The 144,179-nt window shown below is 46.9% G+C and overlaps 2 protein-coding genes across 3 annotated transcripts; one reads left to right on the top strand and one right to left on the bottom strand.

Moving 5' to 3' along the window:
* Positions 1-33,956: 33,956 nt before the first annotated feature.
* On the top strand, positions 33,957-76,574 carry C1H14orf180 (chromosome 1 C14orf180 homolog). 2 transcript variants are annotated; one of them, XM_084826615.1, is made up of 8 exons: positions 33,957-34,248; positions 39,010-39,137; positions 41,302-41,353; positions 43,898-43,946; positions 45,434-45,541; positions 53,581-53,707; positions 67,622-67,648; positions 76,266-76,574. In XM_084826615.1, exons 5-8 carry the CDS (start codon positions 45,524-45,526, stop codon positions 76,466-76,468), a joined length of 375 nt encoding a protein of 124 aa, XP_084682741.1. In that variant the 5' UTR covers positions 33,957-34,248; positions 39,010-39,137; positions 41,302-41,353; positions 43,898-43,946; positions 45,434-45,523; the 3' UTR covers positions 76,469-76,574. The 2 variants fall into 2 exon arrangements, with proteins under 2 accessions (XP_084682741.1, XP_084682731.1); XM_084826605.1 differs by lacking the exon at positions 43,898-43,946 and having other exon boundaries at positions 34,019-34,248; positions 38,955-39,137.
* A 7,527-nt stretch (positions 76,575-84,101) lies between these two features.
* Positions 84,102-109,662, bottom strand: TMEM179 (transmembrane protein 179). The gene is made up of 4 exons (XM_084837527.1): positions 109,166-109,662; positions 97,586-97,723; positions 89,755-89,833; positions 84,102-87,426 (listed from the first exon to the last, which is right to left on the bottom strand). The coding sequence occupies exons 1-4, from the start codon at positions 109,468-109,470 to the stop codon at positions 87,247-87,249; spliced, it is 702 nt and encodes a 233-aa protein (XP_084693653.1). The 5' UTR covers positions 109,471-109,662; the 3' UTR covers positions 84,102-87,246.
* Between the last annotated feature and the right edge of the window lie 34,517 nt (positions 109,663-144,179).

Raw genomic sequence — 144,179 nt, 5'->3', positions numbered from 1 at the left:
CCTCGACGGCCAGCTGTCCTCCACGGCTGCTCCGCGGAGCAGCTGGCCAGGCCCAGGTCAGGGCTGTCTGCAGCTGGATTTCTGGCCATGGTGGGCTCTGGGTAACAAACAAAAAAACGTGTACGCAAATGGCGGCTACGGCCGCCGCCATTTGCGTTCCTTATTTTTCGCCATCTTAGTCTACATCAATATTTACATAGACTAAGACAAAGAAAAGAAAGGGGAACACAAATAGTGTAGTGGGCACTATTTGTGTTCCCCTTTCTTTTCTTCATCTTAATCTACGTAAATATTGACGTAGACTAAGGTGGCGAAAAATAAGGAACGCAAATGGTGGCAGCCGTAGCCACCACCATTTGTGTATGCGTTTTAAAAAAAAAAACAGGCGTGATAGGCTACTTAAGTCTTTACGTAGCCTATCATGTCTATGGGGGGTGGGAAAAAAATACACAGACTGTAAATGGCGGCGGCAGCCGTTTGGAAGACCAGCCGCCGCCGCCGCCAAAGCCGCTGCTGGAACCGCCGGCATCCAGAACATCCGCCCCAGGTAAATCTCGTCCCAGGGGGGATCCGCGGGGGGGTGGCAGGCCATTCCGCGAGGGATTTCAGGGGGCCGAATGCACTGGCATTCGGCCTCACCGAGATCCGTCGCAGAATTCTCTGACATCCCTCACCAGAACTGCAAATCACAGTTTGATTCTAGTTCCCACTCCTGGTGTGAAGGAGTCATTCAAAGCATTGTTTGGCCACTTGGACATAATGCCAAATATGGATTGAGATCACCGGGAGTTTATTCATTAAGCCAGGGATGCAATGAGAGAAGATAAGAGGGCAGAGGATGGAGCGCATAAGCAGCGGGCTGCTTTCTGTTCCTCCAAACCATGGTTACATCAGAAGGCCGCCTAAACTGAGTTCTTAGTGTCACTTGTGAAAGCATCCCAAGATTGTACAGATTTTCAAAGACAGGAAAACACAAAAATGCCTCCAAACAAAAGAAAATCTAGCAGAGCAAATAAGGAACAGCAGGAAATATGTATTGCCAAACTGGGCTGACCTTTTTAATGCATCAAATGAGTATTTCACTTTAATCGCTCCATCATTTTATCATAAGCGCAAGCTGTAAAATGGCCACTGTTGGTACACTTTGTGATTAATTTAAACTTCCTTTATGGCTTTAGCAAAGGAGAGATCAATACCAACTTACAAAGCACAGGCAGATGTAAAGGCTTAGACAAGTTTGTTTTAAAAGGGCCTCTAAAAACATCTCCCTTGAAAAGCACCCGGGTGGAATACCTTAAGGGCCTGCACACAGATGCCTAGTTTTCAAAGACATGAAGATGACACCCTGATAACTCTTTGTTTGCAGGGGATACCCATGTCTTTCCTCCAAATAATGCTACCTCTATTTATTTACTTACTTTTTTTTTTTTTTGCTACTGTATGTATTGGTTGCCTTTCCAAGGCAATTTGGAAAATTAATAATTAAATAATGCAGTTCAGGCCAAGTCCTTCCCTGCATGGGTGCGACATCATAAGAAGGATGAATCATGACCTTTGAAGAATCATGACCCAAGTAAATGCATGAAATCAAACACCAGCCAACCGAATCTATCAACGAGTTACGCTGAGGGAAGGGAAGGAACTATGACACCAGAGCACACACAGCCCTCTTCAGGATAAGGGCTCAAGAGCGACCTGGGGAGGGAAAGACACTCTTGCTAAGTAGTCAAAGAGAATGGCGTGACAGCAGCAGCTCCTGAATGATACAGACCAAAACTGGAGAGCCAGTGTGGTGTAGTGGTGAGAGTGTTGGACTGGGAGTCGGAAGATCTGGGTTCTAGTCCCTACTCGGCCATGGAAGCTCACTGGGTGACTTTGGGCCAGTCACAGACTCTCAGCCCAACCCACCTCACAGGGTTGTTGTTGTGAGGCTAGAATGGAGAGGAGGAGGATTACGTATGCTGCCTTGGGTTCCTTAAGGAGGAAAAAAAGAGGGATATAAATGAAATAAATACATAAATAAATAAATGTATTTATTGAATTTATTTATTTATTTATTTATTTATTGAATTTCTTAATCGCCCATCTGGCCGGTCACCCAGCCACTCTGGGCAATGCACAGCAATACGAACAGTTTTAAAACAATAAAATTCTGCTTGAAACATCATATTTCTAAAAATGCCCTAGCCCACCCCAAATGCCTGCCTGAACAACCACGTTTTTATTGTGTGACAGAAGCTCATTAAAGAGGGGGCATGGCAGAGTTCCCTAGGGAGGGAGTTCCACAGAGTGGGGGCCACCACAGAGAAGGCCGTCTCCCTCGTCCTCACCAGCCTAGCTGTCCTGGCTGATGGGACAGAGAGAAGGCCATCCAAGGCTGATCTTATTGAGTGGCCTGTCTGGTGTTGCTGGAGGCGCTCCTTGAGATAGGCTGGGCCAGAACCATATAGGGTTTTAAAGGTCAAACCCAACACCTTGAAATTGTCCCGGAAAACAACTGGTAAATAAATAAATACATAAATAAATAATCTGGAGGGCCACAACTCCCATCAGCCTGCACAGCCAATGGTGCAGGATCATGGGTGTTGTAGGTAGCAACGTACAGACTGCATAGAATCTGCTCTGTCTGTGTTTCATAGATTGTCAGGCACCTTTTGTTCTATTGTCCGCTCACTGACAGATGCGAATACCAGGTATTTCAGGATGGCCAGGGGTGAGGTTATCTTTTTTCTGTGGTGGCATATACCGGGGGTCTTCGGCGGGCACCTGGGGGCCACACCTTTTTACAGCCCTGGCTTTGTAGGTCACCACCAATACTATTCCTTTCTGCTAGCATCTGGGGCTCAAATGGCTTTACCCGCTCAATTATATCTTGGCACCCAATCCATGTTCTTCAGCCCAGAGGTTAAAAAGCCACAGATAGATTTACTGACATGCTTTTCCTTCACCTGCTTTTCAAGGCTGCTGTGATTGAACCAGGGACTTGTAAAGCTGTTCCCTCTATTTCTTGTGTCATTACACAGTCAGATGTTGGTGATTCCCTAATGCCTTCAAAGCATTCATCATCTGAGGTGGGAAATAACCATCAATTTGGATATTTTTCTTAAAGACTTGTATGACCTGACACTGCAATTACAGGGCCATGTAAGGACATTCGGTTATTTGTCAGGTGGGTGGGAGGAGACACAGAAATCTCTTTGTTTACCACACAGGGTTATTTAGCTGTCTAACTACTACTGACGTTGGCAAATCATAGTTAGTAGGACTGTGGCAAATATTCTCAATGTTTTCCATTTCTGTGCCAAAATATATATATATATATATATATATATATATATATAAAAATATATATATATATATATATTTCAGTAGTGCCTGTGTGTCTGTGTGTATCTCCCAAAAGCACATTGTGCAAATATTTACCTTGCTTCAATTCAGTTTATTTATTTATTTTTTATATATTTATTTATTTATTTATTACATTTCTGTACCGCTCAAAAGCCAAAGCTCTCTGGGTGATTCACAACAATTAAAACCATAAAATGCAACATGATAAAATGGAAAATATAAACGTTTAAAAGTTTAAAACTACAGTATAAAACGAAAATAAAAATAAAACCTAGCAGTAAAAAATAAACCTGTTTAGTGTTTCAGCAAAAAGTTTTCACTGATTGCACCTTATTTGTCTTTCCTACATGGGTAATATCAATGATTTCACACAAGATCAGATTGTATAGAAAGTAGGATAGCATTATAAAGCTGCATAGCCAGAGCTGGCTATGTGATGATGTCACTAATGGCAAACAAGGGAAATTGAGAGTGATGGCAATATTGAACAAGCCAATCAGGGATCACATCATGGATGGAATGATGTGATGATAGTTCATAACTAATCAGATTTGACTAGGTAATTACATCACCAAAAGCAAATGAAACCAATTCAGTGTGAAAGCAGCAGAAGGCAATGTCAATGAACAAGTGGATTTGGGGAACAGTGAAATGAATTTTCAGATGGAGTACCCCTTCTGAAAATCTTGCAGCCCAACACCACTAACCTGTAAGCACTTCAAGCTCAACTTAGACAAGGATGAAAAAGGGTAATATATAGAGAAACCCTGTTGGTGGGAATGCAAGTTGTGTGAAAACGCTGCTGAAGGAAGCTCCTGACGATCATTCATTGGTCTTGTAGTCAGAAATCACATCATTTGGAAGCATTACAATCCATTATGCTTTTAGAGCCACTGGGAAATAACTGCAGTGAGGGGGAAACATGCTTAGTAAATAAAATTTGACAGAGTCCTTGGGATTGTAAATGGGCTCCCCCCTGTGGAATCTAGCAAGGTGAGGCCCATTTGCACCGCCTGCCTCTCTTATCACCATCATCTTGATTAAGGGAGATCAGAGGTCACAATGGTTGCCTTTTATCAGCTGCTTATAACCTAGCAACTTGACTATGCTAAAATATTGGATAAAAAAATCTGTAATTGCATCAATTACCCAGTTCATTATACCAGGTTTTATAGGAGATGGAGTGAAATAGTCACCAGAGAAGCTAGCAATCAAAGTCATTCAACCTCTCTCCTCTCTGCTTCACCCCCTTTGCATCAACAGCTTTTTAATACCTTTTGCTGTTAAAAATGGGATGGCTCAGCAATCTCTCGCCAATCCTTTGCTCCCCTCCAACGCGTCATTGAAGCTCTTCATTCTTAGTGTCCTAATCAGGGACCGCCCAAGGCATTTACTGCCCAAGGCGAAGGACAAGATGGCACCCCCTCCCATGTACAAAACCCAGCTAGACTGGCAGTGGATCTTAGAATCATAGAATCATAGAATAGTAGGGTTGGAAGGGACCTATAAGACCATCAAGTCCAGCCCCCTGCTCAAGTCAAAGCATCCCTGTCCAGCCTCATCTTGAACGCCTCCAGTCAGTGTGGGAGAGCCCACCACCTCCCTAGGCAATTGGTTCCATTGTCGTATTGCTCTGACAGTCAGGAAGTTTTTCCTGATGTTCAGCCGGAAACTGGCTTCCTGTAACTTGATCCCGTTATTCCATGTCCTGCATTCTGGGATGATCGAGAAGAGATCCTGGCCTTCCTCTCTGTGACAACCTTTCAAGTCCTTCCTTCAACGTTGGTGATGGAACAGCATATTCCACTGCTCCTGAACTAAGGAAGCACACAGCAGGCTGCATGGCACACAGGTCTTACCTCTAATACCTTACTGCTGCCCACCTCCCAGCATCTGCTACCTGAGGCAACTGCTTCACTCTGCCTAATGGTAGGGCTGGCCCTGGTACTAATTAAATGATCAGCACAATATACAGTAGGAAGAGAGTATCACTCCCAAAGTTCTCCTCAGCCAGGCTTGGTAAGAACTTTGGGAGCTTGTAAAAGCCTTCCTTAAATGAGGGACATGTTTTGAAAGTCCCCTTTCTCTTCTCAGGACTGGGTAAAAATCTGAGTCAGAGAAGAATTCCCAATTTCCCTCACTCCATCCATCCATTCTGAAACACCTTCACCTGTTCCCTTTACTTACCTGTCGAACAGCAGCAGGAGAAGCAGCACACATCTTCCTTCTCTCTCTTTCTCCATCACTGTGATATATTAGGTAACAGCATGTCAGGTGGAAAGCCTAGGGGACCATGGGAAAGATACTTCCCATGAGACCCATTGCAATTGCAAGAGGTAGTCTACATAGTCCCCTGGATAGAATTCCAGAATTCCAGGCTAATAGGGAAATCTCCCAGGAGTTTCCTAGGCCCACCCAAGCACACCCCACCCATTAACCAGACCATTAGGTCTGAGGTGTGGGGGACATTATGTTTCCTTCCTTCCCTATTGGAGCTCAGTCATTTTCCTTCCATACAAGTGAATGAAGCAAACATGCTTATTCAGTTGTATATATCAGGGAAATGAAGCTGCCCTTTGGCACATCATTTCCCCTGCCCCACACTATGTTGTTCCACTTGCCTCTGTTGCATATAACAAGATTCTTGTTGTTCAGTCGTTCAGTTGTATCCGACTCTTCGTGACCCCATGGACCATAGCACGCCAGGCCTTCCTGTCCTCTGCTCTCTCCCGGAGCGTGCTCAAGTCCATATTCATTGCATCAGTGATGCTATCTAGCCATCTCATCCTCTGCTGTCCCCTTCTCCTTTTGCCTTCAGTCTTTCCCAGCATCGGGGTCTTTTCCAGAGAGTTTTCTCTTCGCATTAGGTGGCCAAAATATTGCAGCTTCAGCTTCAGTATCTGTCCTTCCAATGAGCACTCAGGGTTGATTTCCTTTAGGGTGGACTGATTTGACCTCCTTGCAGTCCAGGGGACTCGTAAGAGTCTTCTCCAGCACCACAGTTCGAAAGCATCAATTCTTCGGCGCTCAGCCTTCCTTATAGTCCAGCTCTCACAGCCATACGTTGCTACTGAGAAGACCATAGCTTTGCTTATACGAACCTTTGTCGGCAAGGTGATGTCTCTGCTTCTTACTATGCTGTCTAGGTTTGCCATAGCTTTCCTCCCAAGGAGCAAGCGTCTTTTAATTTCATGGCTACAGTCACCGTCTGCGGTGATCTTGGAGCCCAAGAAAATAAAATCTGTCACAGCTTCCATTTCTTCCCCTTCCATATGCCAGGAAGTGATGGGGTCAGATGCCATGATCTTCATTTTTTTAATTCAAACCAGCTTTTGCACTCTCCTCTTTCACCCTCAACAAGAGGCTCTTTAGATCCTCTTCTCTTTCTGCCATTAGGGTGGTATCATCTGCGTATCTGAGGTTGTTGATAATTCTCCCAGCAATCTTAATTCCGACCTCTGATTCATCCAACCTGGCATTTCTCATGATGTACTCTGCATATAAATTAAATAAGCAGGGCGACAATATACAGCCTTGTCGTACTCCTTTCGCAGTTTTGAACCAATCGGTTGTTCCATGTCTGGTTCTTACTGTTGCTTCTTGACCCTCGAACAGGTTTCTCAGGAGACAGGTAAGGTGGTCTGGTACTCCCATCTCTTTAAGAATTTGCCACAGATTGTTGTGATCCACACAATCAAAGGCTTTAGCATAGTCAATGAAGCAGAAATAGACGTTTTTCTGGAATTCTCTTGCTTTCTCCATGATCCAGCAAATGTTGGTGATTTGATCTATAGTTCCTCTGCCTCTTCGAAACCCAGCTTGTACTTCCGGTAGTTATATAACAAGATGCAAGGGATTAATTTGCATTTCCAGCAACAAAATAGCTTGAGCTGCCCTTGCCCATCCATGGGCACTGGACCACTTGCTGTTGTGCAGATTTAGTTAAATCCATGTTTTGCTGATTCTCAGGAACCTTTCCTTTCATTGTCCACTCATTGATGGAATCAGGGTTTTTTTTTAATGATGCATGAGAATGTTATTCCACTTGTGCTAATGTGCATTAGCACTAATGTGCATTAGTACAAGTGCAAAGTAGTGCTAATGCACATCAGTGCAAGTGTGAATTTGGACAAATCCCCCCCCAAAAGTAATCCACATGACTCAGAAAAAGCCGATCCACTGTGGAATCTGCAGGCTGGATTCATATAAATTCAAACTCCTTTGAATCTGTTGTGGATTTCTCTAACATCCCTACTTAGCATTTTTATAGCACTTCCTGTGTCCCAAGCAACTCACATAATTATCTCAGGAATCCTTATAATAGCTCTGTAAGAGGGGGATGATATTATTGTCCACATTTTGCAGAAGAGGCTGAGAGAATGAGGGCTTGCCTAGCTCAATCAATAATAGGGGAAAGCTAACCCACCCCAACACACATACAGACATTCATATAACCTTTGTCCTGTTGCAAAGGTGGTGGGGAGAATATCAGGGACTTTGGGGTGGATTAGCTACTTACAGTTTTTTTACAAGGCGGCGAGGATGATTTTCTTGTTTTCTTTCGCCCTCCTCTAATAATTTTAAAGAGCCAAGCCATGGCTCAGCTGAGAGACCAACAGCGTAGCTACATTTTTGAAAACAGAGTGGAGAGGAAGTGGGAAGGGAACTATGTTATATGCTTATACTTCCCATTTCCTTTCCACTCCATTTTTTTTTTCAAAATGGCAGCTGGGCATAGGTTTTTAAAACTACTAGGTGGGGGAGAGAGAACCACGTTTGCCACCTTGAAAAATTGTAAGTAGCCAACTCCCAAAAAAAAAACTTGCCCAAAGCTGTTCCTTTCCCACCCATTGAAGTTCACACCTCACCCCCTCATCTTGCCGCTTTTACACTTTTCATGGAGGAAACTCAAGCGGAACGCAACAGGGTAATTTGATAGCTCATTATCTGCGATCTATTTAAAAACGGAACAAAGGGCATTTAGTGCAGGAGACGCCCTGGAGGGTCATAGCATCATGTAAAGAGCCCACGAACTTCCCATAGAGACTCATCTCCATCGATCGCAGGATAAAAGCTCCATGTGAAGAGAGCCCAAGTGCAGCACTCCTTCCTCTCTCCCAGTGACCTGGGAGAGATTTTTTTCTTACCCCCTCTCAACTGTGTCCCAAATTTCTGCCTATTTATTATTTATTTAAATTATTTATATCCTCCCTTTCCACAAATCATGCCCCAGGCAGCTAACAAACAACTGAAATAAATACAACAAATGCAATTAAAAAACAAAAACAAATAATGTAATAATAGCAGCAAAAACTTTCCACGAAGAAAAAACCAAGAAATGAACAAGTGAGGTTAAAACTAGGGATGAGCACAAGTTCCATATTTTGGAGTTTTCATTTCATCAAAATTCATGGGAGTGGAGAGGCAAAAAGAAAACCCATTCTTTTTCAGAGGGCAGGAAGAAAATTCCCCATATGGTCAGGAAGAGGGAGCTTACTGGGAGCAAGCAATAACTTTCCCCACCCCTAAATTCCTTTTTAACAATTTAGCTCATCCTCTGCTGCAGACAGCAGCACTATCTCTCCTCTCAGTGGCCTCTCCATGTACTCCCACAATGCTCCACTTCAAATAATGCAGCATAATTCCAGATGCATTGTGGGGGGAGGGAAGGAAAGATGGCAGCCCTCACTGGCCAAACTACATTTTTTAAAAGGAAAGGAGGGGGAAGCTGTATCCCCTCTTGTTCCCAGGAAGTCCCCACCACACAGAATTTCTTCACCCCATCCCTAGAAACTGGAGAAATGTCATCCTATTTTCACAACCTGCAAATGGGGCTGTGGTAGTGGGGTGGCATTTTTGGCTCACCTCTAGTGACAACATAACAGAGCAAATAAAATATTATGACAATATAAAAAGTAGTAAGAGATACAGGTCCGTAAGAACAAAAACTAACTAGCCATACTGGCCAAACACATGTCTAAACTGGAAAGTTGACACACAGGAGTGAAAAGTAAGGGTGGTCAGGTGACCCTCTCTAGAGAGAGTTTGGGGGCAGCTAGACTATTGCATAGACCTGTTCATCTATTGCATAGCCCAACCCTGACTTCCATTCCATAGCCCAACCCTGACTTCCCAGGTACCGAGCCAGCTGTGCTGCTCCACCTGCCCCTCCCTGGAGGGGCTACATAAGCTGGCTGGCTGAGGTGGCCAGGGAGAGCCAGGGCCTGCAGGAGAAGCCACCACCACCACCACCACTGGGGAAGAGGTGTGCCTGCTGCTGCTGGGCCTGCTGCCACCACCACCACCACCACCACCACCAGGCCTTCCCTGTGGACTCCTGCCTGGCATTATTTTTAAGGGGATTTTAATTGTTTTTTTTTGTTTGTTTGTTTTGTTTTTTTCTGGGGGATTTTGTTGTGTTTTTAGGGGTGGGTAGCCTGCCTTGTAGGCGGGAGCGAGGGGGCATGTGTCCACCTGATGGAGGCAGTGGGGGGAGTTTTGGGGGCCAGAACATACCGAGGCTGGGCGGCAGGCGCTGGCGGAGCACTAGGGGCAGGCCATGCCAGGTAAGGGGAACAAGGGAGAGATGTGTAGTATCTGTCCCCTGCTCCGGGCCTGTCCAGAGCCAAAGGATGGTTGGGGGAGGCATGACCCCATCTTCTGGCCTTCGTTTGCTGCTCTGCAATGCCAGGTCTGTTACCCAGAAAACCTCCCTCATCCATTACATGATCCTGGATGAGGGTGCAGACCTGGCATGTATTACGGAGACCTGGCTGGCCGAGGCTGCTGCTCCAACCCTTGCAGCCATGTGTCCAGCTGGATTTTCGTATGCACAGCAGCCGAGGGCTGGGGATCGGGGAGGGGGAGTGGCTGTTATCTACCGAGAGTCCTTGGTCTTCACCAGACCCCCTCTCTGGGAGACCAAGGTTGCTGAGTGCATGTACTGGAGGTTGGGCCCGAAGGGCAGCCTGGGGATTCTGCTCGTCCACCCCGCTGCACGACTGACTCCCTCGCCGAGGTGCTTGAGGTGGTCTCTGATGTGCGTGTACAGTCCCCTAACTTATTGGTGTTGGGGGACTTCAACGTACATTCAGAGGCCATCCTCACAGGAGCACCTCGGGACTTCATGGAGACCATGGCCTCCTGGGAGCTGCACCATATTCTAACTGGGCCCACCCATGTAGCCGGTCATGCACTAGACCTTGTGTTTGTTTCTGGAGAAGCGGGGAGTGATCTGGAAGTCGGGGGTATATCCACCACCCCCTTGTCATGGTCAGATCACTATCTGGTGACGTTGGACTTCTCGGTTCCACAACCCCTCCGCAGGGGTGGAGGACCCATTAAAATGGTCCGCCCCAGGCGTCTTATGGATCCAAATGGATTCCTGAACGTGCTTGGGGATTCTCTGGAGCACGCCAACGGGCACTTGGTTGAGACCCTGGTGGGTGGGTGGAATGCCGCAATCACTGGGGCATTAGATCAGGTGGCTCCGAAACGCCCTCTCCCCCTGAACAGGGCTCGGACTGCACCATGGTTCAATCCGCAGTTACGAGCTCTGAAACAGGAGGTGAGACAGCTAGAGCACCGGTGGCGGAAGTCTCGCTCCAAAGACGATCAGACACGGGCTAGAGCTGTATTTTCAGCCTATCACGTGGCGGTGAAGGCAGCAAAAAAGGAATATTATGCTGCCTCTATCGCATCTGCAGAGTGCTGTCCCAGGAGGCTGTTCCAAGTGGTCCGGAGCCTGGTCGGTCCTGTGGCTCCGGAACCACTGGAGCATTCTAAGGCCTCCTGTGAGGCCTTGGCAAGGCACTTTGCAGATAAAATTGATCAGATTAGGTGTGTTACTCTGCACGCTGTGGATACAGTTAGTGAGCAAGAGGCGGCCTGTGGCAAACCGGTTTTGTGGGATCGGTTCCAGCTTCTTCCTCTTGATGAAGTGGACAAGGTGCTTTCATCTGTACGGCTGACCACCTGCTTACTTGATCCTTGCCCATCTTGGCTCATTATGGGCTGCAGAGAGAGACTGGGTGAGGGGATCAGGGCGGTGGTGAATGCCTCCCTTGAGGAGGGAGTGATGCCATCAGCCCTCAAGGAGGCAGTGATAAGACCGCTCTTAAAGAAGCCCTCCTTGGATCCTCAAGTTCTGAACAACTTTCGCCCAGTCTCAAATCTGCCATTTTGGGGCAAGGTGATTGAGCGGGTGGTGGCGGTGCAGTTGAAGGCACACTTGGAAGAAACTGATTATCTAGACCCATTTCAGGCGGGCTCCAGGCTTGGGCATGGGACAGAAACGGCCTTGGTCGCCTTGGTAGATGATATGACGAGGGCTCTGGATAGGGGTGAATGCTCCTTCCTTGTTCTCCTCGACCTCTCAGTGGCTTTTGATACCGTTGACCACGGTATCCTCCTGGACCGCCTGGAGGGGTTGGGCATTGGAGACACCGTATTGCGGTGGTTCCGGTCCTTCCTCTCCAGCAGGTACCAGAGGGTAGCACTGGGAGAGGAGGTTTCGGACCCGTGGCCACTCACTTGTGGGGTGCCACAGGGTTCCATCCTCTCCTCGATGCTATTTAACATCTATGTGAAGCCGCTGGGGGCTATCATCAGGAGGTTTGGGGTGCAGTGTCATCAATATGCGGATGACACGCAGCTCTACCTCTCATTCAAATCTTCACCAAGGTTGGCCGTAGAATCCCTGTCCAAATGTCTGGAGACTGTGAGTGGCTGGATGGGGAGGAATAAGCTGAAGCTGAACCCTGACAAGACCGAGGTACTTTTGGTGGGAGACAAGAGGAGGTTGGGGGATGTTGACCTGGTGTTGAATGGGGTACGGCTACCCTTGAAAGACCAGGTCTGCAGCCTGGGGGTCATTTTGGACTCCCAGCTGTCCATGGAGGCTCTAGTGTCAGCTGTGAGCCGGACAGCGCTGTATCAACTCCATCTGATACGGCGGCTGCACCCCTTCCTTCCCGACCATCTGCTCCTATCAGTAGGCCATGCCCTGGTCTCCTCTCGTTTAGACTACTGTAATGCACTCTGCGTGGGGATACCATTGAAGACGGTTCGGAAGCTGCAGCTGGTACAGAACACGGCGGCTTGCCTGATTAAAGGCAGCCGCCGGCGAGATCACATCACTCCAATGCTGAAGGAGTTGCATTGGTTACCAGTTGTTTTCCGGGCCAAATTCAAGGTGTTGGTTTTGACCTTTAAAACCCTATATGGTTCCGGCCCAGCCTATCTTAAGGAGCGCCTCTAGCAGCACCAGACAGGCTGCTTAACAAGATCAGCCTCGGATGGCCTTCTCTCTGTCCCATCAGCCAGGACAGCTAGACTGGTGGGGACGAGGGAGAGGGCCTTTTCTGTGGTGGCCCTCACTCTGTGGAACTCCCTCCCTAGGGAACTCCGTCATGCCCCCTCTTTAATGAGCTTCCGTCGTGCATTAAAAACATGGTTGTTCAGGCAGGCATTTGGGGTGGGCTAGGGTATTTTAGAAAATGTTTTTATTGTAGAATTTTATTGTTTTAAACTGTTTTATTGTATGTTGTACATCGCCCAGAGTGGCTGGGTGACCAGCCAGATGGGCCATTAATAAATTTAATAATCATAATTTAATAATCATAATAATTTGTTGATATTCTGCATCCCCTGCCCTGTTCCACATACATATTTGAGAATCACAAAGCACATCTCTTGTTACCTCTCCCTCTCCCTCTCTCTGCACCCACAGCCTCACACACATTTATTGATCTGAATAATTGTAAATGACTTCTTCTTCTTCTTCTAAAACTAGGAAGACCATACGTACCGTTTTAAATGGGACAGTACCGTTTTGTTCATATTTCCTGACCATCCCATCGTTTTAATATAAATGTCAATTCTGTCCCATTTTTATTTTTTTGTAAAAAATTGAACGCATTTATCATAAGACTCTATGCTAATCAGTGCATGCAATAAAACTACTAGTGTGATGAAAGAGGAAGTTCCATTTACTTTATCCAGTCAGGGCCAAGGCAGGCGTCTTGAGCTAGCAACGATCAGACGCCCCCCCCCCTTGCTTGTCTGCAGCAGCGGGGAATTCAAGAGGCGGTCACTAAGCCCCATTCAGTGGGTGGGAGCCTGGAGGGTGAGCCTTACTGTTATTTCTACCATCATTCCGCCCATAGAGATTCTTTCTGCCCTACATTCAGTTTGATTCGGACTTTTCAGACTCATATTTCGGTTCAACAGGCTGTTAGCTATTTTTTTTTATTACAGTGGAACTCTCCGCCGTAATAAAAAACCCATCCCGGTTTTGTCATCCCAATATCCCATTTTTGTCTCAAGGAAATATGGTCAACCTATCTAAAACTAATTATTAGTACATTTTAAAATACAATACAATAAATAGATGGTAAACAAAGCTCATAAACAGAAGGGGGAAAAGAATTACATACCATTGTCAATATTTCCTGTTGACCATTTTCTACGCCAAATCCCCATACGCATTCGCCAAACAGTACTCATTAGCACCATGCATGACCAGTGACCCCTGGACCTCACTACCTCAGTATATGGTGATGAGCACTTCCATAAGTGGCTTTAAATGGGCATTAGACAAACATCCATGGCTACCAGCCACAAGGAGCAAGGGCCCATACAGACATTATTTTAAATGAGTGTCTAGCAGCTGTGTCTTTTGTTTGTTTTTACTCTATAATAGGTGCAGGAACCCTGATCCAGATTGGGACTCTGGCAGGGGAGAGGGGCTTTTAAAGTCCAGAATGGGGACCCTGTGCCTACTCACTTACTTACTTACTTATTTATTACATTAGTATCCTGCCTTTTTTCCTCCTAAGGAACCCAGCCCTCCTCCTCTCCATTTTATCCTCACAGCAACAACCCTGTGAGGTGGGTAGGGCTGAGAGGAGTCACCCAGCAAGCTTCCATGGCTGAATGGGGACTAGAAACCAGATCTCTCAACTCCCAGGCCAACACTCTCACCACTACACCCCATTGGCTTTTCCTCGAGACTGAAAATGGGGGGGGGGGGAGATGTAGCTGCTAGACACAGATTTAGGGCACAATCCTATCAAGATAGGCGGCTGCCTCCGAACTTGGAGGTGGCTGCCAATCCAAAGCAAGGCAGGAGAGGCACGGGGGGGGGGGGGATTGTTCCCTTTGCGCCTCTCCTGCCCTGCTATTTTCCACTAGACAGCCGTTTTTGGCTGTCTAGCTGCGGGGGGGGGGGTGTGCCCAGGAGAGGACACGGCCGTACAGCACATCGGATGTGTTGTGCGCTTGCCTATTTCTGTGTGTATGTGTGTGTACATATATAAATATATTTTTAGATAAGATATTATTACTTAAAATATACAAATGATTTGCTTTTGTTTTTTATTTTTTATCTTTTTCTTAAACTTTCCCCCCTCTTTTTATTAGTATTATTATTACTATTAATATCATTATGGGATTATTACTATTACTATTTCTTATTGGCTAAACTTTTAATGTTTATTAATACGCGTTAACTAAATAGTAATATATGGCTAATGGAAATGGATTTTTTGCTCCTATTCCTTTGCTATAAGACTGGATATTTTGTTTGTTCTTATTGAAATTTAAATATAATCCTTTTTTTTTCTTTTTTTTTCTCTTCCTTCTTTTGTTATCCTCCCTTTTTTCTTTTTCTTAGAATACTGTAACGTTGGAAACTGAAAATTCTGATTATGTTGCTGGTAGTGTTCATTTTATTTATAAAAATAAAATAAAAATAGATTCCAAAAAAAACGGATGTGTTGTATGTACAGCTCCGCTCCCCCCACCCTGGAACGTCCCCCAGCCCTGCCCCTTTTCAGTTGCTCTGTGCTCCTCTTGCGGGCGTGGAGGATGGGGACGCGGAGGAGTGGCAGTGCGGACTTGAGGGGAGGGCAATTCTCCAGGAACTGACCTCAGAGCACGGGCTCCAAGGTCGGTTCCCAGAAAAGAGCATATCTTATGTGTCTAGTGGCCATAGGATTGCTCCCTTAAAGTAACATTTTTTGGCCCTGACTTCTAGGTCCAGAGGTAGCACAGCCCAAACTCTGGAGACAACCCCACAGGGGAGGCCCACTGCCCCTCCACTGCAGATGTCCTGGAAGCAGACGGCCACTCCTGGCATTTCAAAATGTAAATGGGCACCGTTCCAATGTTATATCCCTAAAAAGTAGGTGAATTATATGGTGGCAGTTACAACCATCCCCCAGCAGGGGGAGTTGCGAGGCCTCCAGCGAAGTGTTTCTTCCTGAGCTTCCTGAACCGTTTTTGACAAGGTCATGTCGACGTCCGTCCCTTTGAAAACAAAAGTCAGGAATTAAGCACCATTGGATACACAAAGACATTTTTTCCTGCACGGTCAATCAAGCAGCATCACTCAGGCTGAAAGACGAGGGGGAGCGAGGGGGAATGTCTTCCTCTGTGATCATCTGGTCCCTGCTTCTCTGTTTTGAAGCAGGGCAAATGAGGCGTGTTTGGGAGTCAGGAGGTTTCCTGCCCTTTTCCACCTGACTGACATGACTTAACACACCAGTCGTCCCTAATGGACATCGCCGCTTCCCTTCATGGTCACAGGCCTCCTCCTCACCCATTAGCATGGGAAGGCAGGAGCAGAAATTACTTCGAAGGGGAAAGTGACCAAAGAGGGGACGGAGGATCAGGGTGGGGCACAGGAGTCATTGCAATGTATGATGGTCACTGCCAGCGAGATGCAGTGACCCCAGGGACCACTAGTAGATCAAACTACCCATCAAAGACGGTCATTAAACTCTCCAGCCCTGACAGAAATGTATCCGACAAAAGTCTGAGAGACCCAAGCAGCTGCTATTCAAAATGATAACAATAAAAAATGGACCATTTTCCAGTGGCTCTTATTTCCCAGGAAATGCCACAGAACCTGTTGGTTGCAGAGAGCTCTGAAATTCTGTCTGTTGCAAGAACTGTGGGGACACCCACACAGGGGTGGATGGGGTGGAATTAGCACATTCTCTCTCTCTCTCTCTCTCTCTCTCTCTCTCTCTCTCTCTCTTATGCCCAGTCCAGGGAACAAGGAGGCCAAGACAACATCCCTGGGTTGAAACCAGGGCCAGATATATATTAGTTATTAAAGCAGACTTCCCCAACCTCGGGCGCCTTCCATGCGAGTTGGGCTACAAGTCCCATCTTCCCCAGACACCATGGCCATTGGCGGTGCTGGCTGAGGATGCTGGGGGTTGTAGTCTAATCCATCCAGAGAGGGCATCAGCTTGGGGGAGGCTGTATTAAAGAGTCTGCACTGGAATAGTTCTCATCTGTTTACTTCCTCTACCAATTCCCCAGTGAGCTGAGATTCCAACTTTCCACTCACCTCATGCCACTGGGTGAATGCTGCCCTGTTTCAGAGCTCAGGGCAGGAGCAGTTGTTCCTCACTCTCATACATCTTAGGCAACCTGGGGCTGTATCCAACAGTGTCCTTCCATTAGCACCAATGATGTTATGCTAGTGGAAACGAGGTTCTGAACTATGCACAAGAAAGAGTTCAACTGAAGTTCCATTTGCGCAAGCGTGGTTGCACATTCGGTTGTATGCTATTCTTGTGGAACCCATTGTGAGACCCATTGGGAAACCCATTGTGCGACCCGTTGTACATAACTCTTGTGCAACCAGCTGTGTGACCTACATAGCTCTTATGCAACTCTTTGTGCAGCAAGCATAATGCACAACTGCTTGCACAACTCTGCTTGCACAACCGTGCTCAAACATAACTTTAGTTGTTGCACAACTGGTTCTACAAGAGAAATATTCACTGGAGCTCTGTTAGCGCTATTTGAGTTTGCAGAATGACACCATTGGATACTGTCAGGGTGGACACTGAGCCCATAGAATCCCAGAGTAGTTCTGATGCTGAGGAAGAGCAGTCGCTCCTGGGAGAGGAGGAAGCCTTTTGTAGTGCAAACTGATGCCTCTGACTTCGCGGTGGGGGCGGTGCTCTGTCAGCCTCTTCAGGAGGGCGGAGGGCTGCAACCCTGCACCTACCACTCCTGGAAACTGACCATGTCTGAGAGGAATTATACCATCTGGGAGAAGGAACTGTTGGCCATCAAGTCTGCTTTGGAGACCTGGCGTCATCTCCTGGAGGGGGCACAACACCCAGTCGAAGTTAGATTACGCAACCTCGAACATCTTCAGACAGCCCGTGCCTTAAACCAGTGGCAGATTAGGTGGTCGCTTTTTTTTTCTCGGTTCCACCTTAAGATTTGCCATGTGAAGGCCTCAGACAACCTACAAGCGGATGCTCTTTCTCGTAAGCCTGAACTCCAGCCAGGGAGTGAGGAGACTCCCCCCCCTCTCTGATTCTTCCCCCTCAAGGCCTGGCAGCAGCTGCAGTGCCTCATTCTTGGGACAGGCCTGATGAGCGATCCTGGGATCCTGCGAAAAATGTGCATGCTCCATTGCTCCTGAGGTGCTTCCACCAGCTGTACCCCTACAAACCTGGGGTCCCAGGGGAGGAGCAGGAGGGAGGGCCTCATGGGAGCGGGGATGATGTCAGGGTGGACACTGAGCCCATAGAATCCCAGAGTACTTCTGATGCTGAGGAAGAGCAGTCGCTCCTTCAGAAGAGGAGCGCGCTCCTTTTTTCCCAGGACCAACAGCTGACGGAGCTTCCTCCCACCCACATTCCTAGTTTAGAAAGCAGTCCAGGGAGTGACTCAGCACAGATAGCAGACTGGGGGGGATGCGCGGCGCAGACACAGGGAGCGGCGCCAAATGGTTCGCGCTCAAAGAACGGTTGCGCCCAGAGGATCCAAGGGAAAAGGGGAGGGATTCTCCCTAGTCCTTATATTCAGGGGTCTGCCAGTAATTGCCCTTCAAACGGGGACCAACTGTTCTAACTTAGGGCATAGGGATGCTGCTGCTCAGATCTAGTTGCTACCTGTAGAGCTGTTAAGTTGTAAAAGAAGAATAAAGCTTTGAAAAGAATCCCTTTGTCTGTGTCTGGACTTGGCTACTGGATTAGACTGAGAGCCCTCCAAGGAGCCCTTGACAGATACTGCCCCTGGTGCCCTCCAGATGTTTTGGACTGCCACTCTCACAATCCCTGACCATTGGACATGCTGGGACATTATGAGCACATCTGGTCTATTAAGCAACACCAACCTCACAGAGCAGAGTAAGCTCGCAGGCAGGCAGGCGGGCAGGCGGGCAGGCAGACACCCCTAAGGACATTGTGATCAAGAGGTAAAATGTCACAAATAGGAATGGTGCTGGTGTCTGATTCTGTTCAGGAATCCAGCAGAACACCCCCACACACACACCACCAAGCCCTGCTTGCTGAGCCCCTGCCCCCACTTGCCATCTGCCCACAATCGGCGATTGGCCCCTGGCAGCCTTGTCGAGCTCCATCATCACCATTTTTTGAAAAATTAAATGGCTATCAAAAAATGTGCATATTTGTGAATGGGCACATCTGCGTATATTAAAATGCACATGATTGCAAATGTGCATAATTGCAAACGCACATATTTGCATTTGCATAGGCATGAAAAGGTGCATTTTGCTAAAATGTGCATTTCTGCACATACGCAAATATGTGCATTTTTGCAATCAGAAAATGGTGACCACAGAGCTCACCGAGGCCACCTGGGTGAGTGCAGGCTGCTGGCTGAGTGTGGGAGGGGCTCGAGCATAGTCTGGGGACTGGCGAGCAGCGTCAGGGGCTGGGCAGGCACCCAGAAAACCAGGACCGAGGTGGGTTCGCACATCCCTAGTCACAAATGCTTTGGGACCAGGGCATTTGAAGCACTGCCTAACCCCATACGATCCTGTTCACCAACTGCATTCAGCACTGGAGGTCCTGCTATGCACCCCATCATTTTCAGGAGCCCAATTGGTTGGGAGATTAGAGAGGACCTTGTCTATTTGTACTTGTACAAATTGTACTTGTAGAACTCCCTCCCTAGAGGGGTTGGTTGGCCCATGATTTTGAATGTGTGTCCAGCAGTTCCGTCTTCCTCCGACACACTCTTTTCACGCATGACACTAAAGATTCATTTATCCTATATTATTGTTGTATATCCACCCTCCCCTTCATGGATCACTGCGTTGTTGTGGCGAAGGGGCTTGCGTAACTCAGTGATACTATAAGCTATGCCGTGCAGGGCCACCCAAGACGGACAGGTCATGGTGGAGAGTTCTGACAAAATGTGGTCCACTGGAGAAGGAAATGGCAACCCACTCCAGTATTCTTGCCAAGAAAACCCCATGGAATGTATCACAAGGCTAAAAGATATGATGCCGGAAGATGAGCCCCTCAGGTCGGAAGGTGTCCAATATACTACTGGGGAAGAGCAGAGGGTGTTTCCAAGTAGCGCCAGAAAGAGTGAAGCAGCTGGGCCAAAGCTGAAAGGACACTCAGCTGTGGATGTGTCTGGTGGTGAAAAGAAAGTCCGATGCTGTAAAGAACAATATTGTTTAGGAACCTGGAATGTAAGATCAATGAATCAAGGCAAGCTGGAGGTGGTCAAAAATGAGATGGCAAGATTGAACATCGACATCTTGGGAAGCTGGGAAAGAAAGATTGAAGGCAAAAGGAGAAGGGGACGGCAGAGGATGTGATGGCTAGATAGCATCACCGATGCAATGAATATGAACTTGAGCACACTCCGGGAGAGAGCGGAGGACAGGAAGGCCTGGCGTGCTATGGTCCATGGGGTCACAAAGAGTCGGACACGACTTAATGACTGAACAACAACAACAATATCCACCCTATTTAAACTTTAGTAAGGACTTGATATGTATCTTATAGTGTTGTTGTTTTAACTTTATGTGCATTTTTTTGAGATTGTATTTTACATTTTTTGAGATTGCATTTTAAATTTTAAGTTTGTATCTTTTTCAATGATCTTTGGATTGAGCAAGAAACCCATTACTTACTTACTCTAGCATGGGGCAGGGGTGGGTAAGAGTACTCTTAAGATCTGGATCAGGCCATCTGCACCAACTCTAGAGTAAAAATGAAAATAAGATGTAGCTGCTAAACACATATTTACGGAGCAATCCTACGGCCACTGGTCAGCAGCTAGGCAGCCATAGGATATGTCAGTTTCCAGGACCCGACCTTCCCCCCCTCCCGCACTGCCTCGCAGGCAGCGTGGAATGGCCTCATGCTCTGCACTTGAAAGAGGAGCTCAGAGCATTGAAAATGGGGCGTTCTGGGGGGTATTCTGGGGTGAAGGTGGAAATGCCAGTACAACACACCCTATGTGTCATCTAGCAACCGCTTCCCCCACTCTGCCTTCCCATGGCTAGACAGCAAAATCGGCTGTCCAGCCACAAATGCAGGGCAGCTGAAGCACAGAGGGGATGATCCCCTCCATGCTTCTCCTGCCCTGCATTAGGCGGTCACCTCTGAGTTCGGAGGTGGCCTGGCCACCTATCTGCATAGGATTGTGCCCTTTAAAGTAATGTCTGTTTGAGCCCTTGGTTTGTTCTTTCCAGGCTTTCTCAGAGAGGGCTTAGAGTAGTCTTCCCCAATCTGGTCTCCTCCAGATGTGTTGGACTATTCTTTATTCTGTATTTATTTATTATTGCATTTATATCCTGCATTTTCCCCTCTTGCAAGGAACCCAGGGCAGCTTTCATGGCCCTCCTTCTCTCCATTTGATCCTCACAACAGCCCTGTGAGGGAGGTTAGGTTCAGAGTCAGCAACTGGCCCGAAGTCATCCAGTGAGCTTCATGGCCAAGTCAGAGCTAGAACCCAGATCTCCCGAGTCCTAGTCCAAAACTCTAACCACTACACTACACCAGCTCTCCATTGGCTGTGCTGGCTGGGGGATGATGGTAGGTGTAGTCCAACACATCTAGAGGACACCAGGTTGGGAAAGGCTGGCTTAGAGAATGCTGAAGTTCTTTCCCCAAAAAAGTTATCTCATGTAGTTTCTAGGTATACTGACAGTGCTTCATGCATGTCCATTTTCACATTTCTCTTGGGGCATGTAGTTAGGTTTCTAGGTCAGTTTGACACATTCACTGTCCTGCATGCACAGGAGGCCTGCCAAATTGTATGCATGGGTTGAAGTGAAAGAGGGAAACAGAAGCCCAATGCTCCTAATAGATCAGTTCTGATTTTGAGATTTATATATGTCCCTCTAACTTCCTATCCAGCTGTTTGTATTAATTTTTCCCATACCAGAAGGGTTCCATATTGCTCATATATCCCATATTGTCAAACAGCAATGCAGAACAATTTACACTACATAGAGGAGACCTGGGTGCAATTTCTACAAAGTTTGTAATATAGCCCTTTCTGCTTGGGCCTGATAGAATTTGAACTTAGCAACTCAAGAATAGCGACAAACTCTCCACATTATGCGCACGTTATCTCTTCTAGGGATGGCGGAGAATTTCTCCCCGAAACTTCGGGGGGCCGAGCGCCAACATGTTCGGCCCCCCAAAGAAGTTTCGGGGAGAAATTCTCTGCACACACCCCCGCACCCCGCACACACCCCCCGGGACGGGACATACCTTTCCCGAATGTCCCTCCCAGCGGCGGGTCCGGACGGCGGTTCGTCGGGTCTTCGTCAGGGGCGGGAGCGGCAGCCGGTCCTTCGACCGGCTGCCGCCGCCGCCATTCCAATAAAAGAGAAAAAAAACGCCCCCATGATAGGCTACATGACGATTAACGTAGCCTATCACGGCTAGATTTGCAAAGTCAGCCATGATAGGCTACATAAATCGTCACGTAGCCTATCACGGGTGACTTTTAAAAAAAAAAAACGCGTACGGCTAATGGCGGCCCGCATAGGGAGCCGCCATTCACGTTCCTTATTTGGTCGCTGTAGTCTACGTAAAGATTACGTAGACTACGGCGAAAATAAGGGCAACGCTATTTGCGTTGCCCTTATTTTCGCCGTAGTCTACGTAAAGCTTTACGTAGACTACAGCGACCAAATAAGGAACGCGAATTTCAGCCGGGCGAGGCGGGAAGCCTCCCCCCCGGCCTGAATTTCGGCCGGGCGAGGCAGGAAGCCTCTCCCCCCGGCCTGAATTTCGCGAATTGCCTCCCCCCACCGCGAAAAGCTGCGAGACCAGGTAAGTGACTTTCGTGCACCCCTAATCTCTTCTCACAGCATACCAGCCACCTTCTGTCTCATGTTTATTAATGGTGGGGGAAAAAAAACATGGCCAAATTGGGCTGGGGTACTTCTGACAGAACCAGCAGGTGCAACTGCCCCAGGACCATGCAAAGTGAGCTGAAGTGTACCGATTACCCATCAGCGCCTGCTTTGACTGTCAGGGTTGATGTAGGGTGGGGGAGAATTTTTCCCGAAACTTCGAGGGGCCGAGTGCCAACACATTCGGTCCTCTGAAGGTTGTTCGGGGAGAAATTCTCCGCGCCCCCCCCTGTCCCCCACCCCCCTGGAATGGGACATACCTTTCACGAATGTCCCTCCCGGCAGCGGGTCCCAGCGGCGATTTGGCAGGTCTTCGTCAGGGGCGGGGGCGGCAGCCGGTCTTTCGACCGGCTGCCGCCACCGCCATTACAAGAAAAGTTAAAAAAAAAACACCCCTGTGATAGGCTACGTAACGATTAACGTAGCCTATCACAGCTAGATTTGCAAAGTCAGCCATGATAGGCTACGTTAATCGTCACGTAGCCTATCACGGGTGACTTTGAAAAAAAAAAAAAGCGCGTACGGCTAATGGCAGCCCCCATAGGGAATTTGCGTTGCCCTTATTTTCGCCGTAGTCTACGTAAATCTTTACGTAGACTACAGGGACCAAATAAGGAACGCGAATGGCGGCTCCCTATGGGGGCCGCCATTTGCGTACGCGCTTTTTTTTTTTTTCAAAGTCACCCGTGATAGGCTACGTGATGATTAACGTAGCCTATCACGGCTGACTTTGCAAATCTAGCCGTGATAGGCTACGTTAATCATTACGTAGCCTATCACAGGGGCGTTGTTGTTTTTTTCTTTTGAAGTTCGCGGCCGGGGAGACGGGGCGCTTCTCCCCGGCCTGAATTTCGGCCAGGCGAGGCGGGAAGCCTCCCCCCCGGCCTGAATTTCGGCCAGGTGAGGAGGGAAGCCTCCCCGCCCGGCCTGAACTTCGGGGGGAGCAGCGAAGCACCTCCCCCCCACTGCCAAGCAAGCTGCGAGACCAGCTAAGTGACTTTCATGCATCCCTAAGGATGGTTTGTTTTCCACATAAATAGCTAAACTTTAATTTACAGAGCATACCTCCTATTCAGGCATCGTAATGTACAGCTGCCTGACAAGCCATTAAAAAGTGGATGCAAGAATACTTAAACCCAAATAGTAAATAGCAAATATAACCTGAGGCATTTTCTAGCCAGTGCTGGTGCAAACTCTCCCACCTCCTGAGGTGGTGAAGCACAAGCACCACCCCTCCTCCTCTCCTGCTGGCCGCTATTGTCTCCACCTCCACCTCCCCACACCGCACCAGTCACCTTCCTGCCTCCCCTGCCTGCCCATCAGCCACGTCTGTCTCCCTCCTCCCTCTCCCTGCTTGTCACATAAGCAAGTGATGATGAGAAAGAGGATGAGGAGCAACAGCAGTCAGTGACAATGGCAGTGAGAAGATAGGCCATTGTGGGAGGGGGGCCCATTGAGGGTTTCTTGGCCAAGGGCCCTCCAAAGCCTGAAGCCAGTGCTGTAAGCCACTATGGAAAATTGGTTTCAAAGGTGGGACAAATCCGTTGAATGGAATCATGGAATAGTAGGGTTGGAAGGGGCCTATAAGACCGTCAAGTCCAACCCCCGGCTCAATGCAGGAATCCAAGTCAGAGTATCCCCAACAGATGGCTGTCCAGCCTCATCTTGAAGGCTTCCAATGTGGGAGAGCCCACCACCTCCCCAGGTAATTGGTTCCACTGTCATGTTGCTCTAACAGTCAGGAAGTTTTCCCTGATGTTCAGCCGGAATCTGGCTTCCTGTCACTTGAGCCCATTTTCTTTGTCCTGCACTCTGGGATGATGGAGAAGAGATCCTAGCCTTCCTCTCTGTGACAGCCTTTCAAGTACTTGAAGAGCGCTCTCATATCTCCCCTCAGTCTTCTCTTCTCAAGGCTAAACATGCCCACTTCTTTCCATCTCTCTTCATAGGGCTTTGTTTCCAGTCCCCTGATCATCTTGGTTGCCCTCTCCAGTTTGTCTGCCTCCTTCTTAAAGCGTGGTGCCCAGAACTGGACAGTGTACTCCAGATGAGGCCTAACCAGTGCTGAGTAGAGGGGAACTAGTACTTCCCAGGATTTGGAAGCTATGCTTCTATGAATGCAGCCCAAAAGAGCATTTGCCTTTTTTGCAGGCACATCACATTGTTGGCTCATATTCAGCTTGTAATCGACAACAATTCCAAGATCCTTCTTGCTTGTAGTGTGGTTGAGCCACGTATCCGCCATCTTGTAACTGTGCATTTGGTTTCTTTTTCCTAGGTGCAGAACTTGGCATTTATCCCCATTAAATTTCATTCTGTTGTTTTCTGCCCAGCACTCCAGCCTATCAAGATCACTTTGAATTTTGTTTCTGTCTTCAAAGGTATTAGCTATCCTGCCCAACTTTGTGTCATCTGCACATTTGATCAGCACTCCCTGCACCTCCTCGTCCAGGTCATTAATAAAAATGTTGAAGAACACTGGGCTCAGGACTGAGCCCTGCAGTACCCGGCTCATTACCTCTCCCCAGTTGGAGAAAATCCCATTGATCAGCACTCTTTCAGTCCAATCCTGTAGCCAACTCTGGACCCACCTGAGAGTTGTTTCATCTAGCCCACTTTGAGCTAGTTTGCTCATCAGGATATCATGGGGCACTTTGTCGAAAGCTTTGCTGAAGCCGAGGTATATTATGTCCACAGCATTCCCACAGTCCACAAGGGAGGTTACCTGATCCAAAAAATGAGATCAGATTCATCTGGCAGGATTTGTTCTTGACAAATTCATGTTGGCTTGGAGTAATCACTGCATTATTTTCAAGGTGCTGACATGTTGTTGTTGTTCAGTCATTAAGTTGTGTCCGACTCTTCGTGACCCCATGGACCATAGCACGCCAGGCCTTCCTGTCCTCCGCAGTCTCGCTTTATAATCTGCTCCAAAAATTTCCCAGGGATTGATGTCAGACAGGTCTGTAGTTCCCAGGTTCCTCCTTTTTACCCTTTTTGAAGATAGGGACAACATTAGCCCTCCTCCAGTCATCTGGCACTTCACCCATCCTCCATGATTTCTCAAAGATAACAGACAGTAGTTCTGAGAGTTCTTCTGCCAGTTCTTTTATTGCTCTAGGGTGCAGTTCATCTGGCCCCAGAGATTTGAACTCATTCAAAGTCATTAGGTGTTCCTTGACCATATGCCTATCGATCTCAAGCTGCAATCCTGCCTCTTCAGCCTATACTTTGCCTTTGCCAGGAGGGTCATAGACCCTCTTTTGGGAGAAGACTGAGCCAAAGTAGGAATTGAGCACTTCTGCCTTTTCTTTGTCATCTGTTATAATTTTGCCATCCGTATTTAATAGCTGAACCATCACTTCTTTCCTCTGTCTTTTACTCTGCACGTATCTGAAGAAAACCTTTTTTGTTGCTTTTTGCATCCCTCGCTAACCTTAGCTCATTCTCAGCATTGGCTTCTTCTGTTGTCTTCCACCTTTTTTTCTTGTTGGAATGGTTTGTAATTGTGCCTTGAGAATTTCCTTTTTTAAAAACTCCCACCCATCTTCGATTCCTTTTCTCGTTAGAGTCGCTTGCCATGGGACCTTACTGATTATTGTTCTGAGTTTATTAAAATTGGCTTTCCTAAAATCCAGGGTATGCATTTGGCTAGACTCAGCTTTTGCTTCCTTTAGAACCAAGAACTCAAGTATAACATGGTCACTTTCCCCCAGAGTTCCCATAACTGCTATTTTATCCACTAAGTCATCTCTGTTGGTTAGGATCAAGACAAGGATAGCCGATCCTCTAGTTCCTTCCTCTACTTTCTGTAGGAGGAAATTATCTGCAACACAAATCAGGAATCTCTTGGAGGGGCCGTGTTTTGCAGAATTTGTCTCCCAGTCCCAGCAAATATCGGGGAAATTGAAGTCCCCCATTACTACTACATCATGCTTCCTTGAAACTGTGGCAATTCGCTTTTCAAAAGTTTCATCCTCGTCCTCTCCTTGATGGGGTAGTCGACTCCAACCACCATGTTCCTTTTATTCTTTGCTCCATTTATTTTAACCCAGATGCTCTCGATGGGGCTACCAAGCTCATCCTCCTGCATTTCTGTGCAGAGATACATATTTTTAACATATAGTGCAATTCCACATCCCTTTCTGTTCCTCCTGTTCTTTTTGAACAAGTTATATCCTTCAATTGCTGTATTGCAGTCATGGGAGTCACCCCATCAAGTCTCAGTTACACCTATCAAGTCATAATTTCCCTCCTGTATTAAGAGTTCAAGTTCATTCTGTTTGTTTCCCATACTCTGGGCATTACTGTAGAGACATTGAAGACCATGTGCTTTATAGTCTGGTTTCTTCCTACATGTTTCTGAAGATTTATTGGGCACTATTAGGGCTGTTCTCTCTGTTGTGGTGCATGAGCCTTCATCCATTGTTACCTCCAATTTTACATCTCCCTTCCCCATAGGATTCAGATTAAAGCCCTCCTGATGAAGTTCTTCATGCTGTGGCCAAACACATTCTTCCCATCCTTTGTGAGGTGCAACCCGTCCCTTGCCAACAGTCCATCTTCCATGTAGTATAGCCCATGGTCCCAGAATCCAAATGTCTCTTGTCGGCACCACCTTCGTAGCCAGTCATTCACCCAGAGTATTTTTCTTTCCCTTTCTGTCCCTCTTCTAACTACTGGAAGGATGGATGAGAAAACTATCTGGACCCCAAAGTTCTTGAGTTTCCTTCCCAAAGCTTCGAAGTCTGACATGATTTCTTCATAGCTCCACTTGGCGGTATCATTTGTTCCCACATGGATGAGAAGAAAGTGGGCTTTATGAGTGCAGGCAACCCTTCAGTCACGTCTCTAATCTGTCCTCCTGGGAGACAGCGCACAGAATAATAAAATAATAAATAATATTTCCTGGATCCAGAGCCAGCATCGAGGTTTTGGCATTATCAAGTACTTCCTGAGGCCCACACTCAGGGGCAGCCCAAAGTGTTTTGCTGCCTGTGGCAGATCAGCAAATTGTTGCCTCACACCCATCCTGAGTCAAGATGCATAGCATACAAGGCTGGCCAAGTTATTTGGGCACCCAAGGAAGAAAATCGGGGCCTTCTCTGATGTGGCACTGCCGTTGTGGAATGCCCTCCCCTTGGAGGCCTGATTGGCGCAGACATTGGTCTCATTTAGGAGCCAAGTAAAGTAGGGATGGATGAAAGGGACGTACCTGGTCCCGCAGCTTGCTTCACGGTGGGGGGGAGGCGCTTCGGTTCTCCCCCCGAAGTTCAGGCGAGGGGGGGGAGGCGCCCCGCCTCGCCCAGCCGAAATTCAGGCCGGGGGGGAGGCGCCCCATCCCTCGCCACCGAAATTCAGTCCGGGGAGGAGCGCCCCGTCTACCCAGCCACGAAAAAAAAGTAAAGTAAAAAAACACACACACACACCCGTGAAAGGCTACATAATGATTTATATAGCCTATCACGGCTAGATTTCCAAAGTCAGCCATGATAGGCTATGTAAATCGTCACGTAGCCTATCACGGGTGACTTTGGGGGAGGGAAGCACGTACGCAAATGGCAGCGCCTATGGGGCGCCACCATTTGCGTTCCTTAGTTTGGCATGTCTAGTCTACGTAAAGATTTACGTAGACTAGACATGCCAAACTAAGGAACGCAAATGGCGGCACCCCATGGGCGCCTCCATTTGCGTACGTGTTTTTTTTTTTTCAAAGTCACCCGTGATAGGCTACGTGACGATTTACGTAGCCTATCATGGCTGACTTTGGAAATCTAGCCGTGATAGGCTACATAAATCGTTATGTAGCCTATCACGGGTGTGTGTTGTTGTTTTTTTACTTTCCTTTTTTATTTTGCAATGGCGGTGGCAGCAGCCGGTCAGAAGACCGGCCGCCGCCGCCGCCCCCGCCGAAACGCCGTCGGGACCCGCCGCTGAGAGGGACATTTGCACGAGGTAAGTCCCATCCCGGGGGGGGTGGGGGGCCGGCAGAGAATTTCACCATGAATTTCGGGGGGCCGAATGCGTTGGCATTCGGCCTCCCAGAGACTCGTGGAGGAATTCTCCGCCATCCCTATAAAAAATGTGGCTTTTTACCAAAGCTTTTGAGGCCTGAATGTATTCTTTAGCACATTGCTTTAACTGTTCTATTGTTTTAGATTTTAACTGGTATTATTTTGTTTAATAGTTTAATATGTTCTTAGGCTTTTAAACTATTAATTACTTTATACTTTTAAATTGATTTTATCTGTATGCCACCCTGAGAGCTTAATGATGTAGGGTGGGATAGAAATTTTATAAATAAATAAATACATAAATAATAAAATAAAATAAAATCCCACAAGTGCCTTTCCCTTCCTGGGACTGCAAATACAAGGACAATACATTATAAAGTAACAATTCGCTGCCCTTTTGTCATGACGCCCATAATCAGGTGTGCTTGAGGTGGCTGCCTCATTCTGCCTAATGGTGGGGCCAGCCGAGTAGGAGCCCACCTGACCATCTCTTCATCCTATTGACTGTTGCTGTTTGTTCACCTGTCCTCTGAGCGAGCAAGCAGTGAAATTCCATTTTGTATAAGAATTCCGTTCGGGGGGTGAAATCTCGACAGATCTTACCAGTTCAGCCCTGGCAGATTTCTTTCCATTTCCCCCTGCTGGTATCAACTCAGTCTGTAATGAGTTGATCCAATACACAGATTCCAGTTTTTGTTTTGTTTTTAATGGCATCAGTTTGTGCAATTTGATTTTTTTTCAGGTCTTTAAATTTGCTCGAATGTGCTTCTCAAGAGAAGGGGGAAGGATGCTGAAGGGGAGGATGAACATGACAAGTTCTTTAGCCATTACGGGATATGGCTGTGCTGGGCTAAATGAAGTAGTGTGTGGAGAGGATGACACTGGCAAGGTTACTTAAAAGAGGGGGTATGCCTCTGCAGGTCTGTAAAGCCGACCTGCAGACATGTGATTGTGAGCACATACACAAGATCGCCAATAACAAAATTATTTTTAAACAATTACGATGCCATTTGCACAAATTTAGAGACCTGAAAAAGATCAGAGTTGTGCAAATTGCCATTTGCACAAATCACGGGACACACCCCCTTCAAATGTGCAAAACATCTCCAAAATTGGGGGTGGGGGAGGCCTCTACAGTCCACCACTGCTTATCAGAATGGAAACACTGTGAAATCCCATTGGGCTTAAATGGAACGGCATCACACATCCCTAGTGAAAGGTGCAAGGAGAAGATGCAGTAACCTCCGCATGCCTTTCCCCCACTGTGTCTCTGGGATGTCGTATGGACTGGACCCAGGGAGAGGCAAATAAAAGTGAGTGGGCAGCAACAATGGTGAGGAGAAAGAGGAAGTGGGTGCTTTCAGGGATCTTACCCAAAGCCCCTCTAAAACCTAGATCCAGCACTGCCTAGCTCCTGTCCCTGGTAAATCACAGGCCTTGTTTGGTCTCTATTTTGTTTTTATACAAGGACCAAACAAGGACCATGATTTACCAGTGACACTGTCAAGATGTTTAGAAGCCTTGTTACTAGGGATAACACCCCCTCCTCATCTGGGTTCTCCAGGCACCTGCCCAGCCCCTGCCCCCACTCATGCGCTCCCGGACCCACACTCAACAAACCCCTGCCATGCCCACTGAGCTGCCCCCACTCACCAGGGACCTGTCCTCTGGTGTGGCAATCGTCATTTTGCAAACAAACTAGGGATGGGGGAGAATTTCTCCAAAAAACTTCGGGGGGCAGAGTGCCAACGTATTCGGCCCCCCGAAGTAGTTTCAGGGAGAAATTCTCCGCCCCCCCCGCCCCCCCCAGGATGGGACTTACCTTTCCCGAATGTCACTCCCGGTGGCGGGTCGCAGCGGTGGTTCGGCAGGGGTTCGACAGGGGCAGGGGCGGCAGCCGGTCTTTCGACCGGCTGCCGCCGCCGCCATTCCAAGAAAAGTAAAAAAAAAAAAAAACGCCCCCGTAATAGGCTACGTGATGATTAACGTAGCCTATCACGGCTAGATTTGCAAAGTCAGCCGTGATAGGCTACGTGACGATTAACGTAGCCTATCATGGCTTACTTTGCAGATCTAGCCGTGATAGGCTACGTAAATCATCACGTAGCCTATCACGGGGGCGTTTTTTTGGGTTTTTTTTACTTTTTAGTTCGCGGCCGGGCGAGGTGAGGCGCCTCCTCCCCGGCCTGAATTTCGGCCGGGCAAGGAGGGAAGCCTCCCCCCCGGCCTGAACTTCGGGGGGAGCAGCAAAGCGCCTCCCCCCCACCACGAAGCAAGCTGCGAGACCAGGTAAGTGGCTTTCGTGTACCCCTAAAACAAACATGGCGATCATGAATATGCACACATAGAGCTATATGCAAAATGGCACTGTGAATTGCCCATATCGGCAAGATTAAAGGAAGAGTGAGGCATCCACTTCAGGCAGCTGACTTTGGATTTCATGAACAGGCAGCAAATGGTTATTTATTCAATGTATTCTTTATTGCAGGATGAGAGATGCCTGTGGGATTTTCTGCCTCAGCTGCCAAAGTCAGTTGTGTGCCCTTGGGTCCTATGCACTTTGAGAGGGGTGGTGGGAGGGGACCATTTGATGTTCCAACGCAGCAGCAAAATAGGTTGGCCACCTGCACATTGCCAAAAAAAGAGGAAAGGCGTCACCAGAGAAGAGGACAAAAGAGAGCACAAGTTTGCATAGAAAAGTCGCATATGCTAATTGGTAGGTATGGATGCGAACGTTGATGTAATTACTGCAATTTAAATGGAAATATAGTACATCTCGCCATAATGGGGAAGACTGTGAAGAGGTGACCTGTGTGCCTGCTCAGTCTGCCGTGGAGGTGCTCAGCATTGATCAGCAAGTTCAGAACCCCTCCAAGGCTTGGACTGGACAGTCTTCAAATACTGGACTGTCCTCACTAAACTGGGGCACATGGCCACCCCAATGGGGTCCTTCTATCACTCTACTCTAGCTACAGTACTGCTTAAAAGTGCTTAAGAGAGCAATCCAATGGGCCCTAGACAGCATTGCAGAGTGGGGGGGGGGCATAGGATAGTTAGGATCCCTGGATCTGAGATTGGAGACAGCACTCTGACCACAGACCCAGGAGTCCAAGCTCCCCCCCCTTCCCTTTGCAGCCAGAGCAGAGAAAACCACACCAGCTGTCTCCCCGAGGTCACAAAGGCGACCTTGGAGAGGAGGGCAAGGAGCTGGTTCTGTGGGCAAGGAGGGGAGGGGACTGGCTTATGAAAAATCCTCCAACCTCCCCAGCCTCCTTCTGTCAGGAGCGCCCTAGTGGCCTCTTTCAATACACTCCATTAGCCAAGTCAAGACACAGACAAAAGGATTATTTTCAAGGCTTTAATCCTTTTATAACTTAATTACTCTTTCAGATGCTAATCACCAGCGACTAAGCAATGAACAGCTGAGTAGCCTATGCTCCAAGTAGGCAGTTGATCCCTGTTTGAAGGAGGGTCACTTGAAGACCCTGAACTTATGGGCTAGGGAGAGATCCTCCCTCTTTCCCTAGGGACCACAGGAGATGGCTGTTGCTTGCGCGCCAAACAGGCGCTACGCCTCCTTTCCGCGCCCTCCATCGCTCGTCGCTCCCTGCGTCTGTGTTGAGCATCCAGCAAGCCCCCCTCCCGCACTCTCTCACTGCCAGGGTCACTATCTATCTCAGGAATGCCAGCAGGAGGAATCTCTGCCAGCTGCTGTGCCTGTGAGGGATAAGCAGGCTCCTCTCCCATGGATTGCTGAACCTCCTCAGAATCAGAACTGCTCTGGGGCTCTATCGGCTAATTTTCCACCCTGACACCTTCCCTCCTGCTCTGCAGGGCCCCAGTTAGATGGGCAAAAAAAGCCCATCTAGCAAAAATGCAGAGCAGGAGGAGCAGGGAGATGAAGATCACCTCCATGCTCCTCCCATTCTGCATAGACGCCCATCGGTCTCTGAGTTCAGAGACTGATGGGCATACCAACAGGATTGCGCCCTAATTTTAGTTAAATCTTAATTTTAGGATTAGGGCATACCAATTATTTTCTTGGTAATTATTTTACCAATTACTATTATTTTACCAATTTTTATTTTGGTTATTATTATTATCATCATCATTATTTTACCAACAACAACAACAACAATAAATTATTTTACCTAGCATTATAATTAATTATTATTTTACCTATTATTATTATTATTATTTTACCTATTATTATTATTTTATTATTATTTTACCATTTTTTAAAATTATTTTAATTACTTTATTATTTAGTTAACTCCTAACCTTGGCATGATTGGAGGCTGACAGGCATACCAATAGGATTGTGCCCTAATTTTAGTTACATCATGCCTGGGTTGTGGTTATTGTTTAGGAGCCTGGCAATGGCTTTTCTTTTAGTGAACTTCGATTCCCATCTGTTCTTATGCCTTGACTTAAAAAAAAAAAAAATACACTTCTGAGCAATCAAGATGTTCATAAACATTCCACAATAGTTCAGAAGCTGAGCCAATGGTGAGGGAGGTTGTCAGCATTCCTTTTGCCCCCACTTAATTTCAAACACCGAAACATACACAGACAAGAGACTTCAGTCTACAGCTTTTAATCCATTACTTCACAGGGTCATACAGCTGCAAATACTCAGAGACTCTCCATCTACATGGAAATGCCTTCAGGGGTTCAAAAGGAAGTTATGAAAGTTGCCCACCATTTGAAGGGAAAGGCAGGCTCACTAGTCTAACTTAAGGAGGGGAGGAGCCTCTGTCTCGTGAGGCCTCTGGGCGCAGCTTCTCACGCAAGGCCAATCGGGTAGACTGTCTAAGTTCTGCCCCTGCCTTCTCCCTCTTTGCTCTGCACCTGCACCTGGTGTGTATTAGATCAGATTCCCCAAACCCCGCCTCCTTCTGTTTGCTGTCTCTCACAGGGGTGTGTGAAGAGGAACCCTCATCCTCAGCCAGCTGGGCATTTTTAACCTGAGAAGGCAGGCCAGTCATGTCTGGAATTGCCTGGGAAAACACCTTCCCCATGTCTGGTGGTTCTTCAGAATCTGAACTGCTATCTCACTCCCTGCACTCAGAAGCAACCCTGACATTGGGCTCATATCAGACATGGAAAGCCAGAGCCGCTGCAGGCAATAGCTCTGGAGGTTTCAAAGAGCACACCTAGTCCTCACCCGTGTTCCTGGGTGAGGATTGGGTGAGAGTGAGTTCATATGATTTTGGTGATAAACTGGGAGGGAGGGGACACGAATATTCTAAAAACCTCTGTGTTGTTTCCTTTCATTTGATACTTTATTAATGTATTTATGGCCAGATAATGAAAGCAGCCCTAAAAAGTTCATCAGAAGCTGGCTTTGACTGTGCAAACAGATTGTATACAGAGTATACAGACAAACCTTTCAAGGCAGGAGGGCTGTAGGTTCAAGGGCAAAAGTATATTTCAAGAGCTGTGAAAGGAAGTGGGTGGGAAGTAATCCGTAGAGTTTTTGCTCAGCCATTTTGATTGCATATATATCAAAGCTTTCATAGGCAAAGAGAACCCTGTATTTATCACACCGGCTGTAGCTTATTTGCTTCTTGGCACAGGCATTTCTCTCATTTGCTCTTCGGACGAATGACAGGCGCGTTAAACATCCTACTCCAGTATAAACACATGGGAACACTCTGTATGTAGCTCATTTGCAGATGGGGCCTTTGGCAGGCGGCAGCATTCATGGAAGCTCAGGCAAGTACATGACTTTACAGATTAATTTTTATACTCTTGTTCTGTTTCTACTGTAGCTTTGCTGGGCTGAAGATGAAAAACTAAAGCTCTACACAAATGGCCGCTACAAATTCTCCACGTTATTTGTGGGCAGAGAAATTGGGGAGATGATTTCATCAAATTTCTCCAGGAGAAGGAGAAATTCTCGACAGTTTCTCATAGGTAGGGCTGACCCTCAGCAGGGGTTGTAGCACAGCTTCTTTCTTTTTTTGTAAGGGTCTTTGGATTTGGAGGGCTGCCACTGCAAGTGGCAACAGCATCGACTATGTTGGCAGCCTGGCCCGGCTTTTGCATCCACCATCATGCAGGTGTGGTGGTGGGGGGAGCAGAGTTGTGTCTAGTTCTAGGAAAGAAGTGGAACAGGTGGCAAAATCTGACCTGAATTTTCTGAAAGTTTTCTTCCCCCATGAAAGAGGTTTCCATTTTTCTGCCTCATTCTTAGGGTATTTTCTAATGTATTTTTAATTCATTTTGGTGGTGGTTTTGAGCTTTCCTGCTCACTGCAAGGTGGCCAAGGGTTCTGTTGTGTTTTATCTTTCTATTATACATCTCACCATTGCTCTGCAGCCTCCCAGGTGCCTGTGCATCCTAATATGAAAAAAAAAAGCCCTATGGGAGAAATTACCTCATGACATCTTCCCCTGGGCTTTAATTGAAGTGTGGGAAGCCAAGGAGGCTACAAGCTGACAGAGATATGATTGTGCAATGAAAGAGAGGACACTCACATACACTCCTCAGTTACCTCATAAGTAAGGTAAACACAAGAGCCCTGAACCCCACCCATGAGACTTTCACTGAATTTTTCTCCTCCTTTGAATTTCTTTTCAAAAGCAATTTATTTTCTATCAAATTGAATGAGAATGTTCAAAAAAAATGTGGGAGAAATTTTTGGCACAGCACTAAAAAAAATGTGTGCTAGAAATATACACACTGGGTCTTCTTTCAAGATGAAGTGGTTTGGAATTTGCCTTTGAAAACCATTGATCCCTATAACGCTGAAGACAGATTTTATTGGTGGCAGCTTTCTTTTCTTCCTCCCCGCCCCCCGCTCCCCATTTTTTCAGTCCAGGTTGAAGGCAGCAATGGACTTAAGTAGAAAGGTGTTACGACTTCAAGTGCTTCTCCCCAGTACCAAATTCTGGGCTTCCAACCAGTGCCTTATTCACTGGGGTGGTGGTGAGCCAAGAAGATTGCAGTGCGAAAGAAAATGGGGCAGTATTGTCGGGATGTATGAGGCATTAGTTTCAGTTCATTTACCCCATTTGTAGCTCCCAAATCCAAATGCAAGCACCCTCTGCAGTCAAAGTTCGTATATTCCCGAGCTTGTGAAGCTGTTGGTGAGGGGTGGGGGTGGAAAATGCACTCAAAAAACGTGTACATTAGAAAAACATGCATCAAAAATGCACATGTTCAAAAAGTGCATATGAACGTGCTTTAAGGAATGGGAGAAGACTGTGCACTTTTTTATGTGCACCCAAAATTTAGGGATGGCGGAGAATTTCTCCCCGAAACTTCGGGGGGCCGAGCGCCAACGTGTTCGGCCCCCCGAACAAGTTTTGGGGAGAAATCCTCCGCCCCCCCCGCCCCCCGCCCCGCCCCCGGGACGGGACTTACCTTCCCTGAATGTCCCTCCCGGCGGCGGGTCCGGCTGGCGGCTCGTCCAGTGTTCGAGCGGGGCGGGAGCGGCAGCTGGTCTTTCAACCGGCTGCCGCCCCTGCCATTGCAATGAAAGAAAAAAAAAAAAACGTCCCCTGATAGGCTACGTGACGATTCACGTAGCCTATCACGGCAAGATTTGCAAAGTCAGCCGTGATAGGCTACGTGAATCGTCACGTAGCCTATCACGGGTGACTTTAAAAAAAAAAAAAAAGTGTGTACGGATAATGGCGGCCCCTATAGGGAGCCACCATTCCCCTTCCTTATTTGGTCGCTGTAGTCTACGTCAATGTTTACATAGACTACGGCGAAAATAAGGGCAACGCTATTTGCGTTGCCCTTATTTTCGCCATAGTCTACGTAAACATTGACGTAGACTACAGCAACTAAATAAGGAACGCGAATGGCGGCTCCCTATGGGGGCCGCCATTCGCGTACGCGCTTTTTTTTTAAAAAAAAAGTCACCCGTGATAGGCTACGTGACGATTCACGTAGCCTATCATGGCTGACTTTCCAGATCTAGCCGTGATAGGCTACGTGAATCGTCACGTAGCCTATCAGGGGACTTTTTTTTTTTTTTTTTTACTTTCGTGTTCGCGGCCGGGCGAGGCAGGAAGCCTCCTCCCCGGCCTGAATTTCGGCCGGGCGAGGCAGGAAGCCTCCCCCCCCCGGCCTGAATTTCGGCCAGGCGAGGCAGGAAGCCTCCCCCCCCCCGGCCTGAACTTCGCGGCGGGAGCAGCGAAGTGCTCCCCCCCACCGCGAAAAAGCTGCGAGAAAAGGTAAGTGACTTTCGTTCACCCCTAACCCAAATACATACCTAAATACTTGGTGCTTTTCATGCAAAAAGAAAAGAAATTTGGCAAACTGATAGGGCTGTGCAGGGACACCCTGATCTGCCTCACACTTCAGGGCTTCCAAGGCAGGCCTGATTTGCTTTGAGCTGATTCAGGGGCCTCCCAACTTCAGCCTCTGGAGCCAAAGCAGGATTAGGATGGCTGAATCCTGCTTCCCCCCCCCACACCCCACAATGCCCCCGGCACGCCATGCCATGCGAGCCTCCAGCTCCTTATCTGGGTCTTCAGGATGTGCACCAGCAGCCATCTTCTTGTTCCAGAAAGTCAGTGTCGCCACCGCTGCTAGTTCCTGGGCAGTTGGGACACGTGCCGGCAGCCATCTTGTTGTTCCAGGGAGTCACCATTTTTAAAATGGCAACCCCCTGTATTTCCGGAAATCGATCCTGCGGAAAGAGCAGCCCTCAAGTACACTACATTAATGTTGCATGCTTGACGGCTGCCGCTTGCTCAGGATCTATTTCTGGAAATACCGGGAGTCGACATTTTAAAAGTGGCAACTCCTGCAACAACAAGACAGCTGCCAGTGTGCGTCCCGAGGGCCCAGGTAGGAGCTGGGGGCTGGGTGGTGGCAGGGACAGTGCTGTGCTTCTGGATCGCTCTGAAGTGCACCAAAGTGCTTCGGAGCAACCCAACCCACTTCATGCCACTTCATCCCCCATCCACCTTGCCGCGGAAGTGGCCTGAAGCAGCCCAAATTGCCCCACTTCAGCTCAAAGTTCAGGCTTCGGGACAAAGGGGTGCACAGCCCTACAAACTGATACAGACACAAGACAGAACAAGCTTTGACATGAAACTCAGAGAACCTCACTGAGGTCATGTTTCACTGATTGCCACATCCATGGTCTCACCATAGTTCTTCCCCCCTTCATCCATGGGCAGCCCATTGGATCCTCTTGACTGCTATGCTTTCAGGGCAGGATGGTCCAAATATCTCTGCCTAATCTCTGCCTATCTTCATGCTTGTTCCTCTTCTCTCTTTTTCTCCCTGCCTCCTCTGCTCCCAGTCTACCAGCTTTCCATTCCACTTGCATGCCCTTCCATTTGCTTGTTCCATGTCCACCCCATCCACAGCCTTTGGGATGAATTTCTCACTTCAGTCACTAGCCTACAATTGACTAACTCTAGATTGACCCTCCTGTGTATCTGCTTGCATCCACCTCTCTGGTCCCAGTTGGAGGGAGACTGAGGTGTGTGTTTTTTCCCCTGCATGTGCAGCTGCTTCCCTGTGTGCCTAGCAGTGGCATCAGGGAAAGGAACTCTGCATATGTTCAGAGATGTTGTCTTCTTCTCCTTCTCCTTGTCACATATTCTAAGTGTGGAGGCTAAAGAGAGAAGCAGCAGGCATGCAGATAGGCAGTTCCTAAAACAGCATCCAACCTCCAAAGCAATGGCTGCTTCTTGACAACCAGCTACAGAAACCCAAATCCTTTTCTCCAGCCAAATACGAATGGCCTCTTTTATGGTATATATCCACCTAGCAGAGCACTGATTTCAGCCCTCATCCTGATAGGTAGGTAGGGGTGACCTGCATTTCTAGGTAACCTCCATTGCCCATTCATCAACATCTATTATTGGTGGCTGAGCCTGAAGCAGGACACCATATAGCTCAGTACCAATCCTGTCAAGAGAAGCACAGCTGTTTCTGGGCCATTCAGATCAAATATCCAAGGCCCTCCTTTGGAACCACTTTCCCTGGAAACAACGAAGCAAAGCTGCACCATTTTTCATTTCCAGATCTGTCCTTGGCCCATTTTTGCGGGTTTTGTGTTTTCAGACTTGACAAGACAAGAGAGAAATCCATTCCTACTATTGCCTCTCTTCTTCTTAATTTGATCCAGTAATAAAACTACTCAACTGTATGAGAAAAAACTAAATTTGCCAAGAAAATCACACAGCTAAATGCACCGGTCGTTTGTGAAGTTTGCTTCACCGGTTAAGTGTTTTGTTCTGCTCTCGGATTCCATTATAAGCCACATAGATCCTTGCCTCTTATCAATTCAAGAGGCGGCCCAAAGCTTTTGGCCTGCTGGTCTTATTGAAGCTTCGCTTCTCACTCCAAGCAATTCAAGTTCCTTCATTTAATTTCAATGGAAACTTTAGTGTTTCATCCCCAGCCCTACTGCAGCTGAACAGCTCATCTCTGGATCTTATTTCCAGGTCTCGGGAGGACTGGTTTTGATCACCTCATCTGATTACACAACTTCTTTGACAGCTTTAAAGGAATTTGCACAAAGGGAAGGAGAACCGCTGCTACCCCTGCAAAGGATTTTCTAGCCATGCTTCCCATGTTAGATGTACCTGCGTGAGACTTCAGAGTACACTTTTCAGCACAAAGAACAGGTGCGTGCCTGAGCCAATTTGGGGTACTTGTCTGGGACAGATAGCACCATCTTTCCTTCTCATCTCCTGAGTATCTATCTTCATACTTTGTCTCCAGAAAAAAATGTGGGGGGGGGGGAGAAGCAGATGGTTTAAGGTATTCAGAACAGTTCAGCAGAGGAAGTCTTCTCTCTTGGCTTTTATTTTTTTAAAAAAAAATGAAGAATTTTGGTGTGGGCCTTTGAAAGTTGGTCATCCTGTTGTTGGTTTTTAGAGTGATTTTTTTTTTTTTTTACTTCTCCTTCTAAAAGCAAACTCAGCTGGTGAGTGCCAATGGGATTACAATCAAAATGGTGCCACTGAGAAACGAGAGGGAGATATCAGCATGCTTGGGGGAACCCCAAGGTTTGCAAATGTACACAAAATCCAAAAGAACCCTAAAGGAGTAACCCCCGCCCCGCCCAAAGAAAGAGCCCAAGGAAGACCAACTATACTCAGTGGTAATGGGATATTTAGCGTCTATTCTGTGGGGGAAGGGAAAAGCAGGTGGAGTGGTAATGGAGTATCATCGAGGAAGACATGACTAAAACCCGCAACCGAAGCACTCCACACTGCAATGTTTTCTTGCAGATCGCACTTTTTCTATATATTGTGAAAATTTGATCGAATATATAGTGGTCGATGCCTTGTACTGAGTCAGAACTGTTGGTCTGTCTTCTTGGGCAGTGGCTCTCCAAGCTATCCAAGATCGTTTAAGTGGAGATGTGAAGGACTGAACTTGAGACCTTCTACATACAAAGCATGTGCTGTACCACTGAGGTACAGGGCCTTCCTCTTTCTTGGTGTGCTCACTACCTTGAGCATTTGGAGCTGTGGCATATACATGCTTAAAATAAGTGAGTGAATGATACAAATGTAATACGCTCACTTTCTTTCAATGCAGAGGATTATATACTCAGCTCTTTAAAATGGAATCATGCTTTAGGGCCATAGCTCAATGATGAAAGATATGCACACACGTGTGTGCACGCGTGCACACACATACACACACACGGCACCACTAATGTTAAAACAGGGCTATTTGTTTTTCTAATTCCAGGCTGAAAACCTGTGCACCTATTTACCTGGGGATAGGGATGGCCATTGTTGGGAAATCAGGTTCTTTTTTGGCTCAATGGAGTTCTGCGGCATGTATGACCTGCTTTGCATCTGCAAGCCAAGCTGTGGACTGTTCCCTGAACTACGGGAATTTTTTAATGCAATTGGGGAGGGGGGGAGATTCTGCAATGTGCACAAATTATGGCTGATTTTCTGCGATTTGCAGTCAAATTTGCACAAATTACAGCCAAATTTGTGCAAATTATGCAAATTCAGCCATAATTTGCATAATTTGCAGACATTCAGCCATCATTTGCAGAACTTGCTCAGAAATTTGCACAAATTGTAGAAGTTTCTCCCCCCCCCTGCCCCAGTGCAAAATTCCTGGAAAATCTGTGAACTGGCCTAACTCACTGCAGAGTAAGTCGGGCACTGCAACAGAAATTGAAATGAAGTCTGAGGGGCCAAGCCTAGGAAAACCATCAAATTCCACCCCCAAAATGGATTTCTCTGACATCCCTATCTGGAGCTAAGTCTCTTTGAACTTAGTGGGGCTTACTTCTTGAATAAATATGTATAAGATTAAGCTGGCAGTCTTGAATGGTAGACTTCACTAACTAAATTGTACCTCACCCTGAGAGCTATACACTATAGTGCAAATAATAGGTTTTAGAAATATATCAATTAATTAATTACAGGATGGTAGATTTTGGTTGAACATGAGGAGAAAGTTCTTAATGGTCCAACACACTTTGACAATGGAATCAATGACCTAGAGGGGACACAGGCTTCAAGGAAAAGCTGGACAACTATCTATTGGGGATGCTCTCACTCTGAATTTCCTGCAAGGAACACAGGGTTGCACTAGATGGCCTACAAGGACCCCTCCACCTCTATGATCCTATGAATAATTGCATTTCTATCCCTGTGTTTCTGGGCCAGTGCTTATCTCACAATCACTATGGTGAAGACATTGAATACGGTTTCCCATAGGGAGCAATGCATCATATGAGTTGTAACCTTTGCATGCATGCCCTGCATAACTTGCCCTGTGTGTCATGTTGTGACTCCCCATTCCCTTCACCAGGTGCTGGGGTTCAAGCAAGGAGACTTCCATGTGATTTAGGGTGAGTCACATGGTGAGTATTTTCAAATATTATGGTTGGGATAAGCATCATTCACTGTGGGGGAGGACATATATGTTGGCACCCCCATTGCAACTGTGATGTTGAGGTCCTCAACTGTGATCCATTTTAGGTCAGGACAGCGTACTGTTGTGATGTTGTTGTCTCCCATCCCCTTGCCCCTGGGTCATCAGGAACTATAAAAATTTGGAGCTAGATGTTGTAGCATGGTATGATCTTGCACTAGGGATGTTGGAGGAATCCATTGAGGGGTGGAATTTGCTAACCATTCAGCAGCTTTGCCCCCTAGATTTTGGCTTGCTTAACCATGACCTGGCCCAACTCAATCTGCATCGAGTTGGGCCAGCTTATGGATTTTCTGGTTGTTGTTGTTTTCTCGTCAATAGAAAGTTACACAAATTGCAGGCAGAATTTGCATGATGTGCACAAATTCCTGCCATAATTTGCACAAATTATGCAAATTGCACCTGCAATTTGTGCAAATTTCTATTGACGAGGGGAGGGGGACACAAAAAAGTTCCCAGATTTCGGGGAATCCTGTGGGCAGCAGAGATCTGCTGGTCCCAAAAAAGGGTCAGATTCTAAAAGGATGGACATCCCTATCTTGCACTCAGTACAATTTATCTTGGGAAGAGCAAGTGTACATGAAAGATCACAGTCCCTCTCTCCCAGGAGGAACACAGGTAGCTGGTTGGCCATTGTGTCAATGCTATGCTAGGCCTTTGATCTAATTCTGCATGTCTCTTTATATGTGCTTAATGCCACTGCAAGGAGAAGGCCAACCTGCTTTCAGCTGTAGGGAGCTTGCATTTGGTCCCTCCCAGAAAGAACTCTTCTGCAAGTGTCAAGGTGAAAACACACATGACATTTTAACAGCATAATCTTATACACATTTCCTTGAGAATAGGCTCCATTGAATACAGTGGAACCTACTTCTTAGTAAATGTGTATAGGATTTAGTGCCAGCTCAAGGTTTTCGAGAGCCCTTGGGCAAGACACCCTCCATGGGCCCCCTCTCTCAGTGAGTCTACCTTCTCACCACCACTGCCCCCAGCTGCTATTGTTTCTCATCCTCTCTCATCTTTGCTACTGCTTGCTTGCTTAACAGGCTGAGATCCAGTAAGCATGTGGGCCAGGGCATCTCCTGCTCTTCCTTACCACCACCACATTGTCTGGGCCAGAACAAGAGGCAGGTGAACAAGCATGTTGCAATGATGAAGAGGAGGAGTAAGTCTGGGGGCTCTTGTCAGTGGGCCTCTACAAATGCCCGACCATGCCTACCTGTGACACCAGCACTAATCAGATTGCACTGTTAATGTGGTGGAAATGCTTGAACCCACATTTACTGTCCTGACAACAAATGCCTCAGAATGTAGCAAATGTAGCCAGGCAGGATGGACCAATGTTCTCATTCGCTATTAGCTACTTTCTTCGGATGTTCGACCTTACCACATTACCTTAACAATATGGCACCTTTCATGAGATATACCAGGATTGGCAGCCAGGGAGTGGGGGAGGACTCCATGCTGTATCAGGTTCAGTTGGTGTTCACCTCATTGTGAATCCGCCTGTGGGGAGTTGTTTCTGCATTGCCAAAACCAGATCGTGTGCAGCATCCTGCTAATCGGGTTGCTATGGGACATGGTGTTTGTGATTGTTTTACATGGCTGTGGATAAATGCACCTGACAAAGGGGAACCCCATCCTCCCCTCTTTCTGCAAACAGAGGCTATACCCTATTATTTACCAGATATATCCGGAACATTAGAGTTGGAATGTTGAACAGGGGATCGGTTGACTCATAGGAACATTGGAAGTATCCTTCCTTATTTATTCATTATCAGTCTGCTCTGTGAGGCTGATATGCAAGCTTCCAGTTACACCAGCACACTTTGCTGCCTGCTATTACATGATTTTGTTCTCAGATTGGACCAGATAAGGTTACTTCATTATTAATATATGCGCAACCGTGCGCATATATATATATATATATATATATATATATATATATACACACACATAAATGTTGTATCTGTGCAGGCACACACAGCCTCTGGATGTGTTAATAGTTAAGATAAACTAAGTCCATTATCGCTGGGAACGACTATTTCTATGACCCTATTTGCAATAAAACCAGATTCAATGATATGAGAAAATTGCTAGGTTTGGGAATAATTGAACTAGGCTGTATGAACCCATACAAAGGCATCATTTACAAAGTACTTTGCTTGTCTCAAGTATTTATTCCTGCAGGAGGAAATGGGGGGACAAAGAGTTCATACTGTTTACGCTGCATACATCCTATGTGCATTAAAAAAAAATTTATCGCGGAATGTTTATTGCTAGACTTCCTAGAGTTGGAAAGCAAAGGATGTTGTGCTTCTGTGCATTTATATTGCTTTTTGCAGAGTTCTAATGTTGGGAGTGATCAGGAAGACCCCTGATGACTCAGATACTGCAAAGCAGTTTGTGGAACTCTTTGTAAGAGCCAGTTGGTTTATTATTAATGTTGTTGTTGTTGTTGTTGTTGTTGTTGTAGTTGACCAGCCAACATATTCAGATAACTGCAAAAGTACATCTGACATAAGGTAAAGTGAGTTGGCTACTTCAGGCTGTGGATTTTACTTTTTCTCACAGTGCATCATTAAACTATGGAATTTGTTTTCACAAGATGTGGTGATGGCCACTGCCTTAGATGGCTTTAAAAGAGGACCGGATAAATTCATGGAGGAGAAGGCTATCAATGACTACTAGTCATGATGGCTATCTATTGCTTCCAGTATCAAAAATTTGCACAAATTATACAGATTCACCTGCAATTTGTGTAAATTTCTACCTCAAAAAAAAAAAAAAAAAGGAAAATCTGCGAGGGGGCCCAACTCAATTCAGATTGAGTTGGGCCAGCTCATGGAGAAGTGATGCTAAGTTGCGGGGGGGAGCTGATGAAAGCTTGGTGAGCTCCACCCACCCGCCCACCCCCAGATGGCTTCCTCCGACATCCCTATCTAGGGACACCTCTATGATATATGCCATTTTCATACAAATTGCCCCCCCAAAATCTATGGAGGGGAGTATGGGGAAGTGAATCACTTAACCACCCCCCATTTCAACCCTTCCCTTCCACAAAAGAATGCAGGACCTATCTTTCAAAACTTTTGCAGACTTCTTAACTAGGGCCACCTCTATGCTGTATCTCATTTTCATAATCATTGCCCACAAAAAAGTGGAATAAACACATCATAAGGGAAGTAAGAAGTATACCCTTCTTAGGAAATCCCCAAATTGTAAATGCTGCTCTTGCACAAGCCTCTGTGTACCTGAAACATGGCAGGTTTGATCCCCTCAGAACAGGCAACTATCCATGCAGATTGCAAATCATTCAATCCTGTTAAGAAATTTAAAAATGCTATTGGTAGTTCCTTTTTATTGTTATCGTTACTTATTTTTTCCGTTAAACAGATAAACAAAACTTTAAACAATATGTTAGAGTAGAAGTGCTTATTATATTGTGATGTAAAAGTCCATAGCACAAAATCCCCTACATCTATTTGTCTGAGATTTGGCAGACATAATCCCTGTATAAATAACTGCTATGACTCAAGATTTCATCTAATTCTGACAAAAATAAAAGTTATAGCTGTTTGTTGATTTCCAATTATAGTCAAAGGGAGGCGTGAAGATCTGGATTTCCAAACTGAGATTCAGATTCGGGCCCAAATCAAAGTGGGCAGCTTCTGAATCAGTCCAAGCCAAATCTTGCTGTTTTCTAAATTGCCAAATAGGGGTCCAAACAGAATTTTGTGGTTGGTGCACACCCATACTTTTCATAGGCATCTGGTTGGCCACTGTGGGAAACAGACTCCTGGAATAGATGAGCCTTTGGTCTGATCCAGCATGACTCCTTGTACGTTCTTATGAGGCAGACTCACAGACCAATGGATCTCTGTGTGCAACACTGATTCATTGCAATGGGATTTTTTCAGAGGAGGCTCTCAGTGACTTTCACTAATCAGTTTGTATTTCATGGATTCATTTATCCCTGCCACCCTCTGACTGCATAATGCAATTTTTGCAGAAGCCATGAAAGAGCAAAGTTCCCAAGACTTTCAGAAATTCTGCAAATGTCCAAGTTTTGCAGCATGAAGGTGTTTCTTCAGACTCTCCAATGTACAGGAACGAAAAGGTATGGCTGAATTGTTGAACACTTCTAGCAGACATTAGACCACTCACTAGCATGTTCTCAGCCCAAAGGGACTCTGAATGTTATCCAGAGGCACTGGCAAGTGATAGATCTATGGTGATGTCACAATGGGCCTGGTCAGGCATTGGCTGTGATTGGCTTACTGCAACGATGTCACAGAAGAAGTGGGCAGCTTAGGGAGCCTGGGATTGGGAGAAGGTATCACTTGAATTCCCAAGTTACGTGAGCAATGATTTTTTAAAGACAAAATGAATTGCTAATTACTAATTAAACTGTTAATTAATATTGCTGAAAGCTATGAACTTACAAATAGGGATGTTGGAGAAATCCACAACGGAACCAAATGAGTTTGGATTTTCATGAATCCGACCCACAGATTTCCCCCTGTTGGGTGGATTCTGCAGACTTGTGGAGTGATTTTACAACTTTCCCAAATTTTGTGCAAACTTTGCTGAACATATGCAATTTTTTTAAAAAAAATGTGCATTTCAGGGAATTTGCACATTTGCACATGTGCAAAATTGTGCAATTGTTCATTTGCACAACTGTGAATTGGTGCAAATTTGGAAACCAAAAAAATCTGATTCCATCAATGGGCAGAAAGGTGCCTGAAAATCCATGAAACACAGATGGAATGGATTTTGCACAATCTGCACATCCCTATTTACAAACGATTCCTCGGAGTGCAAATCAGCTGAGTAAGTTGTTTTTGAGACATTATTCCTGGATTCACTGCACATGTGCAAGAACAACACACACACACACACACACACACACATGCTCACACACATATGTGAAGCAATGTCCAGGAATTACCTGCTCATAGCAACCTTTCCAGCTGGGAATGAAGCTGGGAGCTTTCTCCTTTTTCCCGGTCCAGCAACCCAACAACAAACATATGCAAGTGGTTGACACAATATGTAGCACTGGATGCAGCTAGGGATGTTAGAGAATTCCGCCATGGACTCCAGAGAGGCCAGATTCTTTAGAATCCGGCCCCTGGGGTCCGTGGTGGAACAAAGCAATCCCCCCTGCCACCCCGCGAAACCTCCCCGGGACGGACCCTACCTTTTGTCGTCCATCCGCTGTCCTCATCTGTGGGTGTGAATGGTGGCCCCAGTCTGCAGCCGCCATTTCCCTCGCTACGTTAGCTGTGATAGGCTATGTAAGTATTTACGTAGCCTATCACAGCAAAGAGCAGGGACGCAAATAGCGTCTGCTACGCCATTTGTGTCCCTGCTCTTTTCATGATAGGCTACGTAAATATATACGTAGCCTATCACGGCTAATGCAGGGACGCAAATGGTGGCCACTATGCCATTTGCGTCCCTGTGTTGCCGTGATAGGTTACATATATATTTACGTAGCCTATCACAAAAAGATAGCCTATCCCGGAATCCTCCCGGAGCCGGCCAGGGAGGATTCCGGGGGGAGGGACGGATCACCTCCCCCCCACCATGGATGCCCCGCAATGGAGCCAGGTAAGGGATTCGTATACCCCTAGGTGTTTTAAACTAGAATCACAAGTTCCAATAATCCTGTAGGCCAGGGGTGGGCCACATTCAGGGGCCAATTTTGCCCCCCAGAAACCCACTAGGGGCTGCCCTATTGCCCCCCCCCATCAAATTCACTGCTGAAATTTGGCAGCGTGGCAGCAGTGCCAGGGGGAAAAATTGGCAGTTTGCTAGCAAAATGTGGCAGTGCAGCGGAGGTGGCAACAGCAAAAAGGGCCTATATAGTTTTGCTTCCTGCCACCATGGCTAATTCAGCAGCGGAGGGCAGTGGGGGCTGCATGGAAGGGCAGGAGGGCCACCTGAAGGTCATGGGCTGCATTTTGCCCATCCCTGCTGTAGGTGCATTGTTTTTGCCCCTGTCTAAACAAAATGACGTATCATATGAGATTATCAGTCCACACTTCCCTTTAGAGCAGCTGAACCACCCAGTCTCCTCTGTTCTGTTGCAGTGTGGAGTGCTCCTGTCTGGTGTTCTAGCCAACCAGCCATGCATTTTTCAGGGATATTCCATTCCATTCTGTACCTTTCTCCACTCCCACTGCTTACTGCTTCCACAATGGGCTCTTTGGGGGATTTCCCTGCCCTTGGGTGTCCTTATCTTTAAAAGAAATGTACTTCTGCCAACCTTGAGGTTCTCCCAAGCATTCTGATGCCTTCTTGGGTGTCCTTATCTTTAAAAGAAATGTACTTCTGCCAACCTTGAGGTTCTCACAAGCATTCTGATGCCTTCTTGGGTGTCCTTATCTTTAAAAGAAATGTACTTCTGCCAACCTTGAGGTTCTCACAAGCATTCTGATGCCTTCTTGGGTGTCCTTATCTTTAAAAGAAATGTACTTCTGCCAACCTTGAGGTTCTCACAAGCATTCTGATGCCTTCTTTTTGTGTATTGCTAGTGCCATTTTGGCTACCTAAGGATCCCCACTCAGATGCTTAGTTCACTATTGCTATATAGCAGGGGTGCAGAACCTCTTTCTGCCCAAGGGCCAAATTCCATTTTGGAGATAGTCTCGGGGGCCACATTCCAGTGGTGGGCAGGGACAAAGGTGAAAGGGGCAGGGACAAAACACCACAGATACTAGCATAGATTAGTTTAAAGTTCTTTGTGCTGATAAATAAGCCTTAGGAGAGGCATTGCAACTTTTTAGAGTGGAGGAGGAGAAATCACACAAAAACTGGGGAAACACCAAATAGTCAGCAGTCAGGGGAAGGCAAAGGGGTGAGGGGGAAGGGGCCCAGGCTGACCAGATATTCTTCTGGCCTGAGGTTCAACACCACTGGTATCAGTGGCAGCTGGTGACTCCAGTTCCAGAGGGGTCTGAACCCTATCCCCAAAAGGGGTTCAGCACCTTGGATAGCACTGTTAGGGTTTTGGCTGGTGGTAATTAAAATCAACACACCATAGGAACTTGGAATGTAAGATCTATGAGCCAGGGCAAATTGGATGTGGTTATTGGGGAGATGTCAAGATTAAATATAGACATTTTGGGTGTCAGTGAACTGAAATGGACTGGAATGGGCCACTTCACATCAAATGACCACCAGATCTACTACTGTGGACAAGAGGACCACAGAAGAAATGGAGTAGCCTTCATAATTAATAATAAAGTGGCTAAAGCAGTGCTTGGATACAATCCAAAAAAATGACAGAATGATCTCAATTCGAATTCAGGGTAAGCCATTTAACATCACAGTGATCCAAATATACGCCCCAACCACAGATGCTGAAAAAGCAGAAGTAGATCAGTTCTATGAGGATCTGCAGCACCTACTGGATAGTACGCCAAAAAGAGATGTTATTTTCATTATAGGAGACTGGAATGCTAAGGTGGGTAGTTAAACGACACCTGGAATTACAGGCAAGCATGGTCTGGGAGAACAAAATGAAGCAGGACATAGGCTGATAGAATTTTGCCAAGACAACTCACTGTGCATAAGAAACACTCTCTTCCAACAACCTAAAAGATGACTTTATACATGGACTTCACCAGACGGTCGACACCGAAATCAGATTGACTACATCCTTTGTAGCCAAAGGTGGCGGACATCTATGCAGTCAGTAAAAACAAGACCTGGAGCTGATTGTAGTTCAGATCACGAACTTCTTATTGCACAATTTAGAATCAGACTAAAGAGAATAGGCAAGACCCACAGATCAGTTAGATATGAGCTCACTAATATCCCTAATGTACAAGCTGGGTTTAGAAAAGGCAGAGGAACTAGAGACCAAATTGCCAATATCCGCTGGATAATGGAGAAAGACAGGGAGTTTCAGAAAAACATCTATTTCTGTTTTATTGACTATTCTAAAGCCTTTGACTGTGTGGATCATCACAAATTGTGGCAAGTTCATGGGGATACCAAGTCATCTTGTCTGCCTCCTGAGGAATCTGTATAACGACCAAGTAGCAACGATAAGAACAGACCACAGAAAACCGACTGGTTTAAGATTGGGAAAGGAGTATGGCAGGGTTGTATACTCTCACCCTACCTATTCAACCTCTATGCAGAACACATCATGCAACATGCTGGGCTTGATGAAGCCAAAGCTGGAGTTAAAATCACTGGAAGAAACATTAACAATCTCCGATATGCAGATGATACCACTTTGATGGCTGAAAGCGGGCAGGAGCTGAGGAACCTTATGACGAAGGGGAAAGAAGAAAGTGCAAAAGCTGGGTTGCAGTTAAACCTAAAAAAAAACAAGATTATGGCAACCAGCTTGATTGATAACTGGCAAATCAAGGGAGAAAACGTGGAGGCAGTGACAGACTTTGTCTTTCTAGGCACAAAGATTAATGCAGACGCTGACTGCAGCCAGGAAATCAGAAGACGTTTACTTCTTGGGAGGACAGCAATGGCAAATCTTGATAAAATAGTGAAGAGCAGAGACATCACACTGACAACAAAGGTCCGCATAGTGAAAGCAATGGTATTCCCCATAGTAACCTATGGCTGCGAGAGCTGGACCATAAGGAAGGCTGAGCGAAGGAAGATAGATGCTTTTGAACTGTGGTGCTGGAGGAAAATTCTGAGAGTGCCTTGGACTGCAAGAAGATCAAACCAGTCCATCCTCCAGGAAATAAAGCCAGACTGCTCACTTGAGGGAAGGATATTAAAGGCAAAACTGAAGTACTTTGGCCACATAATGAGAAGACAGGATACCCTGGAGAAGATGCTGATGCTAGGGAAAGTGGAAGGCAAAAGGAAGAGGGGCCAACCAAGGGCAAGATGGATGGATGATATTCTGGAGGTGACAGACTCAACCTTGGGGGGAGCTGGGGGTGGCGACAGCCGACAGGAAGCTCTGGCGTGGGCTGGTCCATGAAGTCATGAAGAGTCGGAAGTGATTGAACGAATAAACAACAACAACACAAATAAAACCCAGAATGGAATGACAGCCCCTCCAGAACTGGAGTCACCAGCTGCCACTGACTGGTATATAGGATAACTTGTGGGCATAAGACAAGCTCATATGGCCCTCCTAGGTAGGACCAAAGGTCCCTCTAGTCCAGCATTCTGTTTCCAGGGGTGAACAACTGGATATCTCCAGGAAGCTTACAACCAAGGCATGAAGGTAAGAGCCTCTTCCCATCATTTGTCCCCAGTATATTTTTTTAGAAGGAAAGTGGGAGGTTTGTGGCCCTCTAGATATTATTGGAGTCCATCTTCCATCAGCTCTAGCAAGCAGAGTCAATGGTGAGGAATGATGGGAGTCTTCATCCAACGACATCTGCAGGACCACAAGTTCTCCACCATCCCTGTTTTAGAGGTATGACTGCCTCTCAAGATAGTCCCATTCACCTGTCATGGCTAATACTAAAGGGATGTACTGTTTTGCAATACATTGTGAATTCTGGGGGATTTTTTAAAATGGGAAGCAGTGTATAAATATTCTAAAATAAAGAAATAATTGAAAGAGCATTTTAGAAGTACAGATGGACCGTCTACTGCCAGTCTGTGTCAGTTTTGCATGTGTTCATTAGTAAGTCTGATCTGTCCAGTTCCCACATTAATTCCAGTTCCAGTTCCCACATTAGTTCCAGTTCCAGTTCCCACATTAGTAAGTCTGATCTGTCCAGTTCCCACATCGATCTGTGATAGTTTTAAAAACTCACAAAACCTGCATTGTTTTAATGTATTTTTCACAAAAACATGCATTTCTTATGCATTTTGCCCTGGGCACTTATTTTTATATATGCATTTGGGTACACTGTTTGGACTCAGAACTATTACAGCAAAATCTGAAGAAATGTGAAAACTGCATTCTGATCCATGTATCCATACAGAAAGTGTGAATCAGGTTGGTTAACTTAAAAATGGGGATCAAATGAAATCCTCATGCATCCCTATTTGGAAGTAGTTAAGTACCACTTTGAAACCACACTAAATATTATATTGCAAAGGGATTGGGGCCTATGAATATCAGTGGAGGATTCCATAGTTAGACATCTCTAAACAAGCTTCCACTGGGTTGTGGTTTGTCCCTGGGGACTACATGGTAAGAATATTTATAGGTCTAGGTTTTCTTCCAAGACTCAGGAAGAACACAAAAGCTACAAATAGCCATAACAAAAGAATAAACTCTTCCTTGTGCTATTGACAGGGCAGGGACAATAAAAAAACATATTTCAACAATCAATGCTGAGCCGTCTTGACTGAAAGATGTATATTTAATGATGGTGGGCCCCCAGAGTTTTACCAGGATCTTTAAAATCCTCTAGAAGAGTAAATCATGCCTCTTCCCAACTAAAATTCTATCAATAATTTTATTGTAATATCTGTAGGAAATTCTAAGGTTCAAATCCCACTTTATTACTGTAATAATGGATCTAATTTGCAAAACCTATAAAATGTGGCCATAGCAATATTGGCATGGGAGAGATATACAGTCTTTCTATGGCTTGGTTGTTTTCTGGGGACTTTAATCCATACAAAACCAGGGAAACAAGGAATAATAGCAGCCACACTGTTGGAGAGTGTGTGCTGTTAAAGTTGTGTGCATTGGACAAATGTGGTGCAACAGGCAATATATAGCAGTTGGGCCAAGGGACTTGGATTCAAATCCTTGCTCAGCCACAAAACTCAGAAGTTGCTGCTGGGTCTGTTGGTAAAAGTGCAGTTGCAGTTAGGGTTTGACTGAAAGGGGAAGCTAGGGTTCAAAATAAAGAGGAGCCCCTCCCTCCTCTGACAGTTTTTCAGAGAAGGAGTGAAAGTGTTTACAGAAGGTCAAGACAGAGAAGGTATCAGTCCATTGCTGAGGCAATATGGTGGATGCATTTAGACACACACACATATATACCATTCAGGGTAAGGGCAATGTGAGTACTTCATTTGCCCTCAGCGATATCACCACATACCCAAATCTGATTGGCCATATTTCACCATGAGATCATCAATCAGATCCCTGATTGGCTGGGATCACAGAGCAAATGAGAAAGAATGCTTAACGAAGTAGAGGTGAGAATGGCACTAAAGCAGCAGCAGAAGGTCAGTCCGTAAACAGGCATGAAACCAGGGATGTCAGAGAATTTCTCCACGAATCTCAGGGAGGCCGAATGCCAGTGCATTCGGCCCCCCAAAATTGGTGGTGAAATTCTCTGACATCCCCCCACCCCACCCGGGACAGGACTTACCTTGTTCAAATGTCCTTGGTGGCAGCGGCTGCTCCGGCGGCAGTTCGGCAGTGGTTCGGCGGCGGCAGCTGCGGCAGCCGGTCTTCCGACTGGCTGCCGCCGCCGCCATTTCCAAGTTAAAAAAAAAAAAAACATGATAGGCTACGTAAACATTTATGTAGCCTATCACGGCTGACTTTGGGAAAAAAAAAGCGCGTACGCAAATGGCAGCGCCCATGGGCGCCGCCATTTGCGTTCCTTATTTTGGCACAGGTAGTCTACGTAAACATTTACGTAGACTACAGCGAAAATAAGAGGAACGCTATTTGCGTTCCCCTTATTTTCGCCGTAGTCTACATAAATGTTTACGTAGACTACACATGCCATAATAAGGGACACAGATGGCGGCGCCCATGGGCACCGCCATTTGCATACGCGCTTTATTTTTTTTAAAAGTCAGCCATGATAGGCTACATAAACGTTTACATAGCCTATCACGGCTGACTGCAGGGACACAAACGGCGGTGGCTATGGCCACCGCCATTTGTGTCCCGGCAGGAGAGGAGGTTTCGTGGCCGGAAGGACGGGGCGCCTCCCCCCTGGCCAGAATTTCAGGGGGGAGGGACAGGGCGCCTCCCCTTGGCCAGAATTTCAGGGGGAGGGACGGAGCGCCTCCCCGCCACCGCGAAGCAAGCTTCGGGATCAGGTAAGGGACTTTCATCCATCCCTACATGAAACCTTTCCAATAAAGAGGGAGATTGGGGGACATGTTGACCCTACAAAAGCACACATTTTGCCAAAAAAGAATGTTTGGGGCAACAATTTGGTGCAAGTCTAATTGTACTGCACACCACATAAAGGCATTTGATATTATACTCAAGGTTTTTTTTTTCAGACACACTACACCAAATGCCCTCCTTCCATACTGAGAAAAAGACCATCCATGCACCAAAGCGTCGGCAAAAAGCGAAAAGTAGAGAGAAGAGTCCGATTCCAGGAGCCAGAAGAAATCACTGGACATGGTATGCTCAATATATGGCACCAGAAGTAGCCTTCCTCTGTTGCGCTGTCTCTCAGACCCGAACCTTTTGAGGTTTTCTTCTGCAGCTTCCACCGTCTGTTTAACTCGGAACTATTTCTGAGGTCTCTTGTGACTGTAGTCCTGGGTAAGGCCTTCTGGCATTATTTGTTCTATATATCCAACTAATGGTACATCCAGAGGAACAGTTGACTGATATGGAAACCAGATGATCAGGATAAGCCAAGGATGAGGAACTTCAGGCCAGTGGGCTAGATCTGTCCCTGCCCCTGCTGAGGTCCCTATCTGGCCCTCTGGGTTTCATGGGATGGCCACACACCCTTCTCCTAACAACAGACCCTTTCCCCTGATTGCCAGTGTTTCTTCCAGCTTTTTCCCCTTTCTAAAAGCTTCATCTAGAGGCTTAGTGACTGGCAGTAAGAGCTTTAAGTTAAAATATGCTAGTATTTTATATTTTTTTGCATTTTGGCCCCACTGCTTTTGCCCCACCCACCACTGGAATGCAGTCCCCTGGAGCTTCTCTGAAACTGAATTTGGCCCTCGAACTGAAAGGGCCTCTGATAAGCCAATGGCTGGATTGGGCAAATTACAAATCCAGTGTCAAGGAAGCTATTAGAGAAGAGAGAGAGCGTCCTTCAGAAAATGGAAGTCTTGCCCAAGTGAGAAAAACAAAAGGGAGCACAAGCTTGTACAAAAGAGAGGCAAGCAGACAATAAGATAGGCAAAAAAGCATTTTGAGGAGCATATCACTAACAACATCAAGGCCAACCATTAAAAAAAATTCTTTAAATGTATCAGAAGCAGGAAACCAGCTAGGAGGGCAGTCAGAGACTGTTGGATGACAATAGAGTTAAAGGAGTACTAAAGGAGGACAAAGAGATTGCAGAGAAGCTGAGTGAATTCTTCATAGCAGTCTTCACTGCAGAAGATATAGGACAGACCCCTGTGCCTGAACTCATGTTTTCAGGAAGGGAGTCTGAGGAACTGAGGCAACTAGTGGTGAAAAGATGAACCTTATTGACAAATTGAACATCATTAAATGTTCACCATTATTGTTGTTGTTCAGTCGTTAAGTCGTGTCCAACTCTTTGTGACCCCATGGACCATAGCACGCCAGGCCTTCCTGTCCTCCGCTCTTTCCCAGAGTGTGCGCAAGTTCATATTCATTGCATCGGTGATGGTATCTAACCATCTCATCCTCTGCCGTCCCCTTCTCCTTTTGCCTTCAATCTTTCCCAGCATCAGGGGCTTTTCCAGAGAGTTTTCTCTTCGCATTAGGTGGCCAAAATATTTGAGCTTCAGCTTCAGTATCTGTCCTTCCAATGAGCAGTCAGGGTTGATTTCCTTTAGGATGGACTGATTTGACCTCCTTGCAGTCTAGGGGACTCGTAAGAGTCTTCTCCAGCACCACAGTTGGAAAGCATTGATTCTTCAGCGCTCAGACTTCCTTAGAGTCCAGCTCTCACAGCCATATGTTACTACTGGGAAAACCATAGCTTTGATTATGCGGACCTTTGTTGGCAAGGTGATGTCTCTGCTTCTTACTATGCTGTCTAGGTTTGCCATAGCTTTCCTCCCAAGGAGCAAGCGTCTTTTAATTTCATGGCTACAGTCACCGTCTGCAGTGATCTTGGAGCCGAAGAAAATAAATCTGTCACTGCTTCCATTTCTTCCCCTTCTATATGCCAGGAAGTGATGGGGCCAGATGCCATGATCTTAGTTTTTTTAATGTCGAGTTTCAAACCAGCTTTTGCACTCTCCTCTTTCACCCTCAACAAGAGGCTGTTTAGATTAGGGATGTACGAAACTCCCCTTACCTGGCTCCGCTGGGTTCTGCTGGGGGTGGGAGCCGCTCCGTCCCTCCCCCTGGAATCCTGGCCGGCTGGCTCAGCTCCATGGGGATTCCACGGAGCCGCTGGCCGGCTCCAGCAGCAGCTGGACATCCGGCTGCTGGCTAGCAGGGATGCGAACGGCAGCGGCCGTAGCCGCCACTGTTTGCGTCCCTGCAGTCAGCCCTGAGAGGCTACGTGAAGACTGACATAGCCTATCACTCTGACTTTTAAAAAAAAAACGCGCGTACGCAAATGGCGGTGGCTATGGCAGCCACCATTTGCGTTCCTTATTTTTGGCCGTCTTAGTCTAAGTAAATATTTACGTAGACTAAGACAGTGAAAATAAGGGGGAACACAAAAAATACGCAAAATATTTACGTAGACTAAGATGGCCAAAAATAAGGAACGCAAATGGCGGTGGCCGTAGCCACCACCATTTGCGTATGCTTTTTTTTTTTTTTTTAGCCAGACGTGATAGGCTGTGTAAGTCTTTACATAGCCTATCATGTCTTGTAAAAAAAAAAAAAAAAAACTGACAAGACTGCAAATGGCGGCGGCAGCAGCTGGTCGGAACACCAGCCGCCACCGCCGAAGCCGCCGCCGGAGCCGCCGCCGCCCGGAAGATCCACCCCAGATAAGTCTCATCCCGGGGGGTATCCGAGGGGGCGGGGGGGTGGCAGGCCGTTCCGGCACAGATTTCGGGGGGCCGAATGCACTGGCCTCACCGAGATCCATGGCGGTATTCTCTGCCATCCCTACTTTAGATCCTCTTTGCTTTCTGCCATTAGGGTGGTATCGTCTGCATATCTGAGGTTGTTGATAATTCTCCCGGCAATTAGGGATGTCAGAGAATTTCACCATGAATCTTGGGGAGGCCAAATGCCAACGCATTCGGCCCCCCGAAATTGGTGGCGAAATGGTCTGCCACCCCCCACCCTCCTTCCCGGGACGGGACTTACCTTGGGCAAATCCTCCTGGCCACTGCCGCCATTTCCAGTGAAAAAAAACAAACCAAATAAATGTGATAGGCTACATAAAGATTTACATAGCCTATCACGGCTAGATTTTTAAAAAATACCATAAAATGTTTACGTAGCCTATCATGGCTGAGTAAAAAAAAAAAACCTGCGCATATGCAAATGGCGGTGCCCATGGGCGCCGCCATTTGCGTTCCTTATTTTGGCACGTCTAGTCTACATAAACATTTACGTATACTATGGCGAAAATAAGGGGAACGCAAATAGCGTAGCGTCTACGTAGCATTTGCGTACGTGCAGGGTTTTTTGTTTTTTGTTTACTCAGCTGTGATAGGATACGTAAACATTTACGTAGCCTATCACGGCTGACTACAGGGACGCAAACGGTGGCGGCTACGGCCGCTGCCATTTGCGGCCTGGACGGCCAGGATTCAGGGGTCGAGGGACGGAGCGCCTCCCCCCCCGGCCAGAATTTCAGGGGGGAGGGACGGAGCACCTCCCCCCCGCCAGAATTTCGGGGGGAGGAATGGAGCGCCTCCACCCCCACCGCGATTCAAAGTTCGTTCAAGGTAAGTGACTTTCGTACATCCCTACCAGCAATCTTAATTCCAACCTGTGATTCATCCAACCCGGCATTTCTCATGATGTATTCTGCATATAAGTTAAATAAGCAGGGCGACAATATGCAGCCTTGTTGTACTCCTTTCCAAATTTTGAACCAATCGGTTGTTCCATGTCTGGTTCTTACTGTTGTTTCTTGGCCCTCGTACAGGTTTCTCAGGAGATAGGTAAGGTGGTCTGGTACTCCCATCTCTTTAAGAATTTGCCAGAGTTTGTTGTGATCCACACAATCAAAGGCTTTAGCGTAGTCAATGAAGCAGAAATAGACGTTTTCAGGGATGTACGAAAGTGACTTACCTGTTCGCGGATTATGTTTATGGTGGGGGGGAGGCGTTCCGTCCCTCCCCCCGGAATCCTTGAATGGCTGGCTGTGCTCCGCGGCAGCTCTGCGGAGCAGCCGGCCAGGCCCACCCAGGCCAGAGCCGTCCGCAGCCGGATTTCCAGCCGCGGAGGGCTCTGGGTAAACAAAAAACAAAAAAAACCGCCTACGCAAATGGCGGCAGCTATGGCCACCGCCATTTGCATTCCTTCTTTTTGGCCATCTTAATCTTCGTAAATATTTACGTAGACTATGACGGCAAAAATAAAGGGGAACGCAAATTGCGTAGCAGGCACTATTTGTGTCCCTTTTTGATTCACCGTTTTAGCCTACTTTACGTAGGCTAAAACGGCAAATCAAAAGGGGATGCAAATAGCGCCCACTACGCTATTTGCGTTCCCCTTTATTTTTGCCGTTGTAGTCTATGTAAATATTTACGTAGAGTAAGATGGCCAAAAAGAAGGAACGCAAATGGTGGTGGCCGTAGCCGCCACTATTTGCATACGCGGGTTTGTTTGTTTTTTAAACCCACCCAGCCATGATAGGCTACGTAAAGATTTACATAGCCTATCACGTCTTTTTTTTTTTAAAACCCACCCAGCCATGATAGGCTACGTAAATCTTTACGTAGTCTATCACGTCTTTTTTTTTCCAAGACTGGAAATGGCGGCGGCAGCAGCCGGTCGGAAGACCAGCCGCCACAGCCTCCGCCACTGAAGTCGCCGCCGGAGCTGCCACCGCCCGGAAGATCCGCCCCAGGTAAGTCTCATCCTGGGGGGAATCCCCGGGGGGGATCCACGGGGGGGTGGGGGGGCAGGCCGTTCCGACACAGATTTTGGGGGGCCAAATGCACTGGCATTCGGCCTCACTGAGATCCGTGGTGGAATTCTCTGCCATCCCTAGACGTTTTTCTGGAATTCTCTTGCTTTCTCCATGATCCAGCAAATGTTGGCGATTTGATCTCTAGTTCCTCTGCCTCTTCGAAACCCAGCTTGTACTTCCAGTAGTTCTCGGTTCACATGCTGCTGAAGCCTAGCTTGTAGGATTTTGAGCATCACCTTGCTGGCATGTGAAATGAGCGCAATTGTGCAGTACTTTGAACGCTCTTTGGCGTTGCCCTTCTTTGGGATTGGAATGTAAACTGACCTTTTCCAGTCTTGTGGCCACTGTTGAGTGTTCCAAATTTGTTGGCATATTGAATGCAGCACTTTAACAGCATCATCTTTTAGGATCTTAAATAGCTCCGCTGGAATACTGTCATCTCCACTAGCTTTGTTGTTAGTAATGCTTCCTGAGGCCCATTTGACTTCACTCTCTAGGATGTCTGGCTCAAGTTCAGTGACCGCACTATCATGGCTATCAGGGACATTCAGATCTTTCCTGTATAGTTCTTCTGTGTATTCTTTCCATCTTTTCTTAATCTCATCTGCTTCTGCTAGGTCCCTGCCTTCTTTGTCCTTTATCATGCCCAGCTTTGCACAAAACATTCCCTTGAGATCTCCGATTTTCTTGAAGGGATCTCTAGTCTATCCCATTCTGTTGTTTTCCTCGATTTGTTTGCATTGTTCATTTAAGAAGGCCTTCTTTTCTCTCCTTGCCATTCTCTGGAACTCTGCATTCAGTTGGATATATCTTCCCCTTTCTCCCTTGCTTTTTGCCTCCCTTCTTTCCTCAGCTACTTGTAAAGCCCCCTCAGACAGCCACTTTGCTTTCTTGCATTTCTTTTTCTTTGGGGTTGATTGAGTTGCTGCCTCCTGAACAATGTTACGGACCTCCGTCCATAGTTCCTCAGGTACTCTGTCTATCAAGTCTAATCCCTTAAATCTATTCCTCACCTCCCCTGAAAATTCATAAGGGATGTGATTTAGGTCATACCTGAATGGTTTAATGGTTTTCCCTACTTTCTTCAATTTCAGCCAAAATTTTGCAAGAAGCAGCTCGTGATCTGAGCCACAGTCAGCTCCAAGTCTTGTTTTTACTGACTGTATAGAGCTTCTCCATCTTTGGCTGCAAAGGACATAATCCATCTGATTTCGATATTGACCATCTGGTGACGTCTATGTGTAGAGTCGCCTCTTGTGCTGTTGGAAAAGAGAGTTTGCTATGATCAGCGTGTTCTTTTGGCAAAACTCTATTAGCCTTTGTCCTGCTTCATTTTGTACACCAAGGCCATGCTTGCACAGCTTGCCTGTTATCCTGGTGATTTCTTGACTTCCTACTTTAGCATTCCAAACCCCTATGATGAAGAGGACTTTTTTTTGGTGTTAGTTCTAGAAGGTGTTGTAGGTCTTCATAGAACCGATCAACCTCAGCTTCTTTGGCCTCAGTGGTTGGGACATAGTCTTGAATTACTGTGATGTTGAATGGTTTGCCTTGGATTCGTACTGAGATCATTCTATCGTTTTTAAGATTGTACCCCAGTACTGCTTTTCCCACCCTTTTGTTGACTATGAGTGCTACTCCATTTCTTCTCAGGGATTCTTGCCCACAGTAGTAGACATAATGGTCACTTGAATTAAATTCGCCCATGCCTGTCCATTTTAGTTTGCTGATTCCCAAGATGTTGATGTTCAATCTTGCCATCTCATGTTTGTCCACCTCCAGCTTACCTTGATTCATTGATCTTACATTCCAGGTTCCTAAACAATATTGTTCTTTACAGCATCGGATTTTCTTTTCACCACCAGACACATCCACAGCTGAGTGTCCTTTCGGCTTTGGCCCAGCCGCTTCACTCTTTCTAGCGCTACTTGGAAATACCCTCTGCTCTTCCCCAGTAGTATATTGGACACCTTCTGACCTGAGGGGCTCATCTTCCGGCATCATATCTTTTAGCCTTGTGATACATTCCATGGGGTTTTCTTGGCAAGAATACTGGAGTGGGTTGCCATTTCATTCACTATTAAATATTATGAAATCAACAAATTAAATAAATCACTGGCCTAGACAGTACCCATCCTAGAATTCTTAAAGAACTGAAATATGAAATTGCTGATCTTCTAACCAAAACTATGCAACATGTCCAAAGATCAGCCTCTGTACCAGGGGACTGGAAGATGGCCAATATAACACCAATTTTTAAAAAGGGATCGGGGGGCACCCAGGAAATTACAGGGCTGTTAGCTTAATATCTTTTCTGGGAAATTTGAATGAAAGTATTATTAAAGATAAAACTAGTAAGCATATAGAAGGACAAGCCCTGCTGAAAAAGAATCAACATGGCCTACGTGTCAATAAACATGCAGACAGGGGTGATCCAGTAGACATAGTTTACTTAGATTTACAAAAGGCCAAGCAAAGTCCCTCATGTCCTTCACCAAAGACTCCTGAGAACCCTTAGCAGTGATGGAATAAGATGACAGGTCCTCTTATGGATCAGTAACTGGTTAAAGAACAGAAAGCGGAGAGTAAGAATAAACAGTAAATGCTCCCAATTGAGGGAAATAAATAGTGGGGTCCCACAGGGATCTGTATTAGAGCCAGTGCTTTTCAACTTGTTCATAAATGATCTGGAATTAGGAGTGAGCAGTGAAGTGGCCAGGTTTGCCAATGACACCGAACTATTTAGGGTGGTTAAAACAAAAAGGGATTGTGTGAGGAGTTCCAAAAGGATTTCTCCAAAATGGGAGAGTGGGCATCCAAATGGCAAATGCAGTTCAATGTAGGGATGGCGGAGAATTTCTCCCCGAAACTTCGGGGGGCCGAGCGCCAACGTGTTCAGCCCCCTGAACAAGTTTCGGGGAGAAATTATCTGCACCCCCCCCCTGCACCCCACACCACCCCGGGATGGGACTTACCTTTGGCAAATGTCCCTCCCGGCGGCGGGTCCGGCCGGCGGTTCGTCGGGTCTTCGTCCAGGGCGGGAGCGGCAGCCGGTCTTTCGACCGGCTGCCGCCGCCACCATTCCAATAAAAGAAAAAAAATGCAGATCTAGCCGTGATAGGCTACGTTAATCGTCACGTAGCCTATCACGAGGGCGTTTTTTGTGTTTTTTTTAACTTTTAATTTCACGGCCGGGCGAGGCGAGGCGCGGCGCCTCCTCCCCGGCCTGAATTTCTGCCGGGCGAGGCGGGAAGCCTCCCCCCCCGGTCTGAATTTCGGCCGGGCGAGGCAGGAAGCCTCCCCCCCCTGCCTGAACTTCGCGGGGGGAGCAGCGAAGCGCCTCCCCCCACCGCGAAAAGCTGCAAGACCAGGTAAGTGACTTTCGTGCACCCCTAGTTCAATGCAAGCAAATGTAGAGTGATGCACACTGGGACAAAAAATCCCAACTTCAAGTGTTAACCTGGTGGGATGTGAGCTAGTGCCTAGCAGTGACCAACCAAGAAAGAGATCTTGGGATTAGGTTGGACATCTCAATGAAAACGTCAACTCAGTATGTAGCCGCCGTAAAAAAAAAAAAAAGGGCAAACTCCATGTTAGGCATAATTAGGAAGGGAATTGAGAATAAAACTGCCAATATCATACTGCCTTTATATAGATCTATAGTGTGACCACACTTGGAATACTGTGTACAGTTCTGGTCACCACACCTAAAAAAAAAAAAAAAAATATTGTAGAGCTGGAAAAAGTGCAGAAAAGGACAATTAAAATGATCAAGGGGCTGGAGCATCTCCCCCATGAGGGAAGGTTACAACAGGTGGGATTGTTTAGCTTAGAAAAGAGGAGGGTAAATGGAGATATGATAGAGGTGTACAAAGTTATACATGGTGTGGAGAATGTGGATAGGGAGGCATTTTTCTCCTTCTCTCATAATGCTAGAACCCAGTGGAGTCATCCCATGAAGCTGATGGGTGGGAGATTCAGGACAGATAAAAGGAAGTACTTCTTCACACAGCCCATAATCAAACTATGGAATTCGCTACCACAGGATGTAGTGATGGCCACCAATTAGGATGGCTTTAAAAGGGGGTTAGACAAATTCATGTAGGAGAAGGCTATCAATGGCTACTAGTCCCGGTGGCTATATGCTACCCCCAGTATCAGAAGCAGTATGCCTATGTACACCAGTAGCTGGGGAACATGGGTGGGAGGATGCTGTTGCACTTGTGTCCTGCTTGTGGGTTCCCAGTTGACAGCTGGTTGGCCACTGTGTGAACAAAATTCTGGACTAGATAGACCCTTGGTCTGATCCAGCATGGCTCTTATGTTCTTAAATCTAAATTGAGAAGAACACCATCCTGGTAAAGCAGATCCACATCAAGGCTATTAATTGGTTGATGCAGGGAGTGACCAGATCCCTTTTCTCAGCTCAACAGGAAAGGAAGAAGCAATCTGGTTGGAGGGGGTTTGGTGGATAGGGATTCGCACATACCTATAGCATACCAAAGACCCATATGTTTGCTATTTTTCCTAGGCATGATATTCCCTCTGAGGATTGCAAGCACAGATATAAGAGAGTCATGTCCAGTCATTTCTGGGAACATGCAGAAAAAATAGTGCTGCAGGAGTATGGTACCTCTTCCCATGTTGCCAGAAATTGCCTCTTCACATATGCACTTCCATCTATCATGAGAGATCCCATGCCTTGGAAAAGCATGGTGGTAGGTGTGGCAAATGCACACCTGGACCCACCCCAAATGTGGCTGAGGATCAATTTAAGCTTGTTATTTTGAACATGCAGATTCAAAACATTAAGACATTAAGATCATCAAAACATCAAGATCAAAACATCATTAAGATCATAAAAACATAAAGACATTAAGGGGTCTTGCACATGCAAGCCAAATTGTGCTGAGTCACCTTATCAGAATTTACTCTTGAGAAATTCTTCATGCACAGGATTCAGAAGTGTGATTAGTGTGCATTTCTAAAACCCTGCCTTTAAAAAGCAATGTGCAATGTGGGAAGACACAGATCTCACTCCCCTTTAGGGATGTGCGAACTCACCCCCGTCCGGGTTCTCTGGACTCCTGCCCAGCCCCTGCCCCCACTCGCTGGTCCCCAGCCCATGCTCAGGCCCCTCCCATGCTCAGCAAGCAACCCACACTAACCCCAGCAGCCTTGTTGAGTCCCGCAGTTGTCATCTCTAAAAAAAAATGGCAATCCAAAAATGTGCATGTTTTTGTATGAGTGAAAATGCGCATTTTTGGAAATGTGCATCGTCTTATGTGCGAAATGCAGATTTTGAGAAGGCACACATTAGCACATGTATGAAAATGTGCATTTCTCATAAAATATGCATTTCACGCATACGCAAATATGCGCATTCACAAAAATGCACATTTTCACATGTGCACAAATTTGCGTATTTTTGCTATCGCCATTTTATTTCTCAAAAAATGGCGACTGCAAAGCCCAACAAGGCTGCTGGGGTGAGTGCAGGCCATTCGCCAACTGCGGGCAGGGGGCGAGCAGGGGCAGGTGCTCAGTGAGCAGGGCTCAGGGGTGCAGGCAGGAGCAGGTCTGCCAGATTCCCAGAATGAATTGGGCACCCATGCCATCCCTACTCCCCTTGACGTCCATGCAGTCAAGAAGGTTTCTGGTGCTCAACAGCCTCACTATGGTGGATTGTTGTGTCTCCCCACTTCACACATTGCTTGGATGGATTTAGAGGAGCACAGTGAGAAAGGGACTAAGCGAGAACGTTAAGTGGAGCCCTGCGGGATCAGGCCAAAGGCCCATCTAGTCCAGGGTGCTCTAGCCAGATTCCTCTCCTCTGGAAGGTATGTATGTATGTATTTCTATACTGCCCAATAGCCGAAGCTCTCTGGGCAGTTCACAAAAATTAAAACCACGAAGCGCAACTTAAAACAATATAAAATATGAAAGCTTAAAACCACCATATAACAGTACAACAAGAATAAAAACTAGTAGCAATGCAGAGATTTAAAATACAGATTTAAAACACCAGAGCTAAAAGATTAGGAAGCCAAAATGCTAAAATACTGAGAGAATAAAAAGGTCTTCACCTGGCGCCGGAAGGAGGACAATGTAGGTGCCAGGCAAACCTCTCTAAGGAGCTCATTCCAGACCCGGGGTGCCACAGCAGAAAAGGCCCTCTTCCTGGTAGCCACCTGCCTCACTTCCTTTGGCAGGGGCTCACGGAGAAGGGCTGCTGAGGATGATCTTAAGGTCCAGGCAGGCACATATGGGAGGAGGCGATCCTTCAGATAACCTGGCCCCAAGCCATTAAGAGCTTTGAATGTTAATGCCAGCACTTTGAATCGGGCCCGGAAATGGACTGGCAGCCAGTGCAGCCGGAAAAGTACTGGCGTAAAGTGATCTCATTGGCCAGTCCTTGTTAGCAATCTTGCTGCCCTATTTTGGACTAGCTGAAGTTTCTGGACCATTTTCAAAAGCAGCGCCACGTATAACGCATTGCAGTAATCCAACATTCATATAAGTACAAACGTATAAGTACGGACGTTGCATCTCTCCTCAGTAATTTATACCCAGTGTCTGGAAATTCAGAAATCTTCTGGCTCTGAACCACACACAGACTGTTGCCTGAGAGCACAGAGAGTTGCTGTCAGTCGTTGCAGACAATACTGACTTAGATGGACAAATGCTCTGTCCCTTTCTAAGGCAGCTTCCTAAGTTCTTGAAAACAATACAGTCTCTTCCAAATCAGGTAAAACATCATAGATCAATAAGCAAGAACAGATAAAACTGATCAGATGGCCTGGGTGTGTGCACTTGTAACCCAGCCAGTAGTGGTTAGGATGTTGGACTGGGACTCGGGAGATCCAAGTTCTAGTCCCCACTTGGACGTGAAGTTCACTAGGTGAACTTGGGCCAATCACTGACTCTCCGGTTTACCTACCTCACAGGGTTGTTGTGAGGATAAAGTAGGGAGAAGGGGGACCATGTAGGCTGCCATGGGTTCCTAGCAAGAGGGGAAAAGGTGGGATATAAATGTATAAATAAAAAAGTAAGTAAATAAATGCAAAGTTTACTGGAGGATAGAGTCCTACTGAGATCAGTGGTCATAGATCCTGGAAGTGGTAATTGTATTTAAGACTACAGCCTTTAAGACTACAGCCTAAACTCAAATTATGCCTTCTTAGTAGTTCTTACCATTTACACCAGCTATTATACAGTTACCTCAGTCCCAAAGTCAAAAATGAAAAATTACACCTGGAACGTTTGGTAAGACATGGGGGTGAGGGATGAGGAATCCTCATTTTCCCCTGCCAACTCTGCCATTTGTATCCTTTAGTGCAAATGGTCTCTGACAAATTTTATTTTGCTGGATGTCAAGACAAACCATCAATATGGCTCAGCTGTGCATTGAAAAATGAAAGATTTTTGGCGCCACAGACATTTCTCCATTTGCTGTACATTTCTCTCTGAATCAAGGTTTGGATGTTTTGTTTTTTGTTTAAATCAACAAATACCATTTCAAGACATGAGTGTATGAGATATCCACTGTGTAATAAGGGTGGCTTAAAAAAAAACCCTTACCCTTTTTTTCTCAGTATTTTATTGTGTCACATTTTTTCTTTTGGGAAATAACACAGAGGCATGGTTATAAAGTCCTTGTTCCCTCGAAACGGGCTGTATTTCTGCAGCAACCACAATCAGATCATCATTCATCTTAGAGCTGAAATGAACATTTACAATAAACATTCTACTCAAGACATTCTATAAACTCATATTGTTCTAATCACCCTGGTAGGATTACATTTTTAAACAATGGAATCACGTTTCATGCTAAACACTGCATATATCTATATCTATATCTATATATAGTTCAGCATCTCCAGTTTCCACCTCAAACCTCAGTTTGCCTCCTTCCCATTAGGGATGTCAGAAAAATCCATTTTGTCGGGTGGAGTTCGACAAGTTTTCCAAGGCTCACCCCCCCCCCCGACTTCTTTTCAGTTTCTGCTGCAGCACCCAACTCAATTTGCAGTGAGTCGGGCCAGTTCACAGATTTTCTGGGAATTTTGCACTTTTTTTTTAAAGATTCTGCAATTTGCACAGATTTCTGAGTAATTTGCACAAATCACTGCTGGGTCTGCTGGAGGTATGGTCGAATCTGCTCAAAATATGCAAATTATGACTGGATTTACATAATGTGTGCAAATTTGGCCGTATTTTGTGCAAATTGCTCAGAAATTTGTACAAATTACACAACCTCCCCCCCCCCGTGCAATTTTTTCCCGGAGTTCAGGGAATAGCCCACAGCTTGGCTCGCAGATGCAAAGCAAGTCATACACACTGTGGAACTTGGTCAACCCGGAACTCGGAGGCACCCCATCATCCAATGCAGGGCTGGAGGAGTGGTGAAGGAGATCTTTGCCTTCCTGTCTTCCTGCCCTGAAGATTTCATTAGTCAGGCTTTTCAGGGCATTTTGGAGGGGGGGAGGGGGGAGGAGGCTCAAGTAATGAATACCCTGGCCTCTCCAGTCTCCTCCCCTCCCCACCCACCAGAACACCCCCTTTCTTCTTCCTCTGAGGTCACTTTTCTAACCTCGGAGGGCAGCTGGCATAGTTCATGATGGCCATGAGGGGCCAGGGGAGGAGGGTGGGAAGGGACAATCCAAACAATCCTATGGTACCTGGGACGCTCGCCAAGGGACCATAGGATTGCTCTCTCCATCACAAATATAATGTTATTTTTAATCAACTGATAACAAAACAAATGCTGGGTTTAATAACAAAAAAGACTGGAGTAATGAAACAAACAGAAACATGCTTGCACGCACCTGTTCACAATTGCATTTGCCAGTGAGCTGTGCCCCCAATTTAATTAGTGGAAGGGGCGCCATTTTCATTCTGTGCCTCCAGCTCCATATGGCTTTCATCAGGGCAGCCTTGTGTGGCTGAACAAAGGCAGCCTTCCCCAACCTGACAGCCCCCAGGCGTGTATGGACGGCAGACCCCACCATCCCCAGCCAGTGGCTGGGGATGATGGGATCTGTAGTACACACATGCCTGCGGGCTACCAGGTTAGGGAACTCTGGGCTAAGATTTGTTTATAAAAAAGACATAATCAGCTGAACTAGCTCAAATTATTTTCTCAGTCAAACGCTATCTCATTAAATTTGCATGTAAACTGTGTAAACCCACATTTGCCTGTTAACTGGGCCATTTCCAACTGGCAGCTAGGTCCTTCTACCAAATGTACCTCTTTTTTTTTATTAACCTACAGTGGTCTTTCTCTGCAGTGTTATTAATGCAATCCCTTTCCTTCTCTTTTCTAGACATGTCCTACTGTGACTACATAGCTGGTAAGTTGAAATCTCTTACGTGTTGACTGTGGGGCAATTGTGGAATTGACTGATGATGGCTTGCCGCTACGATTATTAATAGCACAGATTTGCTAAAGGAATAAAGATTAGCCAAAATGGTGGCACAGCTGTGAATTCAGAAATCTCTGGTCCTGCCCTGAATTCACTGGGTGGCATTTAGTAAGGCACTCTCTTTCCCCTCCCCTCCCCACCCCCACCCCCAGTCTGAAAGTCATAGTGACCTACCTTGCAGGACTGTTGGAAGGAGTACAATAAGGTAAGATAGATGGCAGATAGATTGGATGGATGGATGGATGGATGGATGGATGGATGATGGATAGATGATAGAAGATAGATACGTAGATATAGACAGACAGACAGACAATAGATAGGTATCCTTATTGTATATATGCTTCATTCATATATATATATATATATATATATATACACACACACATATATACATACATACATACATACATGAAGCAATTTAAAAGTGCTAGATAATAATACTGGGTCAAGAAGATCACACACACACACACACACACACACACACACCTGTCCTGAGCACTCCATGGTCAGAATGCTCTGACCTTTCCTAAGCCCTGCAGGGGTCTCACTGTCAGGGCAGAAGTGGGGGAACAGCAGTGGGTATTTTCTTCTTCTTTTACTATTTCCTTCCCATGGCATCATACTTTCCTTATGTTAGGGGCTGGGCCATACCGAGGGACTGGAAGGGCTCTGGATCCAACCCAAGCTTCCTGCAGTCCACCCATATTATGTCCCCAATCCTCCCCCACACCACCACTTTCCCCTCTCCAGTGTCGGAGAGGGGAACAAACACAGATAGATCCGTGGGGGTGGGAGAGTGTATCTGAGATCTCCTCCTTCATGGTCAGAGCTGTGTCCAATCAGATCTCCCTGCCCCAGTGGCCGTAGAATTGCTGCCTAAGTAAATAAAATCACACATAGAATAAATAGACATCACTGGGGCTAGATAGGCAGATAGTTCGATCCGGTCTGGAGAAACTCCACCATGAGGAATGGTTGCAAAACAGCTGGGATTGTTTAGCCTGGGAAAAAAGGAGGGTAAAGGGAGACATGATAGAGGTGTACAAAGTTATGCATGGCGTGGAGATGTGGATAGGGAGACATTTTTCTCCCTCTCTCATAATGTCAAGTTCCTTGGTCCTCTCCATCGGCAATCACACACTCCAAGGCACCAGGCCTCAGGCTCACTACTTTATTGGACAGCTACCAGGTTCCTTAAAAATGCAAATCCTCGGAGACTCTCAGACTACAAAGGAAAACAGCTACTCCACACGATTTCAGATAGCAATAGAGGAGCCAAGTGGGAATCAGAGACATTGCCGGCAGTTTGAACAAGAACTTGCCAGCCAGAATAACTTAGGGAGGAATGGCCCTCCCTTACAGTTGTGCCCCCCTACATAAGCTATCACACATAGCCAACCGAGAGAGAGCCAGTGTAGTGTAGTGGTGAGAGTGACGGACTGGGAGCCGGGAGATCCGGGTTCTAGTCCCCACTCGGCCATGGAAGCTCACTGGGTGACTTTGGGCCAGTCACAGACTCTCAGCCCAGCCTACCTCACAGGGTTCTTGTTGTGAGGATGCGACGGAGAGGAGGAGGAGAATGTAAGCCGCCTTGGATTCCTTGAAAGAGGAAAAAAGGCGGGATATAAATGCAATAATAAATAAATAAATAAAATCAAACTGGGTGGTACGTCTGAGCTCCGCCTCTAACTTTTCCTGCTTAACTCTGTGCTGGACTCTAGCATCCCTCGGGCCACACCCCACACTCTCCTCCTCCTCCTCTGAGACCTGGATTCTCACGGAGGAGGAAAGGGGAGGGCTTTCAGGTTGTGCCATCTGCAAGCCAAGTTCCTGAGAAGAACGCCTATCCATATAATCTGAGCTCACTAGGGAGGAAACCTCCCCCAGTTCTGGCTGTTCCCAATCTGAGTCTGAGCTGCTAACTATCTCCACAAGCTCAGAATCATTCCTGACACATAATACTACTAGAACCCACGGTCCTATGAAGCTGATTGGTGGGAGATTCAGGACAGATAAAAGGAAGAACTTATTCAAGCAGTGCATAGTCAAACTATGGAATTTGCTACCACAGGATGGAGTGATGGCCACCAATTTGGATGGCTTTAAAAGGGGGTTGTTGGACAAATGCATGGAGGAGAAGGCTATGAATGGCTACTAGTCCTGCTGGCTATATGCTACCTCCAGTACCAGAGGCAGTGAGCCTATGTGCACCAGTTGCTGGGGAACATGGGTGGGAGGCTGCTGTTACACTCATGTCCTGCTTGTGGGTTTCCCATGGGCAGCTGGTTGGCCACTGTGTGCATGGAATGCTGGGCTAGATGGATGCTTGGTCTGATCAAGCAGGGCTCTCCTTATGTTCTTATGGTGTATGGCAGCTAGCTGTGTTCTTAATGTGCCCTATAGCACATGCCTATAGCTGTGCATATCAGGGGGCAGTTGGTAGTGGGGGGCAAGCTGCATTTTGGGATCCACCATTAGTTGTCATCTCCTTCAGGACTGTGATAGGTTTGCAAAGGCCTACAGGGTGCCCCAGCACACAGCTTGAGAACCGCTGCTCTAGTAGTGGGAACAGAGCTGCTTTTCCTTGTCCGGTTCAGAGACAGAAAGCAATTTCATGCCATTCGTTTCAGGCCCTTGCTACCACGGTACAAAAACACCAGACTACAAGTGGAATAACATTTGAATCAGCACTCGCAGGAAGGTGTTAGCAAGCAAGCCACAGGCCTGACATTTATTCACAGAAGGCACAAAGAGAGTAATTTTAAATAGCAATCGATTTAACAAAGAAAATGGAAGCCTGTTCAGAGATAATTTGCAAGAGGAAAGAAGGGCTTCGTTCAAGATGAATAAATCATTTGCTGCAAATAGTTCCCCCCGATTCTATTAGAGAACATTGATTTGGTTTCTCTGGTGCTTTAAAATGATTTGCTCTTAGCATTCTGCTTTCTCCCCTTACACTTTTTGATACATTATTATGGGTTGGTTGCCTGCCTTTATGACTTCTACTTCCCTCCGTGTGCCTCAGCATGACAGCTTAATTGTTTACCATGAATTCTGGGGACTAGTAATAGCAGCTAATTTAAATAGGCCGAAGTGAATGGTGGACCTTTACCTATAATGATACAGGCCGTGGCCGGGGGGGGGGGGGGGGGGCTTTTTTTTTTAATCTTCCTCTTAGACTGGGCACATAGACCAGACAAATGGTTACACTCTGCACAGTATTTTTTTAAAAAATGATTATTATCCAAGACATGAATCAGGCATCCGGAAGCACTTTCCATACCCAAATACCTTTATAAAGAAGACTGTTATTCTCGAATAATAAGGAAGCAACTTATATAGAAATCGCCACGCTGGGTCAGACCGATGTTGTATCTAGCTCAGCAAATTGTCAACACATATTGGCCTGACACTGTGTCTCACAGAAGTTCACAAACAGGGCATGAAGGGACGCTGCCTTATATCAAGTCATTTAGTTCAGTACTGTCTATCTCTGGAGTCTCCAACATGGTGGCGATGGGCACCAATGTGCTCACAGACACCACTCCTGGTGCCCACTAGGCTCCCTGGTCCTCCTGATTTTTATTTTATTTCTTAAGATTTTATTTTTTGAACAGAATGGGCAAGGCACCCTGTGATGTAACCCTCCCTCAGGTCTAAGAACATAAGAAGAGCCCTGCTGGATCAGACCAAGCATCCATCTAGTCCAGCATTCTGTTCACAGAGTGGCCAACCAGCTGTCGACCAGGAACCCACAAGCAGGACACAAGTGCAAGAACACACTCCTGCCCATGTTCCCCAGCAACTGGTGTACATAAGCTTATGGCCTCTGGTACTGGAGGTAACATATAATCATCAGGATGTAGTGACGGCCACCAGTTTGGATGGCTTTAAAAGGAGGTTGGACAAATTCCTGGAGGAGAAGGCAATCAATGGCCACTAGTCTTGATGGCTATGTGCTACCTCCAGTACCAGAGGCAGTGAGACTATGTACACCAGTTGCTGGGGAACATGGGTGGGAGGGTGCTGTTGTGCTCGTGTCCTGTATGTGCTCGTGTCCCACCCCTATATGTAGACACCAGGGATTGAACCTGGGACCTTCTATTTGCACAGCAAGTCCTGCAGCCCTTCTCCAAAGAATAACCTCCATCCCCTATTGTCATTCTCTAGCATCTTGTATCATTCTCTGATGGAAGCTGGGGTGAGATTAGGGGCTTCTAGCCTCGCAGGACACAGGCTTAAGCCCAGCACTATTCCCCGCCCTCAACCAGCTCTCTATTTTTGTTACTATTAACAGAGTGTCATCTACACACATGGCACAGACAAGGAATGAGAGGACACCCCTGCCCCAATGGGCCTGCAATTAAAAAGGAAGGCATATGGGGAACATAGAGAGAAAAGGGGAGGAAATGGAGGTGGGGTGAACAATAGATGAATATGTGATTATGTCGGTTACATGTATTTAGGCTTAGTTCCCATAGGGTGGGTGTAGATCTTCACAAAAAATATAAATGGGAAGGGTGAACGCAAATGAAATTTGAACATTTTTTGAAAATTCTATTAAATGCCATAATTTACGTCAACCAAATAACCTTAAAGGTGAATGCTCGCTCTTCCTCTCTCTCTCTCACGCGCGCACTCTCGCGCTCTCGGTCTCTCTCTCTGTGGATGGATGGATGGATGGATGGACAGATATTCAAGAATTACATTAAAACACACAAGCAGACATTCTTCCTACGGCAGCCTCTTAAAATTAAAACATAATGAAAGCTCATTTGATTATCACTTTTAAGTCTGCTTGTAAATATTTATAAGCACATTTGTGGCCACATGTACTGAGTTTGCATCAGGCAGAGCAATTCAACTGATGGGGGCAGAGAGATCAGAAGGCAGAGGTGCACTCACGCCAGCAGGGTGGAAGGGAGGGAGAACCGACATTTTTCCTGTTACATTTTTGTTTCTTTTTCTTTTTTTCTTAAGCAGTTTCCCTCCGGTTGGTTCCGAAGGGAGAGAAATGCGCTGTGCCAGCTCCATGGATAGCATAGGTCTTCCTGCATTCCAGGGGCATGTTGATAGCACAGGAGGGGGGTTCGATCCTGCAGATCCACAGCCTATCCTGGCATACCGAGGGAACACCTCTGGAATGCTTCCTTTTGGAGCTCTCTGTCGGAGCTCCAACATCAGAGGATCACCAACTGCAGACCTTTTCACAGCCTCTCAGAGGAAGCTTGTGACACTGGGTCTCCCTCTCCAAGGGCATACCTCCCTCTCCACCCTTGGAGGGGGACATCCAAAAAATCCTTTGATTTGTTTCTACATTTATCCCACCTTGTTTTCCTCTTGCAAGGAACCCAAGGTGGCTCCAATGGACCTCCTCCTCACAACAACCCTGTGAGGTAGGTTAGGCCGAGAGTCAGTGACTGGCCCAATTTCACCCAGTGAGCTTCACATCCAAGTGGGGACAAGAACCTGGATCTCCCAAGTCCCAGTTTCCCACTTGAACCACTACACCACACTGGGTCTAGCCTATGGCCCCTGGGATGCCATTCTGGGGCCAATATGATTTATTCATTCATTCATTCATTTCATTTCATTTATTTACTGCCCAATAGCCAAAGCTCTCTGGGCAGTTCACAAAAATCAAAACCAAAAAGCACACAGTAAAACAATATGACATATAAAAACATTAAAACCACAATATTGCAGCCTTCCCCCCCCCCCCCCCGTTTGAAAGGCCTGGATCAGACTGGCTCACACTACAGGCAAGAGGGTACAGAATCTATTTTCTTCATAGGCTGCCAATGAGCATTAAATAATTTTCCTGAGCTGCTGAGCATTCAAAAGTGTTTAAGCGCTCACGTTTTGCTGAAATACATTTTAAAAAGAAAAGAAACAAAAAGAATGACAGCGAGGATATCCAAGTACATGTATTAATTATGGTAATCCTGTTCTTGTTGTATATAATCAAACCCTTTCAACGGTCCATTAGATTTCATCATTGTTATTCAGCCTCCTTTTGGAGGGAGGTGTATGTTGTTGCTATTTAACCAGTGTGTGCCAAAAGAACTGTATTCAAGGGCATAAGGCCAGAAGAACATATTCAACAGTGGAGCTGGGTCTGGGAACTTGAATTGTTGCCACACATCTGCAAAGCAGTGGTGTGAGAGGGAGAGATTTATAGCAGAGATATGACATGCATGAGGCTGGGTGCTTAACCCGTCTTCTCGCTGTTCCCACTACCACCACCACTGCATCTCCTTCCCTGACACACGTTTTGTGCCAACCAGAGTTCTGGATATGCTTTTGATGCATCGTGGAGGAAAGAGACTGGTGGTAAAAACTTTCAGGAGGACTGAACAAATCACTCTCTCGCTGCACTTTGCAACTGTTGCTGGGTCTGCTGTTGAATATGAGCCAACAATGTGGCATGGCTGCAAAAAAGGCAAATGCTATTTTGGGCTGCATTAATAGAAGCATAGCTTCCAAATCATGTGAAGTACTAGTTCCCCTCTACTCAGCACTGGTTAGGCCTCATCTGAAGTACTGTGGCCAGTTCTGGGCACCGCACTTGAAGAAGGATGCAGACAAACTGGAGAGGGTTCAGAGGAGGGCAATGAAGATGATCAGGGGACTGGAAACAAAGCCCTATGAGGAGAGACTGAAAGAACTGAGCATGTTTAGCCTTGAAAAGAGAAGACTGAGGGGAGAAATGATAGCACCCTTCAAGGACTTGAAAGGTTGTCACAGAGAGGAAGGCCAGGATCTCTTCTCCATCATCCCAGAATGCAGGACACAGAATAATGGGCTCAAGTGACAGGAAGCCAGATTCCAGCTGGACATCAGGAAAAATGTCCTGTTAGAGCAATACGACAATGGAACCAATTCCCTAGGAGGTGGTGGGCTCTCCCACACTGGAGGCATTCAAGATGAAGCTAGACAGCCATCTGTCAGGGATGCTTTGACTTGGATTCCTGCACTGAGCAGGGAGTTGGACCCTTCCAACCCTACTATTCTATGATTCTATGTCATTCAGACCTAATTGGTGATGCCCTCAATGTAGTGTTGTAGTTATGTTCTAACTACAGTGTAGTTAGAACATAAGAACCCTGCTGGATCAAACCTCAGTAAATATAATTCCCCATGGGTCAGTACAAATAAAAGGAGTCAGAGGGGGCCCAAATGAGGTTCTTCTGGCCATGGTGAATATCTCATGGAGGGGAAAGGAAGGGGTATACTGCTGGATCAGACCTTCGTGGAAGCTTTGTTGATTCTTTTTTCTGCAGGGCTTGTCCTTCTCACAAGACATCTTCTCACAAGACTCAGGTTCAAATCCCTCACTCAGTCATAAAGCTTATTTGGTCACCTTGGACCGGTGTCTATCTCTCAGCCAGACATACCTCACAGGGTTGTTGTGAGCATAAAACCACCCTGAGCTTCTTGGAAGAAGGGTGGGGTGAAAAAATAATAATAATTAACTATTCTAGGAGAGGATAGGGGAGAAAAAACTCACTCCATGGAAATAGAGGCAATAAAGCAGGGGTGGGTTAGGGTTATACAGATGAGTGTCATGCAGGTACCATAAGCAGGTCACCAGGGTAGGGCTTCAGGTCCTCATCGAGTTTGTGAGCAGTCCTGCTTTGCTCTGCACAATGTGTGAAATAACCCACAGCCAACTCAGCTATCTCGAAAAACAAAGAAATCAAAATAGCTAACTGATGGGAGTCCTCTTTCTTCTTGGTTCACATCCCACTAAGCTTCTCCTTGTATGTTTTCTGTTCCCAGAGAACTGTATTAGTAAGGAGAATTTCCATCGTTTGAGCCATTAACTTGTCAAATGGGACACGTCCATTGGAACGGAAGCATTGTTACTGGGGAGTATACAGACATATGAAAACATTTATATAGCACCATGGTTGAACCCTGCGCTTTACAAAGATCACAGGGCCCTACCCCAAGGAGGTTACGGTTTAAAATTCAACACAGGGGAGGCAACAGAGCAGGGGTGTGGAACCTCAGGCCTGTGGGACAAATCTGGCCTGCCTGCAATCCCAAAGAAGCAGTTCCAAGCATATGGGGCAAATAAGGCAGAAAGGCCGGAGTCATTTGAGGGAGACCTTTGGATGGTGGAGGCTACAGCAAAGGTCATAGGCACAGCTTTTCAAATGTAGGTGCTGAGGAACATGTTAGGAACATAGGAAATTGGTGTATACCGAGTCAGACCCATCCAGCCTATTATTGTCGACACTGCCCAGGAGTGGCTGTTGAGGGTTTGAGGCAGGGAGTTTTTCAGCCCTAACAGGGGCTGATGGGGATCGAACTTGGAACCTTCCTCATGCAAAGCTCTCTACGACCGAGCCACAGCTCCAGCTGGCTCTCCCTCCCCTACTACGTTTCATCTGTCCTTCTAGGGATGGGGCATGGCATCGGCAATGAGAATGGTCTGGAAAAGGAGGAGGGCAGAAATGTCTGAATATGTTTTGGGGGGGGGATCAAATCACATGCTTGTTTCTTTTCTGTTCTCCTGTCTCTCCTCTGCTGTTCCCAGCGCCCGAACGGCCAGCAAGCATCTTGACTGTGGTCCTGGGTATGTCCCTTTGTATGGTCCTGCTTTTGGCTGTAAGTCTCTACTATAGCAGCATGAGGCGAGATTTCAAAGTCTTGGAAGAATTTCACTCCCAGCTGGTTATCATCTTGCTTCAGATCAGGCACATTGCTTTGAAATGCTGGACTTGGCTTACAAGGCAATAGACAACGGCACATGGGGAATCCAGCTGAGCTGAAAACAATGGCCTGTTTACTTTGGGTAACATCTGAATGCATTTGAAAAATTAAAGACTTTTTTTTAACTAATTAGAGAACAAAGTGGTCTTCTTGTAGAATAACCGAGCTACCCACGGTGGACACTTTCCTTTTTCTGCTATCATTTGGGTTCTGTATTTCTTTCCAGAATGCAATTATTGTCTCCTGGCTATTTCAGTACCGATTAGAGGCTCATTGTGTAAGATACTTGTAGTAATGCGAATATTTTTATTTTAATCCTGGTAGTGTGTGGGAGGCAGAAAGAAGATAGCAAGGTACTGCCAATCACCTTCTTAAAAAAAATAGTAATTCACAAACTAGACTACACAAAGGACTTGCCTTCAAAGTGGCTAATTTGGAAGTCTTGTCTGCTTTCAGTGACTTCATCATGAAGCCATATCCAACAGGCTATGTACCCTGACACCACCATTTTCACTAGGTGATCCTTGACTGGTTGGAAATGACCTATGCAGCTAATCCAGGCATTGTTGCCCTGCACGCGCAACTGACTTTATTTGCCATTCGTGATATTAGCAGGTAGCTAAATTGGTTGTTATCCTATTGATGGTATCATGCTGTCATCATGTTCATTATGGGATCCCTGTTTGGCTAGGATCACACATCCAAAAAAGAAGGTGTGTGTGGGAGGGGGGAGCACAAAAAGGAAAAGTAATTGTGCTAGGTACCAAGCATGATCAGGAGGGAATAGCTGCACATTCTCACAATTACATTCTCCTCTGAGAAACACATTTACCCTCCCAAGGTAACATTTTTGATCTGGAAATTAAAATAACCAGAAGAACATAGATCACGGCCCTACAAGGGAGCACACTGCCAGTGGGGGGTGAAGGAAACTGGAGATGAAACTGCAGCAGCCAGCAGGGCTTGTTTATTTGCTTACTTTTCTGGTTGCGTACAGCAGCTTTTGAGGAGAAGAAGTGCACTTAAAACAGTGAGAAAACTAAAGGCCATTTCAACAGCAGCATCCTTAAAGATCCATAACCATAACTCACTCCAATGAGATGCTTCCCCAGAGTAGCAGAAAAGAGAACTGTAAAACTGGAAGCATGTCCTGCACATAGGGATCACTTGTTACGATACTTCTAGAGTGGAGTCAGAAATCCTCAGATAATAACCATTTTCATTTGAAAGGGGGCTTCAGGGCAGCAAATTTCATAACACCCCCTTCACCATTCTGGGCCTTTCTGTCATGTGTTTTGGGGCAGCCCATCCATACAGGTGAACTAGGCAGTTGCCTAGGGGGGGCACCGGGTTAAGTGGGGTGCCAAATTTGAGGGGGGAAATACATTTTTTAAAAAAAACACTACAAATAAAATAGCAAAGATGTCATTATTTCATTTCCCCTGCGTGTACAGAAGGAATATGGCTGAAGCTGTGGAGGTGAGCGAAGGAAGTCAGGCCACCCTTCTGCCCACCCAACCCAGTCCTCCCTCAGGTGACATGGGATGTTCTTCTGCTCCACTGCTGCTTGTCAGGGTTGTACCTGAGCCCATAGAGTCCCAAGGCAGCTCTGATTCTGAGGAGGAGATACCATTCATGGGAGAGGAACTCTCTCAGTCTTCAGAGGCGCAGCTGGAGGGGGAGCCCTCCCCCGCTCACATTCCTGGGAGCTACAGTGACCCAGGCATGGAAAGGGAGGGACAACTTGAGCTTTTAGATGCGAGACGCAGGCGCAGGCACAAGCAAGAGATTGCAGGAGCCAAGCTTAGGCGCTCAGCCCGATTGGCTCGATGTCAACAGCTGTGCCCCGAGGCCCCACAGGAGAGGGGCAGATCTTCCCCTCCCACCCCTCAAGTTCAGAGAGTTGCTGCATTTTTCCCAGAAATCAACTGACATCCTAACCCTTAGAAACCCATAGATGGCTGTTTCTTTGTAGTTCCTCTGAGTCTCTGGCAATTAGCATCTGTATGCTTCATTGGGATGAATGGCATTAAAGCCTTGGAAAGCAGCCCTTTTGACTGGGTGTTGATTCTGGCTATTGGAGGGCTCAGTAGGCGACAGGAGCACCCTGACACTGCTCCCAGTTGGAGGCAGGGAGTGAGAGGCTCCCCCAAGAACAGCCACTTCCTTTGCCCTTGGAGGACTGAGCCCAGGGGCTGGTGATGCCTAGTTGGCCATGACATCCCAAGGAATTAAAGCCTTGGAAAACTGGGACCCCTCTTCCACAGACCTCCCTGGGGCATTGTGGATGGGACTTCTGTTCCTTCGCAGAGCGGATGGCTGTGCTCATTTCATGTGTTGTTTTTATCAGACCCTCTGTGTTGATACAGTGCCTGGTTTAAAAAAAAAAAATGGCTCATTTTATTATAATGATATTTCTGCTTCTAAAGATGCCGGGGGGGGGGGCTCTTTATTAAATGGAAAATAAAGGCAAGATGTGTCCCAGTTTGCCAAAAGAAACTCAGCCTAGATCTGCCCTTGGGGTTTGGGGTGGAGGCACTGATGGCATGGCTTGCTTAGGGCACCTATTGCTGGCAGCTAGTCTAGGGTCATGACTATGACCCCATTCAGCAGGGTCCCACAACCCTCTGTGTACCATTTCAAGGGTTTGGAATAGCTACCATGGGGAGAAGGGGCAGGGAAGTCTACTTCCGCCAGCCAGGTTGCACGTGCCTAAATTTGGATCCAATCCAGAGGCAGATATCATGCTCCCTGCTGCTCCTGGGCACCATCTTCTACACAAGATGCCAGAGTGAGGGCAGGAAGTACTGCCCTTGTTCTCTGATTTGGCTTCAGAAATGATCATGTTGCCAAATCTCGTAGACTCTGTGGCATTACTATGAAGAGAAATCAGAGTGAAGGAAATAGGTTTCCCCTTCATTCTGGATACTTGAGTGTAAAAAAAAAAAAAAAAAAAGAGGAGGAAAAATTAGGCCAAGCTGCAGGAATCTCATCCACCACCGCTGGTAAACAGACCAAACAATTTGCAAAGGGGGTCCCAAATAGGGATGTGCGAACTCACCCCGTCCGGGTTCTCTGGATGCCCTCCCAGCCCCTGCCCCCACTCGCCGATCCCTGGACTGTGCTTGAGCCCCTCCCACGCTCAGCCAGCAGCCCACACTCACCTCAGTGGCCTCGTCAAGCTCTGTGGTCGCCATTTTTTTGAAAAATAAAATGGCGAAAGCAAAAATGTGCACTTTTTTGTATACACAAACATGTGTGTTTCTGTGAATGTGCATATTCCCATGTGCAAAATGTACATTTTGCGAAGGCTCACATTTGTGTGTGTGCAAAAATGCGCTTGTTTGTGTGTGCACAAATAGGCACATTTTTGCGATCGCCATTTTCTTTCTCAAAAAATGGCAAACGCAAAGCTCGGCAAGGCCACTGGGTGAGTGCAGGGCATTAATTGAGAATGGGCAGGGGGTAAGCAGGGGCTTGGCAAGCGGGGCTCGGGGTGCAGGCAGGGGCAGTTCCACCAGATTTCTGGACTGAATTGGTCACCCATGCCATCCTTACACCCAAATCAGCAAGAGAGGAAACCCCTCTTTGAACTTGTGAACAGTATGGCAAATTCAGGGGGGCAGGTAGGGATATCAGAGAATTCCACCATGGATCTCAGTGAGGCCGAATGCCAGTGCATTCGGCCCCCCAAAATCTGTGGCGGAACGGCCTGCCACCCCCCCGCCCCCCACGGATCCCCCCGGGATGAGACTTACCTGGGGCGGATCTTCTGGGGGGCAGCAGCTCTGGCGGCGGGTGGTCTTCCGACCGGCTGCCACCGCCGCCGCCATTTCCAGGCTTGGGGGGGGGGGAGACGTGATAGGCTACGTAAAGATTTACGTAGCCTATCATGGCTAGGTTTTAAAAAAAAAAAAAAAAGATGTGATAGGCTACGTAAATCTTTACGTAGCCTATCATGGTTGGGGTGGATTTAAAAAAAAAAACACATACGCAAATGGCGGCAGCTACAGCCACCGCCATTTGCGTTCCTTCTTTTTACCATCTTAATCTATGTAAATATTTACACAGACTATGACGGCAAAAATCAAGGGGAATGCAAATAGCGTAGCGGGTGCTATTTGCGTCCCCTTTTGATTCGCCGTTTTAGCGTACGTAAAGATTTACGGAGGCTAAAACGGTGAATGAAAAAGGGACACAAATAGCACCCACTACGCTATTTGCGTTCCCCTTGATTTTCGCCGTCATAGTCTACATAAATATTTACGTAGATTAAGACGGCCAAAAAGAAGAAACGCAAATGGCGGCGGCTGTAGCCTCCGCCATTTGTATACACGGTTGTTGTTGTTGTTTTTTACCCAGAGCCTTCTGCGGCCCGAAATCCGGCTGCAGACGGCTCTGGCCTGGCCGGGCCTGGCCGGCTGCTCCGCAGAGCTGCCGCGGAGCACAGCCGGCCGTTCGAGGATTCCGGGGGGAGGAACAGAGCGCCTCCCCCCCCAGCCAGGATTCCGACAGGAGGGACGGAACGCCTCCCCCCCACCACCATCAGCATAATCCGCGAAAGGTAAGTCACTTTCGTACATCCCTAGGGGCAGGGCATTTGGGCTCAGCTATTTGTTTCATCTCTATACCACCCAATAGCTGACACTCTCTGAGATGATACAGGGCTGGCATTTACAGCAGTAGCTTCATGTTGCTGTTTTTATTTCTTTATATCACGTCGCCCCATCAGAACAGTTAAGAGAAGGAGAGAAAGAGAATGTAAGTGCAACAATTTGAAATTATTGCAATTCAACTAAAACAAAATGCCAAAATACATTAAATTTGCAGACCATTTATTGATATATGGCACCAGATCAGAAGCCCAATGTGCTCTCCAAAGGGGAAAAAAAGCATTTGATATAAAACACATTAATTAAATATCAACAATAATATGCTCTTTGGGGCAACCCTGTCCCCACCAAAGACAATGGCAAGAAACTGGCCACGGGTTCAAACAAGGAGAACAGGCCTTGCTGTCTCAATGTTGCTTGATGTGTACATGGTATTACAACAAGGATTGGAACGATGACTTTCGGCATGTAAGGAAATGACTCCTTGCTCAGTTCTGTATACAATAAGCAGTGCTATGCATTTTTTAAAACTCAGCTGTTTTCCAATATTTATTTATTACATTTCTATACTGCCCAATAGCCTAAGCTCTCTGCATGCAGTTCATGCCCAACTAAACAATAAATAAGGGGCAGTACCCTATGCTGCCTGGATGCCGGAGACCCACCACTAATGCCACACGGAGGTAGCGGTTGTTAAAGCAACCCAAAATGAGCGGAAGCACTTGTTTCTGGACCGGGGCAGGTCAGCAGAGCTTCACTGATCTTTCCTGATCCAGAAATGAGCATTTCTGCTCATTACCAGGGATCCCTCATGAAGGGCTAACTCCGCATTGTGCAAGTGGTGCATCCCACTGGTGCACCACGATGAGCAGAATCCCCACTGGAGACTGCCCAAACACTCCAAACGACAATGCAAGGCATGAGTGCACAGTCTGAAACGGCCTTTTTCATAAGCGCCGAAATACCATTTCGACCCCAAGTTCTATTTTGAATGTGACATTCGAAATGGCTTAATGTAGGATTTCAGATTTCGAAATCTGAGGATGCAAGTAGACAAGACAGAGAGAGCTCCACCACCATCACAACTACGTTTGGCTCTCCTTGACCCAACAGTTGAGAAACTGCATGTGGATCTACTAACGTTATGCCTAGCTTGGCTTTGCATTCAAGAATCCAAAAGAATGTCAGGTTTGGGTAAAGGGATGGGTTCTTATCAGTTCTCAAGTTACAATGATCCATGGTTGGCACTCAAATCTACTTCTTCAGTTTTGAAATGGGTGTAGGATTTCAAAATTCTACCCAAATTTCAAGCGAAACAATTGCTAGATAGCCCTGGAGGCATGGTTGTCAACAACATTTGAGAAGTTAATCAATTGCTCCCACATGTTTCACATAGATAAATGTTACGTTATCATAAAGCTTTTCCCTTGTATATTTAAAGGAAGATTCACAAACATACACACCACAGGATTAGCTTTAGAAATCAAAACATTCATCCTCTTCGTTATGAACACAAATATGCCATAAAGGTAAGACTTCAGTCTTCTACCGGCAGGCAAGTACCATTAAACTTACACTGAATTTTTATAATGTTCTTTCAGTATCTGTCAGCAGTGTTGGGCAGGGAGTTTCCACTTAATGGCAAAGGATATGGTTTGCATGCAAACAGTCCAAGGTTCAATATATAGCATTGCCAACTCAGAAGGATTTCAAATAGTAGAGCTGGGCTGGAGGAAAAATTCTGCCTGAGATCTTGTAAAAAAAAAAAAAAAATCTCTGGTACATTTTTAAACTTTGATATCTGAGACCAAAGCAGTGACAGCAACATTGCAGCTTTCTCTAGTGGAGGCTGGTAACTCCAATGTCAGTGGGGTGGTGAATCCACTCTGGGTTTCAGTTAGAACTCTAAAGGAGCTATCCAAGGTGCGAAGCAAGGTGTTGAGCACCTTGGATAGCTCCTTTAGAGTTCTGTCTGCTTCCGACTGAAACTTGGACTGGATTTGCTGCCCCACTGACATTGGACCCACCAGCCTCCACTCGCTTTCTCTCTGAAAATCATCACAAATGGGGTGGAAGAAGAGAGGGAGGACAGGGGTATCCCAGTTGCAAAGGAGAATGCCCTCCATATCGGAGAAGTGGTGCCAGTGTGGTGTAGTGGTGAGAGTGTTGGACCGGGACTTGGGAGATCTGATTTCTAGTCCCCACTCGGCCATGAAATTCACCCAGTGACTTTGAGCCAGTCAATAACTGTCGGCCTAACCTACCTCACAGGGATGTTGTGCAGATAAAATGGAGAGGAGGAGGATCATGTAAGCCACCTTGGGTTCCTTGTAGGAAAAAGGTGAGATGTAAATATAATTAATTAATTAATTAATTAATTAATTAAGAAAGAAAGAAAGAAAGAAAGAAAGAAAGAAAAGTAAGTTACCCTCCTAGGTTGGCACTATTTTAAGAGGGGTTCTATTTGGATGGAATGGGGAGTATGGGATTTTGAGGGTACCTCAATCCTGCTTCACCAAATTTGGCCAAGCAGACCTCAAATTTCAATGGATGGGAAATTCGTTGAACCTAGTTCCACGGCATGCGCAAGTAAGCATATGTACCAGAGGAAAGGAAGTGCAAGAAAAGAGCCACCGCCTGCAAGAAAAGATGTCGTCAATGCAACTTCAGTCATATCCAACTCCAGACACTGTTGACCTACCAAAATGGTGCAGATTCAGAGAAAAACGTTCGGATCAGCAAGGCTTTCCTCAACAGGATCTTTGGTTTGAAAAAAGAGGCAGCCATTGCGTGTGAAAAAATCCAGAAGAGAAGAGTCATTGAGCACTTTGCATGATTCTTTGAAAAAGCAGTAGAAATAAGAAAAGGGTAGAAGGCTAACATCGTGACGTGTTGGCATTTGCTATCATCTCTGGTTTGCTTCTTTGAGCAAGGGGTAAAATCCTAGACTGTAACGAGCTGAAAACAAGAAATACAGCATCTGGATAATCAGAGGACCTTGACTTCGCTCCATCTCATCTTGAAATAAAGAGCCATATAAGCAATAGCAGAGTTCTTGGGTGGGATTTATTACAGATTATATATTTGACCTCACCTGGTCTGGGGGGGGGGGCGGTGTTAAAAAGCTACGGCTAATATTCTAAACGTACTTACTTGGAAGACAGCACCATTGAAAGCAGTGGGTCTTCCATGTAAATATATTTAGAATTGGGATTTAAATAATTAAGGGCACAATTCTATGCATGTTTAGACAAAAAGAAGCCCTACAACTCCCAGCATTCCCTAGCCAGCCATAGCTGGCTAGGGAATGCTGGGAGCTCTAGGATCTTTTTCTGTCTATAGGATTGCGCCTTTAGGCGGCAATCCTATACCCACTTACCTGGGAGTCAACCCCTTTGAATTCAATGGGATTTACTTTTGAGCAGACATGCACAGGATTGCACAGTTAACTGATAAACCCACAGTAAACCCAGGATGAACTGTGATATTGTAGGTAACTGTGATATCCAGAGTTTTTATTGTTTTGTAAATGATCACTTTTATTCCAGGATAACAATCCTGAATTAACAACCTCTCATGGGCCATGCAGGCATAACACCTAACCATGTTTTGTTTCCTTTAAACCATGGTTAAGCATGACATCTAACTACAGTTTAGACTGGCTGCAAAGTATGATTTAATGTGGGTCTGCAAACCATGGTTTGCACTTGTTTCAATTAGGTATTATCTGTACTGAGCAAAGTATATTTAAGGTAATTTTCCTGCTTCTCTCTACTTAAAGATAACAAGCATATCTTGATGATATATACCTATAGATCCCCTCCAGGGGCAGGCCTTAGCTTGACATGTTAAACCATCGCTTCACTGAACTGGGGGAGGATCATAACCAGGATCAAGACAGCAAACCATGGACAGTGCTAACCATGGTTTAGAGTTATGTCTGCACCAGGCATAATGTCCTTTGCAATCCTTGGTCCTGGAAAGAAATACTGAAGCAAATCCTGAACCCATCATTCTCTGGCATGCGAATTCCTTGGATTACAGCTTCCATGTCTAGTTGTTAAGAGGGGGAAAGTATGCCAATTCACCCATGAACCACCTGCCAAACTATATAGCTGTTTATTTTATACACATTGGCTGCTATACTCTGCATCCTATAATAATTTCACAAACCCTATGAGAGCGACATCACAAATGAACTGTAGTACAGTAGAATATATCACTAAGATTCTGGTTGCATATATGGAGAAGCAAGCAGTATATATTAATTGCTTACAAGGCAAGCTGTTAACTATTGCCTGTTTCACTACGTTTTACTAAGCAATGATAATATATTTCGCAAGCCAACCTCAAAGTTGAAGCTAAGCAAAAGTGCACTTTGCAGTCCCTCAACATGATCTGCGGAGTACACCTAATATAATGCAATGGCTTATTCCCCCATCCCACATTGTTATGATAATCTAAGAAAGTGTGTAGCCACATATGCTGCTTCACATCTTCTCAAGGGAATCCCACCAGGAGCAGTTGTAAAAAAAAAAAAGTTGGAGCTGAAACAAATTCAAAAGCAAAATCCAAATTTTCAATTTGCAGCTAGTTCACTACCTAGATTTGGCAAAATGCGGCTTCAGATTTTTAAAAGAGTTGTTTCAGAGATATTTTATTTTTTGGGATAGTTCCTCTTTTGAGAAAGAACTTGCAAATGTTATTGTTCAATGTTCAACATTTTGAAATTTGGAACTCAAATTTGGAATTCTTTCAGTCATGAATGTGTGCGACATCTCTCTTCGGCTCTGTTAAAATGGTTCAATGACAGTGTTCGCTGCATATTTAATACCCAGTAAAACCTTTGAAAAACCAAGACAATGCTAAACTTAGAGAAGACCAGAATTGCTGATTCACATCACTGGGCCACTGGTAGCATACTAAAAAAAAAATTAACATGTCAGCTCCCAATGGCGATGTTATGTGCATATGCCAATATGTGCCCCACTTTCAGCATAGGATCACAGTTCAAGAGACTGTAATATCACTTGCTAAAAGCTGAATCATGTACATGGTGGCTGATGGACGCAACCAGCTGGCTGGGATGCAACATTTTAAGTGTCTCCCCACTGCCATAGCTAGCTACCAGCGCATGGTGACTGTGTGATGTGGCCCATTCATGTGTTAAAAATGTAGGGCTTAGTCTTCTCTGTTCATGGATTGTGCCACAGAAGTAGTAAGGCCATATCCAAATCTTCTTAGTCAGATTTACATGGCAATATCCAAAGCCGCCCATGCGCTAGCAGGAATGACCACCAAAAGAATGGGAAGGTAGCGCTTCCTAGAACAGCCAGAAACTAGCCCAAACAAGCATTTCTAGAATGGAACACATCAAGGAGCTCTCAGAAGGAACCACTAGTTTTGGCTAGTTTCTGGAGTTGCTCTAGGAAATGCTAGTTTCCCATTGAGCTAGCAGTTGTTTCCACTAATGCAACGTAAACAGTACTGTCCACAGGTAAGTAGCACCAATGCTCACAGATAAAGTTGTTGTCTAAGTCATACAGCAGATTCCTATTGGGGTACGACTTGAGCGTGAGTTTGGCAAGGCCTCCAAGCTCCAGTTCATCCACTCACTAGATCATCAAGAGCCTTCCAGTGGTAGAAGAGAGAATACATGTCCCTCCCTTCGCCACAGAATCACACCACGTATGATGCAGGCACTCTACATGTGGACAACTTAATCATGTGGACACCCAGTCTGCACAATTCCCACACCTCCACTTGGAGTGGAAAGAATCACACTCACCGGGCATTGGCATGGAGAACCCACACCATACATAACATTGGCTTGGATCTAGACCTACTAGAATGGACTTATTGAAATCAATGGGACCTAGTTTAGTCATGACTTACTTGTCCCATTGATGTCAACTCAATATTTTTCAATGGGAAGTCTGTATATTTGGCTGAGGGTCATCAACTGCGGAGCAATTAATTGATAAGAGATCATAATGTACATGCCTGTGTGAACCAGCCTTATGTGTTACATTAACAGGGATGTGTTTATAGACAATATCGCCTTGATTCCAGATTTAGTTTCCTTCTTAAAACCTTTGCAAGCATGCTAGTGTAATTTTCTTTCTTGAACTCCAACTAGAGCCACCAAATTTAAAACCTGCAACCTGCTGGGCAGACCGGCTTATCTGCCCATTAGATCATGCCACTTTTCTCCTCCTGATAAGAAGTTCGTGATGAGGAGCATCCTAGCAAAAGCTCCTTCTCATGAATCAGGCTATCCAGGAGGTCTTCTTGCCGGTAGTTATGATAAACCTTCAAAAAGGCCAGAATGGTAATTCCTAGCCAAGTCAGCCAGGCAGCCCAGAAGCCAAACTAGAGAGAGAGGGGGAGGGGGGGGGGAGAGAGAGAGAGAGAGAGACTGAGAAATGGGGTGATGATTCAATCAAATAATTCCCAATACTACTTCTATACCATCTGAAAAATGATCCAATACAATGTGCAATCCTGATTATTATAGGATACGTTTTTGACTGAATAATACTCAACATCTGGGGATGCTACATTCTGGTCATTTGTGTCTCAAACTACTGCTTTGTTTTTAAACCCCTACCTTGGTCTGCTGAGTCTAAGGGTTCAGTTACACTTCTCATTTTCAACCCTGGGGTTCTCAGAAGTTCATCAGGAGTTTTGCATCACATTTTCACAAGTGGATATTTTCCCAGTGAAAATAATGCTTTTGGCAGTACCCCCAAAGAGGTCCCCCAAAACACCTCCTCGCTCACCTTGCTCACTCCTTTTGCTGCCTGCTCACAGCCCCAATTAGTTTCTGCTTCAGTACCTTTTTTCCCCCCAATCATTCTTCTTCCTGGGAACAGGGACATTGGCAGACGCGCACTTGGACTGGGCTATGCAATATGTCACTGAGGGCAAGCAAAGCCAATTCAGAAAGAGGGCAATTCATCCTCGGTTGTGACATCCTTACGTGGAGTCATTCAGGGATCACACACAATGAGCATGATTACGACACGATGCCATGTAGCCAATCAGAAGGCTACATGATACCATGACTCAGAGATATCAAAGGCAATTCACAGTGTGAGTGCAATGCTTTCTTCCACTGTCATGCTCTTTTGAGCCCCTCTTCACAGGGAGTGCTTTGTAGGGCTGTGCGGGGACCCCCTGATCAGACTCGGAAGCTGCTTCATGGCTTCAGAGGCAGGCCCGATTCGGCTCGGGCTGATTGGGGGGGGGGGACCCGAGTCAGCCCCGAACCCAAAGTGGGATTCGGATGCCGAACCCTGCTTCGGGTCCCCCCCCCCCGACACCGCCGTGCAACTCCCCAGCTCCTTACCTTGCCACCACCTCCTCCTCTGTTGCCACCTCCTCCTCCTCCATCACCGCCACTGCCTCCTCCGTCGCCGCTGCCTCCTTCTCCTCTGCTGCCACTGCCTCCTCCGCTGCTGCCTTCTCTTTGTCGCCACCTTTGCCGCTGCCTTCCCCACCTTCTTCGCTTCTGCTGCCACCTTCGCCGCTGCCTTCTCCTCGCCGCCACCTTCTCCGCTTTCACTACTGACATGGCTGCTGTCAGCTCCTGAGGCCTGGATGCACGCTGACTCTTCTTGCAGGGAGTCGCCATTTTTAAAATGGCAACCTCCTGGAAGTTCCTGGAAGTTGCCATTTGAAAAATGGCAACTCCCTGCAGTAAGGGCCGGTGCACAACCAGGCCTCAGCACCAAGCAGCAGCAATGGCAGCAGCATAGGCAGTGGCAGAGGACAAGGAGAAGGTGGCAGCGATGACGGCAGTGGAAGAGGAGGGTGGCTCAGGTAAAGACCTGGCAGCGGCTGCATGGCTGGACCAGGGGTGCCAAACCCCCGAAGTGCACCGAGCACTTCAGAGAGCCCCCGACCCACTCCGGGTCACTTCATGCCCCCTCCGCTTTGCCTCAGAAGGGGCTCAAAGTGACCTGAAGCAGCCCGCTTTGACTCGGGCCTCGGGCCAAAGCGGTGCACAGCCCTAGTGCTTTTCACAGGAGGTGAAAATGTTTATGAAAAGTACCCGTCCCCCCATTCTGGCTCAGTGCTAATGAGGAATTCCTCAATAGGAAGATAAGTAACAGCAGACACATTTTCTTCCAAGGCCTAAAACACAATGCTTTTCGATGGAGTCTGTTCAAGCATTGAACAGTCATCATGAAGCACTGAGTGTTTAGGCCTTGGACGTGTTTTAGGCCTTAGGTCTTGTGGGCAGTTGCACGTGTAAACTGACCACAAGTGTCTTTACGTATGGGGGATGCTACTACATTGGCATGGAGATGGCTCTTACTCATGAGCTTATATAAGAACATAAGAAGAGTCATGATGGATCACTTTCTGTTCACACAGTGGCCAACCAGCTGCCCACAGGAAACCCTCCAGTTGGACATGAATGCAACAGCACCCTCCCGCCCATGTTCCCCAGCAACTGGTGTACATAGGCTGACTGCCTCTGTTACTGGTGGTAGCTTATAGCCACCAGGACTAGAGCCATTGATAGCCTTCTCCACCCCACAGGCACCTGTTTGGCTGGGCTACATAGGCCTATTGTCTATCAGCTTGGCTCTTCTGATGTTTTTATGGCTAGCTGACCTTGCAATCCTTTCCAGAGTTACAACTCGTCAGTTCTTCATACAGAGGGGCTTTAAGGAGTATCGCTTGACTTACCTGTGTGATGGCAAACTGGTCATAGAATGCTGAGTTTTCTAAATTCAGCTCAAGATCTATATCCTGCAATTCTTCACAACTAGAGGGAGAAGGCATTTTGGATGAAAGGGAAAGAAATGAAAATAATTTCAGCAATTCCAAATGCCCTTTCTGAGCTGCAGCTGAATCAGACCTCTAAATCCTGTTCTATCAAGCTTCGTTTTCTAGCAGCAACAACAGCCCACTGCTATAGATAACAACTGGATGACAATGTCTTCATTATAAAACAATCACCCCGCTATCCTTGAAACACAGATAAACTTTCGCATTACAGCCTCTCTCAGAGCCTGCCACTGAGCCTGTCAGAGCTTATTGCCGTTTTTATCTCAGGCAAGAAATAATGGAGCAAGGGCCAAAATGTCAACGTCCCTTCAAACACTTTGCCAGCTGTTCCCATTCTGGCCAATTTCCTGCAGATTAAGAAAAAGAGAGAAGCTGTGTGAACATTCCATCCACATCTACATTCTGGAACTAAATTGCAGTCTTCATCTGTCCAGCCTTTTCCACATGATCATGAAAAAAGGTGACACACATGCATTTTAGCCATTGCACAAGACCCGTGTCATGCACGCACACATGATTTTCAGCGGAGCTCAACATCCTGGGTTGTCTCCAATGTTAGTCCTACTTAAAGTAGACCTATTGAAATGAATGGGTCTTTAGTTAGTCATGACTAACTTAAGTCCCATTCATTTCAATGAGTCTAGTCTAAGTAGGACTAACAATGGATACTAACTCAAGTCCCATTCATGTCAATAGGCCTACTCTAAGTAGGACTAACATTGGAGACATCCTGCATGTACTAGACATGGCAGGAGAGACTTGTTGATGGGGTGGTTCCTGTGTTGCTATTTGTTCCTGATCAGAGGCAATGGGTTGCTTTGCGCAACACAGCTGGATCATCGTGGGTTATTTAATCACCCTGATCAGGGGTTGCATATTCGGAATGGCAGTTATTTAGCACATGATGAGCCACAGACAGTACATGCTGGGTGCATACAGCTGCCATTCTGAATATGCAACTCCTGATGAGGGTGATCGAGGGCTGGGCTGTGTCATGCAGACCCAGCCACCATGGGTAATTTGAGGGTTAAACAACACTCACATAACCCTACTACTCATCGAGGATTATGTGAGAGCTAATTAAGCCAATTGAGCTAATTGTGGTTTTAATGTTCTATATATTTTAAATTGTTTTATTGTGTGCTGTTTGGTTTTAATTTTTGTGAACCGCCCAGAGAGCTTTGGCTATTGGGTGGTATAGAAATGAAATAAATAAATAAATAAATAAATAAAGCCTCGAATTACTCAAGAAGGTCAGGTTTGCACAACATGCCCAGCCCCCGATCACCCTGATCAAGGGTTCCATATTCAAAATGGCTGGGTTTGCACGACACAGCCCAACTGCCCATCACCCCAGTGACCACCATGTCATGCAAACCAGATCAATTTGTCTCTGCTTACCAGATGCTATAACAAAGCAAGCAGTGAGGGCTGTTGCCATCACTCCTGCTTCTGGGCTTCTCAGAAGCATCTGGCCAGCCATAGTTAGAAACAGGGGTTCAGATCCAGCAACATGTGAGTAAAGTACTGCTCATGTAAGTGGACGTTCCATCCTCCTCCCCACCACAGCTGCTAGAAGCTACCCCCATCCCCAAAAGGCTGCAGCTGGGGGTCTGTGCAATGTGGATGCAGGGGGCTGTAAGTGGAAGGGAAAATAAGTGGAAATGGGGGAGGCCATTGGTCAAGCAGATGGATTTTCTGATTGTGCAAGAGCAATTAGGATCCCAGCCAGCCAGAAGGCTGGCCCAGATGGATCTTTGCTATAAATCCAGCAGGGCTCCTCTTCTGTCCCTCTCGAGATTAGGGGTGTTGAGCCCCTTTCAACCTGAGGGCCAGATCCCCTTTTGGGGAGGCTATTGAGGGCCACATACTAGCGGTGATTGGGGCTGAAGGCAAAATGGGCCAAAATACCAAAAATACAAGCCTATTTTTGCTTAAATGTCTTACTGCCAGTAACTAAGGCTTAAAACAGGCATTTCAACTTTTTAGAATGTATAAAAAAGATGCAAAAGCCAGGAAACCACAAAACCATCAGAGAAGAGGGGGTGAACCTAGGGGAAGGGGGCATGGCCACCTGGAGAACCCTGGAGGGCCAGATTGGGATCACTGGTGAGCCAGTTTCGGCCCACCGGCCTGAGGTTCTGCACCCCTGGTCTAGGGGTGCACCCCGGACCACACTTGGAATGCTGTGTACACACCTTTTTTAGGTCACACCTAAAAAAAAGACATTACAGAGCTGGAAAAAGTGCAGAAAAGGGCAACTGAAATGATCAAAGGGCTGGAGCAACTCCCCTATGAGGGAAGGTTGCAACAGCTGGGATTGCTTAGCTTGGGGAAAAAGGCAAGTGAGGCAAGACATGATAGAGTCATGATAGAGTTCATTGTCCCCATGTGGGGGACAATGAACCCCCACTTTAATTTATTTACTAAAATAGTACAGCCCTTTCCTGCAAAGCATGTGTTCCTCACTATGCTGTGCCTGTGGAGGAGCATGCGTCTAAGAACATAAGAAGAGCCATGCTGGATGGCCTTTTTTCTAAGCTAAACAATCCCTGGTGTTGCTTGAGGGGAAAAATGCAGATTATTACAACAAGGGGCCATAGGTTGGGGCAGAGCACTTTCTTTGCATGCAAAAGGTTCCTAGTTCAATCCTCAGCATCTAAACGTAGAGGTGGAAAAGAGGCCCCTCTAAAAGCTTCTGCCAGTCAGTACAGACCCATGCTGAGCTAGTTGGACCAGTGGTTTAACTCCATATAAGGCAACTTCCTACAGCGCTATTATTATTTATAAAGATGTTTGGATTTTGAAGGGTGATGATTGTGATTTTGAAAACACTAGCCTTTCTCCAAAGGTTACAAAGAATAATGGGAATGAGAAACAAACGTGCATGTATTGCATAAAGCAAACAAACAAACAGAATACATGGAAAAACCCTAAATCTTAGCTTTAAAAAAAAGCCCTTAACAATTCTTAAGCACCTCCTCTTTTATTATGCCCCACCCACTAAACCACCCATTGACCCACCCACTTTGGCATCACCCCACAAGTATGTCTCATCCCACAATGAAACCCATCTTATGAGCCTCCATTACCTTTTGACATCACCAGAGAAGACTTCAGAAGAAGGGAGCGTTTGCGTGTTTTGGTTTCAGGCGCTCCAGAGCAAAGAGTCGGTAAGATAGAGTCTGCCTACGGATCTGATTGGGGTTTTTTTTTACACAAATAACTTGAATTTCTACTTGGTGCTGTGAAACATTTCCAGGGGTTTTGAGGTGTCAGAAGGCCGCTTCCTTGTCTTGATTGCCTTTCCAGTGTGGTCAGCCATCTTGGATGCTTATCCGAATATTCGATTAGTCAGTCTGGGTTTTTTTCCGAAAAAAACCCTGAGAGAATTTTTAACCGAATATTTGAATAATTGTTGCAGCCCTAAACAGAACATTCACTAATGGCATTTTACAATATATGACAAGGTGCAACATAAAATTAATGCTTTAGCAGTGCAGTTAATCTATATCATATGACATAAAATGTCACATTTTTATCTGCTACCTCATTATTACCCAGAAGATTTTTGCTTTGCTTTTAAAAAAGAGACTTTAATCTCTAAATATTTCTTTTCCAGTATCAAACCTTCAAAGTAGTGGAAGACAACTGGATAATTTCTCAACCATACATTTTAAAATATTGCTGGCTTTTAGTCCTATATAATACTAGTAAATTTAGCTTGCAGTCTGGAAACATATTAGATACACATTCCTCCTTGCTACGGGAAATTCCCCTAGGCCATTTCAAATGTATAAAGTGCCAACTGAACATACTCTAGGGATGGCGGAGAATTCCACCAAGGATTTCAGTGAGGCGGAATGCACTGGCATTCGGCCCCCCAAAATCCATGGCGGAACGGCCTGCCACACCCCCGCCCCCCTGCGGATCCCCCCCGGGACGAGACTTACCTGGGACGGATGTTCCGGACAGTGGCGGCTCCAGCAGCGGCTGGTCTTTTGACCGGCTGCCGCGGCCGCCATTTGCATACGCCATTGTTGGTTTTTTTACCCAGATGTGATAGGCTACGTAAAGACTTACGATGCTTATCACGTCTGGGTGAAGAAAAAAAACAGCATATGCAAATGGCGGCAGCCATTTGCATTCCCTATTTTTCGTCGATTTATCTTACATAAATATTTACGTAAGATAAAACGGCGAAAAAAAGGGGAACGCAAATAGCATAGTGGGCGCTATTTGCGTTCCTTTTTTATTCGCCGTTTTAGCCTATGTAAATATTTACATAAGATAAATCGGCGAAAAATAGGGAACGCAAATGGCGGCCGCTGTAGCCGCCACCATTTGCGTACGCTGCGGGGTTTTGGGGGGGGGGTTAGCCATGATAGGCTACGTAAATTCTTACGTAGCCTATCACGGCTGCCTGGCTAGATGCAAATGGCAGCCGCTACAGCGGCCGCCATTTGTGTCTGCAGCAGCCCGTCCACGGCCAGAAATCTGGCTGCGGAAAGCCCTGGCCAGCTGCTCCGCAGCCTGGCTGCCGAGGATTCCAGGGGGGGAGGACCGGATCGCCTCCCCCCCATCCCCCCCACCACAAAAGATTCCACGAAAAGGTAAGTGGGTTTCATACATCCCTAACATACTCAACCCTACTGTTCAGTCCTTTTTGTAGTTTTGACTTAACATGGAATCAAGACCAGCCCTACCATTAGGCAAAATGAGGCAATTGCCTCAGGTGGCAGATGTTGAGGGGCAGCAGTGGCAGTTCCGCCTCCATTCCTCTAGAGCTGCCAACCATTCTCCTCAGCTGGAGGACAGGGTTTTGTGTGTCACGTGGCCTGACCTGTATCCCTACAACTAGCCTGTTGTCCTCAGGTGTGGTGGAGGACACTGTCCAATCATCAGTGTCAAAGGAGAATCCAACTGCCAATCCAGTTTGCTTCTGTACATGGAATGTAGTGGGGGGGGGGACATTTTTGTCCTTGGCTCAGGCAGCAAAATATCTTGGCCAGGCCCTGCATGGACTACTGCCTTCTGTTATGGTGCAAATGTTATGTCCCGAGAGTCCCAGTTTCAGTCTATTCTAGAACTTTCCTAAGGTCTTTGGCCATGTGTATATTTCTTCTTTCTAAATAGCCTGGAGGTAGCTTAACCATTTGGGGGTGGCCTTCATGTCCTGCATTTTGCTCCTTTAAGTTTGCAGTGATTGGGGTCTCTCCTATCTTCTGCATGTCCAAATTTCCACATGGTACAGAAATAAGGAAACATTTTTGGGATACACACTAGGCCTGTTTGGGTGTTATGCCTGAATAGAGTACAGGGACAGGCATTAAGGATTACAGGGACACATGTGCTGGCAATGCCCCCCAATGTCCTTCCATGCACCAGCCCTGCCCTCTAAGTCCCTGACCTCCCCTTGTTGAGTAGAGAAGTCTCTGCAGAAGCTTGAACTCCTGGGGAAGATTCTACTCTTGTTCAAGAGAATATGAGTAGAAGTCACCCACAGATTTACCCACTTAACATCCTCCTTACATGTGTTCACCCATGCTGGCTGGGAATTATGGGACTTGCAATCCAACAGATCTGGAGGGCACGAAGGTGGAGAAGGCTGCTATACCCTATTCTTGCATTTCACCTCAATGGGGCTAGTGAATCCCCTATTTGGAGGGAGATGTATCAAAATTTGACTTTCAAATTATTCCAAATGTTTTGTCTTGGGCTGTTTAGTAAATTATTCCAGCCGCCTAGAGTCACGTGGAAGTACCCTAACAACTTTGTTACATGGGGAAGGGCCTTGAAATGTTGATTCCACCACCACTACCTTACGAATCATAATCCCAAATGGCGACAGTTCGTGTAGTACTATTTGTTTCTTAACCATGAGGCATTCTGCACCTAAGATTAGCCTTCTTCAAGCTTTCCAGCCTCATGTGATGATGGGGAGAGTGGGGACAAATGTGTTGGCCCCACGATCTCCATCACATCCTCACCACAGGCTTCATCACCTTCCACACATCAGGAAGGGAGCCTCTTCAGTGGGGAGTAGGCTCCCCGCACAGTGAGAGTCTTGAGTAGGTTCTTCACACCCCGTCAGGGTTCTAATTTGGAAAATCAGGGTTCTAAATTGTAAAAGAGGGCTCCCCACTTCAGAAGTGAATCCCTCCAATGGATGGAAGGCAATGAAGTCAACAACAGTGACGCAACAGACTAGGCAGGGCCAGGGAGTGCACCTCCAGTGGGGTAGCGGAGACAGGGCTCTTGGGGTCAAAGGGCTGGGACTTTTTGATTAGCAAGGATGGTGATGTCGTCTGCCCCACCCCCTGAGATTTTCCTGTCTGGTCTGAACTTAGTTGCATTCCTCACAGTAGGTGGGGGGGGGGGAATGGATTTTCCCAACAGCAATATATGATTGTGAGCTATCCCTGTTGCCATGTAAATTATTCTGGGATGGCTTGGTCTTGAATGGGCAATTAAGATCCACTAGCCTGACAAAACAACACAGAGATGTACACAGAGAGAGGGAGCAACACAGCTGCCTGCATTTGGGGGCTCTCCTTGGAATCGTGGCTATGAGAGACTGTCATCATGTTCAAAACGCACCACTGTTGTGCACCACCCCTCCCAGACATGACTGGAATCACACGAGGGGGAAATGCCTGATTAGGGCTCCTGTGAGTACCTAAATCCAGATGCCATCTGGAAGAATGCTTGGCTATGGTTGCTGAATGAGTAAGCAACAAAACTCGCAGTATAACTAGGGATGTGTGAATCCACCCCCGTCCGGGTTCTCTGGGTGCCCACACAGCCCCTGCCCCTGCTCACCACTCCCCGGACCGTGTTCGAGCCCCTCCTGTGCTCGGTGAGCAGCCTGCACTCACCCCAGCAGCCTCGTCACGCTCCACGGTCACCATTTTTGAAAATAAAATGGCTATCGCATTTGCAAAAATGCACATTTTGCGATTGCCATTTTATTTTTCAAAAAATGGCGACTGTGGAGCTCGACAAGGCTGCTGGGGTGAGTGCAGGCCACTTGCCGAACACAGGCAGGGGGCGAGCAAGGGCAAGGGCTTGGGGAGCAGGGCTCAGGGGTGTAGGAAGGGGGTTTTCACTGGATTCCCAGATGGAATTGGGCACCCATGCCATCCCTCAGTGTAACTCAGAGGCCCAAATTCCCAGTCCCTTAATCAGGATTCTAAATATGCAATTCAAGAGCTAGAAGATAAAACCTTCAAAACAAAGCCCCAACCATGATAAGTGTTGTATGTGTAAAAGTTAGAGCTGCCATTCTGAGTACAAGTCTGGCCTCCTGTTTTTCTCAGAGTCACACAGAAGGGAGAACTTTGGGAAACTCCAATTCTCCCATCATAGTGCCAGGCTATAGTTCTTAAAGGCCCTGGACTAAGGAGGCCGGGTCCCCTCTTTTGTTGGCCTTGCTTTAGCAGATCATACATTTAGAGAAGCCTTCCCCATCCTGGTGGTGTCCAGATGTGTTGGAATGCGATTCCCATAATTCCCAGCCAATGGCCACGCTGGGTGGGAATTATGGGAGTTGCAGTCCAACACTTCTGGAGTGCACCAAGTTAGGGAAGGCTGCTTTAGAGACTCCAGGTTTTACCTCTTCATGCTTGCATCCCTCGCTTTGATAACGACATTTCATTTACTGCTTCCCCTTTATCTGCCTCGATATGCAAACGGAGAGACGCCCCCCTTCTTCGATATCAGTACCCACCTATTTGGCATGCTTCCTTTCTCGGTAATAGCATCACACCACATGTTGAAGCCAACGCTCACAATAGTGCTAGCGATAAAGATGATGAAAACGACAAAGGCGCTGATTAGCAGATTCAGGAAGGCATAAAAGAAAGAGCTGTGGAAAAAAAAACGGGTGGGAGGAAGAGAGAGAGAGAGGAGAAAGGAAAGCTCAGCTCATAAAGCCACATCATTAATCTCTCTAAGCTGCATCAGTGGCAAGATTGCACAAGTTCTGCTCCACACCAACCAGAGAGGGCTATTATAGTGCATGCCTTGGATTTCCAAAACCGGGGGGTGGGGGGGGAGAGAGTTGCTAGGCACTGAAAAGATCCAGAGCTCAGGTCCATTGGACACAAATCTGCATAAAATCTGCCTATGCAAATTGATATCTATATACACCCATTTGGAAGTCATTGTTGTTGTTTATTCGCTCAGTCACTTCCGACTCTTTGCGACTTCATGGACCAGCCCACGCCAGAGCTTCCTGTCGGCCGTCGCCACCCCCAGCTCCCCCAAGGTCGAGTCCGTCACCTCCAGAATGTCATCCATCCATCTTGCCCTTGGTCAGCCCCTCTTCCTTTTGCCTTCCACTTTCCCTAGCATCAGCATCTTCTCCAGGGTATCCTGTCTTCTCATTATGTGGCCAAAGTACTTCAGTTTTGCCTTTAATATCATTCCCTCAAGTGAGCAGTCTGGCTTTATTTCCTGGAGTATGGACTGGCTTGTTGCTTTATTTCCTGGAGTATGGACTGGTTTGATCTTCTTGCAGTCCAAGGCACTCTCAGAATTTTCCTCCAGCACCACAGTTCAAAAACATCTATCTTCCTTCACCCTACCTATTCAACCTGTACGCAGAACACATCATGCGACGTGCTGGGCTTGATGAAGCCAAGGCTGGAGTTAAAATCGCTGGGAGAAACATTAACAATCTCAGATATGCAGATGATACCACTTTGATGGCTGAAAGCCAGGAGGAGCTGAGGAACCTCATGACGACGGTGAAAGAAGAAAGTGCAAAAGCTGGGTTGCAGTTAAACCTCAAAAAAAACAAGATTATGGCAACCAGCTTGATTGATAACTGGCAAATCAAGGGAGAAAACGTGGAGGCAGTGACAGACTTTGTCTTTCTAGGTGCAAAGATTACTGCAGACACTAACTGCAGCCAGGAAATCAGAAGACCTTTACTTCTTGGGAGGAGAGCAAAGACAAATCTTGATAAAATAGTTAAGAGCAGAGACATCACACTGACAACAAATGTCCACATAGTTAAAGCAATGGTATTCCCAGTAGTAACCTATGGCTGAGAGAGCTGGACCATAAGGAAGGCTGAGCGAAGGAAGATAGATGCTTTTATTTACATTTCACAGGAGGCAAAGAGAGCCCATTAATTTCTCATTCAAAAGATCTCAAATAGAATGCACTCTTCAAATGATTGGCACCCTGACCCAGATCATCCAAAAACCAAGGGGAAAAGTTCTTTCTAAGCTTAATTGCCGTGCAGAGAAAATTCTTGGGGGGGATGGGGGGATCACAGCATGTGGGAAGGAGAGAATTAACCCTTTCCTCTCTAGCTTCAATCCTCCTTGAAAAGTGTCACCTCCATGGCAACTAAGCTGAGAAAAAGGACTGGCACCAACGGACACTCAGAGCTCTGTGAAATAGGTGCAGAGCCCTGGGAGATCGTTTCTGGGCCAGGCTTAGCAACTTCCCTCACCACGACACCTGGCTGATGATCTCCCTTCCCCTCAGTGGGTTCTGTGTTGTGTAGGCATAGCAGAAAAAGAAAGAAGCAGCCCTCCTTCCAAACACACGTAATGGTGTGGAGGATTCAAAGGCCCCCAAATACATGAGGCCCTTTGGCATAACTACCCAACTCACAGATCCCTGGCCTGGTCAAAAAAACCAAAACCAAAACCCAGCCACATCTCCAGAAGACCCAGCTGAACTGTCAGTTATTCTAGTCCTCAAGGACTATTATGCAATTATTGTCAGTTATTGTCAGCTATTATTCAGTTATTGTCAGTTATTATTATTCAGTTATTGACAGTTACTGTCAGTTATTCTAGTCCTCAAGAACTATTATTCAATTATTGTCAGTTATTGTCAGCTATTATTCAGTTATTGTCAGTTGTTATTATTCAGTTATTGACAGTTACTGTCAGTTATTCTAGTCCTCAACCTACCTACCTGTGTGAGAGAGTACATAAGCAAGCCACGCTTACTTTGAACTCTGTCCCCTTAGGGCTGGATGTACCTGATCTCGTCTGATCTCAGCCAGCTAAGCAGGGACAGCCCCGGTTAGTACTTGGATGGGAGACTGCCTGGGAATCAGGCTTCCTGCACTGAGCAGGGGGTTGGACTCGATGGTCTTGCAGGCCCCTTCCAACCCTATGATTCTAGGATTCTATCCCTCTGCAAGTGTAGACTGAGCCTTAGCCTTTTTAACAAGGAGCCATGGCAAAAGGCTCAATCGATTTAATTTGGTCCTGGAAATAGTCAGAAGAGAACAGGTTACCGTGGCACATCCCAAATTTCAAAAGACTGTTTTCAGCACTCAGCTCATATAACCTCTGAAACACTAAACATTCACTTGGTGCTAAGACAGCAAAATCCAGATGGTACACTCCTTGCTTTTTTAGATTGGTACTCACAGATCTGGGTTTAAGAGGCTTTTCCCATCTCCTCCCTCCTCCTCCTGTGGTTTAGGTTACAATTGCTTCCATTTAACCTATACTTTGATCACACGCTGACTTTCAGGCACGTTACAACATTTTATTTTATTTTTAAGACGGACATCTTAAGTTCAGTTTTGGGAACATTTTTTTCCCCTCTTTTCACTGAATAAAGTACAGATGCTGAAGTGATGGAGGGAAAAAAATTATGACAACCCCGAACCCGTGACTGGCATCTCAGGTGGAAAGTCTGAATCAGCCCAGCCACCTTCCAGGTACGCTCAGTCACCTAGGAATCCCCATGGGAGACTGCAGAAGGCACAATCAAATAGTAATACAATTTACATCTGGGACCTGTAACAAAATGTTGCAGTGTAGAGTGCTCCCATTCAAGGTTCCAGCCAGCCAGGCCCTCTTCCAGGATACTCCAAACCATTCCCCCACACCTTTTCCCCCAGCAGTCTGTTTCTGCAGCTGCTGAGAAAGCTTAGTCCTCATTGGGCTATTTTGAGGGGTTTCCCCTATTAGGGCACCCCCCCTTAAAGATGTTTTGTACTGCCACAAACCTCAGATTTTCCTGCTGAAACCTCCCCCTTGTGCCTGGGTGGTGCTATTTTGATTGCATATGGAATGGCACTCCTAGTCTGAACTTCAGAAATAGAAGGGAATGATGACTTGAAGCCAAAACACTGCCCTTTCCAGTTCCCTGCAACCCTGCTTGAGGAGTTGGGTTCTGGAAATCGTTGGACCCAGCTTAGGAATATAAGGCCATAATCTCCAAAACCTTTTCAAACTGAGGATCGAACTTTGACCCAAACTTAGATATGGAGACCCCACTTCTTTTTTATTTACCTTGGACAGTATTCAGCTGTGTCATTCCATTAGCATGAATGATGTTGTGCTAGCGGAAACTAGGTCCTGAACTATGCACAAGGGAAGAATCCAACTAAAGTTACATCTGCGCGAGCACAGTTGCTCAAGCAGTAGTGCATTATGCTTGTGCAACCAGTTGCACATAACTTTTGTGCAAACCATTGTGCAACCGGTTGGGCATTATGTGTGTACAACCTGTTGCGCAACCATTTGCACTACTGCTTGCACAACCAATTGTACAAGCATAATGGACAACCGCTTCTGCGATGGAAAGATTCAGCAGAGCCCTGCTAGCGCTACTTGAGTTTGCAGAACGACACTGTTGGATATTGCCCCATATATTTATGAGGGCTACGCACAGAACCCCTGCTTCGCTTTGGATGCCACTTCAGACCCTCCAAAACAGCCCCACTTCGACTCGGACCAATTTGGACCTTGTCCACTTCGACTCGGTTCTGGATCTGAAGCGAGATTCGGATATCCAGATCACTTGGTTTGGGCGCTTTCCCACTGACTTGCATGGGAAAACACAAACAGCCATAACTTTTTCAGTGTTCTTGATAAGTACATGAAACATGTACTTTGAGAGAGCTTCAGCTATGGGGCAGTATAGAAATGCAATAAATAAAAGTAAAATAAACATGGGGGCCACCTGCCAAATTTCAGACAGTTTGGCCTAGTATTTTTAGTGCTAGGTGCAGCTGAAATTTGATGTTTTCCACAAAAACTCTCAAAGCAAAGAGCTATACCTCTCAGCCCAACACTGCCTCCTCCTGATTCCTTGGCTGTCTATAGTCATGTTTCCCCACAACAGAAGGAGAAGCTAATGGAGGAGTACTGGATTTTAATTTAATCAGCTTTGCTGCAATGTGGTCCATGTAGGACTCCGCAAGCAGGTTCTCTGGAGCAGCAAAAATTGCTTCACAGAACATACTTCCTGGTGGGGTTGTGGGTTGGCGTGAACATCATCTGACTGGCAGGGGCTGCTCAACCAATAAGAGAAGCTTCCCCCCTCTCCCCCTTTTCTCGTTTCCTCTGAAAGTCCAGATGCACCTGCATTTCAGGAGCAAGCCTCATGGACCACAATGGGAATTATTTCTGAGAAGACACACATATGTTTGTGCTGGGAAAGAGAGCAGTAAACACAAAGATGGAAACCAGCCCCCATTTTAACCTGCAGTATCCCTATAATGAAGAGTCAAAGTTTCTTCCTAAGGCAATAAACCTTAGGAGAAAAAAACCTTCTCCTCAAAGGAGAATCGGAGCCTTGAGATTGTGCCTTACCGCAGTTATGGAATTTGGACTTTAAACTGTGCCATGTCAAATGAGGGGAATCTCTGTAAATTCTGTGGGGATCAAGAGGGCAAGCCTCAGTGACCACAATGGGAGTTACTTCTGAGGAGACACTAATAGGTTTGTTCATAGAATAGTAGGGTTGGAAGGGGCCTATAAGGCCATCGAGTCCAACCCCCTGTTGTAGGAAAGAGAGCAGTAAACACAAAGACAGAAACCAGTCCCCATTTTAACCCACAGGATCTCTATAACAAATGGTCAAAGTTTCTTCCTAAGGCAATAAACCGAACGAAGGAGAAGTGGAGCCTTGAGATCTCTGTGCCTTGCCAACTGAGGGGTTAAATTGCTGGTGGAAACACCCCCAAGGACTGCTAGCCATCTCCTGCTCACAAGGAAGAGACAGCTAGTGAGCGGCGGGGGCATGCGCCCCGCTGCTGGTCAGCTGTCCTTGACAGCCAACCAGGTAGGAGGAGGGGGAGGTGCACACATAGATTTATACACAAAAGGTGCTGTGAATTGCCCATATACTCAAGATTCACAGCACTTTTTGCATATTAGTCTATGTGCACAGAGACTTCCAATCGCCATGTTTTTTAAAAAAACATGGTGATTGCAGCGGAGGTGGAGAGACCAGCAAGCAGAGTAGGGGCTGGGGCTGGGGTCTGGAGAACCTGGACAGGGGTGGGTTCTCACATCCCTAAGTAACACAACCAGAATGATCTCTGACTCTGAAATGCAGCTGTTTTTCTCCAGTTATTCAGTCTTCTCCCCTCCTCCACCACTGTCACTGATTGGAGATTGCTGGGTTATGTTCAGTCCTGATTTGGCAACTAGAGTTTCCGTTCACCAAAGCTCCCTCCCTCCTCCTCCCTTCCACCCTCCCTCCTTCTCAACCCCCCGCTGAACTTTTTCAAGTTGATACTTTTGGCGCCAGGCTGTCTGGGTTGCTCAGAATGGATCACTGAGTCAGATGAGGCGCTTCATATACAAGCCGCTTTGCTTTGGGGTGCCTTGTTGCTATTGTGCTTTACTTCGTATCATGCAGAGGCACCTCCAAAGCAGCCCGCTTCAACTCATTATTCAGGCTTCAGACCAAAGCAGTGCACTGCCCTAATACTTATATGGTGAGACTGCTGCAGTTGCAACCCACTTTAGATCAGGATCCCACTCTCAACCCACCAGCTGAAGACCAGTGAGAGAATGAAGGTGCTCCATAAGTTTAATTCTCCTTTTTCAAGGAGTAAACATGTTGGCACCAATAAGTCATTTTCTAAGAATTATTGGAAGGATATCTTATTGGGGAGTAGGGAAGCAACTAGAACTAATTGTTCACTCTTACCACTATGAAAAGGATACACATGCATGCACACACGCGCACATGCACACACAAGCTATTTTAAAATTCAGGGAGACCTATTCACTTGAGAGATTAGGAAGAATTTCCTGAGTTGAAGAGCAGTTTATGAGTAAAATAAGAAGTCGCAGAAGGTGGAAGGGTCTCCATCCTTGGATGTTTTGGTTTTCTTTCATTTGGTTTTCCTTTCATTTTCCAGACAGCATCCAAAAGGACATTGATGTACGTCCTGATAAGCAATGTCACCAGCTGGATGCCCCATGTACTGTAGGCCCTTCTCCGAATACCATCAGTGGGAGATATGCACTCTGCATTTACAAAGGAGAGGGCCTTCTCTGTGTTGGCCCCCCAACTTTGAAGTGCCCTTCCAAAGGAGATTCGACGGGCCCTGACTTCAGGGGCAGGGGGGGGATGGCACCAAGTTAAAACCTTTCATTTTTGTCCAGGCATTTTAGCATTTTAAGTTAAGCATTTTAAATTTAAGTTATTTTTAAATGGATTTGATTGTTGTGTTTTTGCTGGGCTTGCTGGTTGAAGGGTTGTTGTTATTTAATGGCTGTTAAAGTGTAATAATTGTATAGTTTTTATCTATGTATTTGTTGTTGAGATGTAGTAATCACCAATGTGGATGCCACCAATCTGAATAGCTTTAATAGGCAGGTGGACAAATTCCTGGAGGAGAAGGCTTATCAGCAGCTACTAGTCCTGATGGCTATATGCTACCTGCAATATCAGAGGCAGGATCAGAGCTACTAGTCCTGACGGCCATATGCTACCTGCAGTATCAGAGGCATACAGCAGTTGCTGGGGAACATGGGCAGGAGAGTGCTGTTGCACACATGTCCTGCTTCTGTGTTTCCTGTGGGCAGCTGGTTGGACACTGTGTGAACAGAATGCTGGACTAGATTGACCCTTGTCTGATCCAGCATGGCTTTTCTTATGTTCTTATGTTTGCTTTTAATGTTATGTACACTGCCCTGGGATCCTGTGGATGAAGTGCGGTCAATACATTCTAAAATAAATTAATGAATGAATAAAAATACCATAGGACCTACCACTCATGAGTCAATGTATTGGAACTGTTCACAAGACTGGAGCGAGGCCTTTACGTGCTTAGGGGCACAATCCTATGCATGTTTAGACAGAAAAAGTCCTACAGTTCCCAGCATGCCCCAGCCAACCATGCTGGCTGGGGCATGCTGGGAGCAGTAAGACTTTTTTTTCTATCTAAACATGCATAGGATTGCACCCTAGGGCTCTTATAGGAGGTGAGCCACCTGGACTCAGGGGGAAAAGGTTGCTACTGAAGGAAGAGGAGGAACTTACTTCCCAGAATGGGGATGAGATCACAAATTAAACAACTCAGGAACAAAGTGTGTGTGGCGGGGGGCGGGGGGATGAAAGGCAGTGCAAGAAACAAGGAGCCAGAAGGCTCCATTGGAATGAATCAGCAGATATAGACAATGTATCATGGATGTTCAGCCATGGCATGCCCACTGTTGGGGGAATCCTAGAACATCTCTCACCCTTCTCTGCCTCTGTTGTTGCTGCCTATATTCGAGCAAAAAGGGCAACTCATAGCATGTGGCTTTCCCACTCAATCATCATCATCACCACCACCACCACCACCACCACCACCACCACCACCATAACTCTGTTATAAGGGCTGAACAGGCAACACAATGCAACCCAGGGCCATTGTAGGTCATTGAAGGCCAGAAAAGGAAACAATTAATTTCGACATTTATTTCAGCCACTTTTCAGCTGTAGTTCCCAAGGTCCCTTCCAGAATAAAAACATTAAACGCCAGCTAAATCGCAATTTAAACAAATCACAGAGAGCTGCTGAAAAATCCTGCATCAACTATACAAAACTAAAAGGCTGGGACAAATAAAAAGGTGGTGGAGGAGTGTTTCACTTCCCATCCAAAAGAAAAGAAAGATGGTGCACCAGGCTTCCCTGGCATAGGAGCTCCAAAGACAAGCAGCCATAACTAAAAAATCCCTGTTTCCCCCAATCACCAGTGGCCTTACTCCAAGTAGTGGGTGGACTTAGAGCAAGATCTCTGAGGCTGATCTTAAAATCTGGGCAACTTCATTCAGTAGCAAGTAGTCCTTTATGTACCTTGGAACCAAGACATTTGAAACTACCTAAATTAAGCACCATGATGGCCAAAATAGTATAAGCTTTGTTGTTGTTGTTCAGTTGTATCCAACTCTTTGTGACCCCACGGCCATAGCACGCCAGGCCTTCCTGTCCTGCGCTTTCTCCCGGAGCATGCTCAAGTCTATATTCATTGCATCGGTGATGCTATTTAGCCATCTCATCCTCTGCTGTCCCCTTCTCCTTTTGCCTTCAATCTTTCCCAGCATCAGGGTCTTTTCCAGTGAGTTTTCTCTTCGCATTAGGTGGCCAAAATATTTGAGCTTCAGCTTCAGTATCTGTCCTTCCAATGAGCAGTCAGGGTTGATTTCCTTTAGGATTGACTGATTTGACATCCTTGGAGTCCAGGGGACTCCTAAGAGTCTTCTCCAGCACCACAGTTCGAAAGCATCAATTCTTCGGCGCTCAGCCTTCCTTATAGTCCAGCTCTCTCAGCCATACGTTGCTACTGGGAAAACCATAGCTTTGATTATATGGACCTTTGTCAGCAAGGTGATGTCTCTGCTTCTTACTATGCTGTCTAGGTTTGCCATAGCTTTCCTCCCAAGGAGCAAGCTAGATGCAGACAATAGTCTGCTAGTTAGACATCTATGGTTTCCATCCTACCTGCCTCATCCAGTTCATGTTGCAGTGGTCTGGGTTTCTTGGGAAAAAGCTGCTTCATAGTTTGTGGCATGTTGAGCTAAACGGCCATAAATCTCAAATGGCAGAAATAATATTAGCAGCACTGTAGACACATATCTCCATGGAGATTAATTATACATTCTGTTATAAACTTGTGGGTTGGTTCACTTGCCCAAATCATCTGCTAAGCAGACACTGGTGTGTTGTCTGTTTCTATGTTCTTGTTCTGATTTGGCTTCAGACTGATCTGGGGATTAATCCTAAGAAAATGGAAGGCTGCCCACAGTTGGCGACATGGATACATAAAATATGAACACCACTCAGAGAGAAATTGCACCCCGCCTTAATAATCAACAGGAGGCACTCAGTGCAGCCAAACACTTTGGGGTCTGGTCAGTACCTCGATGAGGAACCATCTGAGAACACCATGGGTAGAACTAAATTCATTCATTTCCATGGGCCTACTCTAAGTAGGACTTTAGTTGGATTCTACCCCATGCATTTAGCAGGAACTTGAGAAAGGGACTTCTTAGTGGCTGCACCCCAAATTTGGAACTCCCTGCTAAGGGAGGCTCATCTTGCCCCCTCATTGATAGGTTTCCAACAACAGGCATCCCCCTTTTTACTTAAATAGGCATCCAGCCTATTTGGATAGGCTGAGCTGATTGGTTCTTTCTCTGCTGCTCTGCATTTTAACCTGCATTTTAAAATTAATTTTGTTTTCAGCAGGCTGCCATTTTTTTTCTGGATTTATTGTGGTATTGCTTTTCTGTCTCTGTGGATTGGCTATTTTTATGGTCGTTGGTTTTTGTTTTGTTTTGTTTTTTACTGCTGTTAGCTGCCTAGGGCATTTTTTTTTTAATGGAAAGGCAGAGTATCAAGGCAACATGAAAATAAATAATGGAAGAAAGGTAGGTTATAAATGTCATAAATATATTACATAAGAATGCAATGATTTGACATTGAAGGATTCTGCCCTTACTGAGTGTGGGTTGGACCATCTGAGCTTGAGATGCATCATCTCTCTGAACTCCCAACTCTTAGTTCAACCTGTGGCACCTTCTTAACACCTTCTGGCCAGGTGATGTTCAGATCTGGTGCAGGTTGAGATATATTCTCCGGATAGGCTGCCATTTGATGGTGATGATTTTAACATTTGCAGTAGTTTGGGCTGTTTCATTGGCTGTTGGTTTGGGGTTTTTTAATATGCGCGTTGAACTGTTACTTGTCCAGACCACTGGAAGAAGGAAGGGGGAGCTAGATGTCAAAAATGAATCTATCATGTCTAATAACGCCACTGGTATTCATCTGATGGGGTGTCGCTCTGTGTAACACACACATACAAAGAAAACAAAGATCCCACCATAAATGATCTGCAAAAGCTCTTTCAAGTTTCCCAAATGAAAGCCAAGGAATAGAAGAGCCAGTTGCTTTCACTGGCCAGAGCAATAGGGTGGCCAAATTGGTTTTTGCTGGCCAGAGGGATAGGGGGAGATCAGACAAGATAGGGCTCACTCAACAGAACTGAAACATTTGTGATTTAAGGTGCAACCCTTAAATCACATGGCTGTCTGGGGAATGCTGGGAGTTGTAGGGCTTTTTTCTGCCTAAACATGCATAGGATTGCACCCTTAATACACACCCACCTCACACCTTTAGGGTAGGGAGTGCTCTACATAGAAGTTGGCGACATCACCATCAATCAGTTGTGTGCATGTGTTTGCCTTGTTCAGTTTTTCGTCAGTTATGTATTTTACATTTTTGTTTTTACATCACCTGCAGAGCTCCCTGAGCAGAGGGGCGATCCAAGAATATACCAAGTAAGGAAAGAAACACGTTGCAAAGGGCCAGTGTGAGCATGGGTGTACATTTACAGCCTACCTTCGGCTGGAATCCTCCACACCCTTGCCTGAGAGTAAGCCCCATGAAATAAAGGGGGACTTTCTTCAGAACATGTATTATATAAAGAAACGGGCGCTCTCACCAACCTGATGCTGTCCAGATATGTTAGACTACAACGCCCAGCCAGCACAGGGAATGGCTGGGGGATGGCGACATAGCTGGTTGGGGGATGCTGGGTGTTGCTGTGCAACACACCTGGCGGGCAACAGGTTGGGGAAGGCTGATGAAAGGGGCACCACCCTGAGGCAAGCAAGCCTTGGGGACAGCACCAGTGGAGGCTGGTGGCTCCAACGTCATGGGGTGGTACATCCGCTCTGGGTTTCAGTCAGAACTCTAAAGGAGCTACCCAAGGTGTGGAACCCTGTCCCCAAAATAGGCTCAGCACCTTGGGTAGCTCCTTCAGAGTTCTGACTCGCTCTGACTCAAACCCAGAGCGGATTCACTGCCCCACTGACATCGGAGCCACCAGCTTCCACCCGCCCGCCCGTCGTCCCCCTCCCCACACACACACACACACACACACACACACCCTTTGGCCTTGCGCCATGCCCCATGCACCTTCTGGGCCCCAGAGAGGGGCTCTTAGGGGGGAGCCCACTTCTTTAGCCTGATCCCTTCCTCATCCCCCCGCCCTGGCTCAGCTTCCCGTCCCGGCAGGGGCAGCGGCGGGACTTACTCCTCGTGGCCTTTGCAGAGGAGGAAGAGGGTCCGCCAGGCCTGCACTGCGGCGAGCAGGAGGGAGAGGAGGCCGGCGAGCAGGCTGAAGCGGCAGGCGGACTCGGGCCCCCACTGCTGCACGGTGAAGCGCTGCCTCTCGGCCGTCAGGTTGGCGTTGAGCCACATGCCCTCGGTGAAGAGCAGGCAGCGGCCGTGGAAGTCGTTGCTGTTCTCCGACAGCGGCACCACCACGATGAAGCTGAAGAGGAAGGCGAGGAAGTAGCCGATGCACTGCGCGAAGAGGAAGTTGCTCAGCGGCGCCATGATCGCCGCGCGCCGCCCGCACGGCCGGAGCCCGAGCCGCTCGCCGCCGCCGCCGCCGCCGCCGCCAGCCCGGGAACGAGGGGGCGGCCCGAGGACGCGCAGCGGCAAGCGCGCCGCCGCCTCTTCCCCCAGCAGCTGCCTTCCCCGTCCGTCTGTTTCCCACCTCCTCACGGCGCGCGCCGCCGATACATCGGGGTGGGGGGGCGCTCGAGGGGTGGGGGCGGGGCTTATGGGGAGGTGGGGCTAGACCTGTATGACCCACACGTGGGGCTGACTTATACCGAGGCAGGTCCTGGGCCCGTCAAGCCCCGTATCGACGACTCCAGCCTCCCCCCACGTGGCTTCCCCTGCAGACGTGGTGGGCTGCAACTCCCATCATCCCCAACCAGCATGTCGTTGGGCTGCAGCTCGCATCATCTCCAGCCACCAGGGGGTTGTGCTGCACCTCCCATCACCCCCAGCCAGCGTGATGTAGGGCTGCAGTTCCCATTGTCCCTGAACCAGTACAGCTGGCTGAGGTTGATGGGAGCTGTAGTCCCACTATGTCTGGAGGGGCATCAGTTTGGGGACTACTCCGACTGGCTCCCCCGCGTGTGAGCTGGTCACTGATGCTGGGACCTTCAAGCAGGCAGGGACGTCTGCTCTGCCCATTAGGCTGTCGGCCCTCGGAGCGAGGGCAGCTTGAGCACAGAGGCAAGCATTTCCTGGGTAAATCAGGATCTTGCTCCACCAGGGCGCCTTGGCAGGGCCCAGGCATTTTTGCAAGGTACCAAAGGTTTGGAAAGGGGAGCGTGTCTCTGAGCATGTGAGGAGTGTCATCCTTCCTGAGTTGTCACTACAGCCTCATCCCTCCCCTCCAGTTTGCGCTCCCGAGATTAAGAATACGGATGTTCAAACCTGAGCTGTGCAAAACCAGTTTCTCTGTGAGCATCCTTGGAAGCAAGCACAACTGATTTTAAAGGATGTTATTATCATCACCACCTTAATATCCTGCCTCTTTTTGTCTTGCAAAAAACCCAAAGCAGCTTACATGGTCCTCCTTCTCTCCATTTTGTGCTCACAACAACCCTGAGAGGTAGGTTAGGCTGAGAGTCAGTGAGTGGCCCAAAGGTCCTCCTCCTCTCCATTTTGTGCTCACAACAACTCTGTGAGGTAGGTTACGCTGAGAATCAGTGAGTGGCCCAAAGGTACCCTTTGAGCTTCATGGCTGAGTGGGGACTAGAACCCAGATTGCCTGAGTCTCAGTCCAACACTCTAACCACTACACCATGCTGGCTTTTCCTCCCAAGTAAGTGTGCTTAGGATGGCAGCCTTAAGAATTGGGCATTGCACCCTGTTGCAAGCCTTCTAGATTGAAGAGTACCCTAAAAATGAATACATACATACTTACAAACAAATGAACAGGTCACTGTTATGTCTTACTGAATTTTTCTGCTGCCACATGGCCCAACAGTGACAATTTTTGCCACCCATTATTCTAGATTAAAAACTCTCCCACACACACATCCCTTTCAAGAAGCTTCAAGTCGATTCCCAGCCTCTATTTGGATTAAAGGTGCAGATGAACCCTCAATTTCCAGGTTAGTAATTTCGATGTGGCCCTAATTCCCCTCCCCACACAAACGTGCAGATGTACTCTTGTTCTAAATGCACATGTAATACGGAGAGAATATTTTGACATATGTATATGCACATGGCATATGCTCCCTGGGAGAGGTGTGTGTACATGATAGATGAATATACACACACCTAACCCTGGTGAGGGCATGATAAAGGACAAAGAAGGCAGGGACCTAACAGAAGCAGATGAGATTAAGAAGAGGTGGAAAGAATACACAGAAGATCTAAACAGGAAAGATCTTAATGTCCCTGATAGCCATGATAGTGCAGTCACTGACTGAACTTGAGCCAGACTTCCTAGAGAGTGAAGTCAAGTGGGTCTTAGGAAGCATTACTAACAACAAAGCTAGCGGAGATGACAGTATTCCAGCTGAGCTATTTAAGATCCTAAAAGATGATGCTGTTAAAGTTCTGCACTCAATATGCCAACAAATTTGGAACAGTCAACAGTGGCCACAAGACTGGAAAAGGTCAGTTTACATTCCAATCCCAAAGAAGGGCAATGCCAAAGAGTGTTCAAACTACTGTACAATTGCGCTCATTTCACATGCCAGCAAGGTTATGCTCAAAATCCTGCAAGCTAGGCTTCAGCAGTATGTGAACGAGAACTACCAGAAGTACAAGCTGGGTTTCGAAGAGGCAGAGGAACTAGAGATCAAATCGCCATCGTTCACTGGATCATGGAGAAAGCGAGAGAATTCCAGAAAAACGTCTGTTTCTGCTTCATTGACTATGCTAAAGCCTTTGATTGTGTGGATCACAACAAACTGTGGCAAATTCTTAAAGAGATGGGAGTACCAGACCACCTTACCTGTCTCCTGAGAATCCTGTATGAGGGTCAAGAAGCAACAGTAAGACCCGGACATGGAACAACCGATTGATTCAAAATTGGGAAAGGCATACGACAAGGCTGTATATTGTCGCCCTGCTTATTTAATTTATATGCAGAGTACATCATGAGAAACGCCGGGTTGGATGAATCACAGGTCAGAATTAAGATTGCCGGGAGAATTATCAACAACCTCAGATACGCAGACGATACCACCCTAATGGCAGAAAGTGAAGAGGAGCTAAAGAGCCTCTTGTTGCGGGTGAAAGAAAAGAGTGCAAAAGCTGGTTTGAAACTCAACATTAAAAAAACGAAGATCATGGCATCTGGCCCCATCACTTCCTGGCATATAGAAGGGGAAGAAATGGAAGCTGTGACAGATTTTATTTTCTTGGGGTCCAAGATCACCGCAGATGGTGATTGTAGCCATGAAATTAAAAGACACTTGCTCCTTGGGAGGAAAGCTATGGCAAGCCTAGACAGCATAGTAAGAAGCAGAGACATCACCTTGCCCACAAAGGTTTGTATAATCAAAGCTATGGTTTTCCCAGTAGCAACATATGGCTGTGAGAGCAGGGCTATAAGGAAGGCTGAGCTCCGAAGAATCAATGCTTTCGAACTGTGGTGCTGGAGAAGACTCTTACGAGTCCCCTGGACTGCAAGGAGGTCAAATCAGTCCATCCTAAAGGAAATCAACCCTGAGTGCTCAGTGGAAGGACAGATACTGAAACTGAAGCTCAAATATTTTGGCCACCTAATGCGAAAAGAAAACTCCCTGGAAAAGACCCTGATGCTGGGAAAGATTGAAGGCAAAAGGAGAAGGGGACGGCAGAGGATGAGATGGCTAGATAGCATCACCGATGCAATGAATATGAACTTGAGCACACTCCGGGAGAGAGCAGAGGACAGGAAGGCCTGGCGTGCTATGAGCCATGGGGTCATGAAGAGTCGGACACGACTGAACGACTGAACAACAACAACCCTGGTGAACAAAATAACAGATCTATTGCATTAAAGATCCAGCATTTTGTTTTCTGCAAGTCTTTCTACAAGAAGGCAGAAGAAGGGAAATTTGCTTCATGCAGGATCTCGATGGTTCCAATGCTTTTTAAAGATAATTGGTTATTCTTGGCAAATCTTAACACAGTAATTACAGCTGTGCTTCTCTATTTTAAACACAATCAGAATTATAGGCGGTGAAGAGCATTGATCAGCACCAAGGACAGCTCAGTTGCTCTGATTGCAACTGGGAGGGGCTCAGGGTCCTGACTACCACTGTCCATGGTCCTAAACCCTGTAACTATCGATGAAGACGTTAAAGCTGCAATCTTGCCCACACTAACCGTAAGGCCAGTGAACATAACGAGATGTACATCTGAATAAAGATACATAGGCTTGGACTGTTAAAATGGACTGTTATTAATAACTGTGAATATTATTTATACTTGATTTGCTATTTAAATAGATTGTTGTAAACCTAGAAGATGAGTGTTTCTACTCAGGTATATAATCACAATCATCGTATAAACTAATAGCACAGCCCAAACACAAGGAGGAGATACCATCAGGCTAAAGGGAACTCCATGGCTTGCACAGGGGCAAAAGATCTGCTTCAACATTTCACAGCAAAGGATGCTGAACACTGTATGTATTATTTGCAACGGTGTTCTTGGAGATTATGAACGTTGCGTGGTTCTTTAGGTTAAAGGCATGAGAGGCATCGTTTCAGCCCACCTACTGAAGGCACTTCAGAACTGGAGGGAAGGAAGTAGGAGCAGGCTCAGGATAAATTGTATCCTGTCCTCCCCTGCCCATCCACCGGAACACCCCTTTTCTCCCTCTACGAGGTCAAATTTCTGACCTCAGAGGAGAGCCAGCGCAGTTCTCTTCATGCTGGCTGGGAGGGGTGGGGGAGGGAGGTCAGATCTCTGACTCCCCCTTCTCAGTTGGAGCACTGTCTCTGACCTTAGAGGGAGAATCTGAGCCATCCTATGGTCTCTGAGCCATCCTATGGTCTCTGCCCTTAGAGGGGGAATCTGAGCCATCCTATGGTCTCCAACCTTGGAGGGGGAATCCAAACCATCCTATAGTCTCTGCCCTTTTTATTTATTTATTTATTACATTTATATCCCACCTTTTTTCCTCCTTAAGGAGCCCAAGGTGGTATACATAATCCTCCTCCTCCTCCGTTTTATCCTCACAACAACAACCCCGTGAGGTGGGTTGGGCTGAGAGTCTGTGACTGGCCCAAAGTCACCCTGTGAGTTTCCATGGCGAAGTGGGGACTAGAACCTGGATCTCCTGGTTCCCAGTCCAGCACTCTCACTGCTACACCACACTGGCTCTTGAGGGTTAAAATGAGGATTGGTTTCTGTCTTTGTGTTTAATGTTCTCTTTCCTACAACAAACCCATTAGTGTCTCCTCAGAAGTAACTCCCATTGTGGTCAATGAGGCTTGCCCTCTTAATCCCTGCAGAATTTAAAGAGATCCCCCTCAACTGACATGGCACAGTTTAAAGCCCAAATTCCCTAACTGCAGTAAAGTACGATCTCAAGTCTCTGATTCTCCTTTGTTTGGTTTATTGCATTAGGAAGAAACTACTTCCACTCTTTATTATAGAGATCCTGTGGGTTAAAATGGGGACTGGTTTCCATCTTTGTGTTTACTGCTCTCTTTCCTAGCACAAGCATATGTGTGTCTTCTCAGAAGTAACTCCCATTGTGGTCCATGAGGCTTGCTCCTGAAATGCAGGTGCATCTCGACTTTCAGGGGAAAGGAGAAAGGGGGGAGAGGGGGAAAGCTTCTCTTTTTGGTTGAGCAGCCCCTGCCAGTCAGATGACGTTCACTCCAACCCCCACCCCCACCAGGAAGTATGTTCTGTGAAGCGATTCTTACTGCTCTGGAGAACCTGCTCATGGAGCCCTGCATGGGCCACATTGCAGCAAAGCTGATTCCTTTTAAAAAAAATCCAGTACTCCTCCATTAGCTTCTCCTTCTGTTGTTGTGGAAACATGACTATAAACAGCCAAGGAATCAGGAGGAGGCAGTGTTGGGCTGAAAGGTATAGATCTTTGCTTTGAGAGTTTTTGTGGAAAACATCAAATTTCAGCTGCACCTAGCACAAAACGTACTGGACCAAACTGTTGGAAATTTGGCAGGTGGGACCCCCTCCATGTCAGCAGAAAAGCCTCTCTGTGTCATGCATTTATCATGAAAACTGAAAAAGTGATGGCCATTTGTGTTTTCCCCTGCAAGTCAATGGGAAAACACCCAAACCAAGTGATCCAGATATCCGAATCTCACTTCAGATCTGGAACTGAATCAAAGCAGAGGGGGCCCAAATCAGTCTGAGTCAAAGCAGGGCTGCTTTGGAGGGTCTGAAGTGGCATCCGAAGTGAAGCCGGGGGTCTGTGCTTAGCCCCATTAATTAGGGATGGTGGAGGAATCCATCTGGAGGGTTGAGTCTGCTGAGCTTTTAGCACTTTGGATGCCCAGACTCCAGCTTGCTTGCCTGTGAGCTGGCCTGACTCAACCTGTGTCAAGTCGGGCCAGCTTGAGGTCTTCTGCTGCCACCACCGCTGCTCTGTGCAACTCTCTCACTCAACTCTCTCACTTGTGCCTCCCACTCCCACACAAGCCACTATTTTGCACAAAAATGGTGGCTCAGCCTTTTCTGTAAATAACCATTTACACAAATGGTGGCTTCAAAGCCAACATTCATGCAACAGTACAGGCATAAATGCTCAATTTCTGGCTGCAGTATTGTGTAAATGGACACTTTACAGCCACCATTTGCATAAATGGTTATTTACAAAAAAGGCTAAGCCACCATTTTTACGCAAAGAGGTGGCTCGGTGAGGGAGCGGGCAGCTGAGCACTTGCCCGACTTGGCACATGCCAAGTCAAGCAAGCAAGGGGATCTGCATCCCCTTGTCATCCAGGGAGGTGGGGGTGGGCAAGCTAGCAAGAAATCACTGAGCTCCAAACCCCAACCAGATGCCTGTGCCATCCCTACATGGTTCTGCCCTTCCTGCTGTCGCCAGCTGCTGTGCATGAAAAGTCTGTCCATTTCCCTGCCACGCCCTGGCAGGGAGGAGATACTTGTTGCACACAGCAGCCAGTGGTGGGCAATTGCTACACCTGTGATCATGTGCAAGTCTCTCCTTCTCCCTGCTGGGGGCCCAGCTGAGAGAAGGAGAGACTTGCGCACAACAACCAGTGCCGGAATTGCCCACCAGTGGCAGCTGTGCACAGCTTGCCTCACCTTCTCCCTGCCAGGCTCCAGCAGGGACAAGGAGAGACAAGTCATTCACAGCTGCCACTGTGGCTGGGAGTCCATGAGAGGAAGGCCGGGATCTCTTCTCCATCATCCCAGAGTGCAGGACATGGAATAATGGGTTCAAGTGACAGGAAGCCAGATTCTGGCTGAACATCAGGAAAACCATCCTGACTGTTAGAGCAATACGACAGTGGAACCAATGACCTAGGGAGGTGGTGGGCTCTCCCACACTTGAGGCGTTCAAGACAAGGCTGGACAGCCACTTGTCAGGGATGCTCTGACTTGGATTCCTGCACTGAGCAGCGGGTCGGACTCAATTGTCTTATAGGACCCTTCCAGCCCTTGTATTTGATGATTTGATGATTCTCTCCTGTGGTCTTTGACATGAGTTTCAGTTTTATTAGACCTGCGAAGGTGAAGGGAAAAGGTGAACACCAAACACTGCACAACGTCACAAAGAGAAGCTTGTATCAGCAGGCAATGCCATCTCAGGGAGCAGAAAGTGCCGAAAGGAAAGGAAAGGAAAACCCTCTCAGTTACTATTGCCAGAGTGTGAGCAATCTTCTTTAGCTTAGCAGAGTGGCTGAAAAGGTCAGCCTAGCCAGAGCAGCAGAACAGCTGCCTGTGACAGCAAGGAAATTCACTGGCATGCTCTCTCTTGTCTTGACCCCCGGCTTTAGAAAAGAAAAGGGGACTTCTCTTAAGTGCTTAAAAATAGCACCGTAGCTGCAGGCGCCAGTCAGGGAGGGTGGGCAAAAAACAGGAGTACAGGAGACTTTGGCATGTACCATGCAGGGGAAAGAAAAGCTGCACCTGTTGCTCACTGGGTGACTTTGGGCCAGTCACTGACTCTAAGCCTAACTTACCTCATAGGGTTGTTGTGAGGATAAAATGGAGAGGAGAAGGACTATGTAAGTTGCCTTAGGTTCCTAGGAAGAGGGAAAGAGGTGGGATAGAAATGTAATAATAAATAAAGTTTATAACTGAGAAAGGCATTCCCACATCATTGCTCGAAGGACTTGTTTACATCTACCAAGGGAAATGAACAAACAAACTCTGAGTCTGCTTAGGCTATATTTAAGCATGATTCTGGCCACAGGCAAAACACTCATGTCTGTAATCCATAGGACTCCTGTAGTATTGTTTAAATGTTCTTTTCCATGTGTACCAGCCCATACATCTGTGGCATCACTCTGAGAAAATGTCAACGCCTCTAGATGGCTTTAAAAGGGGATTAGATTAATTCTCAGGGGATAAGCCGGTCTATCAGTTGCTATTAGCCATGATGGCTATACGGAACCTCCATGTTTAGAGGCATTATGCTGAATACCATACTGCAGGGGTCCCCAACCTTTTTGGGCTGGTGGGCAGTTTTGAGAGACTGTCATGGGTGCTCTAACAAAATGGCTGCTGCGGGGCTATCCATCTCCCACACACACACACACACACAATTTTGTAGTGGCAGATTATATGTGTACGGAATTAGATTTTCATATGGTGGCTTTGAAAACAACAAACAGCAAAGCCCCCCTTTTTCAGGCTGCAAAATCAGCCCAGGAACAGAAGTGACAACATGAGGTGGTGATGTCAAAGTCACAAGCCAATCCATGTTGTGCAAGGCAGTTTCTGCTTCCACTCCACACTACCAGTTGCTTCCTGAAAATGAATAGGTATGTCCACTCTGAGGACAATGTTGTGAGTGTGCTTTCACAGTGCAGTGACCCACATTTTTAGGAACATCTGCCTGCATCCCTTTTTTTCCCCCTACAGGAAAAAGAAAACAAAAGATTGATGTCTGTGGAGGAAATTGCAATTGCTGGAGTGGTCCTAAGAGGTTTGAGGATCACAGCCTGAGAGCAACATTCTGATCCACAACAGCCTATGGCAGAAAAGACATCAGCTGAGCCAGGTTTTCATTCTGTCTCTAGCATCCCCCCCAGGAAGCAAAAAATTAAGCTTCATGCCTGCATTGATTCCCATTTTGCTTTTGGGAAATATCTAGGAGATGTCATGTTTTAGATTTCAAAAGGAAAGAATTTGCCACCATTCTGCTGGTTTGGATTCCTTCTCCCTCCCACCCACCCCCAACCTTCAAGGCGTGAAGTAGTGTAACACATAGAATCATAGAATAGTAGAGTTGGAAGGGACCTACAAGACCAACGAGTCCAACCCCCTGCTCAATGCAGGAATCCAAGTCAAAGCATCCCTGACAAGAGGCTGTCCAGCCTCGTCTTGAATGCCTCCAGTGTGGGAGAGCCCACCACCTCCCTAGGTCGTTGGTTCCATAGTTGCATTGCTCTAACAATCAGGAAGTTTTTCCTGATGTTCAACTGGAATGTGGCTTCCTGTAATTTGAGCCCATGATTCCATGTCCTGCACTCTGGGATGATGGAGAAGAGCTCCTGGCCTTCATCTCTGTGACAAGCTTTCAAGGACTTGAAGAGCTCTATCATATCTCCCCTCAGTCTTCTCTTCTCAAGGCTAAACATGCCCAGTTCTTTCCATCTCTTCATAGGCCTTTGTTTCCAGTCTCCTGATCATCTTCATTGCCCTCCTCTGAACCCTCTCCAGTTTGTCTGCATCCTTCTTAAAGTGTGGTGCCCAGAACTGGATGCAGTACTCCAGATGAGGCCTAACCAGTGCTGAGTAGAGGGGAACTAGTACTTCCCGGGATTTGGAAGCTATGCTTCTATGAATGCAGCCCAAAAGAGCATTGGCCTTTTTTGCAGCCATATCACATTGTTGGCTCATCTTCAGCTTGAGATCTACCACAATTCCAAGATCCTTCTCGCTTGTAGTGTTGTTGAGCCACGTATCCTCCATCTTGTAACTGTGCATTTGGTTTCTTTTTCCTAGGTGCAGAATTTGGCAATTCTCCCTATTACATGTCATTCTGCTGTTTTCTGCAAGTTGCAAAATGGTTGTAATTCAGCACAATCACTCCAATTCTTTCCAGTATTTTGCAGTAATCTAAATAGAACAATGCAATGCTGAGACAGGCAAACATCGAGTCATTGGTCTTAGATCTGCAATGAATTTATCCCTGCAAATTCTCATCTGGGAATGTTGATGTTGAATATCCTCCAGATATTCTCAGAATACTAGAGTAATAATAGCAAACTATCTACCAAATATTTGCTATCTGTATTTGATTTGAGCATTTTACAGCTTCTTGGTTTTTAATTCGAACATTTCTATTCTGCCTTTCTATGAGAAAATCAAACCCAAGTCAACTTACAAATAAAAAGGGAAATTGCAACAGAAATTTTGTACATCAGCATGGCATACTACTTGGTCTATAAAGCTGATGTGCAGTATCATTTGGTCTCTGACAGCATTTACTGCACAACATGCAATGGTATATAGTGTTTGACTAGGTTTCGTAGCTGACATTCAATGACATTAGTCCCTGAAAATATTTATTTTCTTTACTACATTTAGATCCTACCATTCTTCTATCCTGAACTCAAGGTAGTGTAAATAGTGTTCCCAGGTGGTCTCTTGGTCTGATCCAGACCTGATTAGCTTCAAAATCATTGCTGTATCCTTCAGACCCCATCCTGGGAACAATGGTTCACTATGGTAGCACGTAACAATATTTTATAGTTGACATGCAATGGTATTTAGTACTTGACTGCTTATACAATTGCGTGTGACATGTCTGCCAAAACAATCAAAATAAGCTAACAATTCTAAACACTATAATTTTAGTTCCAGGTGGCAGCTGTTCTATGCACATTTACTTGGGAATAAGTCCCACTGACTGAATATAGTGGGTCTTACTGCTGAGTAAACATGCACAGGCTGGTGCTGTCAACATATGAATTTGAATTATGCAATTGAAAGGTCACATTCATAATGGTAAAACTGGAAAATCCAACAGGTGTCAAATATTTGGGAATATACTGACAATACTCAAGACTAAGTCCAAGGCAGCATCGTATCCCCCTCTGCTTCACACAAACACCCATTTGCTCATCATCATACCTGGGCACTTCATGAAATCAGACCAGAGACGGCTCCCAAAGCCATTTCATCTGGAACCGAAGGCTTCACTGAATCTTAAAGAAGGTGTGGCAAACAGTTTTCTCTTCGTTTCCTTATCAGGAAGAGATTGGTGTTTTCAAGTATTATGAGTGAGATATTCCGTACTTGAATGTCACCACTCGCTTTCAGATTTTGGTGTATGCAATGTGTATGCAATGCTTTGTCTGAATGCATCTCTTCATAACTTGTGGGACTCTGAGAGCTGGGCTGAAGAACCTCTTTGGGGCCAAAAGGAAAAGGGGTGGGGTCAAAATGCCAACAGGGGGAGGAGCTATTCCATCAGAGGTGAGCTGTTCCACCTGCTCCCCCCCCCCATGTGGAGACTTTAAAAGCAAGGCCGGGGCTGCAGCTTGGGAGGCATTTCAGGGGGAGGTGCTGTTCCAACCCAGGCATTCCCCCCCCCCTCATCTGCTCTGCCCATCCCCCTGCCTGGGAAACCTTATAAGAAACCCTGGATTACTGCAGCTCTACTCCGGTATTTTTGCTGATGAGGTTTTGCTTTTGGATATGTAGAATGTGTGTTTGGGCTGCAGGGTTTTTAATTGTTTTAGTTTTAAACAGCAGTTGTGATATTTCTGCTTTAAACGTGTATTAAGTGTATTGTTTGAAAATTGTATTTGTATATTTTTGTGAGCCGCTTTGGAGACCTTTTGGGCAAAAGGCGGCATAGAAATAAAGTATAATGTAACAATACCAGCATTTTGACCACCTAATGCGAAGAGATAACTCTATGGAAAAGACCCTGATGCTGGGAAAGACTGAAGGCAAAAGGAGAAGGGGATGGCAGAGGATGAGATGGCTAGATAGCATCACCGATGCAATGAATATGGACTTGAGCTGAGCATGCTCCGGGAGAGAGCGCAGGACAGGAAGGCCTGGCGTGCTATGGTCCATGGGGTCACGAAGAGTCGGACATGACTGAACGACTGAACAACAACAACAATACCAGCACCTTTTAGCTTAATGCTCTTACTGTTAGTAACTAAGCCTTAGAAGAGGCATGTTAACCTTGGGGTAGAAACCCATGCAAAAGCTGGAAAACCATCCAGTGACTGGTGGTCAGGAGAAAGGGGATGTAGACATCTGGAAGTCTGGACTGGCACCCCAGGAAGTCCAGATTTGGGCCCTGGGCTGGAGTTTCCCCACTCCTGTCTTAAAGGCAGTGTGGTGTAGTGTTTAGAGTGTTGAACTAACACAAGGGAGATCACGATTCAAATCCCCGCTCAACCCTGAAGCTTGTTGGGTGATCTCGTGTCATGCTATCTATCAGCCTAACCTACCTTACAGGGATGTTGTGAGGATAAAGTTGGGGAACCTATTTGTGCCACCCTAAGCTCCTTGGATGAAGAGCAGAGTAAAAATGTGTACAAGAACACTAATAGTTGACAGTGACTTAATTATGTTGCTAAGCCAATGGTGTCAGTTTACATTGAAAGCTAGATCTCTGTTCCCTGGACCGCTGTCAGGAACAGGGACTGGTCCCTGAGAATAAACATGTCTACAATTCCTGCCTTATAGAATAACCTACAAACCACATGGATGAATCATGATGTCCATGATATGCAAGCTTTGATGTGATTCCCCTTTTGCTCGTATCTCCATCTAACCGCCTCTCCCAAATCTCCCACAGGGCAAGCAAAACTGTACGTTCTGGTTTTCACACAGAATGACTGATGGGTCGGTGCATTTTTTGCTGTTGTTACCTGATCCCTCTCAGGCCATTAATTATTCTGTCTGACATAAGCAAAGCTCTCAAGTTGATTGTTGTACAATAAATGATAGATTTCTTCTCCTCCAAAGAGCTCATTAAGACATGTTTTATTAGGAGGAGATTTGCTGATTAATCAACCATCTATTTGGCTTCAGGAGCATCATTTCCCTAGTAAAGCTTGTTGCACTGATCTGTCCCCCACCCACCCCACCCCCCAGCCTCCCCAAAATAGTACTACCATCTATTCCAAACACAGAGGGCCATGTTGATGTCAAAGATGATTTCCTAATTTATTAAAACAGATGCAGAAATGTCTGCTAAACCCTGGGATTCTAAATAATTGTAGGCAAACAAAATCCCTCTGATGTATTGCTGTCACAATTAAAAGGCATAAAACTGGAACAAAAACAAATAGCAACTTTGCAGCCGGGGGGGGGGGATTGTGCTGATGTGAAATTCCCCACCCCACAGACACATTCTTCAAGTAGCCTATCTACTGGATATAACAGGACAGCACAACCATTTTGGCTGTATCTTTGGTTCTGATGGTTCCAGGGAGCTGCATATAAGAGCCAGTGTGGTATACTGGCTAGAGTGTTGGACCGGGACTTAGAAGATCTGGGTTCTAGTTCCCACTCAGCCATGAAGCTCACTAGATGGCTGTGGGCCTGTCACTGACTTTCAGCCTAATCTACCTCACAGCCAGGGTTGAATAATTTGGAGAGGAGGAGGGCAGTGTAAACCATCTTAGGTTCCCTTGCAAGAGGAAAAAGGGCAGGATATAAATGTAACAATAAATAAGCCCCTAATAGGTGGCCATCCAGCCTCTGCTTAACAACCTCTAACAATGGGGAGTTTAGGCAGACAGCTCCACTGACAAACTGCATATAGCATCAAGATGTTCTTCCTAATGTTTAGTCAAACTTTCCTTCCTTTTGATTAAAAGCACATTGTTTCGGGTCTTAGTCTGGAGTAAGAGAAAAAAATTGCTCTGTCATCTATGATATACCTTCTTTGGAATCTTCTAATTGACCATACTGTCTTCTAGGGCTCAGGGCATGAGTAAGAGAGCCATCACATTGCAAATTTCCCCCAGCAGCCATGAGCTGGTGTGCATACTAGTGCTGTGCCGAAAATTTCTCCCACATTTTTTCCGACCATTCTCATTCAATTTGATAGAAAAGAACTGCTTTTGAAAAGAAATTGAAAGGAGGAGAGATTTCGGAGAAATTCTCATGGGTTGGGTTTGGGGTTCTTGGGCTTACCTTACTTGTGAGGTGGCTGAGGAGTGTGCCTGAGTGTCCTGTCTGTCATTGTACAGTAATCTCTGTGCACTCTGTAGCCTCCTCGGCTTCCCACACTTCAGTTAAAGCCATCATGGGGACAACATCATGAGGCAATTCCTCCCATGGGGCTTTTTCAGTTCAGAAAGTGCAGATGGCCTGGGAGGCTGGAAAGATGAGAAATAGAGAGAGAAAACACACACAGCACCATCAGTCACTTCACAGTGATTAGGTGAGCTCAAAAATACCACCCAAAAAATTCAAAATTCTCCCTCAGAAAAGTGGAAGCCTCACCACAGTTGATGCCGTTGCCACCTACAGAACCAGTGTTGGGGATGCTGTAGCTCTGGGTGTCCTGCAGGGAGCAGGGGGTTGGACTAGGTGACTGTCAGGGTGGAAACTGAGCCTATAGAGCCCCAGAGCAGTTCTGATTCTGAGGAGGAACAGCAATCCATGGGAGAGGAGCTCACTCCTCTCTCACAAGCACAGCAGCTGGCAGAGATTCCTCCTGCCAGCATTCCTGGGATAGATAGTGGCCCTGGCAGTGAGAGAGCGCTGGAGCGGGGCTTGCTGGATGCTCAGCACAGATGCAGGGAGCGACAACACATGGAGGGTGCCGAAAGGAGGCATACCGCTTGTTTGGCGCTCAAACAACGGACACGTCCCGAGGACCCAAGGGAAAGAGGGAGGATCTCTCCGTAGCCCATAAGTTCAGAGTCTTCCCATGACTCAAACGGGGACCAGCTGCCTTACCTGGAGCTTAGGCTACTCAGCTATCTTTCCCCAGTGCTGTTCCTTGCTTAGTCGCTAGTGATTAGTATCTGAAAGAGTCATAAAGGAATAAAGCCTAGGAAAGAATCCTCGTTGTCTGTGTCCTGAGCTGGCTATTGGTGGGGACTGCAAGAGGCAGTTAGAGTGCTCCTGACAGCTTGGTCCCCGTTCCTCTTTTTTTTTCTCTCTGCTCCTACTGCCTCTGGAGGCTGCCATGGACCTAGCGGTGCAAGCTGTGGCGCAAGAGAACCAGGATCTTCGTGATCAAGCGGCTCATCTGACGACTGCCGTACAGAGTCTGCAAGCTGCGGTTCAACCCACTACCACCTCCGATTCCCCCCCGCCGCAAGTGCCCAGTGGCTCTGCCAGAGAAGTTTTCTGGTGAGAAAGGACTTTTTCAGATTTTCCAGGCCCATTCAGAGCTGTACATGTGCCTCTGACCTGAGGATTTCCTCACAGAACATGTTCGTGTGGGCTTCATCATTAACCTACTTTCAGGTGTGGCAGCTAAATGGGCTTTGGGACTTCTTCTCGCTAATGACCCCCTGCTCAGGGACTATCATGGTTTCATGACAGTGATGGCCAGATTTTTCGATGACCCCCTGCACACAGATGGCTTCTTGGGAGATTCGCCGCCTCAGGCAGGGCAAGGACTCAGTTTCCAGCTATGCAACAACTTTTCGCTTGCTGATGCAGGATGTACAGTGGAATAATGCTGCGCTGGTGGCTCAGTTTTTGGATGGTTTGAATGAGATCTTGGATGAGTTGGCACGCATGCCTAGCCCACCTGCTTTGGAGCACCTCATCCAGACCTGCCTCCAGATAGATAGTCGGCTGGAGGGGCACCGGCAGACCCAGCGGGGCACTGGGGGCTGAGATTTCCCTCCTCCCATTCCCCCATGTTTCCTGCCCCCACCCCCAACCCCCACCCCTGCGGTGGGGGTGGAGGAAACCCAATGCACCTGGGAGCTACCCAAGCCCCGCTGTCACTGGAGGAACTAGAGCGGCGGCACGTAGAGTGCCAATGCCTTCAGTGTGGAAAGCTGGGACATTTCACCAAAACCTGCTGTGCCAGACCCGCAGCCCCACTGCCTCCCCCTCCTCTCCTTCCTCCTCCTCCTCATCTGCAGGCCTGACTAGGCTGCCCTCCAAGCCTGTTGGGGGACTCCAGTGTGGGGGTCATTTCCCCACCAGGTAGGTGCCTTCCGCAACCCCCCCACCCTCCCATCTGCTATTGCATGTTCACCTCCGCTCCTCCCAGTGGGGTTGGGGTGGAGGCCCTAGCTTTAGTGGACTCTGGGGCTATGACCAGTTTCATGGATGAAACGTTCGCTCACTTCCACAAGATTCCTACCCTGCCTCTTCCTGCCCCCTTGGCAGTGGAGACCATCGATGGGCATCCTCTTTCTTCGGGCGTGGTGACCCAGATTACAGCTCTGCTCACTCTGCGCACCCAGTCCCACATTGAGCAGATTCAGTTTCACTTGGCCAAGGTTCCCCAATACCCAATCGTGCTGGGTGTTTCCTGGCTCTCTAAGCATAATCCTCAGATTTCTTGGGGGCTTCAGCAGGTGGAGTTTGCGTCTCCTTACTGCTGGGAGCATTGCTTCCCAATGGAGGTGCCAGTCCCAGCCCAGGCCTTAACACTTTCCTCCCCCTCCTCGTCTGCTTCTGGCAGTTCTTCAGCTACTGTGATCCTCCCAGAGAAGTATGCAGCTTTTTGAGATGTTTTCGACAAGAAGGAGGCTGACCAGCTCCCCCCTCACCGCCCTTTTGACTGTGCCATTAACCTCATTCCTGGGGCAACCATCCCCGCTGGCCAGCTGTATTCGATGTCGGAGCCGGAACTTCAAGCTCTGCAGGAGTTTTTGGACACAAACCTCAGACGTGGCTTCATTTGCCCCTCCTCCTCCCCCGCCTGCACCCCTACCATGTTTGTGCACAAGAAATTGGGAGAACTCTACCCGGTGCATGACTTCAGAGCATTGAATTCGGTCTCGATCCCCGACAAGTACCCCTTCCCCCTCATACCCGAGATGCTAGAGTGCCTGGGTCAAGCCAAGATTTTCACAAAGTTGGACCTGCGTGGTGCCTACAATCTGATTTGCATCCAGGAGGGGGATGAGTGGAAGACCTGTTTCAGCACCTGGTATGGAGCAGATGAATACCGAGTGATGCCGTTTGGGCTCGCCTGCGCCCCCCCCCCCATGTTTTCGCTTTTTATGAATGCCATCTTCTGGGACTATTTGGACACTTTCCTCATTGTGTATCTCGATGATTTACTTATATTTTCTGAGGACCCCCACGCCCATCACCACCATGTCTCCGCTGTACTCCAGCACCTCTATGGGCACCATCTTTATGCCAAGCTGGAGAAATGTGCGTTTGACCTAACCTCTTTGGACTATCTCGGCTACATTATCTCAGCTGATGGTATGAGGATGGATCCTGCAAAGGTCCAAGCTGTCCTCTCCTGGCAGGCCCAATCCACCAAGAAGGACTTGCAATGTTTTCTGGAGTTTGCTAATTTTTACAGACAGTTCCTGCCCAGCTTTGCTTGGCTGACATCTCCTCTCACGGACCTCCTTAAGGGCAGGAAATCTCCTTTTCATTGGATGGCATCTGCCCAACAGGCTTTCAAGGAACTTAAGAAGCTTTTCAGTTCTGAGCCGATCCTGTTACATCCCAACCTGAGGAAGCCTTTTGTAGTGCAAACTGATGCCTCTGACTTTGTGGTGGGGGTGGTGCTTTTTCAGCCATATTGGGCGGGCGGTGGGTTGCAACCCTGCACCTACCACTCCAGGAAGCTGAACATGTCTGAGAGGAATTATACCATCTGGGAGAAGGAACTGTTGGCCATCTACCTGGCATCATCTTCTGGAGGGGGCACAGCACCCAGTTGAAGTTAGAACCGACCATCGCAACCTGGAACATCTTCAGACAGCCCATGCCTTAAACCAGTGGCAGACTAGGTGGTCGCTTTTTTTTCCCCAGTTCCACCTTAAGATTTGCCATGTGAAGGCCTCCGACAACCTGCAAGCAGATGCTCTTTCTCGTAAGCCGGACCTCCAGCCAGGGGGTGAGGGAAATCCCCCCCAATCCTTCCCCCTGCAGTGCCTCGCTCTTCGGAGGAGCTCCTTCATTCTGCACAGGCTCAGGATGCTTTTGTCCACACAAAAGTGGAGGAATTGGGGCTAGATTCTGCCCCCGCACTGTACCCCCTTCTCTTTGCGAGGTGTCCTGCTTTACCATTCCAGCTGGGCCTATGTGCCTTCTAGACCCCTCCACAAGAAGGTCCTCCATCAGTGCCACGACTCCCCCACTTCTGGGCATTTTGGCTTCACCAAGACCCTGCATGGAGTGACGTGGGATTTTTGGTGGCCTCGTGTGTGTTGGGACGTCAAGTCCTATGTTGCCTCCTGCCCAACCTGCCAGTGGGTGAAGGCCCCCACAGGCAAGCCCACAGGCTTGCTTCACCCCCTGCCTACCCCCTCAGGACCTTGGAAATTCCTCTCCCTTGACTTCATCACTAACTTCCCTCGTTCTCACAGTAAGACCACTATTCTGGTGGTGGTGGATTTGTTTTCTAAGATGGCCCATTTCATCCCCTGCTCTGGGTTGCCCACAGCCAGGGAGATGGCAGAGCTTTTTTTGGTGCATGTTTTCCGGCTCCACAGATGGCCTGAGGGTCTTATTTCAGATAAGTAGGGATGGCGGAGAATTTCTCCCTGAATCTTCGGGAGGCCGAGCGCTGACGCATTTGGCCCCCCGAAGTTGGTTGGGAAATTCTCTGCCAGCCCCCCGCCCACCCCCGGGACGGGACTTACCTTTGGCGAATGTCCCTCTGGGTGGCGGGTCCCAGCGGCGTTTCGGCAGCATTTCGTCATGGGCGGGGGCGGCGGCCGGTCTCCCAACCGGCTGCCGCCGCCGCCATTGCAAAAATAAAAAAGTAAAGTAAAAAAAAAAAAAACCGTGAAAGGCTACGTAACGATTTACATAGCCTATCACAGCTAGATTTCCAAAGTCAGCCATGATAGGCTATGTAAATCGTCACGTAGCCTATCACGGGTGACTTTGAAAAAAAAAAAAAGTGCGTACGCAAATGGCGGCGCCCATGGGCGTAAAAAAAAGATTTATGTAGACTACGGCGAAAATAAGGGCACGTAAATCTTTACGTAGACTACACGTGCCAAAATAAGGAACGCAAATGGTGGCACCCATGGGCGTTGCCATTTGCGTACGCGCTTTTTTTTCCCCCCAAAGTCACCCATGATAGGCTACCTGATGATTTACGTAGCCTATCACGGCTGACTTTGGAAATCTAGCTGTGATAGGCTATGTTAATCATCACGTAGCCTATCACGGGGTCTTTTGTTGTTTTTTTACTTTTTGTTTCGCGGCCGGGGAGATGGGGCGCTTCTCCCCGGCCTGAATTTCGGCCGGGCGAGGTGGGGCGCCTCCCCTCCCAGCCTGAATTTCGGCCGGGCGAGGCGGGATGCCTCCCCCCCCTCGCCTGAACTTCAGGGGGAGAAGCGAAGCACCTCCCCCCCACCGCGAAGCCAAGCTGCGAAAAGGTAAGTGGCTTTCGTACATCCCTACAGATAAGGGGGCCCAATTCACTGCCCATTTCTGGAGGGAGCTACTTGGGCTTCTACATGTGACTAGGGATGGCAGAGAATTCCGCCACGGATCTCGGTGAGGCCGAATCCCAGTGCATTCGGCCCCCCGAACTCCGTGTCGGAACGGCCTGCCACGCCCCCGCCACCCCCCGCGGATCCCCCCCAGGACGAGTCTTACCTGGGGTGGATCTTCCGGGCAGCGGCGGCTCCGGTGGCAGCTCTGGCGGCGGTGGCGGCGGCGGCTGCGGCAGCCGGTCTTCCGACCGGCTGCTGCCGCCGCCATTTCCAGTGTTAAAAAAAAAAAAAGACGTGATAGGCTACGTAAAGATTTACATAGCCTATCATGGCTAGGTTAAAAAAAAACATGTGATAGGCTATGTAAATCTTTACGTAGCCTATCATGTCTGACTTCTTTTTAAAAAAACGTGCGTACGCAAATGGCGGCGGCTACGGCCGCCGCCATTTGCATTCCTTGTTTTGGCCTGTCTTAATCTACATAAATATTTATGTAGACTACGACGGGCCAAAATAAGGAATGCAAACGTTGTTGTTGTTGTTTTTTAAGTCAGACATGATAGGCTACGTAAAGATTTACGTAGCCTATCACGGCTGACTACAGGGACGCAAACGGCAGCAGCAACGGCTGCCGCCATTTGCATCCCTGCTAGCCAGCAGCTGGATGTCCGGCTACTGGCGGAGCCGGCCGGCGGCTCCACGGAATCCCTGCGGAGCCTAGCCAGCCGGCCAGGATTCTGTGGGGAGGGATGGAGTGTCTTCCCCTCCCAGCGGAACCCGGCGGAGACAGGTAAGGGCAATTTCGTACATCCCTACATGTGACGCTCCGTCTTTCCTCCGCCCACCATCCACAGACAGATGGTCAGACTGAGCACACCAATGCAACTCTGGAGCAATATTTGCGCTGTTATGTCAATTACCAGCAAGATGAATGGTTTTCCTTGCGGCCTCTCACAGAATTTGCTTATAACAATGCCTGCCATGCTTCCACCCGCCAGACTCCATTTTTTGCCAATTTTGGTTACCACCCCAAGGCTTTCCCGTCTTCCTTAGCTCCCTCTTCAGTGCCAGCGGCCCATGACTTTTTAGAGGAGTTGCAAGCAGTACACCACCTCTTACGGGACTCCCTCGAGCAAGCCAAGACAGCCTAGAAGGCCTCTGCGGACCGGCGGTGCCAGCCGGGTCCGTCTCTGCAACCGGAGGACTGGGTTTGGTTGTCCAGCCAATACCTCCCCTCTCACTCACCCGGAAGGAAGCTTGCGCCTTGCTGCATGGGGCCTTTCCAGATTATGGCCCAGATTAACCCTGCTGCTTTTCACCTGGGTCTTCCCCCCCTCCATGAAGATCCATCCTGTTTTTCATCTGTCCTTGCTGTCCCCCCTGGTTTCTGGTGACCCTCATCGCTCAGCCGGCTCCCCCCCCCCCACTGCCAGGGCTGGTGGAGGGGGAAGAGGAGTTTGAGGTCGCAGAGATTCTGGACTCCCGCCTTTCTCGTGGCTGCCTGCAATATCTGGTGGACTGGAAGGGGTATGGGCCAGATGTGCGATCCTGGGAACCCGCGGAAAACGTGCATGCTCCGTTGCTGCTGAGGCGTTTCCACCAGCTGTACCCCCACAAACCCAGGGCCCCAGGGGAGGATCACGAGGGGGGGCCTCATGGGAGCGGGGATGATGTCAGGGTGGACACTGAGCCCATGGAGCCCCAGAGCAGTTCTGATTCTGAGGAGGAACAGCAATCCATGGGAGAGGAGCTCATTCGTCTCTCATAAGCACAGCAGCTGGCAGAGATTCCTCCTGCCAGCATTCCTGGGATAGATAGTGACCCTATCCTCGTCGTCTGTGTCCTCGTCGTCTGTGTCCTAAGTTGGCTATTGGAGGGACTGCAATAGGCAGCTAGGGTACTCCTGACAGTGACCTCCAAGCACCCCTCCAATTCTACGATTCTATGAAGATCTCTCAGCGGGAATCATGTTTGCTTCTGTGTTGTGCACAGGGCCATTTTTGCACTCCTGGCACTCCATAAATGTTAAATATGACCATCGGTAGTAACCCTGCCAGCTTTGCTCCACTCGGGGATTCATGTGAATGAGGGGAAATTCCCAGCTGTCTGTTTAAGGCAGCTTTCCAGTGACTTGAGCTGTGCACAGCACAGCCATCTGGGAGACCAGAGAGATCAGCTCTCCAAGATGATTGAAAGTGACCCATAATTCAGGTAGTAACTCACAAGCCCAGGACAGAAAGATTCATGAACTCAGTGACATTTCATTAGATTTCACAAGCTAGTAAACAGCACCGGAGGTGGGGAGGACGGAGGGCTGTGTGTGGAAGCAGTGACGGCTCGACAGCTTTGGAACATGTACATTGCCAAGCAGATGGAACAAAAGCAGGAACAGTCTTCCACGAGCTGCTTTTAGACATTCTAAGAAATGGCAACAGGTGTGTTGTGCTTCCGCATTGGGGGTCTTTCATGCTCAGGTTAGCAGGCAGTGGCAGCCCAAGACCTTTTGCTGCCTGAGGCAAAGGATACAATGGTGCCCCCTCCCATTCCATGTGCAAATGCCAGCTGGACTGGCTGATGGATCTGTCTTCAGCTCTTATAATGGGACAGTATCCTCCACTACCCTGAAGGCTGCAAGCCAACTTGGGGAGGTGCAGACCAGGCTGCATGGCCCACAGCCCCCTCCTCCAACACTCCGCTGCCACCTCCCAGAATCTCCTGCCTGAGGTGACTGCTTCACACTGGCTCATGGAAGGGCCAGCCCTGTTAGCAGGCTTTGGTGGCACCGCCAAGGACAAAGGTGGGGCATCATCACTATAGCTGGGTGCAAATGGCCTCTCAAAATTCCCCAACCTAACTGTCAGCAGAGAAATGGGGGGGGGGGATTTAACCCAATTTCTCCAGGGGGATGAGAAATTTCCCAACTCTTTCTCAGAGTGGGGCTCACCATGAGTAGTGGTTGTAGCACTACTTTTTTCCTAAGGGTGTTTGTTTTTTGCACTGCCACCATTTTGGACTTCCCTTTTCACTGTGAGGTGGCTGAGGGTGCTGTGTGCATTCTTCCTTTCTATTACACATCACTCCATCACTCTGCAGCCTCCCTGGCTGCCCACACTTCCTGATCTGAAAACTCACACAAGGAAGGAGTTACCTTATGAGGTCTTTCCCAGGGCTTTAACTGAAGTGAAGGAAGACCAGGAGACTGCAGGCTGCCAGAGAGATTATTGTACAATGAAAGGTGACACACACACACACACACACTTACTTCTTGGTCACCTCATAAGTAAGTTAAGCACAAGAATCCCAAACCCCACCCCTGAGAATTTCTCTGAAATGCATTCTCTTTTGAGAATGGCATTGTTTTTCAAAGGCAATTGTCCTGCATTGGCTGCAGCAGACCCTGAACAAAGGGCTAACCAAGAAGCAAGGAAATAAAGCAGGCAAGAATGAAAGCACAGGCAAGCAGTCAGATACCTAGGGTCAGGCTAAGGCAAGAGATAACAGGCAGAGGTCCAAACACTGTTAAGCAATTAGATACATTACACAGCCCAGAAGCAGAGTCAAGAAGGAATCCAAGGGTCACTAGCACAGAGCATCAGTCACAGGGCAAAGTCCAGGAGGCAAGGTACTAAACACTGGAGCAGGAAGAATGGTGTTGTTTCCAGCACTAGCTAAGCAGACACTGAAGGCACTTGCACAGTTACAAGATGGGAGATACGTGGCTCAACCACACTACAAGCGAGAAGGATCTTGGAATTGTTGTCGATCACAAGCTGAAGACGAGCCAACAATGTGATGTGGCTGCAAAAAAGACAAATGCTATTTTGGGCTGCATTAATAGAAGCATAGCTTCCAAATCATGTGAAGTACTAGTTCCCCTCTACTCAGCACTGGTTAGGCCTCATCTGGAGTACTGTGGCCAGTTCTGGGCACCGCACTTGAAGAAGGATGCAGACAAGCTGGAGAGGGTTCAGAGGATGGCAACAAAGATGATCAGGGGACTGGAAACAAAGCCCTATGAAGAGAGACTGAAAGAATTGGGCATGTTTAGCCTTGAGAAGAGAAGACTGAGGGGAGATAGGATAGTGCTTTTCAAGTACTGGAAAGGTTGTCCCAGAGAGGAAGGCCAGGATCACTTCTCCATCATCCCAGAATGCAGCACATGGAATAATGGGCTCAAGTTACTGGAAGCCAGATTCCGGCTGAACATCAGGAAAAACTTCCTGACTGTTAGAGCAATACGACAGTGGAACCAATTACCTGGGGAGGTGGTGGGCTCTCCCACACTGGAGGCATTCAAGATGAGTCTGGACAGCCATCTGTCAGGGATGCTCTGACTTGGGTTCCTGCACTGAGCAGGGGGTTGGACTCGATGGCCTTGTAGGCCCCTTCCAACTCTACTATTCTATGATTCTATAACGCCAGAGCCTGCTGAGTCCCACCCAGGGCTCAGCTGCAGTGTATTACAGCTCTCTGGTCAGAACCCAACCCATGAGGAGCCCCTTTCTTCCCGAGTAGACCTCTGCTGCAGCCTGGAACTTTGACGAGATTCCCTGAGTCAGGCCTGCCTCCGCTGGAGTCATCACTCCCTGGGACTTGGGGGGTGCTCAGCCTCCTTCTCTATGGCAGAGTCCCCCTCTTCCCAAGCAGCTGGGACTTCAGCAGGTTCCTCCACAGATTCAGGCCCCTATTGTGGCATGGGCCCCAGCAGGAACTGGGCATCATCCTCTGTTGGGGCCACTAACTCCTCATTGGAGGAAGACCAGTCCAATGAGGGCATGACAGCAATTCATTTTCTATCAAAGTGAATGAGAATGGTTGAAAAAAATGTGGAAGAAATTTTTGGTACAGGGCTAATTATCATCCAATAGGTGCCAAGCTCAGGTGGTGCCAAGCTCCAGTTGGGAGCCCTGTGGATCAGACACTGGCTTATGGAACCACCAGGGCTGCTGGTCAGAGTGAGGAATTGCAGGCAGTTCCAGCAAGGACACTGAGAACACAGCCCATAATCCTGCTGTCTTGGGAAATCAGGCTTCACAACACATTGGCTCTGATCCGCATAGCATACACTACAGGGAGGGACCAAAGTTAATATGGTAGAGTACATGCTTTGCATGGAGAAGTGCAAAACATAGCCAGTTAAAATGAGTATCAGGTAGCAGGTGATGGGAAAAACCTCTACCTGAGACCCTGAAAAATCACGGCCAGACAGAGCTGACAATACCAGGCAAGACGGAGTTGACAATATTGGGCAAGATGGAGTTGACAATACTGGGCAAGATAGACAAATAGTCTGACCTAGAATAAGGCTAGATACACCTATGCATTTTTCAGCCCCATCCTCCAACTCAAAGGCATAAGAGTGTGTAAACAAAGCTGGGAGAAAAAAATGGCAAATTGTCTTATTTATTTCTTTTATTGCATTGCATTTATATCCCACCTTTTTTCCTCTTGCAAGGAACCCAAGGCAGCATACACAATCCTCCCCCTCCTCTCCATTTTATCTTCACAACAACAACCCTGTGAGGTAGGTTGGGCAGAGAGTCTGTGACGGGCCCAAAGTCACCCAATGAACTTCCATGGCCAAGTGGGGACTAGAACCTGGATCTCCCAGCTCCCAGTCCAACACTCTCGCCACTACACCACACTGGCTCTCTTCTTGGAGATTGGGCGTCAACCTGTTCTGGAAGGGGTTGCGTTCCCCCTGAAGGTTCAGGTCCATAGCATAAAAGTGCTCCTTACTCCTATGTTGTCCCTGCATCTTCAAGTGGCAGTGATAGCAAGGACCATGCACAAGTATGCTGGATGCGCCAACTGCGACCTTTCCTGAGGTGGTCCCACTTGGCAATCATTATCCATGCCTTGGCTACATCATGTTGAAATGACTGCAATGTGCTCTGTGTGGGGCTACCCCTGAAGAGTGCCCCGAAGCTTTAATCGGTGCAAATTGCAGCAGATAGGCTGCTAACCAATGCACATTTTCAGAATGATATTACACCTATCTTGACAGGCCTGCACTGGTTGGCAATTGGACCAGGGTATCTAAGGGACATAGTATTCAGTGGAGTCTGGTGGCTGTGAATCCACTCTGAGTTTCAGTCAGAACCAGCCAGAACTCTAAAGGAGCTATCCAGAGTCCTTAACCCTGTCCCCAAAATGGTTTCAGCACTTTGGATAGCTCCTTTAGCATTCTGGCTGGTTCTGAATGAACCCCAGATTGGATTCACCACCCCACTGACATTGGAGACACCAGCCTCCACTGATAGCATCTGTCTCACTATGAACCTGCCAAGGTATTAAGATCTGCAGGAGAGGCCCTCTTGGGGACACCCCATTTGTCAGGCATGCATGAAAGGGCTTTCTCCTCTGTTGCCCCCAAACTGTGGAGTGCGCTCCCTCAGAACAACAGCTGGCCCCACTCTCTTGGCTTTCAGAAAGGGCGTAAAGACACATCTTTTCAATTTAGCCATTTCAATTCAGCAGCCATTTTAATGTTTTGCTGTTTTAATCATCTTCCTTTTTTATTGTGTTAAGGGTTTTTTGTTTTAAATTATTGCCGACTGCCTTGATGGCTTTGATGGGATCTGAGCTAGTGGTGACCGACCAGGAAAGAGACCTTGGGGCTGTGGTGGACAGCTCGAGGAAGATGTCAACCCAGTGTGCGGCTGCTGTAAAAAAAAAAAAAAAAAGGCAAGCTCTGTGGTAGGCAGAATTAGAAAAGGAATGGAGAATAAATCTGCCAATATCATACTGCCCCGATACAAATGACCACATTTGCAATACTGCGTACAGTTCTGGTCAGCACACCTAAAAAAAAGATATTCTGGAGCTGGAAAAAATGCAGAAAGGGGCAACTGAAATTATCAAGGGGCTGGAGCATCTCCCCTATGAGGGAAGATTACAACAGCTGGGATTGTTTAGCTTGGAAAAAAGGAGGGTAAGATGAGACATGATAGAGGTCTACAAAATTATGCATGGTGTGGAGAATGTGTATAGGGAGAATTTTTCTCCCTCTCTCAAAATACTAGAACCCAGTGGGGTCATCCTATGAAGCTGCTTGGTGGGAGATTCAGGACAGATACAAGAAAGGACTTTTTCACACAGCGCATAGTTAAACTATGGAATTCGCTACCACAGGATGTAGTGATGGCCACCAATTTGGATGGCTTTAAAAGGGGGTTGGACAAATTCCTGGAGGAGAAGGCTCTCAATGGCTACTAGTCCTAATGGCTATATGCTACCTCCAGTATCAGAGGCAGTGAGCCTATGTACATCAGTTGCTGGGAAACATGGGCGGGAGGGTGCTGTTGCACTCATGTCCTGCTTATGGGTTTCCCATGGCCAGCTGGTTGGCCACTGTGTGAACAAAATGCTGGACTAGATGAACCCTTGGTCTGATCCAGCATGGCTCTTCTTATGTTCTTATAAATGTTAAGAACAAGTAAATCAATAAAAATATTTGTTTAGCTTGAACATGTTTGCTAGCAATAAAGGCTATCCCAGTGAAGTTAGTCCCTGGCTTCCGGTGGAGGGGGGGGGGGTGTTGAGGTTCCCATTCTTACATTAAAAAAACAAAACCAGCTGCAGCATGTAAATCAAAGACAATGTGGTGTTAGAGGTGAGATGTGCAAATTACTAGCAGTTTGTCACAGAATAACTCATGCAAACAGTCCCTGGTACAGAAATACCCTAAATCTTTGGGATGCTATTGGGCTCGATAGATCTCTGTTGATTTACACCAGCCAATAATCTGCCTCCTTTTCTGTCTCAATAGTTGCTGTACTACAGCCAAGACATGTACACTAATAGCAACTAATGGATGACCTGCCAATTAACTGCATGTACTTGCTTTTATGTATGACATATTGTGCCGTGCATTGATTTTTAATCTGCCCAGGCTAGCATTTGTCATGCCGGGTGAGAAGTCTGAGGTGAGAAACAGCCTCTTCATTTTTCCTGACAATTATTAACACGGAGCCGGTCTTCATGGCTCTAATGCTGTAGGCAACGGCTTGCAACAGAAATAGATGAAAAGGGGGTGGGGAGAGAGAAAGGGAGAAGAGAGCCAGCTTGCAAAATTAAAGTGAGCCCTCAAAAGGATGCAAATTAGCAACGGCTGTGGGCATCATCCCATCACCACTGGAGTAATTTTCAGGGTAATTTTGCACTGTTCTACTAGCATTTGGTATTACAGCGTGCTGACTTCTCATATAGCATCTGGAATCTGTTGCATGCATCCGGCAACATTTTTTGAAATAGAGCCTGACTATAATGGAGGAGACAGCTACCAATGGCCACTGGTCCTGATGGCTACATGCTTCCTCCAGTATCAGAGTCAGGATGCGTATGTACACCACTTGCTGGGGAAATTGGGCGGGAGGGTGCTGTTGCACTCATGTCCTGCTTGGGGGTTCCTGGTCAACAGCTGATTGGCTATTGTGTGAACAGAATGCTGGATGAGATGGCCCCTTGGTCTGATCTAGCTAAGGATGGGCGGGCACCCCCCACCCTGGTCTGGATTCTCCAGGAGCCCAACCAGCCCCTGCCACTGCTCGAACACACCCAGACCCGCGCTCAAGCTCCATGCCGCTCACCAAGCCGTCCGCACTCATTCGGGCAGCCTCGTCGTGCACCGCAACCCCCATTTCTTCAAAAAATAAAATGGCGATCGTGACAACACGCATATTTACATAGGCATGAATACGCACATTTGCGGAAATGTGCATTTTTGTGCATATGCAAATATATACATTTTCATTATCACAATTTTATGATTCAAACCACGGTGATCGCAGTGCATGACGAGGCCACCCAGGTGAGTGGGGGCAGCTCAGCGAGTGCGGGCAGGGGGGACCAGGTGTAGGGGCTTGGCAAGCACAGCTCAGGGCAGGGGGTTCTGACAGATTCCCGGATGGAATCAGGTGCGTGCAGCATCCTTAGATCCAGCATGGCTCTTCTTATATTCTTATGTTCTTGTAGTAGAGTACATGCATGAAGCCCAGTCTTCAGTCCTGAACATCCCCAGTTGAAGAATCTCATGGACTAGGGCTAGGAAAGGTATTGCAGAGAGCCACTGAGTTGATAATACTAGGTTGAACAGGCCACCCTCTCCCATAACATGTGAAATTGGGGCAGTGGCAGCTCCAGGTGTTTGAGGGCCCTTGGACAAGACCCCCTCCATGGGCCTCCTCCCTCAGTGAGTCAACCTTCTCACCGCCATTGTCATGAGCTGCTCTCGCTCCTCACCCTTGTTCTCCTCACTGCCACCACTTGCTTGCTGGACAGGCAGAGGCCTCTCCTGCTCCTCCTTCTCACCACCAGCAGCAGTGGGGCCAGAGTGAGAGGCAGGTGAAGAAGCCAGTTGGTGAAGAGAAGGAGCAAATTCTAGGGACTCTTGTCAGTGGGCCCTTGCTGGGATTTGGGCCTTTGGCAGATGCCTGACCATGTCTACCCTTGACAGCAGGCATGCACTGGGGTTACCCAATTCAGTTGGTTCAAAAAAGACAAAAGAGGCTTATGAGCCCGATGTGGACATCTAAGCCTCTCAAGCCAGGTTTCAGGCCACGACTTCTCTCCCCAGGCTACCCAAACTCACCAGTCCTGCTCTGGATTACTGACATTTTACTCTATTCCATTCTATCCCCCCATCCAATAAACTCCCATTCATTTGCAACCCTTCCACATAGCCATGGATGGTGGTTGTTGTTGTTCAGTCATTCAGTCGTGTCTGACTCTTCGTGACCCCATGGACCATAGCACGCCAGGCCTTCCTGTCCTCCGCTCTCTCCCGGAGCGTGGTCAAGTCCATATTCATTGCATCGGTGATGCTATCTAGCCATCTCATCCTCTGCCGTCCCCTTCTCCTTTTGCCTTCAGTCTTTCCCAGCATCAGGGTCTTTTCCAGAGAGTTTTCTCTTCGCATTAGGTGGCCAAAATATCTGAGCTTCAGCTTCAGTATCTGTCCTTCCAATGAGCACTCAGGGTTGATTTCCTTTAGGACTGACTGATGTGACCTCCTTACAGTCCAGGGGACTTATAAGAGTCTTCTCCAGCACCACAGTTCGAAAGCACCAATTCTTCGGTGCTCAGCCTTCCTTGTAGTCCAGCTCTCACAATGTGGTATCCAATCCTGTCGCATGATGGCCAGGCCTATGGAGCTTTGCCCTCTCCTACATGAGGGGTGGGCAAAGGTGGCCACCATACGTTGTCAGGCTGCAACTCCCATCAAAGTGTGTGCATGCAGAGCACGTACTTTGCCCCTGAGCCATATCCATGCAGGGAGCAAAGTGCCTTGCTTGGCCATCCTAGATAAGTAATGGCCAAGGTGCCTGTGTGATGACTGGAAACAAAGCCCTATGAAGAGAGACTGAAAGAACCGGGCATGTTTAGCCTTGAGAAGAGAAGATTGAGGGGAGAGATGACAGCGCTCTTCAAGTATTTGAAAGGCTGTCACAGACAGGAAGGCCAGGATCTCTTCTCGATCATCCCAGAGTGCAGGACACGGAATCATGGGCTCAAGTGACAGGAAGCCAGATTCCGGCTGAACATCAGGAGAAATGTCCTGACGGTGAGCGCAATATGGCAATGTAACCAATGACCTAGGGAGGTGGTGGGCTCTCCCACACTGGAGGCATTCAAGAAGAGGCTGGACAGCCATCTGTAGGGGATGCTCTGACTTGGATTCTCAGCAGTGAGCAGGGGGTTAGACTCAATGGTCTTATAGGCCCCTTCCAACCCTACTATTCTGTGATTCTGTGATTCTGTGATGAGCAGAGGGTATCTCTTGGCAATGGGGAAATAAGGAGACATACAGGCATGGGTCACCATGAGCAGTGGCTGGAAGGTGATTAGAGGTGCCCACTAAGAGCAGCAGCATTATTGATCCATGCTGAACCCTGCTTTTTTATTTTATTCACTGAGCACTATTAGACATTCCCGCAGGCCATATTGCAGCATCTGTACAGTGTAGACCCATGCTCACTTCTCCTCCACCCAAGCAGCCCCCGCTAATAAACATGACAACAGCAGAATCTAATGTTAGCCCTACTTAGAGTAGACTCATTGAAATGCATAGGGCCTAGGTTTTCCATGACTAACCTAAGTCCCATTTGTTTCAATGGCTCTACCCTAAGTAGGACTAATATTGGATACTACCCATGCTCCCTTCTCCCCACCACACCCAGTTCAGTGCGTGCTGAATAATGGGTCACTACTGTGGTGCTGGAGAAGACTCTTACGAGTCCCCTGGACTGCAAGGAGGTCAAATCAGTCCATCCTAAAGGATATCAACCCTGAGTGCTCATTGGAAGGACAGATACTGAAGCTGAAGCTCAAATATTTTGGCCACCTAATGCGAAGAGAAAACTCCCTGGAAAAGACCCTGATGCTGGGAAAGACTGAAGGCAAAAGGAGAAGGGGAGGGCAGAGGATGAGATGGCTAGATAGCATCACCGATGCAATGAATATGGACTTGAGCATGCTCCGGGAGAGAGCGGAGGACAGGAAGGCCTGGCGTGCTATGGTCCATTGGGTCACGAAGAGTCGGACACGACTGAACGACTGAACAACAACAACAACAACTGATATTTTATTAATGGGCTAGTTGTCATCATTGAACTACATCGTTGTGTAAATAACGGGGCAAGAAAATAACTGCTGCATCCTTTTTTGGCCTGCAGAGTCACAAACACGCAGGTACGTGTTTTGCAGACATCTGATAATGTCAAAAAAGGAAGGACCACATCTCTAGAAAAGCAATAACAACAGGAGGCATTGAGGAATCAGTTGACTTTCAGAAAGCCCCTGAGCATATTGATTTGAAAGCGAATAGGGCTACCCAATTCCCTATTGAATACCAATAACTAGATTCAGTGACACCAGCTGATGTATATGCCATGTCCAGAAGAGATGATGTGCTGGTTAACAGGGGTGGAGGATGAATAGGAATAGCTCAGTGATCATATATCCTTCTCAAACATTTCAGGAAATAACGCAAATGGCTCTTTCAATGAAAGTTACAGTACCTTGTTTAAGATTTGTCATTTCAAAGAGCTGTAATATCAGCCTCAAAGATGTACAAGAACCAATTAGTTTATTAAGACTCAGTGCATTTGGAGTCAACTGAAATAGACTCAACAGAGGAACTGCTAAAACTTAGGGATGTGCGAATCAGCAAAACACAAGCTCACTGAAGTTCTTCATATTAAAGCTTTTTTCTGTCTTGAGCCTTGTTTTTGTTTTCACATGAAAATCCATCTGTATTTTTGTGCATATTTTCCCAAAAGTATGCATCTATTGTGCACATCTTTGAAATGTGCACATTCTTCTCCCACTGATTAAAGCATATTTGTGGGCATTTTTCTATTCTAGAAAAATTCTAGGGGAATTTTCAAATGTATGCATGTTGTCAAACACATAATTTTTGGTCCATGAATCACATTGCAAGCTCAGAAATCTACCAGTTTCAACCTCACATTGCATCCAAGTCAGCGTTCAGGCCAGAAAATGTGAATTGGGTAAATCCTGAACAAAAATGAACTGAAACAAATTTCTCATACATCCCCACTTAAACTACTTTATCAAATAGGGTGCAAAACTCTTTAGCCAGTTCATCTATTCAAGTAGGTTCCGTTGCCCCTGAGGGCGAGTCTTTGTGACTCAAAATGAGTTAATAAACTAATTGGTTCCTGTGGACCTTTGACTGGGGACTTCCTTTCTTTGTTTCCAGTACTGGTCCTGCCTTCCTTCTCTCTTCACTCCTAATTTTTTTGGTACACAGTTGAAATGCCAGGCATACAAAGAATTACTTGTACCACTGTAACAGCATGCTATTCCTTTGGTAAGGTGGCCACTGTGTTTTGTTTTTGTTCGTTTTTGTAACTCTCTTTGCAGAAATTAGGCAGTAATGTGGCTTTCCTCATTGCTTTGTCTCCATGCCAAGAAAAGCTTCTGTAGAAGGTTCTAGACCTTCTCCAGCCTAATACTTCCTCTAATCCCAAAGAAGAATAAGTTGCTTCAGGTCCAGAGAAGTAGTAGAGGTTGCTTCACTGTGGTGCCCACTCAAGAGTGTCATGGAGTGGTGAAGTGTGTGAAGCAGGAATTGCCCAGTGACAGTTTCCCCCAACCCCACACACAAACACACTTCCAAAGCTGATTTGGAAGGTGCATGGGGGGTGGGGAGGAGAGGACAGGGAAGTCCCATTCCACAAGCAATATCTTCCTGTTTGTGGAACAATTCTGGATCTAACCCGTTGTGTTATTTGTTTGTTTGTTTGTTTGTTTGTTTGTTACATTCCTACACTCTCCAGTAGCCAATGCTCTCTGAGTGGTTCACAGCAATTAAAACAAAAAAATTCAACACAATAAAATACAATATAAATGTTTAAAACTGTAGTATAAAATAGAAGTAAAAACAAAAACGTTAAACTAATTAGCTGTAGTAGCAATCACCACCAAGCACAACAGCTTTCGAAATATTCTGCAGTGCTTGCATTAGTAATAATATTTATTATCTTTCTGGCAAAGCTGTTCATTAGACCCCCACTTACCAAGTAAATGTTCTGCACACATCAAACACAAGTGCTGGCATTTTATTATTTTTTTATTTTTTACAGAGAGCAGCTTTTAAAAATTATGATAGATAGGATTTTTGCTTTCAACCACTAAGCAACACAGAATCAAAACATCAGTTACCTGAATCAATATTTCAGCACACTCTTGACACCAGCTTTTCAAACGATCTGTTAGCATCTTTTTATTAGCATGTCAAACGCAATGCATCATGCGGGTAAAGAAATTGTTTTCTGGAGAAAAAAGCAAAATGTGCAAATGACCACTTTGCTACATGTAAATGAAGTGCTAATTGCTCTTTGCAAACAATATTTATGCAAATGATCACTTCCATTCATGGCTAGGCTGATGGAAGAGAGATGTATGTGTTTCATCATACTTCCAAAATGGCTGGTTCTTAGGCAGGAGGATGAAGAATTTAGTCCTATTGCCAGCGGGTGCATTCTTTTCACAGAGAACGGATTCACAGATATTTTTTTTATTGATTGCATTTTTATCCCACATGAAGTCCACAACTGTTAGAGGGGTTACTATTTAAAACATTGCCAAAACATATTAGTAATGATACTTTAAAGCCAGCATTAAAATCGCAAAGTACTTAGCCAGCTTTGCCTGGAGCCAGATGATAAACATTTTTCTTTTCAAAGTTGAAAATGCTCTGAAAGAGGGATCACTGCCTGTGGTGCATATTCTTATTCCACTTTTCCCTCAGGTAAATTGGTTTCTGCAGGTTTTGGTATGGTTTGAAAAACCTGCAAAAACTGTTTGACCAGAGGTGGCAGTTGGAATGAAAGAAAGACTTATCTTCAGCATAGGAAGATAGACCAGTCTCAGACCACTTTCGGTTCTCTTAAACTATTGTCAGTCTCTCCAGCCTAAAGCATTCCCTCTGCTATACGGCAGAATTGGTGGAGGAGAATCTGCTCCTTACAGGTGCTGATGTGGTAGAGTCAGCAATAGAATGCTGGACTGCACCACTTCAGACTGTAAAATGCCCCTGCATATGAAAAGCTGCCCACATGTAGTAAATAGCCCCTTGGTGGAAGAGTACTAAGATAAGTTCCAGAGAATATGCCTTCTAGTCTGATTTGATCCCTGGTATATCACTTCATTAAAAAAAAAAATGAGATGGCTACCTGCGAACACAGTTCATAGAGAAAAATCAAATCTCATGAAAGGTTTAACGTAACTAAAGGCGCAATTCTATGGGAATAGGCTGCCGCCTCTGAACTCAGAGGTAACTACCTATCCAATGCAGGGCAGGAGAAGCACGGAGGGGATCATTCCCTTCGTGCTTCTCCTGCCCTGCATTTGCTTCTAGATAGGCAATTTTGCCTTTCTAGCTGTGGGAAGTCAAAGCAGGGCAGGGGAAGGCTGCCGGATGACACATAGGATGTGTCGTACCAGCATTTCCGCCTTCCCCGCCCCGGAACACCCCCCAGAACACCCCGTTCTGGCCGCTCTGCACTTCTCTTCCAAGCCTGAGGCCATTCTGCCTGCAAGACCATAAGATTGCTCCCTAACTGTATTTATTGAAACATTCGGAGTGTTACATCTTTTTATCTTTACAAAGCTTCCTTAAATACGATGTTCTTGGTGTAAACTCCAGAGCAGCCACTGTAACATTCTTGTTCTGGTCCATCGGTGACTTGAATCTTGAGGCTTGCCAATGGGGCCACATGACTCATGGCAATGTAGAGTTGTCCATGGCAGAAGACAGGTGTAGCCAAATAGAAGCCAACTTGGTTTGCCTTGCCGCAACATGTACTGTGCCAGGACCCCATCCAACCTCACCAGCACAGCAAAGGATCAAACAAAGGGTCACCAATGATTTTCAATGTAGGCGATCTGGCGGCACTGTCCATCTGAAGGGTATGCTATGAGACAACGATCAGCTGGAGGAAAGCCATCTGAGGTAACAAACTCAGGAGCAACTTCAGAGACACGAGGAACATTATAGCATCCAGA

This window comes from Heloderma suspectum, chromosome 1 (assembly GCF_057233095.1).
Source record: "Heloderma suspectum isolate Gila_16-S chromosome 1, 16-S_ref, whole genome shotgun sequence".
Lineage (NCBI taxonomy): Eukaryota > Metazoa > Chordata > Lepidosauria > Squamata > Helodermatidae > Heloderma > Heloderma suspectum.
This window is presented reverse-complemented; position numbering and strand designations above follow the sequence as displayed.

Bases quoted from the DNA above. Each gene is read 5' to 3' on its own strand.
- C1H14orf180 (XM_084826615.1), top strand. The intron at 53,708-67,621 runs GTATGCTCAATA...TCTCTTTTCTAG, and splicing joins AGAAGAAATCACTGGACATG to ACATGTCCTACTGTGACTAC. The intron at 67,649-76,265 runs GTAAGTTGAAAT...TGCTGTTCCCAG, and splicing joins CTACTGTGACTACATAGCTG to CGCCCGAACGGCCAGCAAGC.
- TMEM179 (XM_084837527.1), bottom strand. From the start codon at position 109,470: ATGGCGCCGCTGAGCAACTTCCTCTTCGCGCAGTGCATCGGCTACTTC. The intron at 97,724-109,165 runs GTAAGTCCCGCC...TTTTTTCCACAG, and splicing joins CTCTGCAAAGGCCACGAGGA to CTCTTTCTTTTATGCCTTCC. The intron at 87,427-89,754 runs GTAAGTCAAGCG...CTCTCTCTCTAG, and splicing joins ACCAGTTTGCCATCACACAG to TTTGGCTTCTGGGCTGCCTG.